Below are 144179 nucleotides of genomic sequence, written 5' to 3'. Positions count from 1 at the left end.
TTCCAGGAGGTCATCACGCCTTAACATGCCTAGGGATCAGTCTTCGAAAGGTTGTCACACCTCAACCTGTTTGGGGATCCTCTAGTCCCAGGGGTCCCAGGAGGTCGTCACACCTCGACCTGCCCAGGGACCCAATTCTCGGGAGGCCGTCACGCCTCGACCTGCTCGGGGATTCGATCTCTAGGAGGCTGTCACGCCTCAGCCTGCCTGGGGATCTGCACCCTGACCCGGGGATGCCTGGCTCTCAGGTTGCAACAGTTCTGGGTAGGATGAACTTACATCATATCTACTCCCATCCACGGTAGACAAACTAGCAATGAGTTACCAACCTCTTAATTCTACCCAGCACTGGTCACACTGGAGATCTTGGGGATGCCCAAACTCCAGTCTGGGGGGTCCCAGGAGGTCATCACGCCTTGACTTGCCTAGGGATTGGTCTTTGAGAGGTTGTCACGCCTCAACCTGCTCGGGGATCCTCTAGTCCCAGGGGTCCCAGGAGGTCGTCACCCCTCGACCTGCCCAGGGACCCAATTCTCGGGAGGCCGTCACGCCTCAACCCACCCGAGAATTTGATCTCTAGGAGGCTGTCATGCCTCAGCCTGCCTGGGGATCTGCACCCTGACCCGGGGATGCATGGCTGTCAGGTTGCAACAGTTCTGGGTAGGATAAGCTTCAGAAAGACTCACCCCTAAGGAAGTTCACCCATGGAAACATAAAGAAGCCTATTACTTGTGGGACTGTGCCCAGCCTCAGCAATAACTCAGGAGCCCAATGAAAACCCCATTGCCTTTCTGGAGAGGCTAAAAGAGGCACTCCAAAAGTTTACCAACCTGGACTTAGACTCTTACGAGGGACAGGCGATTTTAAAGGACAAATTCCTGTCCCAATGTGCATCAGATATCAGAATTAAGTTACAGCAGCTACAACAGCAGGACCCTGCTGCCTCTTTAGATGAGATGGTCCAGACAGCCACCAATGCCTTTTATAACAGAGAACAGGAGAAGGAGGCCAAGGCCCAGGAGAAGGAGAGAAAGAAAGAGACAAGGCATGCCCAGATGCTGGCTGCCCTCCAGAGAAGCCCTATGGCAAACCCCAAGTCCTTGAGGGACAAGGCACGAGACAGATGCCTGATCTGTAGACAGGTGGGGCATTGGGCCAAAGAGTGTACAAACCATGACAAGTCTCCTAGAACGGCTTGCCACAAATGCCATAAACTGGGACATTGGGTGGCACTCTGCCCTTGGGACCCAAGAGCCTCAAGGTCAAGCGCCAAGCCTACCCTCACGATGGTTCAAGAGGACTGAAGTGGCCTGCTCCAGCCAGCCCGTCTGTCACAGATAACCATCATGGGGCTGGAGCCAAGGGTGCAACTGGATGTGGCAGGTAGGCCTGAGAATTTCTTGGTTGACACAGGGGCTACCTACTCTGTCTTGATCTCCTACTCCGGAGCCTTCTCTTCCCAAACCTGTACCATTTTTGGTGCTACAGGAAAAGCAACTACTAAAAGATTCACCCAAGCACTTCTTTGTTGCTGGGATGGGCAAATATTTTCCCACCAGTTTCTGGTGGTCCCTGAGTGTCCTACTCCCTTATTGGGAAGAGATATACTCACTAAACTGGGGACCACCCTTGTGATGGGAAGTTTTTCAGCCCCTAGAGCTCTACAGCTCCTGGTTACTACTGAAGAACCCATTACACCTTCAATAGAGAGGGACCAAAAACTATGGGAAGACAAAATTAACCCCCAGGTGTGGGACCAGGGGGTTCCTTGACAAGCCCACCAAGCTGAACCAGTCATCACTGTCCTCCGAGATCCCACTCGGTTTCCTAGTCGGAAACAATATCCTCTCAAAAGAGAGGCTCGGGAGGGACTACAACCATTAATACATTCCTTGCTTGTGGGCTATTGGTCCCCACCAGTTCACCATGTAACACCCCAATCCTCTCAGTAAAGAAAAAAGACGGAACCTGGCGACTGGTTCAAGATCTCCAGATCATAAATGAAGCTGTAGTCCCCCTCCACCCCACAGTACCCAGTCCCTATGTAATCTTGGGAGAAATCCCACCCAGTGCCAAGTGGTTTACAGTCTTGGATCTCAAAGATGCATTTTTTTTGCATACCACTGGCGAAAGAATCCCAATACCTTTTTGCCTTTGAGTGGGAAGCTCCAGGAGAAAAACACCAACAGATGACTTGGACAGTATTACCTCAGGGTTTCAGAGATAGCCCCCACCTGTTTGGACAGGCCCTTAGCCAGGACCTCCTCCTAGATCTGGACCTGGGACCTAATGGGAAAATATTACAATATGTAGATGACCTACTAATCTGCTCACCAGATGAAAAAAGTGCCCAACAACATGCAATTCAGGTTCTAAACTTCTTGGCAGAAAGGGGATATAAAGTCTCCCATGCTAAGGCACAGATGGTTGAGACAAAGGTCACTTACCTGGGAGTTCAGATTACACATGGGTCCAGGAGGCTGTCCTCTGATCTGGTACAAGGAATTCTCCAGTTGCCCTCCCCCACGACTCAAAAACAATTGCGAGCTTTCCTGGGACTAACTGGTTATTGTAGAATCTGGATACCCAATTATGGTCTAATTGCCCAGCCTTTATATGAAAGCTTAAAGGGACGAGATGATTCAATCCCAGTGATGTGGGGAACTCCTCTAAAGAAGGCAGAGGCTACACTAAAACAGGCCTTAACTCAGGCTCCTGCCTTGAGGTTGCCAGACCCAGAAAAAGCATTCCAACTTTATGTCCATGAAAGAGAGGGAGTGTTAACTCAAAGGTTGGGATCTGAGCCCCAGCCTGTAGCTTACTTATCCAAGAGGCTCGATCCAACTTCCCGAGGTTGGCCCCCCCTGCCTTCGAAATCTTGCAGCTATTGCAATCATGATAGAAGATGCTTTAAAACTCTCCTTTGGGGGCAAACTAACTATTTTTGCCAGCCACCAAGTAAAACAACTCCTAAATGGGAGAGGCCATTTATGGATGTCTGATCAAAGAATCCTCAGATATCAAGTAATGCTGATGGAAAAGCCAGGCCTCACTATATCCCCTTGTGAGGTTCTTAACCCAGCCACCCTCCTACCTACCCCTGAGAGGTCTCTCCCGTTTCACTCTTGTCTAGAAACCTTGGACCACTGGACAAAACCCCGAGAGGGATTGTCAGAAGATCCTCTGACCAATCCTGAGGAAATCTGGTACACTGATGGAAGCAGCTTTGTCTTGGATGGAAAAGAAGAGTCAGGTATGGAGTAGTCTCCAATTTTGAGACCATAGAGGCTAAGCCTCTGCCACCAGCTACTTCAGCCCAATTAGCTAAGCTCATAGCCCTGACTTGAGCTTTAGAGCTGGGAAAAGGAAAAAGAATGGCCATTTACACTGACTCCAAGTATGCCTTTCTGGTGCTACATGCACATGTGGCTGTTTGGAAAGAAAGGGGCCACTTGACCACCCAAGGGTCCCCAATCAAATATGGTGATCAGATTCTTCGACTCTTGGAGGCAGTCCATCTGCCTACTGAGGTTTCAGTCTCCCACTGTAAAGGACACCAAAAAGGGAACACGGAAGTGGCACGAGGGAACCAAGCAGCTGATTAGGCAGCTAGGAGAGAAGCATTACAGAACCATGACCTAATAGGGATTGCCACCTTAGTTCCACAGACTAATTTGCCAGAAACTCCTTCATATACTGAAGGTGAGACTCTTAAAGCTAAGAGCGAGGGCTTTCAAGAAGATCATATGGGGTGGTTCCAAAAGGAGGGACTCCTTTTTCTTCCTGGAAACCTCCAATGGAAGTTGGTTAACTCTTTACATGCCACTACTCTTTTAGGAGAAAAGGCCCTCCAAAGATTACTAGAAAGGTCCTTCAGAGGAACAGGCCTCCAAACAACTATAAGACAGGTGGTCTCCTCTTGTCCCACTTGCCAATTAAACAAACCCCAAGGAGCTTGAAGACCCCAGCTGGCCCAGCCCATCCAACTACGTGGGGCCTACCCAGGAGAGGACTGGCAGATGGACTTCACCCAGATGCCAGTTTCTCAAGGGTATAAATACCTATTAGTTATGATAGATACATTCACAGGATGGATTGAAGGCTTTCTCACCCGGACTGAGAAGGCTGAGGAGGTGGTAAAAAAAAAACTGCTCCATGAAATCATTCCAAGATTTGGTCTGCCCAGGTCATTACAAAGTGACAATGGGACATCATTTACTTCTAAGGTTACCCAAGGAGTCTCGAAAGCATTGGGCATTACTTATTATCTCCATTGTGCCTGGAGGCCTCGATCTTCAGGAAAAGTAGAAAGAGCCAATCAATTCTTAAAATCAGATAACCCAGGAGACCTCCCTGGGATGGAAGGAGGCTTTACCAATAGCTCTCTTCCACACCCACATTGCCCCTAAGGAACAGGTTGGTCTTAGTCCTTATGAGATGCTATGTGGGAGACCTTTTGTTTATGTCAATGACCTCTTTCTAGACCCAGAGGTTCAGACCCTCCAGTCTTATACCATGGCCATTGGGCAATTCCAACAGGATATACGCTTGTGGGGTATGAACCAGGACCCAAAAGATTCTAAAGAGTCATCACTATATGCTCCAGGGACTCAAGTCCTAATTAAAGTCTGGAAAGATGGGTCCCCAAAGGCTCAATTCCAGCCCACACGGAAGGGCCCCTACCCTGTAATACTTTCTACCCCCACAGCAGTCAAGATATCAAGACATGACTCCTGGATTCACTGCTCACGAGTCAAGCCATGGAAAAAAAACAGAAGAGGACACATGATACACCTGTGAGCCCCTGGGAGATCTCAGATACCTATTCAGAACTACAAATGAGTGTCATTCTAATGAACACCCCCAAAATCTGGTTTCTGGGGATAAAATTTCTCAGGATAACTCTAAAGAGCCAACACAGCTTGACAGAGACTGTACTCCAAAACAGACAGGAGATATATCTTCTGATCCCTGAACAAGGAGGGACTTGAGCCATCGTGGCCATGTGAATTTAAAATTGACTAATGTCCCTACTAGTCCTTGTTATGCTATATTGATGATGCTTATGATTATTCCATGTACTGTCAATTGGCTAACCTGTTTTGTCTCTGCCCAGGTCAACCAGCTACAACATGCAGTGCCAGTTCAACAAAGATATAAAACTACAGCCGACCACGGAAAATATCACACACCCTTGGACACTGCTATAAGGACTCTGAGGCTTGAGACTTGCAAGAGGGGGAGGCCCAGTACCCCTCGCCGTCCCAGTTCAGCAGGAAGTAGCCAGAAAGACCTCGACGCCCCTATTTCCAAAGAATTGGGCCTCCCATCTCTTGAGGGGGGAATGTTAGGTAGGTAGAATAGGGAAAAGGAGTCCAAAATGGTGGTGGCTAAAAGACAAGGAAGGTCAAAGGGAGGTTCAAGGACCAGAGTGAAGACTTCAGGCAGAACAAACAGCACTCCTGGCTAAGCCCAATTTGCATAGGGCAGGCCCAGGTGGAGGAAAAAAACATATAAAAGGAGGAGCCAAAGTGCTCTCTCATGGATTCTCTCTCCCGCGTGCGTGCGCTCTTTTCTCTTTCTCTCTCTCTCTCTCTCTCTCACTCTCCTGCTATCTTCTAAATAAAATAGAGCTGTAACACTGATTTGCCTAAGAGCTGTAGCATGGTTCGTCCAAGACCCAAGAGCTGTGATGCACCGAGGGCTTTAATATCCGTCGCTCCAAATCTTTGTTGTGACGAGACAAAGAACCGAGGAACATACACTCAAAATCCCACCCCCTCAGGCCTGTGCAGTAACCTCACCCTCTGATCTCTGGATAGTTACCCTGCCCTCTAGGGCTAGACAGTGCCCCACCCTCTGATCTTTGAGCAGTCACACCACCCTCTCAAGCCTGGGATTTATCCATATGTTCTAGGCCTGGGCTATGACTCCACCCTCTGATCTTTGCGCAGAGACTGATTTCTGGGCAGTGACCCCTCCCTCTCAGACATGGACAGTGACTCCAGCCTCTGATCTCTGGGCACAGATTCTACCCTCTCAGGCCAGGGAAGTGACGCCATCTCTGATCTCTGGGCAGTAACCCCTCCCTCTCTGGCCTGTGCAGTGACCTCACCCTTTGACTTTGGTTAGCAACCCCCCACCCAGTGCCTGGAGAGGACCATACCCTCTGGTCTTTGGGAAGTGACCTCACCCTCTGATATCTAGGCACTGACCTTACCCTCTGATCTCTGGATAGAGATCCCATCCTCTGATCTCTGGATATTGGCATCACGGTCTGATCTCTGGGCAGTGACTCCACCATCTCAGGCCTAAACAATGACCCCACCTACTCAGGCCAGGGAAGTGACCTCATCTCTGGTCTCTCATTAGTGACTGTACTCTCTCAGGACTGGACAGTGACCGTACCCTCTGAACTCTGGGCACTGACCTCAGTCTCTCAGTCCTGGAAGTGACCTCCCTTCTCAGGACCTGGCAGTTACCTCCCCTCTCAGGCCTGGGCAGTGACCTCACCCTCTGATCTCTGGGGAAAGATCCCACCCTCTGATCTCTGGACAGTGACTGCATCCTCTCAGGCCTGGACTATGCCCCCACACTCTGGTCTTTTGGAAGTTACCCTGAACTCTCAGGCTTGAACTGTGACCCCACCCTCTGATATCTGGGCAGGTATCTCACCCTCTGATCTCCAGATAGTGACATTCTGTGATCTAGGTTCTGACCTCACCCTCTCAGGCCTGGAGAGTGACCTCACCCTCTGATATTTAGGCACTGACCTCAGCCTCTGATCTCTGGGCAGTAACCCCACCCTCTGATCTCTGGGCAGTGACCTCACCCAGTGATATCTGGTTAGATATCCCACACTCTCAGGCCTGGGAAGTGACCCTGTTCTGAATCCCTGATGCCTGCCCCAGTCTCATGGACTCTGGTGGTGGCCCCATCCACTAGCCCTGACTAGCAGCCCCATACCCTCCTTCACTAACTTCGAGCCGACCTGCTCATGCCTGGTCAGTGGCACTGCCCACCAAAACCACATCTTTGGCTCTGGTGTCTGCATCCATGGCTCTTCCAGTTATTCTTCCTTCATGTGTTCCTCTCTATTCCTTCGAGGCCAGATTGAGTTGTAAAATTCTCAAAAACTCTGTCAGCCTCCCTGCAATTCACAGAAGTCCATGCCATCGGTAAAGAGGTTTATCCACAGAGCTCAACTGGATAACTACATCTCTATTCCTAGCTTCTGCTGGTGTGGTTGATTGGATCCTAAAGTCATACTCATAACCTCTTATTAAAGATTGTCCAGCCACACCTTTGTTGTTCTCTTCAGAGTGACTTTCTCATTTTTTGCAATGTGGTTAGGCTGAGAATATTTCAAACCTTCAAATTCTGATTCCTTTCTGCTTAACAGTTTGTTCCTTAATTTCTTTCTTTCCTCTCACTTCTTCTTGTAAGCAGTAAGGAGAAACTACACTACAACATTCTACACCTTGTGAGGAAATTTTCTTAGCTAACTAAATTTCATCACTTAAAAGTTCTACTTACCAACAGCATAAGATAATTCAGCCAAGTACTTTGCTATATTTTAATAAGGATCACCTTTCTTGTAGTGTCCAACAACTTGTTTCTCATTTCCATCTGTTAGTCACTTTAGTCAGAGAAGGCAACCACACCCCACTTCAGTACTCTTGCCTGGAAAATTCCATGGATGGAGGAGCCTGGTAGGCTGCAGTCCATGGGGTCGCTAAGAGTTGGACACGACTGAGCGACTTCCTTTTCAATTTTCACTTTCATGCATTGGAGACGGAAATGGCAACCCATTCCAGTGTTCTTGCCTGGAGAATACCAGGGATAGGGGAGCCTGGTGGGCTTCCGTCTATGGAGTCACACAGAGTCAGACACGACTGAAGCGACTTAGCAGTAGCAGCAGTAGCAGCAGTCACTTTAGTCATGTCTAACTCTTGGTGACTCCGTGGACTGTAGCCTGCCAGGCTCCTTTGTCCATGGGATTCTCCAGGAAAGAGTACTGGAGTGGGTTGCCATCCCCTTCTGCAGGGGATATTCTTGATCCAGGAATTGAACTTGGGTATCTTATATTGCAGGCAGATTGTTTACCGTCTGAGCCACCAGGGAAGAACCTCTTGAAAAGCACCTTTAATATTAATATTTCAAGCAAAATTCTCTTTGAGGCAATCTAGGCTTATTCTATCACGAACCTCAAAATTCTAGCATCTACCCATTTGTGTTTGTGGTTAGTCGCTAAGTCATGTCCAACTCTTTGTGACCCATTGAGTTGCAGTCCACCAGGCTCCTCTGTCTGTAGAGTTTTCCAGGCAATAATACTGGGTAAGTTTGTGCCATTTCCTCTTCCAGGGAATAAAGGAATGGCAAACCACTTCAGTATTCTTGCCTGAGAACCCCATGAACAGTATGAAAAGGCAAAAAGATAGGATGCTGAAAGATGAACTCCCCAGGTCGGTAGGTGCCCAATGTGTTACAGGAGATCAGTGGAAAAAGAACTCCAGAAAGAATGAAGAGATGGAGCCAAAGCAAAAACAACAGCCAGCTGTGGATGTGACTGGTGATGGAAGTAAAGTCCAATGCTGTAAAGAGCAATATTGCATAGGAACCAGGAATGTTAGATCCATGAATCAAAGAAAATTGGAAGTGGTCAAACAGGAGATGGCAAGAGTGAACACTGACATTTTAGGAGTCAGCAAACTAAAATGGACTGGAATAGGTGAATTTAACTCATGACTTTTATATCTACTACTGTGGGCAAGAATCCCTTAGAAAAAATGGAGTAGCCATCATGGTCAACAAAAGAGTCCAAAATGCAGTACTTGGATGCAATCTCATAAATGACAGAATGATCTCTGTTCATTTCCAAGGCAAACCATTCAATATCACAGTAATCCAAGTCTATTCCCTGACCAGTAATGCTGAAGAAGTTGAAGTTGAATGATTCTATGAAAATCTATAAGAACTTCCAGAACTAACACCCAAAAAAGATGTCCATTTCATTATAGGGGACTAGAATGCAAGAGTAGGAAGTCAAGAAATACCTGGAGTAACAGGCAAATTTGGCCTTGGAGTATAGAATGAAGCAGGGCAAAGGCTAACCGAGTTTTGTCAAGAGAATGCCCTGATCATAGCAAACATCCTCTTCCAACAACACAAGAGAAGACTCTACACATGGACATCACCACATGGCCAATATAAAAATCAGATTGATTATATTCTTTGCAGCCAATGATGGAAAAGCTCTATACAGTCAGCAAAAACAAGACTGGGAGCTGACTGTGGCTCAGATCATGAACTCCTTGTTGCTGAATTCAGACTTAAATTTAAGAAAGTAGGGGAAACCACTAGACCATTCAGGTATGACCTAAATCAAATCCCTTATGATTATTCAATGGAAGTGACAAATAGATTCAAGGGATTAGGTCTGATAGAGTGCCTGAAAAACTGTGGATGGAGGTCCATGACACTGTACAGGAGGCAGTGATCAAGACCATCTCCAAGAAAAAGAAATGCAAAAAGGAAGAATGGTTGTCTGAGGAGGCCTTACAAGTAGCTGTGAAAAGAATAGAAGTGAAAGACAAAGGAGAAAAGGAAAGATACACCCATTTGAATGCAGAGTTCTAAAGAATAGCAAGGAGAGATAAGAAAGCCTTCCTCAGTGATCAATGCAAAGAAATAGAGGAAAACAATAGGATGTGAAAGACTAGAGATGTCTTCAAGAAAATTAGAGTTATCAAGGGGACATTTCATGAAAAGATGGGCACAAAAAAGGACAGATATGTTATGGACCTAATAGAAGCAGAAGATATTAAGAAGACATGGCAAGAATACACAGAAGAAGTACACAAAAAAATCTTATGACCCAGGTAACCACGATGGTGTGATCACTCACCTAGAGCCAGACATCATGGAGTGTGAAGTCAAGTGAGCCTTAGGAAGCATCACTATGAACAAAGCTAGTGGAGGTGATGGAATTCCAGTTGAGCTATTTCAAATCCCAAAAGATGATGCTGTGAAAGTGCTGCACTCAATATGTCAGCAAATTTGGAAAACTCAGCAGTGGCCACAGGACTGGAAAAGGTCAGTTTTCACTCCAATCCCAAAGAAAGTCAATACCAAAGAATGCTCAAACTACGGCACAATTGAAACTCATCTCACACATTAGCAAAGTAATGTTTAAAATTCTCCAATCCGGGCTTCAACAGTACATGAACCATGAACTTCCAGATGTTCAGGCTGGTTTTAGAAAAGGCAGAGGAAACAGAGATCAAAGTGTCACCATCCGCTGGATCATTGAAAAAGCAAGAGAGTTCCAGAAAAACATCTACTTCTGCTTTATTGACATACAATGGCCAAAGCCACTGACTATGTGGATCACAACAAACTGTGGAAAATTCTTAAAGAGATGGGAATACCAGACCACCTGACCTGCCTCCTGAGAAATCTGTATGCAGGTCAAGAAGCAACAGTTAAAACTGAATATGGAACAACAGACTGGTTCCAAATGGGGAAAGGAATACATCAGGGGTGTATATTGTCAACCCTACTTTTTTAACTTAAATGCAGAGTACATCATGAGAAATGCTGGGCTGGAAGAAACACAAGCTGGAATCAAGATTTCCGGGAAAAATACCAATAACCTCAGATATGCAGATGACACCACCCTTATTGAAGAAAGTAAAGAAGAGCTAAAGAGCCTCTTGATGAAAGTGAAAGAAAAGAGTGAAAAATTTGGCTTAAAAGTAAACATTCAGAAAACTAAGATCATGGCATCTGGTCCCATCACTTCATGGCAAATAGATGGAGAAACAATGGAAACAGTGTGAGACTTTATTTTTGGGGGCTCCAAAATCACTGCAGATGGTGACTGCAGCCATGAAATTAAAAGACACTTAATTCTTGGAAGAAAAGTTATGGCCAACCTAGAGAGCATATTAAAAGCAGAGACATTACTTTGCCAGCAAAGGTCAATCTAGTCAAACTTTGGTTTTTCCAGTAGTCATGTATGGATGTGAGAGTTGGACTATAAAGAAGGCTGAGCACCGAAGAACTGATACTTTTGAACTGTGGTGTTGGAGAAGACGCTTGAGTCCCTTGAACAGCAAGGAGACCTAACCAGTCGATGCTAAAGGAAATCAGTCCTGAATATTCATTGGAAAGACTGATGTTGAAGCTGAAACTCCAATATTTTGGCCACCTGATGCAGAGAACTGACTCATTTGAAAAGACTCTGATCCTGAGAATGATTGAAGGTGAGAGAAGAAGGGCTCGACTAAGGATGGGATGGTTGGATGGCATCACTGACTCTATGGACATGAGTTTGAGTAAGCTCTGGGAGTTCGTGATGGACAGGGAAGCCTGGTGTGCTGCAGTCCATGGGATCGCAAAGAGTTGGACATGACTGAGTGACCTGGAATGTCAGGTCCATGAATCAAGGCAAATTGGAAGTGGTCAAACGAGAGATGGCAAGAGTGAATGTCGACATTCTAGGAATCAGCAAACTCAAATGGACTGAAATGGGTGAATTTAACTTAGATGACCACTACATCTACTACTGCGGGCAGGAATCCCTCAGAAGAAATGGAGTGGCCATCATGGTCAACAAAAGAGTCCAAAATGCAGTACTTGGATGCAATCTCAAAAACGACAGAATGATCTCTGTTCGTTTCCAAGGCAAACCATTCAATATCACAGTAATCCAAGTTTATGCCCCAACCAGTAATGCTGAAGAAGCTGAAGTTGAATGGTTCTATGAAGACCTACAAGACCTTTTAGAACTAACACCCAAAAAAGATGTCTTTTTCATTACAGGGGACTGGAATGCAAAAGTAGGAAGTCAAGAAACACCTGGAGTAACAGGCAAATCTGGCCTTGGAATACGGAATGAAGCAGGGCAAAGACTAATAGAGTTTTGCCAAGAAAATGCACTGGTCATAACAAACCCCCTCTTCCAACAACACAAGAGAAGATTGTATACATGGACATCACCAGATGGTCAACACCGAAATCAGATTGATTATATTCTTTGCAGCCAAAGATGGAGAAGCTCTATACAGTCAGCCAAAACAAGACCGGGAGCTGACTGTGGCTCAGACCATGAAGTTCTTATTGCCAAATTCAGACTTAAATTGAAGAAAGTAAGGAAAACCACTAGACCATTCAGGTATGACCTAAATCAAATCCATTATGATTATACACTGGAAGTGAGAAATAGATTTAAGGGCCTAGACCTGATAGATAGAGTGCCTGATGAACTATGGAATGAGGTTCGTGGCATTGTACAGGAGACAGAGATCAAGACCATCATCATGGAAAAGAAATGGAAAAAAGCAAAATGGCTGTCTGGGCAGGCTTTACAAATAGCTGTGAAAAGAAAAGAAGCAAAAAGCAAAGGAGAAAAGGAAAGATATAAGCATCTGAATGCAGAGTTCCAAAGAATAGCAAGAAGAGATAAGAAAGCCTTCTTCAGCGATCAATGCAAAGAAATAGAGGAAAGCAACAGAATGGGAAAGACTAGGGATCTCTTCAAGAAAATCAGACACACTGAGGAAACCAGAAGGGAAAGAGACACGTGTATCCCAATGTTCATCGCAGCACTGTTTATAATAGCCAGGACATGGAAGCAACCTAGATGTCCATCAGCAGATGAATGGATAAGAAAGCTGTGGTACATATACACAATGGAGTATTACTCAGCCATTAAAAAGAATACATTTGAATCAGTTCTAATGAGGTGGATGAAACTGGAGCCTATTATACAGAGTGAAGTAAGCCAGAAGGAAAAACATAAATACAGTATACTAACGCATATATATGGAATTTAGAAAGATGGTAACAATAACCCAGTGTACGAGACAGCAAAAGAGACACTGATGTATAGAACAGTCTTATGGACTCTGTGGGAGAGGGAGAGGGTGGGAAGATTTGGGAGAGTGGCATTGAAACATGTAAAATATCATGTAGGAAACGAGTTGCCAGTCCAGGTTCAATGCACGATACTGGATGCTTGGGGCTGGTGCACTGGGACGGCCCAGAGGGATGGTATGGGGAGGGAGGAGGGGGGAGGGTTCGGGATGGGGAACACATGTATGCCTATGGCGGATTCATTTTGATATTTGGCAAAACTAATACAATTATGTAAAGTTTAAAAATAAAATAAAATTAGAAAAATAAAAAAAGAAAATCAGAGATACCAAAGGAACATTTCATGCAAAGATGGGCTAGATACAGACAGAAATGGTATGGACCTAACAGAAGCAGAAGATATTAAGAAGAGGTGGCAAGAATACACAGAAGGACTGTATAAAAAAGATCTTCATGACCCAGATAATCATGATGGTGTGATCACTGACCTAGAGCCAGACATCCTGGAATGTGAAGTCAAGTGGGCCTTAGAAAGAATCACTACGAACAAAGCTAGTGGAGGTGATGGAATTTCAGTTGAGCTATTCTAAATCCTGAATGATGATGCTGTGGAAGTGCTACACTCAATATGCCAGCAAATTTGGAAAACTCGGCAGTGGCCACAAGACTGGAAAAGGTAAGTTTTCATTCCAATCCCAAAGAAAGGCAATGCCAAAGAATGCTCAAACTACCACACAATTGCACTCATCTCACACGCTAGTAAAGTAATGCTCAAAATTCTCCAAGCCAGGCTTCAGCAATATGTGAACCGTGAACTTCCAGATATTCAAGCTGGTTTTAGAAAAGGCAGAGGAACCAGAGATCAAATTGCCAACATCCGCTGGATCATGGAAAAAGCAAGAGAGTTCCAGAAAACCATCTATTTCTGCTTTATTGACTATGCCAAAGCCTTTGACTGTGTGGATCACAAGAAACTGTGGAAAATTCTGAAAGTGATGGGAAGACCAGACCACCTGATCTGCCTCTTGAGAAATTTGTATGCAGGTCAGGAAGCAACAGTTAGAACTGGACATGGAACAACAGATTGGTTCCAAATAGGAAAAGGAGTTCCTCAAAGCTGTATATTGTCACCCTGTTTATTTAACTTATATGCAGAGTACATGATGAGAAATGCTGGACTGAAAGAAACACAAGCTGGAATCAAGATTTCTGGGAGAAATATCAATAACCTCAGATATGCAGATGATACCACCCTTATGGCAGAAAGTGAACAGGAACTAAAAAGCCTCTTGATGAAAGTGAAAGTGGAGAGTGAAAAAGTTGGCTTAAAGCTCAACATTCAGAAAACGAAGGTCATAGCATCCAGTCCCATCACTTCATGGGAAATAGATGGGGAAACAGTGGAAACATTGTGAGACTTTATTTTTCTGGGCTCCAAAATCATTACAGATGGTGACTGCAGCCATGAAATTAAAAGACGCTTACTCCTTGGAAGGAAAGTTAAGACCAACCTAAATAGCATATTCAAAAGCAGAGACATTACTTTACCAACAAAGGTTCGTCTAGTCAAGGCTATGGTTTTTCCAGTGGTCAAGTATGGCTATGAGAGTTGGACTGTGAAGAAGGCTGAGCACTGAAGAATTGATGCTTTTGAACTGTGGTGTTGGAGAAGACTCTTGAGAGTCCCTTGGACTGCAAGGAGATCCAACCAGTCCATTCTGAATGAGATCAGCCTTGGGTGTTCTTTGGAAGGAATGATGCTAAAGCTGAAACTCCAGTACTTTGGCCACCTCATGCGAAGAGTTGACTCATTGGAAAAGACTCTGATGCTGGGAGGGACTGGGGGCAGGAGGAGAAGGGGATGACAGAGGATGAGATGGCTGGATGGCATCACTGACTCGATGGATGTGAGTCTGAGTGAACTCCGGGAGTTGGTGATGGACAGGGAGGCCTGGCGTGATGTGATTCATGGGGTCGCAGAGTCGGACACGACTGAGTGACTGATCTGAGTGACTCAACTGAACTGAACTGAACTTCCATGGGATCTTCCCTACCTGTGAATTGAGCCCACGTCTCCTGCATTGGCAGGTGGATTCTTTTCCACTGAGCTACCTGGGAAGCCCTCATCTACCCACTGAAAGTGAAAGGGAAATTGAAGTCGTGTCCGACTCTTTTCGTCCCCATGGACTGCAGTCTACCAGGCTCATCCACCCATGGGATTTTCGAGGGAAGAATACTGGAGTGGCTTGCCATTTCCTTCTCCAGGGGATCTTCTCAACCTAGGGATTGAACCCAGGTCCCACGCATTGTAGGCCGAAGCTTTGTTGTCTGAGCCACCAGGGAAGTCCTCAAATCTACCCACTACTCAGTTCCAATTTTTAAGACATTTAAATTTTGGATGAAATTCCACATTTTTAGGTATTTGTTATAGCCATACAGTATCCCACTTGCCAATACCAAAATTGGTATTAGTGTTCTAGAACTGCCTTAACAGAGTACTGAAAAGCGGGTGGCTTAAAGCAACAGAAATGTATTGTCTCAGTCATGGAGACTGGAAGTCTGAAATTAAGGTGTCAGTAGGGCCATGCCCCCTCTGAGTCTGCAGAAGGCTCCTTCTCTGCCTTTTCTTGGCTTCTGGGGATTTTCCAGCAGTCTTTGGTATCCCTTGACTTTCAAGTGAGTAACTCTAATCTCTGCCTTCATCATCGCCTGACATTATCCCTGTACATGTGTCTCTTCACACAAACTATTGTAGTATAGCTGATTTGCAATGTTAGGTTAGTTTGAGGTGTACAACACAGTGATTCAACCTTATTGAATGTCTTCTTTTTTTATTTAAAATAATTTATTTATTTTAATTGAAGGCTAGTAACTTTACAATATTGTAGTGGTTTTCGCCAAACATTGACATGAACCAGCCACAGGTGCACGTGTGTTCCTCATCCAGAACCCACCTCCCACCTCCCTCCCCATCCCATCCCTCAGCGTCATCCCAGTGCACCAGCCCCAAGCACCCTGTCTTATGCATCGAACCTGGACCAGCGATCAACTTCACATATGATAATATACACATTTCAAAGCTACCTTCTCAAATCATTCCACCCTCGCCTTCTCCCACAGAGCCCAAAAGACTGTTCTTTACATCTGTGTCTCTTTTGCTGTCTCACATATAGGGTCATCATCACCATCTTTCTAAATTCCATATATATGCATTAGTATACTGTATTGGTGTTTTTCTTTCTGACTTACTTCACTCTGTATAATAGGCTCCAGTTTAATCCATCTCATTAGAACTGATTCAAATGCATTATTTTTAATGGCTGAGTAATATTCCATTTTGTATATGTACCACTGCTTTCTTATGCATTCATCGACTGATGGACATCTACGTTGCTTCTGTGTCCTGGCTATTGTAAACAGTGCTGTGACTAACATTGGGATATATGTGTCTCTTTCAATTCTGGTTTCCTCAGTGTGTATGCCCAGCCGTGGGATTGCTGGGTCATATGGCAGTTCTATTTCCAGTTTTTTAAGGAATCTCCACACTGTTCTCCATAGTGGCTGTACTAGTTTGCACTCCCACCAACAGTGTAAGAGGGTTCCTTTTTCTCTGCACCCTCTCCAGCATTTATTGTTTGTAGACTTTTTGATAGCAACCATTCTGATTGGCATGAGATGGTACCTCATAGTGGTTTTGATTTGCATTTCTCTGATAATGAGTGATGTTGAGCATCTTTTCATGTGTTTGTTAGCCATCTGTATGTCTTCTTTGGAGAAATGTCTATTTAGTTCTTTGGCCCATTTTTTATTGGGTCATTTATTTTTCTGGAATTGAGCTGCAGGAGTTGCTTGTATATTTTTGAGATTAATTCTTTGTCAGTTGCCTCTTTTGCTATTATTTTCTCCCATTCTGAAGGCTGTCTTTTCACCTTTCTTATAGTTTCCTTCATTGTGCAAAAGCTTTTAAGTTTAATTAGGTCCCATTTGTTTATTTTTGCTTTTATTTCCATTATTCTGGGAGGTGGGTCGTAGAGGATCCTGCTGTGATGTATGTCAGATAGTGTTTTGCCTATGTTTTCCTCTAGGAGTTTTATAGTTTCTGGTCTTACGTTTAGATCTTTAATCCATTTTGAGTTTATTTTTGTGTATGGTGTTAGAAATTGTTCTAGTTTCATTCTTTTATATGTGGTTGACCAGTTTTCCCAGCACCACTTGTTAAAGAGATTGTCTTTTCTCCATTGTATTGGGCGTCTTCTTCTAAGGGCATCTGTTATGTTGGATTAGAAACCCACCAACCCAGGTGGCACTAGTGGTAAAGAACCCACCAACCAATGCAGGAGACATAAGAGACATGGGTTCAATCCCTGGATTGGGAAGATCCCCTGGAGAAAGAAATGGCAACTTACTCCAGTACTCTTGCCTGGAGAATCCCATGGACAGAGGAGCCTGGCAGGCTATAGTCCATGGGGCCACAAAGAGTTGGACACGACAAGGTGACTAACACTTTCACTACTCCAATATGGCTTCAACTTAGCTAATCACATCAGCAGTGCTCTGAGGAACTACGGGCTAGGACTTCATTGTATCTTTTTTTGCGGGGGGGGGGGGGGGGGGGACACAACTTAAGCCATAACAGAGCCTAAACAAGGTGAGGAAGGTCTCCTTGTGTGTAGGTGGCCTGCCACAGAGAGTCAGAGCTGGAGCAAGGTGAGGAAGGTGTCCACACATGTAGGTGGCATGGTGTGGGTGTTGGATCTTGAGCAGTGTGAGTGGGGCATCTAGTCATGAAAAGTCTGTGAGAGGTGTGTTGGGTTTCTGAGCCTAAAGAGGGTAACCAAGGCTGTGCTCTAGGTGGGGGTGTTTGAGAAGAAGTCTAATAGGGATTGTCAGAACATGATGGAGTCATCATGCAGGAAAGTCATCCATGCAGGAGGGATGAACTAGCTTGGAGTGCTGGAGCCCAAGCAAGGTGAGGAAGGTGATTATATGTGTGACAGCCTGACATGGGTTGTCAGTCATCATGGGACATTATTGAGTCTACTGGCAGAGCTTGAGGTCTGAAAATTTTATGGTTGTATTCTGCTTGGGTTTCCCTGGTGGTTCAGATGGTAAAGAATGTGCCTGCGATGCGGGAGACCTGGATTCAGTCCCTGGGTCAAGACATCCCCTGGAGGAGGGCATGGCAACCCATTCCAGTATTCTTGGACTTCCCTGGTGGCTCAGACAGTAAAGAATCTGCCTGCAATGTGAGAGACCTGGGTTTGATCGCTGGGTCAGGAAGGTCCCCTGGAGGAGGGCATGGCAACCCTCTCCAGTATTCTTGCCTGGAGAATCCTCATGGACAGAGGTGACTGGCGGGCTACAGTCCATGGGGTCACAAAGAGTCGGATATGACTGAGCGGCTCAGCACAGCACAGAACATTCTGCTTATGCAGGGAAATGTTTTTGCTTATATTAAATAGTAAAGAATTGGGGGCATAAAATCAGCAACTAAAAAAAAATCTCTTTGGGAATTCCCTGTCAGCCCAGTGGTTAGGACTCAGTGGTCTCACTGCCAGGGCCCCAGGTTCAATCCCTGGTCCAGCAACTAAGATTCCATAAGCCATGAGGCCAGAAAAAAAAAGCTCTTCTAACTATACTTGTAACTTTTCTGTAAGTTTTAAAATAGAAAGTAATTAAAAACTCTGAAGTACATATGGCAGCATGTTATATAATTCTAGAGATCTCGGTGGTGTATACCATATATGTTATGGTATATTATTATGATATCTCTAGTTTTCTAGCTGATTATAATACTTCAAAGTAAAAATATTCAAAAATGAAAGGTGATATATGCTTAGTATAGAAAACAAGAAAGGAAATCATTCATGATCTCATTGCCCAAAGACAGTTATATTTCCTTTATGTTGAAAAAAGACAATCACAAAAGTAACCTGAACTTGGTGGTATAAGTGTTTGAAGGTCAGGTGATTTTTTTAAGGTTAAAATCAGATAGTTCAATTTTTTTTTCCTTTTAGAGGAAAATTGGAAATTCCTCAAGTTAATGTGGGAATATGCGTTAGCCTCTCAGTCTCGTCTGACTCTTTGAGACCCCATGGACTGCAGCCCTCCAGGCTCTTCTGTCCATGGGATTCTCCAGGCAAGAATACTGGAGTGGGTTGCCATTTCCTTCTCCATAATATGGAAGCCTTAGGAATCAGCAAACTCAAATGGACTGGAATGGGTGAATTTAACTCAGACGACCATTATATCTACTATTGCAGGCAGGAATCCCTTAGAAGAAATGGAGTGGCCATCATGTTCAACAAAAGAGTCTGAAATGCAGTACTCGGATGCAATCTCAAAAACGACGGAAAGATCTCTGTTCGTTTCCAAGGCAAACCATTCAATATCACAGTAATCCAAGTATATGCCCCAACCAGTAACGCTGAAGAAGCTGAAGTTGAACGGTTCTATGAAGACCTACAAGACCTTTTAGAACTAACACCCAAAAAGATGTCCATTTCATTATAGGAGTTCAGTTCATTTCAGTCGTTCAGTCGTGTCCGACTCTTTGCGACCCCATGAACCTCAGCACACCAGGCCTCCCTGTCCATCACCAACTCCCAGAGTTCACTCAGACTCATGTCCATCGAGTCAGTGATGCCATCCAGCCATCTCATCCTCTGTCGTCCCCTTCTCCTCCTTCCCCCAATCCCTCCCAGCATCAGAGTCTTTTCCAATGAGTCAACTCTTCGCATGAGGTGGCCAAAGTACTGGAGTTTCAGCTTTAGCATCATTCCTTCCAAAGAAATCCCAGGGCTGATCTCATTCAGAATGGACTGGTTGAATCTCCTTGCAGTCCAAGGGACTCTCAAGAGTCTTCTCCAACACCACAGTTGAAAAGCATCAATTCTTCAGCACTCAGCTTTCTTCACAGTCCAACTCTCATATCCATACATGACCACTGGAAAAACCATAGCCTTGACTAGACAGACCTTCGTTGGCAAAGTAATGTCTCTGATTTTGAATATGCTATCTAGGTTGGTCATAACTTTCCTTCCAAGGAGTAAGCATCTTTTAATATCATGGCTGCAATCACCATCTGTAGTGATTTTGGAGCCCCCAAAAATAAAGTCTGACACTGTATCCAGTTTCCCCATCTATTTCCCATGAAGTGATGGGACCAGATGCCATGATCTTCATTTTCTGAATGTTGAGTTTTAAGCCAACTTTCTCACTCTCCTCTTTCACCTTCGTCAAGAGGCTTTTTAGTTCCTCTTCACTTTCTGCCATAAGGGTGGTGTCATCTGCATATCTGAGGTTATTGATATTTCTCCTGGAAATCTTGAATCCAGCTTGTGCTTCTTCCAGCCCAGCATTTCTCATGATGTACTCTGCATATAAGTTAAATAAGCAGGGTGACAATATACAGCCTTGAGGTACTCCTTTTCCTATTTGGAACCAGTCTGTAGTTCCATGTCCCATTCTAACTGTTTGCTTCCTGACCTGCATACAAATTTCTCAAGAGACAGGTCAGGTCGTCTTACAAATAGCTGTGAAAAGAAGAGAAGCGAAAAGCAAAGGAGAAAAGGAAGGATATAAGCATCTGAATGCAGAGTTCCAAAGAAGAGCAAGAAGAGATAAGAAAGCCTTCCTCAGCAATCAATGCAAAGAAATAGAGGAAAACAGCAGAATGGGAAAGACTAGAGATCTCTTCAAGAAAATTAGAGATACCAAGGGAACATTTCATGTAAAAATGGGCTCGATAAAGGACAGAAATGGTATGGACCTAACAGAAGCACAAGATATTAAGAAGAGGTGGAAAGAATGCACAGAACTGTATAAAAAAGATCTTAACGACCCAGATAATCATAATGGTGTGATCACTGACCTAGAGCCAGACATCCTGGAATGTGAAGTCAAGTGGGCCTTAGAAAGCATCACTATGAACAAAGCTAGTGGAGGTGATGGAATTCCAGTTGAGCTATTTCAGATCCTGAAAGATGATGCTGCAAATTTGGAAAACTCAGCAGTGGCCATAGGATTGGAAAAGATCAGTTTTCATTCCAATCCCAAAGAAATGCAATGCCAAAGAATACTCAAACTACCACACAATTGCACTCATGTCACACACTACTAAAGAAATGCTCAAAATTCTCCAAGCCAGGCTTCAGCAATACGTGAACTGTGAACTTCCAGATGTTCAAGCTGGTTTTAGAAAAGGCAGAGAAACCAGAGACCAAATTGCCAACATCTGCTGGATCATCGAAAAAGCAAGAGAGTTCCAGAAAAACATCTCTTTCTGCTTTATTGACTATGCCAAAACCTTTGACTATGTGGATCACATACACATTACCAGATGTTAAAAAATGGTATTGTTTAACTGCTTTCTAGATGAGAGATCAGCAGAGGATTTCATTGGATAAATGAGCCCCAGTACTAGGTAGGATCCCTGGAGGGGGGCATGGCAATCCACTCCAGTATTCTTGCCTGGAGAATCCCATGAACAGAGGAGACCAGCAGGCTACAGTCTATGGGGTTGCACAGTGTCAGACACGACTGAAGCGACTCAGCCAGGGTGCACACAGTAGGTAGGATAACATTTGTGTTGTGCATTTGTGGGTTTTCTCTGCTCGCCAGTCATACCCCACCCCCATGTACTTGTTCACCTGTGCGATGACCTCTCTAAGCCACTCTCTGACCCGAGGTCAGACACAAAAGCTCAAGCCACCTGATGGAAAATCATGATAAGGCTCCAACTCTCCGTATGCTCCACACGAAAGGAGGTTGACCTCCAAAGATGCTACCATCAAGGGATCAAGGTGTCTGACTTCCATTGGGTCCCCATGGAGCTGAAGTCAGCCCTCCAAGCATGGAGTTGCCCAGCTGGGGCTGGTATCCTTGAGAGCATGCGACACGGTGCTTCTGGGAGGGCAGGAAACAACTGGAAAGCTTGTGGTAGAGAGTCTGTTCTGGCATCGTGACCCTTCAAAACAGAAGAGATGCAAAGGGCCAATGAGCCCATGAAGGATTGCTCAACCACATTAGTCATTAGGAAGATGCAAATTAAAACCACTGTGACTTCCCACTCCCCACACCCAGAGTGGCTAAAATTACAAAGACTGGCTACCCCCCAGTGTTGGATATGGAGGCATCTGAACGCCCACACATTGCTGGGAACATGAGGGAAGGGATGGATGGAGGAAGATGCAGTGGTTGACCTCTGGGCAGCCAGAAAGGAATCTGCACAAAAAAAATCATAAAATTCATAAAAAATAAATAAAACAAATATATGGGGCTTCCCTGGTGGTCCAGTGGCCAAGACTCCAAGCTCCCAATGCAGGGGGCCAGGGTTCAATCTTTGGTCAGGGAACTAGATCCCACGTGTTGCAACTGAAATACTGAATGCTGCAACTAAGACTCGGCACAGCCAAATAAATAAATATATTTTTAAAGTAATTGGCACCTGTTTTGGAGGCTATGCAGCTTCTCCTGGGGGACCTTGAGGATACAGTTCTTTCTGCCAGGTAGAAATGAAGGCTCAAGTTTGCAAGATCTTCTGATTTTTGTGGATTTTTTGGAGAAGGTAGAAATTCTAAATTTCATGTGAAAGTCTTTGATGTTTCAACATTGCCAACTAATTCAAATATTCTGAAAAGATGTGTGCAAGCCAGATAAGGCTCCAGGGCTACCTCTCTTTAAGAGAGGTTATTGGCAAATTAACAATAGGGATTTGACAAAGAAAAGAATACCACTTGGGACAAAGACCATCACAGATGTTTAAATGCTAAAGAAAAGAGAGGCAAGGCAATGTCTCCCCTCCCCTACTCCAGGATCAAGATCGAATGCTTTTTTTATTAGAGATGAGTATTGATGAACAGACCTTGCCCAGTAGGTCAAGTGACCTGCCTCAGGCACTTCTTTCAACCTATCAAGCATCTGAGATTCTTACAGCTTTATAATCTCTGCTCCCGTAATTACCCTAAGTGATACAAAATGGTGTTCTGTGGATGTGAAAACATCCATCCTCACTAGGAAAACAAAATTGTCAACTCTGAAAAAGACCATTTCTACTTTTAGCTTTCTCGATCATTCCACCTTCCCCCCCATGGAGTTAAATGTTCCTGTGATTTATAATAGAAAGCAATTAACAGACAATCCACCATCTTCAGCTAATGCGGCTCCTTCAAATGCAATGTTTCTGAAGAAACAGATAAAAGCTAGTCTGGAGTGATCACATTGTGTGAGGCAATTCCTTTTATATATTTTGAAAGTGATTTCAGACAAATCCGCTTTGCCAAAAAAGCCAACGCCTAGTACACTTGCACTTTATTTTCTTGGCATCCTCCAGTCCATTCATTTTTTTGGCAATTAGGGAAATTTTTTATGATAACTGCCCACACTTGAGCCAGGCTCTCCCCTTTCCCTTCTTCATCTCTCCACCCCTGCAGGATTTTCCTGAAATTGTGTCTCCCTGGGAAATTCAACCTCTGACCCCTGCTGCTTTCTTGGACTGCCTATGACTTATATTAATTCCAATCTAGACTTTCATTCCAAACCCTCTCAGTAAAGAGGCGGGTATATTCCAGGTTGAAGGCCAGAGCCCAGCAATCCTTACTGGGTCATGATGGAAAGGTTTTGCGGTGGTCGACCTGGGTGTGAGTCTCAGCTCTTGCTTCCTGCTGGCTGAGAAACACCACGGCAGCCTGTGTAGTGAGTGTTCTTTGTGTAAAGTGCAAGGAATAACATTTACTCCAAAGTATTAAGTGAGATTATATTAGCAAAAAGCCTCATGTCCGATAAGCGCCTCAACAAGCATTGGTGCCCACCCCTTCTCCTCAAACACCCAGGGTACTACATGCTCATGTCTAGCCCCAGGAGCTGATATGAGCTAAGTCACTCCGACTCATTGTGGACACTGTAGCCCCTCCAGGCTCCTCTGTCCTTGGGATTCTCTAGGCAAGAATACTGGAGTGGGTTGCTGTTTCTTCCTCCAGGGGATCTTGCTGACCCAGGGATAGAACTGCAGTCTCTTAGTCTCTTAAGTCTCTTGTATTTGCAGGAAGTTTCTTTACCACTAGCACCACCTGGGAATCCAGGAGCTGATATTGGTCATATTTTTTTAATCCTCTCTCTGAGGGCCCCCTCGAGCAGGCCCTAATGGTGTTGTGAAATGAAATGTTATCTGCTTTATGCTCTACCAGTAAACAAGCCTTTTCCAAATGTAAATTTCTGAGCCCAGGTAAAACTGAGCCGGCTATTTTGATCAGATCAGATCAGATCAAATCAGTCGCTCAGTCCTGTCTGACTCTTTGCGGCCCCATGAATCGCAGCACGCCAGGCTTCCCTGTCCATCACCAACTCCCGGAGTTCACTCAGACTCACGTCCATCGAGTCAGTGATGCCATCCAGCCATCTCATCCTCTGTCGTCCCCTTCTCCTCTTGCCCCCAATCCCTCCCAGCATCAGAGTCTTTTCCAATGAGTCAACTCTTCGCATGAGGTGGCCAAAGTACTGGAGTTTCAGCTTTAGCATCATTCCTTCCAAAGAAATCCCAGGGCCGATCTCCTTCAGAATGGACTGGTTGGATCTCCTTGCAGTCCAAGGGACTCTCAAGAGTCTTCTCCAACACTTCAAAAGCATCAATTCTTCAGCACTCAGCTTTCTTCACAGTCCAACTCTCACATCCATACATGACCACTGGAAAAACCATAGCCTTGACTAGATGGACCTTTGTTGGCAACATAATGTCTATGCTTGTCCAAGGTACAGTTAATAAGCACAAGGCTAGAATTTGACCTGAGATTTATCTGCCCCCAAAGCCTGTGATCTTTTTACTACTCCATGATGTTTCCCAGAAACATTGTTCCCATTCCAGAAATGAGAGGCACACGGTCAGCTATCACCTTAAAATAATAACAGTAACAAACCCCAAACATGCTCCTTTGCCCTTGAGGTATCCTGGCTACTCATTTCACTGGCTTTCAACTCTAGGGAAAAGGAGCTGTTTGTTATCTACGTTTTGGTGGAGCTTTTTTTTTTTTTTTTTTAATTCTCTAAAGCCTGCTTCCTCTTTTCACTAAATTAGTGTTATTTCCACGGAACAAAGGTGTTTCTGAGGTTTCAGCCTTTTCATCTCCTGCTAAACAGCCACTTACTGGCAGCTTTTTATTTTTCAGGTAGATTGCTGCTGCCCCAAATACAAGGGCCTCAGATCTAAGGATTTTTCTAGATCCTCAGTATCTTTGTGAGGATGATGCTAGTGCCGGGCTTCTACATAGGGGATTCTAGGTACATTTTCAGAAGATCTACATGCTTTCCTCATCCCCTAAACCATGCTGCACTCACACCTTTGCCTTCAGTGTTTGGCATATGGTATTGCTGGCATCTGATCATCTCTGCAGCTTTGGTGTTGGTACTTTTTTTTTGAAATAACATGCCCTTTTAAGGTGTCACTCACATATGTCCTGTTTAGTATTGCCAGCATATAGCGTTTCTAATGCCTCACTATTCTTACCCCGAAAAGGGGTGAATAGGAGCATATTTGTCTTGCTGAATCTGGGGAGAGCAAGGATTCAGTAGGATTAATGTCTAAGAGAAATTATTGGAATTGTGAGTGGAAATCATTATTAATTTCATGGTCTGAATTTATTTGACAGAAAATTATTGAAGGTATATTCTGAAAATGTATTGTGCTGAGATACTGTAGGACTACAAAGACATGGTCTCTGTCCTTACAGAGCATATGAGTTAACTGTGGGTTAAAACAATCTTTCAGGTCTTTGTAGAGTGTGAATTTCCACAAGGAAAACACAGAAAAGGAAAACAAAATTCTGTGGGGATTCACTGTCTGTAGGACCAGATAAAACTTCACAAAGGAAGTGATGTCTGATCCAGCTCTGGCACAAAACAGGTGCTCAAGAAACATTTATTAAATTGTGGTTAGAGAGATAAAATATGAGAAAGGGCATTATAAATGGAGGGGATTTTATGAGCTATGTTATGTTGTGCAGTCAAAAATAATCAGTGTCAGGATGACTATTATAGAAAAAAAAAAAAAAAAAAAAACCACCAAAAGGCACAACCAGTATTGGTGAAAATGTGGAGAAAAGGGACCACTCGTGCACTGTTGGTGGGAATGCAAAATGGTACAGCCATTGTGGAAAACAGTATGGAGGTTCCTCAGAAAGTTAAAAATAGAACTTCCATATGACCCAGTAAGCTCACCTCTGTGTATTGATCTAAAAGAATTGAAATCAAGATCTCAAAGAGATATCTGCACCCACATGTTCATTGTAGCATTAGTCACCATAGCCAAGAAATTGAAACAACTTAAATGTCTATCAACAGATAAATAAAATGTGATACATACATGAATGAAATACTATTCAGTCCTTGAAAAGAAAATTTCACAATGTGACAACATGGATGAACCTTAAAGACATTACGCTAAGTGTAATAAGCCAGTCACAGAAGACAAACACTGTATGATGAGGTATCTAAAGCAGTCAGTCATAGAATCAAAGAATGGAAGGGTGGTTTTCAGGGATGGGGGGAAGGGGAATGGAAAGATGATGGTTAAAGGGTACAAACATTTTTATGCAAGATAAATAAGTCCTGGAGATCTGTTCAAGATTGCACCTAGAGTCAAAAACGCTGTGTACACTGCATGCTAAGTTGCTTCAGCCACGTCCAACTATTTGTGACCCTACAGAGTGTAGCCTGCCAGGCTCCTCTGTCCATAGGATTCTCCAGGATATTGGAGTGGGTTACCATGCCCTCCTCCAAAAACACTGTATATACACTTAAAAGTTGTTAAGAGGGTAGATCTCATGTTAAGTGTTCTTACCAAAAAAAATAGGATGGTCACAATGTGTCCTGGAAACAGGAAGTGGTTTAGGCTAGAGTAAAAAATATATGCCAGGGAAGAGTGGGGAGTGAGGGATGGGAAAGAAGATTATGGGCTGAAATGCCAGACTAAGGAATTTGCTCTTTATTCAGTAGGCATTATGGAGACACTGAAGATCGAGATGCACCAGAATAATGACATAGATTTATTTCCTTAGATAGCTCTGATGATCATATTGGTAACCAATTTTTTTTTTTTTTTTTGTCTCCTCCATTCTCTTTTTTAAAATCTATTTTTTAATTGAAGGATAACTGCTTTACAATGTTGTGTTAGTTTCTGCTATTCGACAACATGAATCAGCTATATGTATACATATATTCCCTCCCTCTTGAGCCTTTCTCCCATTTCCACTTTCCACCCCTCTAAGTCATCAGCCCCAAGCTGAGCTCCCTGTGCTATAAAGCTGCTTCCCACTAGCTATCTATTTTACACATGGCAGTGTATATATGTCAATGGGTGGCCAATTCTTTTAAACAACAGTTGGAGAAAGGTCAAGTGAATAAGCATGAAGAAATGTCCACTATATTGTTGATTTCGATGCATTCAATACCTCCCTACATAATGCTTTTGGTAAAATGGTGGGAGCAAAAGCCGGCTCTCAAAGATACACAAGGGTGAGTGTGGCAGTGGAGGGGAGATGAATGAGCCTCAGCAACTAGAGGGCCCAGGGGCCTGAAGGGTGGATTATGGAGGCAGCATCTTTGAAGCCAGAGAGGAAGGGGCCTGTGGAGAGGGAAACTCTGGGAATGTGGGAGAGACTGGCTAATTCATACAAAGAATTCACAGAGGAGGAAGGCTGTGATGGGAATTGGTGGAAGAGTTTTCCTTGGAAAGGAGCATTTTCTTTTTCAGATGTGGGACGAAAGGAAGAGTGCTTGAAAGGAAATATTTTGAGGAAGGGAATGAGCCTCGAGAAAAAGAAAGAGTAACAGAAGTTTGTTCAGGCCTGCATACAGAGCCTACTCTCCTGGCAGAATCCTCAGAACACATTTCTCAAAGCCTGTCCATCAACCAGGCTTCTTTCAAAAGATTTATGGCCTGACTGATTCTCTTCAGCTTCAGTCAGAGACAACCTGGCAGCGGCGGTCGGCACAGCCCTTCTCGTGGTGCATTGACACCATTTCTGGTGGGCGTCATAGACAATATAAATGGCTCTCCCCTGAGAGCAGGCTACACTGGATGCCTAGGCAGCCTCATCACACAGCCGATTAAACCGCCATCACTTGAAAGGAATGGATGGCAGTTCAAGGTCTGCTTGAGTAGACTTTGCATTTCCACGTTCACACATTATTTCAATCTTACAGTCGAGGCGCCACCAACCACTGCAAGGGGAAGATGTAAACATGACCTTATAAACAGTAGATTCTCTCACTTTCTCTAAGGGGAAAGATCTTACTCATTACCTGGTAAGCAAGATCCCTTTAATCTTTCTGAAATGGAAGGAGTCCAGGCTGTTTACACCATGGGAAGCTCACGATTTTTGCTCTGCTGCACCACCTGGTGGACACAGGTGTACCCGTTCTCAGCCTCTGGCCGTCCTGGGAATTCTTAAGGGAGGTCCTTCGGTGTTGAGCTCAGTAAGCCAAAGTCTGGATTTTCCCCATAGAAAGGCTACCACCCTCTTAAAAATATATCTTTCAGAAACCAGTTTAGCTGGTTCCATTGAGATGAATGGGGAAACGACCCAATGGAAGGACTGAAGTCGGGGCAGAGGGATATGTGACAGTTATATTACTGCATCAGGAGCGGCTACACTGGACCTTTTGCTTTTCGCAGGAGAATGTTGACTTACTGAATGCAACACACTTTCCCATCCACTTAACTGTGTTATTTAAATAAATTGCTTTGTTCTTGAGGGACCTTGTACTCCTTGGCTCAGTGATAAGCTGGTAGATTGGAGTCAGAAGGAGCTGTCAATGTAGAATCTAATAGTTTCAGTGTGGAGATATTAGGGGTCAGGCACAAGCTCAGATTAGTTATTGCATCTTGTCATAAGATGACATGGATATGACTATAAAGAGTAAATCTGTGCGGAGCATGAAGATGAAAGCGATAAATTGGCTAGAAGTAGGAGCTTTCAGTATGAAAGCAAGTACTTCTATTCAAGATGTGAACACCAAACCACTCTGCAGATTGCTCAGACTCCCAGCTTTGCTCTGACCTCATATCACTTTTTTACTCTTTGAGATCCTGTTAAGTTTGGATTATTAATCGGTTCTTTTAAAACAAGGTCAGGCCTTCTTCTGTAGTGGCCCCAGCAGACATGAGTTCAGCACCAGCAGAGTCATTTTAATGCCGACCTAAACAAACTTAATTAGGGAGGCTGTTCTGCTGCCAAAAATCATGAACTGCCTTCCAAAGCCAAACCTAAAGGGCTTGGAGAGTTTTTGTTGTTTTCCATCTTCTGTGTTACTACTTTCCTTCTTTCTTGCAGGGCAAGGCATACAGGAGCTTATTACTATCATGGCTCCCCCACTGACTGGCTGTGTGACCTTGGTCGAATTATTCCTCTGAACCCTAGTGTCTCCTGTGTAAGATGGAGATGATCATAGGACTTACCTCTGAGAACTGCTGAGAGTGTTCAGTGAGGTCATACATTTGAAGTCGTTGACACAGTGCCTAACACACAGTATGCACTAAGTAGGTTATAGTCTAATGAAAGCAATAACAGTCATTTAAAGCAAATATGCAATGAATTGGATGTGCGTGTGCTTTGGGGGTTGATTCATTTCATTTGATCAGATTAAAGGTGTTTTGAAAAGGACAAAATATTGTGAGGACAGATGAATAAGTAATATATACTCATATGTCTGTTTTCTTTGTATCTGAGAGTTTCATAATTAAGATTTTAAACTAAGTTAAGTGAGAAAGTGAAAGTTACTCAGTTGTGTCCGACTCTTTGCGACCCCATAGACTGTACCCCACCAGGCTTTTCTATCCATGGGATTCTCCAGGCAAGAATACTGGAGTGGATTGCCATGCCCCCCTCCAGGGGATCTTCCCCACCCAGGGATTGAACCCAGGTTCCCCATATTGCAGGCAGACTCTTTACCATCTGAGCCACCAGGGAAGGTGCCAGGGATGCCACCAGGGAACTTGCCCTTGCTAGGATTTGCAAAACTCAAGAGACGTCTGTGAAAAACTTCTGTGTTTTGTCACCCATAACTTATAATATCACTATAACTATTGGTAACAATATATATGTTTTTAAAATATATCAAGTGATGGGACCTAGGGGTCCATACTTTGTATTAGCTGAGCTATGCAACATCTCATTGCTCTTTGATCCATCATTATTTAGTGGGCACATGAGAAGAATTAGCATTTGCACATCCTGTCCAAATTCAGTCTCTTGGGCCTCCAACTTAGAGGTTGAGGCTCAGAAGTATTGGAATGGGGCCCAGGAATCAGAAGCACCACAGGTAGTTGAAATGCCAGGGTCCAGAAGTCAGACTTTGGAAACCATGAGCAAGTGGGTTCTCTTCTTTCCCTACCTCCCATGGCACCCCTGGCCATTCCATGCTGCCATCTGAGATCTTTTTGTATTCTTTAATTGGCATAACTTTAGAATCCCAGTTCACCACTCTGGTCTCCTGCAGAGTAGACATGAGTTCTTGAGCGAGGTTTGCCCTCTTCTCCTGATATGAGCTCCCTCCTCCACCCCACATCATTACTATAATCGTCTCCTGACTTCTGATTAGATATAAACATGACACTAGCAATTATGTTTCATCTTCAACTTGTAATTGGATGCAATATGGTGATTATGCATACTGATCGAAGGTCATTTCCATAGGATAGTAAGTGCTCACAATAACTGTCTTCTTGGGATGTTTTTGCTTTTGCCTTATAGCTGCGTGTCCTATTTCAACTTCCCTTCCTGCAAAGGGAGAGCATGACTTCAGCATCTGCCACTGATTTTGACTTGATTTTCCCATCTCATTCTCTCTCTCTCTCTCTCTCTCTCTCTCTCTCACACACACACACACACACAAACACAATCTCATTTGGCACATCTGTTGTTAACTGGCAGCTTCTCATGGCTAGTTCTCCTTGGGCCCACTCCTTCCTCCAATAATCCCTCTAATCCTCGTGGTCACTTAGAATGGGATTGATAAAAATGATCTGTGAATCACTTCAATAGAAGATGGATTTGTTTTCCTGTGTTAGTACATAGCATCTCTTTTCCTTCATTTTGTCCTTCTCATTGTCTCTTTTAGAGAGAAGAATTAACAGAATTGGGTCCGTGGTGTTTCTCTTTTTCCCCTCACACCTTGTCTCTCCTCATCTGTAAATGGGGAATTAGCATAGTACAGTTACACGGAGCCTAGGCTTAGATGTCACATAATCCAGTTCTGCCATTTACTGTGTGAAACTGAGCAAATTATCTCACTTCTCTGAGCCTAAAGTTCTTTGTCTATAAGAAGAGAATTGTTGCACTTACAGAATTTTGTACTTTGCAGTATTGTTTGCAGGAATAAATTATGCACATGAAAGTACCAGGCTCAGATGAGCTCATGATAAATTCTGGACATTGTTTTAATACCTACCACACAGGGTTTTAAAAAAATGAGATAATGTGTATAAACAGCTTAGAACAGAGAGCCTAGGTAGTTGTAAAACAATTAACTGCTCCCTTGCCAGTTGCTTTTTTTGGAAAATAGGATCCAGAATGGAGAGGAAGAAGAAATGTCATTGGATCCCAAACCAAAGGTTTAAGGATTCTTCATAGTCAGGGCATGTTGTACTAATGTGATCAAATGGTCAAATGTTCCCACTGTTACCTGACCTAACCAGTGCAATAGACCTCATTTCCCCTTACTTCTTAGAATGCTCTGTGTCTTCCTCACCATGTGGCATAGGCCTTCTTCTGGGAACCCTTATATTGTATTCTGCATCACCGTCTGTGTGGGCAGATACAAAGGTTATCATTAGAAATCATTTAAAAATGTATTTATTGAGGTATAGTTGATTTGCAATGTTACATTATTTTCAGATGTACAACATAGTGATTAAAAATTTTTATAGATTATACTCCAAAGTTATAAAATATTGGCTCTATTCCCTGTGCTGAACAATATATTCTTGTAGCTTATTTATTTCACACATAGTAGTGCGTGCCTCTTAATCCCCTATTCCTATCTTGCCTCTTCCTGCTTCCCTCTTCTCACTGGCAATCAGCAGTTTGTGCTCTATATCTGTGAGTCCATTTATTTTCAAATTATATTACCTGTTTTTTTTTATATTTTAAAATTCCACATATAAGTGATAACGTACAGTATTTATCTTTCTCTGACATTTCACTAAGCATACTCCTTTTCAAATCCATCAGTGTTGCTGCAAGTGCCAAAATTTTGTTCCTTTTTATGGCTGAGTAGTATTCCATTGTATGGATATACCATTTCTTTAACCATTCATCTGTTGATGGACTCTTAGGTTGCTTCCATATCTTGGCTGTTATAAATAATTCTAACTTTTAATACTCTTGATGGTGTTTTCCCAAGGCTGTGTTTGTAGTGCTCTGGAGACTTAGATGGTTACTAGTGTGCTGTGAAGACTGTATTGAGTTCAAGGAGAAGAAAGAGGGGTTATCTATCCTTGACTAAAATAATCAATGATGAGAATTCATATAACTGTACAGAGGGCATTAATAATGGAGTACTCTGAGGCAGAATGATAATAGCAAGGACTTTGGCATTAGCCAGTCTTGGGTTTGAATTCTGTGTGATTTTGAAAATATGACCTAAATTTACTGAGCCTCAGATTTCAAAAAAGTACAAAAAACTCAAAACATAAAACATTCCAAAGGTAAAAAAGAATAAAATAGCAAATGTAAATGCACTCATCACCAAGTTTTAATATGTAGAATAATTATATTTACAAATACAATTGTAGACTCATGTATATCATTCCCCAAGCACATTCCCCTCCCTGCTCTCCAACCCTGCCACTCTCCAGAGTCCCACCACACACACACACTAAAAGAAATTAATACTAAAAAACTCAAAAAGACTCTAACATATATAAAGGAAAATTACTTCTGAAATGGCAGAGGTTGGTAGAGATTCTCTTATTGAAGAGTTAATATATCAAGCAAAAGATTAGCAAAAGAGTTTTCATAGGGAGGTCATGGATAGCATTTCTAATTTAAAAATGTTAATTGGACTCTGCCAGGGAAATATTAGATTTCTAATAGGCAGAATGGTTTTCTGAACATGAGCAGATTAGTTAGTCCCTATAATGAGTTCTCAAATATATGAGTTACCAAATACACATTGGCTGTATGTTGGTAATGGATAAGTTTCTATATCAGCTTGATTGGGTCACAATGCCAAGATACTTCATCAAGCATTCTGGATTTTTCTATGAAGGTGTTTTTGGATGAGATTAGCATTTAAATTGGTAGACTTTGAGTAAAGCAGATTACCCTCTATAATGTGGATGGGCCTCATCTGATCAGTTGAAAGCCTTATGAAAACAAAGATTTGGCTCCTCTGAGAAAGAAGAAATTCTACCTTCAGGCTGCCCTTGTACTAGAGCTACAACATCAACTTTTTTTGGATCTCCAGCTTTCTAGTTTAAGATTTTGGACTTAAACCAAACCTCTGGATCACTTAAGCCAATTCCTTATAATCTCTCTTTCTCGTTCTCTCCCTATACACACACATACACACACACACACACACACACACACACACTTTTGATTCTGTTTCTCTGGAGAATCCTGAGTAATACAGTTGGTTAGGCAGCCCATCTTTGTTTCCCAAAGGGTAAAATCGTGGGTGCTTTCTAATCATCCTATTTATTGGTTCCTATGTTTCAAATATATATACACAGCTGTACATGCATTACATATCATGTCACTCCTTAGTGCAAAAACTCTCCATGACCACCTCTGTTTACCAGGTTAAGTAAAAAATGCCTCAGCTTAGCACCCCAAGCTGTCCACAGTTTCCCTGTTCACTATATCTTTATGCTCTTATACTCCAAAGAAATTGTATCAAATACTTATTTTATGTGACTCTTGTTAAACTTGGGTAATATTCATTCTGTACCCTGCATATCTTAAACTCAACTTCAGACATATCCTACCATGTTTCAGATTTTCTTTTAGAAGCTGAAGATTTGTGGGGACCAGATAGATTTGATCCCTTTTCTCATGGAGTTGGAAAGAGGCAGAGAAGGCATACTGGAAAAAATGACATTTGGGTTGAGAACGAGCACAGGTAGGAGTTAGACAAAAAAAAAAGGGGGGGGGGGCACAAGGAGAGAACATTCTAGGCAGAAAGAGTGGTTTGTATGAACATTCAGAGGTCAAAAAGGGGAGATAGGGCAAGACTTTTTGGGAAATGAAAAGAGCTCATTAAATTGAAAGTTAAATATGAGCATGGAAAGATAAATGATGAAACTGGAGAATTAAGTCAGATCAGATCATAAAGGACTTTGTAAGTTCTACTACTAAGGTTGTAGTGATGAGATGGGCTTTATTATCTTTATCTTCCTTCCACATGTAAGGAGATTGAGTCTCAGAGGAGGTAAATAATTTGCTCACTAATGCTGGTGTTTTTCCTTCTGCACACAGAGCAGATTTATACTATTCTCCTCTCTTGAAGTTAGATGTGGCCATATGAGCTATCTCACTTCTAAGTAGGAGCATTTAATTGTTGGTTCTCAACTCTCCAGTGTTCTTTTCCTCTGCACTGTCAAACAGGGAAGCACCCATTGATAACAGAAATGCAATACTGAGCCATCAAGTAGAGGACAGCTACCCTGAAAAGCCACCCCGACCAGCAATGGACTGTTTAGGAGAGAAAGAAATTCATGCTGTTTTAACTTACTGAGATCTTTAAAATGTTTACTATTGCAGCATAACATGACCTATCTTGGTTTATATGCCCCAGAAAGTAAAATCAAAGTGTCCCTTAATTTAATACCTAGTAATGTCTTTGAGGACACTGTGTAAAAAGTAAAGATAAAGTTAATGTGACTAATTTTTAACAACTTGCCAGAATTTACAGTCCTCCAAATTAATGTTCTTGCCTTCAAAGTAGTCACTGTGGGATTATATAATAACTTAAATGATATTAAAAACAGTTATGAAATTACTTTTACAACTCAGCCTCAAAATTGATTAATTTAGTCATTTACTATGTGCTGGGCATTGGGGAGAAAAAGATGAAAAGACATGTTCTTTCCCCTTCAGGACCTCATAGTGTTATAGCAGGAAATATGTTCTAAACTGTTGCAATGCATGGTGGGGCCATAGATGAAGAAATGACCAGTTATACCAGAGAAATTCAGGGAAGGCTTCATAAATTAGAGATGAATAGGTTTTCATTAGATGGATACATTGGGGTGGGAACAAGGCTATTTCAGGAAGAGGGACAATGGGAGCAAAGGCACAAAGGTTTGAAGTAACTCAGCACATTTTGGTAAGTGCAAATGCTTCTGTATATCTGGAGCCTAGTGCAAGAAAGGGATGCTGGAAGGCATGAATCTGGAGAACAGATAGGGTGCAGATATGGGAGGCCATCCATTGTGCTAGCAAGGATTGTAGCACAGGCAGAGTGGTTCTGGAGCCAGTGGTTCAAAATTCTCTTCTGCAGAAACAAAGAGAATGGCACCAGTGCTGGTTTAGCAGAATATTGATGATGGCTTCCAAACGCGTCCAAGTTTCTGAAAAGTATTACCTTTATATTTGTCTCCTTAGGTTTCTGATAAGTAAGTACAAGACTCACTACTTCCTTAATGGCCTCTATTCTGCTTTCATGTTTTGGTCCCCACCCCCACTTTTTTTGCATTATGTTTAATCTTAAAACTCATTTCAAATTATTTGAGAAGTAGATGTAAATCCCAAATCAGGATATCATAGAAACATAGAAGTCTAGAGGTACACGAGGCCTTTGCATTTAACTGAGGGCAAAGTGTATGGACATCAGTAGAGCCCACTTGTACAGATGGGACTTTGTTGTCAGGTTCTCCTGAATATTCTCTCATGCTTAATTTCCCCATGCTTAATGTATGTGAGAAGAGGAGGTAAGGGAAGCCTTGGAAGTAGAATGGGTGAGTAAAAATTTTTGCAATGTCTGTTGCTGGTACATGCTGTTTATAAATCAATGTCTAAAAGTTCAAGAGTCATGTGGTGGGCAAAGGACAATACCCTATTATATGCCTCACTGTGGTCCTGTGGTTAAGACTCCACATTCCCAATGCAGGGTGCCTGGCTTCAGTCCCTGGTCAGGGAACTAGATCCTGCATGCTGCAACTAAGAGCCCACAGGCAGCAACAAAAACTTGGCCCAGCTAAATACATTAAAAAGAAAACCTCATTGCAAAGATGAAATGTTAAAAGTAAATTCTTGTCTTCAGAATTAGAATTGGATTAATAAATAAACTATAAAACTTTAAATAAGGAATATGCTGTTCTCAGTGATGTCAGTGCAGTATTCTTTATAATTTAAAAAAAAATTGGAATGAAGCTAAATGATATACCAAAGGAGATTTAAGTAATGCCTAGTGTAATGATGCTAGTAAAGTAATGCTCAAAATTCTCCAAGCCAGGCTTCAGCAATATGTGAACTGTGAACTTCCAGATGTTCAAACTGGTTTTAGAAAAGGCAGAGGAACCAAAGATCAAATTGCCAACATCTGCTGGATCATGGAAAAAGCAAGAGAGTTCCAGAAAAACATCTATTTCTGCTTTATTGACTATGCCAAAGCCTTTGACTGTGTGACTCACAACATACTGTAGAAAATTCTGAAACAGATGGGAATACCAGACCACCTGACCTGCCTCTTGAGAAACCTATATGTAGGTCAGGAAGCAACAGGTAGAACTGGACATGGAACAACAGACTGGTTCCAAATAGGAAAAAGAGTATGTCAAAGCTGTATACTGTCACCCTGCTTATTTAACTTATATGCAGAGTACATCATGAGAAATGCTGGGCTGGAGGAAGCACAAGCTGGAATCAAGATTTCCGTGAGAAATATCAATAACCTCAGATATGCAGATGACACCACCCTTATGGCAGAAAGTGAAGAAGAACTAAAGAGCCTCTTGATGAAAGTGAAAGAGGAGAGTGAAAAAGTTGGCTTAAAGCTCAACATTCAGAAAACGAAGATCATGGCATCTGGGCCCATCACTTCATGGGAAATAGATGGGGAAATAGTGGAAACAGTGTCAGACTTTATTTTGGGGGGCTCCAAAATCACTGCAAATGGTGATTGCAGCCATGAAATTAAAAGACACTTGCTCCTTGGAAGAAAAGTTATGATCAACTTAGATAGCATATTAAAAATCAGAGACATTACCTTGCCAACAAAGGTCCATCTAGTCAAGGCTGTGGTTTTTCCAGTAGTCATGTATGGATGTGAAATTTGGACTGTGAAGAAAGCTGAGCACTGAAGAATTGATGCTTTTGAACTGTGGTGTTGGAGAAGACTCTTGGAGTCCCTTGGACTGCAAGGAGATCCAACCAGTCCATTCTAAAGGAGATCAGTCCTGGGTGTTCTTTGGAAGGAATGATGCTAAAGCTGAAACTCCAGTACTTTGGCCACCTCATGCGAAGAGTTGAGTCATTGGAAAAGACTCTGATGCTGGGAGGGATTGGGGGCAGGAAGAGAAGGAGACAACAGAGGATGAGATGGCTGGATGTCATCACTGACTTGATGGACATGAGTTTGAGGGAATTCTGGGAGTTGGTGATGGACAGGCAGGCCTGGCGTGCTGCAATTCATGGTGTCACAAAGAGTCGGACATAACTGAGCGACTGAACTGAACTGAGTGTAATGATAGAATGAAATATCATATAGCTATGGTTGGGATTTTTGGGAGGTGATTAGGTCATGAATGGAATTAGTGCCCTTATAAAAGGGACTGCAGAGAGCTCTCTCACTCCTTCTGCAATGTGGGAACACAGAAAGAAGACAGTCATCTGAACAGGAGGCGGATCTTCACCAGACACACAATCTGCCAGCACTTTGATCTTAGACTGCCCAGCCTTCAGACCTGTGAGAAATGGATGTTCATTATTGAGGCCTATGGTATTTTTGTTATAGCAGCCTGAATGGACTAAGACAGAAGTTGATACTGAGAAGTGAGGTGCTGCTATAATAAATACCTAAAAATGTGGAAGCAGTTTTGGAATTGGGTAATGGGTAGAGGCTGAAAGGGTTTTGAGATGCATGTGAGGCAAAAGCCTACAATTTTGTGAACAGAATTTTAAAGGCAATTCTGGTGAGAGTTTAGCCCCCATACCTGATTTAGGTGGTACTTAGATGAGACCTTGAACTTAGACTTTAGAGTTAACTCTGGATCCAGTTAAGAATTTTGGAGCTGTTGGGATGAAATGAATGTATTTTGCATTCGAGAAGGACATGAAGTTTCGGGGGCCAAAATGTTATTAACGGAATGTTTGTGTCCCCTACCAAATTCATATGTTGAAATCTTAAACCCAATATGATGTTATGAGGAGATGGGCCCTTTGGGAGGTGATGAAGTCATGAGAGTGGAGCCCTCATGAATGGGATTTAGTGTGCTTGTAAAAGCGACCCCAGAGAGCTCTCTAGCCACTTCCACTGTGTAAGGAGACAGTGAGAAGAAAAGTGTGTATGAACCAGGAAGCAGGTTCTCTCCAGACACTAATTCTGCCAGCACCTTGATCTTGGACTTATCAGTCTCCTGACTGTGAGAAATAAATATTTGTATTTTAAGTCACCCAAGATATGTTTTTTTTACAGTAGTCTGATTGGGCTAATATCACTTTATGCAGAAAAGGCAGTGGCAACCCACTCCAGTACTCTTGCCTGGAAAATCCCATGGACGGAGGAGCCTGGTAGGCTACAGTCAATGAGGTCGCAAAGAATCGAACACGACTGAGAGACTCCACTTTCACTTTTCACTTTCATGCATTGGAGAAGGAAACGGAAACCCACTCCAGTGTTCTTGCCTGGAGAATCCCAGGGATGGGAGAGCCTGGTGGGCTGCTGTCTATGGGGTCACACAGAGTCAGACATGACTGAAGCGACTTAGCAGCAGTAGCATGATGATTTAAATGACTCATAAAGAGAAATAAATGCTCACTGAGGTTACTGAAAAAGAGAAATCCTAAAGTAGCCAACTTCACAGGATTTTCCAGGTAAGAATACTGGAGTGGGTTGCCATGTGGCACTAGCCTAAAAGAACTGTTTCCTGTTGAATTTGTTTTCTTGGCTATTGAAGATGAGAAAAACAGAGTGTGAAATTGAGCTTGTTCACATGAACAGTTCCTGAAATTCCAAGCGGGTTGGGAGTTATTTCTCCAGGTGGAGAATCCTCTCTTTGTATCCTTCCTATTTCTTTTAACAAGGGGATGAGTTGAAATTCAGAAATTTTATTTTTGAGTAAGATGAATGAAGGCTCCCCCTTTAAATTTCCTCTCTTCTGTATTTTAGGCTTATGAATTATAATCTTTGAGAAATGGGGGCTGCAAATCCAACCTGGTGTTCCTCCCTCTAAAATTGTATCAGAAATAGTTTGGGGGAGAATACAAATATTTTATTGCTGGGAATTCACATGAATCTCTTCAAAAGATGATTTGGGTGCAGATCTGAAAAAAATGGGATAAGATGGTTCTTCTAGGCTGAAGGAATACTATTTTAAAAGTCACTCTCTCATCTATCTAAATCCCACCATTTAGTCTTTTCACACAAAATATGCTTAATGTAGAAAATTTAGAAAATATTAGTAAGTAAAAAGAAATAGGACACATGTAGTTATGGCAACTACTATTTATTGAGCACTTACTGTGTACTTATACACTGTCTCATTTAATCCTCAAAACAACCTGAGATTATATAAGGCAATAACTATGATATTGTATTGCTGGGCTTAAAATATACAGAGATATAATACATATGACAAAAATAGCACAAAGGTGGGAGAAATAAATTGAATTATATTGGAGCAAAATTTATTTTATCAGAATTTAGTATTAATTTGAAATATATTGTGATAAATTAGTAGATTGTGATAAATATTGTAATCCTTAGAGTACCCAGTTATAAAACATCAAAAACTGTAGTAACAAAAATTAGTAGAGAGATGAAATGGCACACTGAAAATATTTAACACAAAAGAAGGAAGTAAATGAAATAGCAAAGATAGAAGTCATATAGAAAACAAATTGAGAATGGCAAATGAAATTAAACTATAATAAGAATTAAGTTAAATCTGAATAGTTTAAATACCCTAAACAAAGAGTAGAGAACAGTCAGACTGTATTAAAAAAAAAAAAAAAAGCATTCAACCACATGCTATATTTAAAAACACAAATATGTTGAAAGCAAAAGAATGGAAAAAAATATATTCCATTATAACAGTAACCATAGGAGAGCTATCATGGTTATATTGATATCATAAGATCATGGCATCTGGTCCCATCACTTCATAGCATATAGATAGGGAAGCAATGGAAACAGTGACAGACTTCATCTTTTGGGGCTCCAAAATCACTGCATATGGTGACTGCAGCCATGAAATTAAAAGACACTTGCTCCTTGGAAGAAAAGTTATGATCAACTTAGATAGCATATTAAAAATCAGAGACATTACCTTGCCAACAAAGGTCCGTCTAGTCAAAGCTATGGTTTTTCCAGTGGTCATGTATGGATGTGAGAGTTGGACTATAAAAAAAGCTGAGCGCTGGAAAATTGATGATTTTGAACTATGGTGTTGGAGAAGACTCTTGAGAGTCCTTGGGACTGCAAGGAGATCCAACCAGTACATCCTAAAGGAACTCAGTCCTGAACATTCATTGGAAGGATTGATGCTAAAGCTGAAACTCCAATACTTTGGCCACCTGATGTGATGAACTGACTCATTTGAAAAGATCCTGATGCTGGGAAAGATTGAAGGCAGAAGGAGAAGGGGATGACAGAGGGTGAGATGGTGGGATGGCATCACCGACTCTATGGACATGAGTTTGAACAAGCTCCGGGAGTTGGTGATGGACAGGGAAGCCTGGGGTGCTGCAGTCTATGGGGTTGCAGAGTCAGACACGAATGAATGACAGAACTGAACTATAGCTTTACGTGCCTATATCAGAAAATATGCTAAAAAAAAAATAGAGTTGAATCAACAATCTAAGCTTCTACCATGAGTAAAAAAGAGGAAATTAAACCCAAGGTAAGCAAAAGGAAATAATATGATTATGAGGGAAGCCATGAAAGAGAAAACAATAAATAAATAAATAAAAATCGTTAAAAACAAAAGTTATTCCTTGAAAAGATTATCATTAACAAACTTTTAACTAGACTGATTAACCAAAAAAAAAAAAAAAAAAAGGAAAGGAAAGGAAAGGCACAAATTATTAAAGTCAGGAATGAAAAAGAAAACTCTTCTGACCCTTCAAAAATTAAAAGGACTTTAAGGAAGTGTGTTCATTTCCTAGGATTGCTGTAACCAATTACCACAAACCGGGTTGTTTAAAACAACACAAATTCAATCTCTCACAATTCTGGAGACTAGAAGTCTGAAATTAAGGTGTTGGTAGAGCCACACTCCCTCCAAAAGCTTTAGGAGAGAACTTTTCCTTGCCTCTTCCAGCCTTTGGTGGTTGCTGGCAATCCTTGGCATTCCAGGGGGTTGTGGTTTCATATGTGTGTGTCTACTCTACGTCTTCAGATAACCATAGGAGGACCCATATTTAGATTCCACTTTAATCCAGGATGCTGCTGCTGCAAAGTCGCTTCAGTCGTGTCTGACTCTGTGCCACCTCATAGACGGCTGCTCACCAGGCTCCCCTGCCCCTGGGATTCTCCAGGCAAGAACACTGAAGTGGGTTGCCATTTCCTTCTCCAATGCATGAAAATGAAAAGTGAAAGTGAAGTCGCTCAGTCGTGTCCGACTCTTAGCGATCCCATGGACTGCACCTTCCAGGCTCCTCTGTCCATGGGATTTTCCAGGCAAGAGTACTGGAGTGGGGTGCCATTGCCTTCTCCGGAAAACTGTATACTTTCCCATAAGTTCAGGAACGGGGCAAGGATTTCTGCTTTCACCATTTCTTTCAGCACTGTACTGAAATATCTAACTAGTGTAATAAGGCAAAAACAAATATAAATAAATGATGAATAAATACATGATACACATTAAGTTTGGAATGAAAGATTTAAAACTGCTATTATTCACAGATTTCATGATGTAGAAGAATCCACAAAACACTAGAACTAATAAATGACTTTAGTAAGGTTGCATGATACAAGATCAATGTACAATATTCAATTGTATTGTTTCATACTAACAATAAACCATCAGATATTGATATTAATAAAACAATTCCATTCATAATAACATCAAAAAGAATAAAATGCTTAGGAATACATTTACCAAAATAAGTAAAAGATTTGTATAATAACAACTACAAACATTGTTGAGAGAAATTAAAGAGGATCTAAATAAATGGAAAGACATTTAATTTTCATGGATTGGAATATTCAATATTGTAAAGATGGCCATTTTCACAAAATTGATCTATAAGTCACTTCAATCCCTATTTAAATCCTAGCATCCTTTTCTTGGTAGAAACTGATAAATAGACCCTCAATGTATATGGACATGCAAAGACCTAGAAGAACCAAAAATTTGTGAAAAAGAAAGATAAAATTTGAGGCAATACGTTACTAAATTTCAAAATTTACTATAAAGCCACAGTTAACAAGCCAGTATAGTGATGACATAAGGATAGACATATCAATAGAACAGAATTGAGAGTCCAGAAATAAGTCTTCACACTTATGATCAACTGATTTTCCACAAAGGTGTCAGAGAAATTCAACTACAAGATAGTCTTTTTAACAAATGATGCCAGGATGATTGGATCACTTCAGTTCAGTTCAGTTCAATTCAGTGGCTCAGTCGTGTCCGACCCTTTGCGACCCCATGAATCACAGCCCGCCAGGCCTCCCTGTCCAGCACCATCTCCCGGAGTTCACTCAAATTCACGTCCATCGAGTTGGTGATGCCATCCAGCCATCTCATCTTCTGTCGTCCTCTTTTCCTCCTGCCCTCAATCCCTCCCATCATCAGAGTCTTTTCCAATGAGTCAACTCTTTGCATAAGGTGGCCAAAGTACTGGAGTTTCAGCTTTAGCATCATTCCTTCCAAAGAACACCCAGGGCTGATCTCCTTTAGAATGGACTGGTCGATCTCCTTGCAGTCATATCTACTTGCAAAATGAATGAATTTGGGATATATATATATCCACTCAAAGTAGGTAATCAAGCTAAATGTAAGAGCTACAACTGTAAAACTGATGGAAAAAAATATAAGAGAAAATCTTCATGACCCTGGGAACTCATGACCTTGAGTTTTTACATACAGTATCAAAAGTAAAATCCATGAAAAGCTGATAAGTGAACTTAAAATTAAAAGCACTTGTATTTCATAGGACATTCTTAAGAAGTTGCACTCTTGGTCATTTTCCCCAAAGAAATAAAAATTTATGTTCGTACAAAAACCTACACACAAATGTTTATAGCAGCTTTATTTTTAATTGCCATAAAATGTAACAACCCAGATATTCTTCAATAGGTGCGTGGTTAAACAAATGTATATGCATCCACATCATGGAATACTACTCAGGAATGAAAGGTAATGAACTATTATTTTATGCATCTATATGGATGAGTCTGCAAGGAATTATATTTAGTGAAAAAACTCCATATAAGATTCCAGACCAAGATGGTAACATAAGAGGATCCTGAATTTCCTTCCTCTCATGGACACACTGAATGTACAGCTACACCTGGAGCAATTTCCTCTGAGAGAAATCCAGAAACTAGCTGAGTGACTCTTAAACATCAAGTGACTGAGGAAATACCATCACTGGAACAGATAGGAAAGACTGAGACACTAGCCATAAACCCACCCCTAGCACAGTACCATACAAATAGGAATGAACTTCAAACTCCTAGCTTCTCCCTGAGGAAAAAAAGATTTGGACCACACATCTACTGCCCCAATTTTTAACACTTTCACCTGAGAGATGGGCCCCCAGAACACCTAGCTCTGAAAGCCGATGGGGCTTGCATTCCTGAGTCCCACAGGACTATGGCAAACAAAGAACCAGCTCAGTAACAGGCATGCAAGCACTCAACTGTGGCTGGCCTCCAAGGCTCAGTGCAGAGGAACACACAAAAATGCTCATCTCCCAATCTTTCCCATAAAAGAGTTTAACTGCATATTTTACAACTGCTGCCTGAGGGTCAAGGTTTTAATTAGCATGCAGCTGATTACTGCTTTCCTTCCTGGAGCCCCCAAATCTGGTGAGCACTTTCCTCAATTTCCCCCTTTTGTTCTCTCCAACAATAAAACCAATTTGCCAGTATTTCCCTTGAAGGAGCTTGTCCACATATCTAGTGCCTTAACTTTTATGGCTGCCACCTGAGTATCAGGCTCCCAAATCACCTAGCTCTGTAAGCCAACATAGCTGGAATTCATGAGTTCCATAGGACTAAAGCAAACAATGACACAATCTTTAAACAAGCACAGGATCACTCTTCATGCAGCAGGAGCAGGCAAAAACCATGCATCTCCCAGTTTCTCCCTTGTAGGAGTTTGACTACTTCCTAGCTGCTGCTAGAGGGTCCAGGTTCTAATCAGCCTTTATTACTCTGATGCCAAAGCCAGTCAAGGACAGTGCAAGAAAATAAAATTACAGGCCAATATCCCTGAAGAATACAGATTCAAAAATTCTCAACAAACTGAATTCAGCAATACATTAAAAGGATCATACACCATGATCAAATGGGATTTATTTCTAGGATATAAGGACAGTTCAGTATATGCAAATCAATCAATGTGATAGCCCACATTAACAAAATAAAAAATAAAAATCATATATCATTTCAATAGATGGGGAAAAAAAGCATTTTATAAATTTCAACATCCATTCATGATAAAAACTGTCAACAAATTGAGTATAGAAGGAATGCACACCAACATAAAAAGCCATATATGACAAGCTCACAGCTAACATCATACTCAATAATGGGAAAAAAAAAAAAAAACAACTTTTCTTCTAAAATCAGGAAGAAGACAAGAATGCCCATTCTCACTACTTTTATTCGATACTACTCTAAGGCTAGCCAGAGCAATTAGACAAGAAACAGAAATAAAAGGCATCCAAGTTGGAAAGTAAGAAGTAAAATTGTCTGTTTTCAGATGACATTGTATTATATTGATATTTAGAAAACTCTAAAAAATCCACCAAATAGTAAATTCAATAAAGTTACATGATTCAAAATCAGTTGTGTTTCTATACACCAACAATGAACTATCAGAAAGAGAAAGTAAAAAAAAAAAAAATGCCATGTACAATAACTTCAAAATAATAAAATACTTAAAATACTTAGGAATAAATTTAACCAAGGAGGTAAAAGACTGGTACACTGAAAACTATAAGATATCAATAAAAGAAATTGAAGATGACACAAGCAAGCGGAAATATTTGCCACAGTCATGGATTGGAAGAATATTGTTAAAATGTCCTTACTATTCAAAGAATTCTTCAGATTTAATGTAATCCCTATCAAAGTTTCAAAGGCATTTTCACAAAAATAGAAAAAACAATTCTAAAATTCATATGTAACCATGAAAGACCTTGGATAGGTAAGCAATCTTGAGAAAGAACAACAAAGTTGGAGCCCTAACACTTCCTCATTTCAAACTATATTGTAAAACTATATATAGTCATCAAGCTGTATGGTACTGACATGCAAACTGACACATATAGGAATGAAGCATAATCGATAGCCCATAAATAAACCCATACATAAAAAGGCCAATTAATTTTTGACAAACTAGCTAAGAATATGCAATGAGGAAAGAATAATTTCTCAAAAAAATAGTGCTGGGAAAACTAGACATCCACATGGAAAAAAATGAAACTAGACCCCTATCTTACACAAACACAAAATAACCTCAAAATGAATTAAAGACTTGAATTTGAGATCTGCTAAAAACAAAACAAAACATACAGGTTATGCTCCTTAACATTGGCCTTGGCAATTTTTTTTTTTTAATTTACACCAAAACCAAAGGCAACAAAATAAAATATAAACAAATGAGACTATTTCAAATTAAAAAGATTATGCACAGTAAAGGAAACCATAAACAAAACGAAGAAGAGACAACATATGGAATGGGAGAAAATATCTGCAAACAACACATCTGACAAGAGGTTAATATCTAACATACACAAAGAACCACACATCTCCAAAGCAAAAAATGGACAATTCAAAGATGGACAAAGGACATAAACAGACATCTTGTAAGAAGATACACAAATTGCCAATGAGTACATGAAAAGGTGTTCAACATCACTAATCATCAGAGAAATGCAAATCAAAACCACAGGGAGATGTCACCTAACACCTGGTAAGATGTCTATTATTTAAAAAAAAAAAAAAAAACGAGAAATAAATGCTGGTGAGGTTGCGGAGAAAAGAGAATCCTTGTACACTGTTGGCAAGAATGTAATCTGGTGTAGCCACTATGAAAAACAGTATGAAGACTCCAAAATAATTTTAAAATAGAAATACCATAGTGTGATACAAAATAACTATCTTGAAGAGATAGCTGCTGGAGAAGGCAATGGCACCCCACTTCAGTACTCTTGCCTGGAAAATCCCATGGACAGAGGAGCCTGGTGGGCTGCAGTCCATGGGGTTGCTAAGAGTCAAACACGACTGAGCGACTTCACTTTCACTTTTCACTTTCATGCATTGGAGAAGGAAATGGCAACCCACTCCTGTGTTCTTGCCTGGAGAATCCCAGGGATGGGGGAGCCTGGCGCGCTGCTGTCTATGGGGTGGCATGGAGTTGGACACAACTGAAGTGACTTAGCAGCAGCAGCAGCACATAGTAAGGGGCCTATAGATCTTGAGAAGTATAAGCTGGATCAAGGAACTATCTGAAAATGAATTGGCCCCACACTGTCCAAACAGATCCAGAGAAAGTCCTAGATATATTTTTACTATTATCATTTTTTAAATTAAAAAAAAATATTTTAATTCCTTTATTACTCCTTTAATTTTCATTGTTATAACCTACTATTACCTTGAAAAAAAGACTCTATTTTTAAAGCAAACTTCATATATATATATATATATAAAATAATTTTTGTGACTTGTTTTTTTTTTTAATATTGTGTTTTTGAGAATCTAACCTCTACTCTAGACTTTTAATCTTTGCTTTTTGATACTTGTTATCAATTTTGTACCTTTAAGAACCCAATCTTCAGTACCCATTTTTACTTGGGAGCAAAATTACTGGCTTGATTGCTCTCTCCCCCTTTTGACTCTCCTTTTTCTCCACCAGGTCGCCTCTATTTCCTCCCTCCCCCTTCTCTTCTCTATGCAACTCTGTGAATCTCTCTGTGTGTTCCAGGCTGTGGAGAACACTTAGGGAACAGTTTACTGGCTGTATCTGTCTCTCTCCTTTTGATTCCCCCTTTTATCCTCCTGGCCACCTCTATCTCCTTCCTCCCTCTTCTCTTCTCTGTGTAACTCCATGAACATCTCTGAGTGGTCCAGACTGTGGAAAGCACATAGGGAAGTGATTACTGGCTAGCTTGCTCTCTCCTCTTTTGATTCCTCCTCTTCTCCTTCTGATCACCTCTATCTCCCTCCTCCCTCTTCTCTTCTCCATGTAACTCTGTGTACCTCTCCAGGTATCCCTCACTGTGGAGAAACTTTGCATCATTAACCTAGATGTTTTATCATTGGTGCTGTATAGATGGAGAAGTCTTAAGGCTACTATAAGAATAAGACTGAAAACCAGAGGCAGGAGGCTTAAGTCTAAAACCTGAGAACACCAGAGAACTCCTGACTCCAGGGAACATTAATTGATAGGAGCTCATCAAAAGCCTCCATACCTACACTGAAACATTAATTGATAGGAACTCATCAAAAGCCTCCATACCTACACTGAAACCAAGCACCACCCAAGGGCCAACAAGTTCCAGAGCAAGACATACCACGCAGATTCTCTAGCAACACAGGAACATAGCCCTGAGCTTCAACATACAGGCTGCCCAAAGTCACACCAAACCCACTGACATCTCAAAACTCACTACTGGACACTTTATTGCACTCCAGAGAGAAGAAATCCAGCTCCACCCACCAGAAAAGCAAAACAAGCTTCCCTAACCAGGAAACCTTGACAAGCCACCCATCCAATCCCACCCACATCAAGGAACCTTCACAATAAAGAGGAACCACAAACTGCCAGAATATGGAAAGGTCACCCCAAACATAGCAATATAAACAAGATGAAAAGGCAGAGAAATACTCAGCAGGTAAAGGAATGGGATAAATGCCCACCAAACCAAAAAAAAGAGGAAGAGATAGGGAATCTACCTAATAAAGAATTCCGAATAATGATACTGAAAATGATCGACAATCTTAAAAACAAAATGGAGTTACAGATAAATAGCTGGGAGACAAGGATTGAGAAGATGCAAGAAAGGTTTAACAAGGACTTAGAAGAAATAAAAAAGAGTCAATATACAATGAATAATGCAATAAATGAGATAAAAAACACTCTGGAGGGAACCAACAGCAGAATAATGGAGGCAGAAGATATGATAAGTGAGGTAGAAGATAGAATGGTAGAAATACATGAAGCAGAGAGGAAAAAAGAAAAAAGAACTAAAAGAAATGAGGACAACCTCAGAGACCTCTGGAACAATGTGCAATGCCCCAACATTCGAATCATAGGAGTCCCAGAAGAAGAAGATGTAAGAAAGACCATGAGAAAATATTTGAGGAGATAATAGTTGAAAACATCCCTAAAATGTGGAAGGAAATAGTTACCCAAGTCCAAGAAACCCAGACAGCCCCAAACAGGATTAACCTGGAGAAACACCCCAAGACACATATTAATCAAATTAACAAAGAGGGAATGGCAGGACATAAAGTGATGAAAAAGAAAAACCTACAGCCCAGATTACTGTACCCAGCAAGGATCTCATTCAAATATGAAGGAGAAATCAAAAGCTTTACAGACAAGCAAAAGCTGAGAGAATTCAGCACCACCAAACCAGCTCTCCAACAAATGCTAAAGGATATTCTCTAGACAAGGAATACAGAAAGGGTGTATAAACTCGAACCCAAAACAACAAAGTAAATGGCAAAGGAATCATACTTATCAGTAATTACATTAAATGTAAATGGGTTGAATGCCCCAACCAAAAGACAAAAACTGGCTGAATGGGTACAGAAACAAGATTCCTATATATGTTGTCTATGAGAGACCCACCTCAAAACAAGGGACACAAACATACTGAAAGTGAAGGACTGGAAAAATATATTCCACGCAAATAGAGATCAAAAGAAAGCAGGAGTAGCAATACTCATATCAGATAAAATAGACTTTAAAATAAAGGCTGTGTAAAGAGACAAAAAAAGGGTGTTACATAATGATCAAAGGATCAATCCAAGAAGAAAATATAATAATTATAAATATATATGTACCCAACATAGGAGCACCACAATATGTAAGACAAATGCTAACAAGTATGAAAGGGGAAATTAACAATAACACAATAATAGTGGGAGACTTTAATACCCCACTCACACCTATGAATAGATCAACTAAACAGAAAATTAACAAGGAAACACAAACTTTAAATGATACAATAGACCAGTTAGACCTAATTGATATCTATAGGACATTTCACCCCAAAACAATGAATTTCACCTTTTTCTCAAGCACACACGGAACCTTCTCCAGGATAGATCACATCCTGGGCCATAAATCTAGCCTTGTAAATTCAAAAAAAAAAAAAAAAAGAAATCATTCCAAGTATCTTTTCTGACCACAGTGCAGTGAGATTGGGTCTCAATTACAGGAGAAAAACTGCTAAAAATTCCAACATATTGAGGCTGAACAACACGCTGCTGAATAACCAACAAATCACAGAAGAAATCAAAAAGAAATCAAAATATGCATAGAAATGAATGAAAATGAAAACAAAAGAACCCCAAACCTATGGGACACTGTAAAAGCAGTGCCAAGGGGAAGGTTCATAGCAATACAAGCTTACCTAAAAAAAAAAAAAAAAAAAAAAAAAAAAACAAGAAAAAGTCAAATAAATAACCTAACTCTACACCTAAAGCAACTAGAAAAGGAAGAAATGAAGAACCCCAGGGTTAGTAGAAGGAAAGAAATCTTAAAAATGAGGGGAGAAATAAGTGCAGGAGCAACAAAAGGGATCATAGCAAAAATCAACAAAGCCAAAAGCTGGTTCTTTGAGAAGATAAATAAAATTGACAAACCATTAGCCAGACTCATCAAGAAACAAAGGGAGAAAAATCAAACCAACAAAATTAGGAATGAAAATGGAGAGATCACAACAGACAACACAGAAATACAAAGGATCATAAGAGACTACTATCATCAACTATATGCCAATAAAATGGACAACTTGGAAGAAATGAACAAATTTTTAGAACAGTACAACTTTCCAAAACTGAACCAGGAAGAAATAGAAAATCTTAGAGACCCATCACAAGCAGAGAAATTGAAACTGTAATCAGAAATCTTCCAACAAACAAAAGCGCAGGATGAGATGGCTTCACAGCTGAATTCTACCAAAAATTTAGAGAAGAGCTAACACCTATCCTACTCAAACTCTTCCAGAAAATTACAGAGGAAGGTAAACTTCCAAACTCATTCCATGAGGCCACCATCACCCTAATACCAAAACAAGACAAAGATGCCACAAAAAAAGAAAACTACAGGCCAATATCACTGATGAACATAGATGCAAAAATCCTTAACAAAATTCTAGCAAACAGAATCCAAAAACATATTAAAAAGATCATACATCATGACAAAGTGAGCTTTATCCCATGGATTCAAGGATTCTTCAATATTCGCAAATCAATCAATGTAATACACCACATTAACAAATTGAAAAAAAAAACCATATTATATCTCAATAGATGTACAGAAAGTCTTTGAAAAAATTCAATATCCATTCATGATAAAAACCCTCAAGAAAGCAGGAAAAGAAGGAACATACCTCAACATAATAAAAGCCATATATGACAAACCCACAGCAAACATTATCCTCAATGGTGAAAAATTGAAAGCATTTCCCCTAAACTCAGGAACAAGACAAGGGTGCCCACTTTCACCACTACTATTTAACATAGTTTTGAAAGTTTTGGTCACAGCAATCAGAGCAGAAAAAGAAATAAAAAGAATACAAATTGGAAAAGAAGAAGTAAAACTCTCACTGTTTGCAGATGACATGATCCTCTACATAGAAAACCCTAAAGACTCTACCAGAAAAATTCTAGAGCTAATCAATGAATATAGTAAAGTAGCAAGATATAAAATCAACACACAGAAATCCCTTGCATTCCTATACACTAATAATGAGAAAATAGAAAGAGAAATTAAGGAAACAATTCCATTCACCATTGCAACAAAAAGAATAAAATACTTAGGAATATATCTACCTAAAGAAACTAAAGACCTATATATAGAAACCTATAAAACACTGGTGAAAGAAATCAAAGAGGACACTAATAGATGGAGAAATATACCATGTTCATGGATCGGAAGAATCAATATAGTGAAAATGAGTATACTACCCAAAGCAATCTATAGATTCAGTGCAATCCCTATCAAGCTACCAACGGTATTTTTCACAGAACTAGAACAAATAACTTCACAATTTATATGGAAATATAAAAAACCTCGAATCGCCAAAGCAATCTTGAGAAAGAAGAATGGACCCAGAAGAATCAACCTGCCTGACTTCAGGCTCTACTACAAAGCCACAATCATAAAGACAGTATGGTACCGGCACAGAGACAGAAATATAGATCAATGGAACAAAATAGAAAGCCCAGAGATAAATCCATGCACCTATGGACACCTTACCTTTGACAAAGGAGGCAAGAATATACAATGGAGAGAAGACAATCTCTTTAATAAGTGGTGCTGGGAAAACTGGTCAACCACTTGTAAAAGAATGAAACTAGAACACTTTCTAACACCATACACAAAAATAAACTCAAAGTGGGTTAAAGATCTAAATGTAAGACCAGAAACTATACAACTCCTAGAGGAAAACATAGGCAAAACACTCTCCGACATACATAAATCACAGCAGGATCCTGTATGACCCACCTCCCAGAATATTGGAAATAAAAGCAAAAATAAACAAATGGGACCTAATTAACCTTAAAAGCTTCTGCACAACAAAGGAAACTATAAGCAAGGCAAAAAGACAGCCTTCAAAATGCGAGAATATAATATCAAATGAAAGAACTGACAAAGAATTAATCTCAAAAATATACAAGCAACTCCTGCAGCTCAATTCCAGAAAAATAAACGACCCAATCAAAACATGGGCCAAAGAACTAAACAGACATTTCTCCAAAGAAGACATACAGATGGCTAACAAACACATGAAAAGAATCTCAACATCACTCATTATCAGAGAAATGTAAATCAAAACCAGAATGAGGTACTATTTCACGCCAGTCAGAATGGCTGCTATCCAAAAGTCTACAAGCAATAAATGCTGGAGAGGGTGTGGAGAAAAGGGAACCCTCTTACACTATTGGTGGGAATGCAAACTAGGTACAGCCACTATGGAGAACAGTGTGGAGAGTTCTTAAAAAACTGGAAATAGAACTGCCTTATGACCCAGCAATCCCACTGCTGGGCATACACACCGAGGAAACCAGAACTGAAAGAGACACGTGTACTGCAATGTTCATTGCAGCAGTTTATAATAACCAGGACATGTAAGCAACTTAGATGTCCATGAGCAGACAAATGGATAAGAAAGCTTTGGTACATATACACAATGGAATATTACTCAGACATTAAAAAGAATACATTTGAATCAGCTCTAATGAGGTGGATGAAACTGGAGCCTATTATGCAGAGTGAAGTAAGTCAGAAAATAAAATACCAATACAGTATACTAATGCATATATATGGAATTTAGAAAGATGGTAACGATAACCCTGTATGCGAGACAGCAAAAGAGACACAGATGTATAGAACAGTCTTTTGGACTCTGTGGGAGAGGGCAAGGGTGGGATGATTTAGGAGAATGGCATTAAAACATGTATAATATTAAAAAAAAAAAAAAAAAGGAAAGAGACAAGTGTACCCCAGTGTTCATCACAGCACTGTTTATAATAGCCAGGACATGGAAGCAACCTAGATGTCCATCAGCAGATGAATGGATAAGAAAGCTGTGGTACGTAGACACAATGGAGTATTACTCAGCCATTAAAAAGAATACATTTGAATCAGTTCTAATGAGGTGGATGAAACTGGAGCCTACTATAGATAGTGAATTAAGCCAGAAAAATAAACACCAATACATTATACTAACACATATATATGGAATTAAGAAAGATGGTAAGATAACCCTGTATGCAAGACAGCACAAAAGACACAGATGTATAGAACAGTCTTTTGGACTCTGTGGGAGAGGGCAAGGGTGTGATGATTTGGGAGAATGGCATTGAAACATGTGTAATATCATATGTGAAATGAATCTCAAGATCAGGCTTGATGCATGATACACGATGCTCGGGGCTGGTGCACTAGGATGACCCAGAGGTATGGTATGGGGAGGGAGGTGGGATGGGGGTTCGGGATGGGGAACACGTGTACACCCGTGGCAGATTCATGTTGCTGTATGGCAAAACCAATACAAAATTATACTGTAATTAGCCTCCAATTAAAATAAATAAATTTATATTTAAAAAAAGAACAGATGACATTCCAAGAATAATGGACGTCAAGACATTAGTCTAGTAAAGCTCCTGGATTTCAGAAATAGGAAGACTCAGGCAAAAATCAAAAGAAACAAAAAAAAAAGGTGGGAGCGGAGTTCATGCTGAACTTAAACTTTGGTGTGGAGTCACTCAACATTCATGGACAAAGCAATACTCAGGAAAATAAAATGTGGCCCAGTTCAGTTCAGTTCAGTTGCTCAGTAGTGTCCAACTCTTTGTGACCCCATGAATCGCAACATGCCAGGCCTCTCTGTCCATCACCAACTCCCGGAGTTCACTCAGACTCACATCCATCGAGTCAGTGATGCCATCCAACCATCTCATCCTCTGTTGTCCCCTTCTCCTTCTGCCCCCAATCCCTCCCAGCATCAGAGTCTTTTCCAATGAGTCAACTCTTCACATGAGGTGTTGTTCAATTAGAAATAAATATTATCCAATATACATGACCTCAAATTATGAATCCTTCATGAAAAAAATTATTAAAGGACTAATGTAGCAAAATAATAACTGATGGTATAAATAGCAGCAGAAGTTTAGCTGAGCAGAAGATCTATTTAAACCTCAGATTAAAGATAAAACACCTGAAGAATTTATGGTAATAAAACACAACGGAAATATGGAAATAACTTTTTAGAGTAGACTGGTGAAATGAAAACAATGAGATACCACTACACACTTATTGGAATGGTCAAATACAAAAATCTGAAAAAAAAAATCTGACAAAGTCAATTACTGGCAAAGATGAGGAACAACAGGAACTCTCATTCATTGTTAGTGGGAATTCAAAATGGTACAATCACTTTGGAAGCAATTTCTTACATAGCTCAACATTGTCATACCGTATGATCTAGCAATTATGCTCCTAGATAGTTAACCAAATGATTTGAAAGCTAATGCCCACACAAAAACATGCACATGAGTTTCATACAGCTTAATTCATACTCTCTCTCTCTCTCTCTCTCTCTCTCACACACACACACACAAACACACAAATTGGAAGCAACCAGAGTGTTCTTTAATTGATGAATGGATAAACAAACTATGGTACATCAACATGACATAATACTATTCAAGATTAAAAAGAAATGAGCTATCAAATCACAAAAAGAAACAGATGAAATCTGAATGGATGTCACTAAGTAAAATAAGCTAGTCTGGAAAAGGTTATACACTGCATGATGCCAATTATAGGACATTCTGGTAAAAGTAAAACTGTAGAGCGAATGAAAAAATCTCAGTTTTTTTTTTTTTTTTCTTTTGCTTCAAAATAGTTTTATTAGTTTGGATGCAGTTTGTGAACAATCAACTTTTCCTCTCCTACTTTGACACACAAATCCACTCGATTGGGGGTCTTTATCACCCCATAGCTCATATATTTTAATGTTATTGTATGCATCTGCAGTCACCTTGAATTTGGGGAGTCTGAGGTTACCGCTGGTTGCCCTGGCGAGTTTCAGATTCTGCACCCTGGACACAAATTTCACAAGGTCCATCTTGAGCTGGATTAAGGTATCAAAGGTATAGCCTGTCAAGGGAAGGCTTTTTTTCTTTTTTTCTTTCCTGGAGAGCCAAATGAACTGCCCTAACGGGCAGGGGTGCACATTTACTCTCACCAACTCTCTCCTGCTACCTTAACTATCATGTACATCAGAACAATGAAGAAAAGCCAGAGCGACATGATCTCAAGCCAGTCTTGGGCATGCTCTGGTAGATTCTGCTGAATTAGAATGTGCCCCCCACAGAACACCTTCCCCTGGAGCTCTTCAGCTTTCTCTCTCAGGGAACACTTTAAATCGTAGAAACAGGAGACACACATAAATAAAAACAGGAGCCATTTCAGGGACCACATGGTGAGAAGAGAGGAAATGGCTCCTGGTGTGCTAGTCTGCCCTGGCACCTGGAGACTGAGGAGCAGGTAGGGCTGGGCTCTTTGTGATGTCGCAGAGGGCCCGCCATGGCCAGAACTCATGTGGCCATTGTGATGACTTCAGGGCAGAGGATAAGGAAGCTTGCCAGGGTCAACTGGGAGTAGGTCTTAAAGGGACATGGCGACATTTCCAGCAGGCAATCAAAAAACAGGGAGTGACAGAATGCTATCTCCTTGCCTGTGTTTTCTTTCTGAACCTGGTGCTCTACTGAGAGGGTGGGTCCATCTTCTATTTTTATTTTTCCATTTGTTGAATCCAGACATTGGGTGAGCAGAGTAGCAGGCATGTGTCCCTGTGGAGCAGAGAGCCAAGTGGGAAAAAAGATATTAAAGGTCACAAACTAGGAGCCACTGATGTGTTTTGTGTGGCCTACACTGTTCCTAAAAATGACTGTGCTCAGATGAATGGATAAGGAAGTTGTGGTACATATACACAATGGATTATTATTCAGCTATAAAAAAGAACACATTTGAGTCAGTTCTAATGAGGTGGATGAAACTGGAGCCTATTATAACAGAGTGAAGTAAGTCAGAAAGAGAAACTCCAATACAGTATATTAATGCATATATATAGAATTTAGAAAGAAGGTAACAACAATTCTATATGCCAGGCAGCAAAAGAGACACAGATGTAAAGAGCAGACTTTTGGACTGTGTGGGAGAATGCAAGGGTGGGATGATTTGAGGAAATAGCATTGAAACATGTATATTACCACAGGTTAAACAGATGACCAGTTCAATTTCCACGCATGAAGCAGGGCAGTCAAAGCCAGTGCTCTGGGACAACCCAGAGGGGTGGGATGGGGAGGTAGGTGGGAGGGTGTTCAGGATGGGGGACACATGTGCACCATGGGTGATTCATGTCGATGTATAGCAAAAACCACAACAATAATGTAAATAAATTATCCTCCAATTAAAATAAGTAAATAAAAATTTTAAACTTCATTAGATATTAGAAAAAAAATGACTGTGCTCAGTCACTAAGTTGTGTCTGACTCTTTGAGACCCCATGGACTGTGGCCCACCAGGCTCTTCTGTCCCTGGGATTTCCCAGGCAAGACTACTGGAGTGGATTGCCATTTCCTTCTCCAGGCATAGAGGATGTTTTAGGGCAGTGAAATTCTTCTGTATAATGTTATGGTAAATACATGACATCATATTTGTCAAAACCAGTAGAACGTTACAGCACAAAAAGTGAATCAATGTATCCATAACTTGTTGACATCAAGAAAGGAATGCAGAATTTGACTAATCTAATTATATTAAAAATGTATGAAACCACCTCACTAAGATCCCCTGACTTAAGTAACTTTGGAAATGAATGGAGTTTGCAAGATTAAAAGCAAAAGAAAAAGGCACTGTAATCTAGTTGATAGTGTTCTTTCTCGTAGGGGTATAGGTTGACAATCCTGATACTGTTATACATGTTTCACAAGTATAGGTCTACTTAAGGAAATGGTGGTGCATCCTATCATTGAATACAAGTGGTAGTAGACAATGGTATTCTAGTTTATATCTCAGTTTTAGGTCTTTTCTCTCCTTTTAGAGACAGATGATCAGTGACAATGATAGTCAAAGCTGCAGTTAATCTGCCCATGTTCTAATCTATCCATTATATTATTTTAGTCTTTTTCATTCTAGAATATTGCAATATATTAGTGTTTTTCTTTTTTTATAATTTTTTATTATTATTATTTTGTTTTTACTTTACAATATTGTGTTGGTTTTGCCATACAACTGAATGTGCAAATGAATCACTTGGGGATGTTGTTAAAGTGCAGACTGTTAATTAAGTAGGTCTGGGTTGGAGTCTGAGATTCTGCATTTCTTCTAGTAAATTCCCAGGAAAAACCCACTCTGTTGGTCTGTGGACCACACAGCAGAATAATTCTGAATAATATTAGATATTGATCTAAAACTTGATTGTAATCTATAGATCATTAATCTCTAAATTTTAAAGTAACTGTCTATAGCTCGGTTGCCACATCTTCTACTAGGAGTTAACTGTCAATCGGTCTGAAGTTTGCATGTACCTTTAAAAGGCTTCTTACTGATTTCAGAGGCTTGTGCTTTTTGGTCTCTGAATGAATTAAAACACACACACACACACACACACACACCATGAGAAAATAGGAAATGTTGCCTGCCAACTAGCATAGGAAACTCTCAAGCTTGTATTACATAGTTTATAACATCTGAATATTTCAAATACGATCTCTTGTCATTTCATTATTTTCAGCCTTTTAAGCACTGCAAGTTAGGCTTCAACAGTACATATACCGAGAATCTCCAGATGTTCAAGGTGGATTTAGAAAAAGGCAGAGGAACCAGAGATCAAATTGCCAACATCCGTTGGATCATAGCAAGAGCAAGAGAATTCCAGAAAAACATCTACTTCTGCTTCATTGACTACACTAAAGCCTTTGACTGTGTGGATCACAACAAACCATGGAAAATTCTTAAAGAGATGGGAATACCAGACCACCTGACATGCCTCCTGAGAAATCTGTATGCAGGTCAAGAAGTAACAGTTAGAACTGGACATGGAACGAGGGACTGGTTCAAAATTTGGAAAGGAGTACATCAAGGCTGTATATTGTCACCTTGCTTATTTAACCTATATACAGAGTACATCATGTGAAATGCCAGATTCAATGAAGCACAAGCTGGAATCAAGATTGCCAGGAGAAGTATCAATGACCTCAGATAGGCAGATGACACTACCCTTATGGCAGAAAGTGAAAAAGAACTAAAGAGCCTTTTGATGAAAGTGAAAGAAGAGAGTGAAAAAGTTGGCTTAAAACTCAACATTCAGAAAACTAAGATCATGGCATCTGGTCCCATCACTTCATGGCAAATAGATGGGGAAACAGTGGAAATAGTGTCAGACTTTATTTTTGGGGGCTCCAAAATCACTGCAGATGGTGACTGCAGTCATGAAATTAAGACACTTGCTCCTTGGAATAAAAGCTATGACCAACCTAGACAGCATATTAAAAAGCAGAAACATTACTTTGCTGACAAAGATCCATCTAGTCAAAGCTATGGTTTTTTCAGTAGTCATGTAAGGATGTCAGAGTTGGATCATAAAGAAAGCTGAGTGCCAAAGAATTGATGCTTTTGCACTGTGGTGTTGGAGAAGACACTTGAGAGTCCCTTGGACAGCAAGGAGTTCCAACCAGTCCATCCTAAAGGAAATCAATCTTGAATATTCATTGGAAGGACTAATGCTGAAGCTCCAAGACTTTGGTCACTGGATGCAAAGAAATGACTCATTGGAAAAGACCCTGATGCTAGGAAAGATTGAAGGCATGAGGAGAAGGGGATCACAGAGGAGGAAATGATTGTATGGCATCACCAACTCAATGGACATGAGTCTGATCAAGCTCAGGGAGTTGCTGATGGACAGGGAAGCCTGGCATGCTGCCTTCCCTAGGGTCACAGTAAGACATGACTGAGTGCCTGAACTGAACTGACCTGAAGCACTGCATGCTTCCCACCTTTTCATGAAATGGGAAGCACACATTTAGACTATGAATGTATTTAAAATTTCTTGCTTCTTATTAATCCTCTCCACATCTTATTTTAAAGCCAAACAACCTCATTCATGGTGAATACTTTCATTCCAAGTGCAATTAATAAAAAAATTAGGATCTCATATTCCATATTTGACAATATCTCTATGACTCAGTGCCATTCTCAAAATCACATTGTTTTACAAATACATCACAGATTATATTCTGACCCATCCCTAGATTTTTCTATATGTAGCACTCTCATCTTGGATTGAGGAAATGTTAAAGAGAAAACCACAGGCCCAAAATGGCACAACTTGTGCTAAAGCCCATGATAGCAAATGTAGATTAAACAACTAACCTAATTGCAGTTTTGACCTTCACCAGAAATGTAATCTTAATCAACCAGTCTGGAATTTTCTGGTCAGCACCAATGAGGTCACCTGCTACATGGGCTCTCTATATCCCCTCAGAGAAGAAGAGGCAATCTGCCTGCTAAAACCCCTTGCTTTCCCTTCCCCCCTCAAAAAAGATGTGTTGGCCTAAAAACAATCCTTTTTTCTTTTGCTAATAGCTTCCTTGCCCTATCCTTCTTCCTATAAAAATCTTCTGTTTTGTACAACCCCTCAGAGTACCCTTCTAGTTGCTAGGTAGGATGCAGTCTGATTCATGAATCACCTAATAAAGGTAATTAGATCTTAAATTTAATTGGTTGAACTTTGTTTTTGTTTTTGACCTCACCACCCAGCGTGAGGGATCTTAGTTCCCTGACCAGTGGAATTTAGAACCCTGCAGTGGAAGAGCAGAGTCATAACCACTTGACTGCCAAGGAAGTCTCTGAACTTTGTGTCTTAATAAGAAAAAAAAATCTGTTAATAGAATCCATAAAATTCCCTACTAATTGAGGATTTTAATAATCAAACACCTATTTAAAGACAACAATGTTGTCAAAATAAAATTTATTCAACATTTAGGAAAAAATTCAGTTTGATAAGACTCATATCTAACATTTGGCCATACGACTGGGATTTATTGAGTCAACAGAGTGAATCTTGATTAGAAAGGGCTTCTTTTTTCAGTATGAAAAACCTGAAATTAAGAAAGAGCTCCATTATTAACAGTCATTAATAACACAAACTATTTGACTTAGATTAATAACTCAGAGAAATAGAAAAAAAGCATTCAGCAGGGAATAAAGCAAAACATTTCATGTACATTCACATTTCTTTTATCTTTAAAAGACTTGGCATTATGGTATTTTTCCTCTAATCACATTTCCTTCTTAAAGCTCACCAAAGATACAGTGGTCAACCTATAGCATTATCTGTATAACTCAAATAGCTAAAATCAGCTCATAATGCAGGTTATAATCAGCTCATAATGCAGGTTATGTTTTTGTATAGATTCTACTGTACAGCTAGCAGAACTGGAGTGTGAGCTCTCGGAGGTTATGCACCAAGATTTTTAAAATTTTTGCGATCTTTCACCTGTGGCACACTAGTAATATATATCAAGCTGTGTACATTTTAAGTCAGTCTTTCCTTTTCCCCATCCTGCTTTTCTCCTGTAATTCTCATGTTTTCCTTAATCTAAAGGTAGCGTTTCATGTTCTAAAGCATTATTCTTATACATCATCAAAAGCAAGTTCACCCCAAAATGTAGCTTTTTAGGGTTAATTTTTTAAATTACTGTTCATTCTTAAGACATCATCATAGTCTACACAACATCATTGTACATTCACAGTGTACAGGTGGTTATAAAATGTAGGTTCATCAGTTCTAAAGCAAAATATTTTTTTATCTATTACCTCAGACTAAACATGGTAATGCTATACAACTTACCATTTTCAATAAATTTCTTTGCTTATATAAAAGTGTACAAGTAACTATCAAAACAAATAATGAGACAAGAACAAACGGTACCAAGAAAAATAGTAAGATTTCCTTCCATATGTCACCTAGGATTAAAATCACAAAAAAAAAAAAGGGAAAGGGTTAGATGTGTACAATTATTTTGAAAATGGAATTATTTTATAAATAAACTTGTAAATGGAGAAGAACTGAGTTAAACTTGGCAACTTCTGCCATATCTCCCAGTGTGATGTTTGAGTATGGCATTCCTTTAATTCGTGCACTTTTTTTTTTATAGAACAACTACTTTACTGGATTGTGACAGCTCTTCATTTTGCTTAGAGAAATAACTACCTAAAGCCCCATTCTATTTTCTTTTAAAAATATTTATTTATTTATTTGGCTGTGCCGGATCTTAGTTGCGGCATACAAGATCTTTAGTTTCGGCATTAAAACTCTAAGTTGAGGCATGTGGGATCTAGCTACCTGACCAGAGTTAGAACCTAGGTCCCCCTGCATTGAAAGCACAGTGTCTTAGCCATTAGACCACCAGGGAATTTCCTCCCCCCATTCATATTTTCTTACATGATTTTGTTTCAAATTTGTTCTTGTGAATTTTTTACAAAAACACAGTGGTAAAATATTAACAGAGGGATTAGATAAACACACCATATGTATCTCTTAACTCGCAATAAGTCAAATGTTTATATCATACAATGCAGTAGTGAGTGAAAGTTGGTCTTCAATAAGTCTCAGTGCAAATAATGGAGCTAGTCTTTAAAAGTCATGTTTTTGAAATTGTCTCACATTCTGGAGACTAAAGAAATGAGCTTTTTCTTATCATTCCTTTTTTTTTTTTTTTTTTAGGGATGAAATTTTAATGGTTCTTCTGCATAGCAAGGGCTTCCCTGGTGGCTCAGTTGGTAAAGTGTCTGCCTGCAATGAGGGAGAGCCATGTTTGATACCTGGGTTGGGAAGATCCTCTGGAGAAGGAAATGGCAACCCACTTCAGTATTCTTGCCTAAAGAATTCTATGGACAGAGGAGCCTGGTGGGCTACAGTCCATGGGGTCACAAAGAGTTGGACACAACTGAGTAACTGACACTTTCACTGCATAGCAAGAAATGAGCAATCACTAGACAAATTGAAAATGTATACAAGGTTTATCCTTCCAAAACCAGTATCTCCCACATTTTTGAAATACTATGGAACATTTTGAATCTTAGGCCTATACCTATACTCAAAACTATCTCCAGCCCCACTTTTTCTTGGTGTCTTATTCATTTAGGATCTTATTTTCTATTAGAAAATTACCAAATTCATAGGCCCAGTTAAGAATTGCAAGGATATAATCCAGAGAAATGACTAATGATATGAGCTTCTGGCATGCAAAATTAACAGCAAGAAATAGGCTTCTTTTGTGAAGTTTCAGAGTAAATCCTGAATAAGATAGTCATTTTCAAAAGATTACTGTGCTATTTTTCTATAACTTAAAACATCCAATAAGAAATGTGCAAAAGAAATAAGACCACATGCATCTCAAAAGTCTTTGTTTCTAATCTAAAACTTATTAAGATTCTACCAAGAGATAGCCATCAGGGCAAAAGAAATCTGTCATCAAAAACATGGTTAAGATTACATACAAAAAGTTTAAAAAACAAAAACAAACAAAAAAACAACATAAATCAATTATACTCCAACTTTAAAAAAGATTATATGTAAAATATATAAAAGGATGTTATTTTGAGAATGTGGCTAAAAATTCACCATGTCTTCTTTAAACACTCATTGACTAATGAAAGTGAAAGTCACTCAGTCCTGTCTGACTCTTTGTGGTCCCATAGACTATACATGGAATTCTCCAGGGCAGAATACTGGAGTGGGTAGCCTTCCCTTCTCCAGGGGATCTTCCCAAACCAGGTCTTCTGCATTGCAGACGGATTCTTTACCAGCTGAGCCACAAGGGAAGCCCAAGAATACTGGAGTGGGTAGCCTATCCCTTCTCTAGCGGATCTTCCCGACCCAGGAATCGAAACAAGATATAATTCAGGGCACAGTGTCAGTTCCAGAGTCTCAGATTTTTTATATTAGTGACAAAAATGAAAAAAAAAAAAAAAATAAACATAGTACAAGTAAGTGTTCTTTCTGATTCCATGTATCTTTAGTTAATTGAGTTCTTTCTCTCTCTCTGCCTGTTTTTCCTCCATAGCCCTTAGTGATTATAAGATATATTTGGCTTCTTTGCTTATGTCTATCTCTACTTAACTTGGGAATAAAATATAAATTCAATGAGAACAAAGATTTTTTTTTTTTACCACTGTACCTCCAGTACCTGAAAAACTCTGACACGTAGTAGGTGCTTAACAAATATCTGATATATGAAAGAGAATGATATCAGTATACTAATAGCAAGATAACAAAAACAGATTCTATTATAATGGAACAACATAAAAGGAGATGAATGATCAATAAAAATGCCATTATATGTTTGTATCTGTATATGTGTTTATATGCCTTCAAGAAAGAACAAGGCTGAGCTGATTTCCTTCCATTTAAAATAATTACTAACATTTATATTGATAAAGCTAGTATACCGTGAAGCACAATAATATTTTGCCACTTTCTCAATGTTGTTTATATTGCTATTTTTGTCTTCCATGAAAGTTTATTTTCTTTTTTTAATTCTTTATTTTATGTTGCCATATTATTGGTTAACAATGTTGTATTAGCTTCAGGTGTACAGCAAAACAATTCAGTTATATATATATATATATTCTTTTTCAAATTCTTTTCCCATTTAGGTTATTACAGAGTATTCAGCAGAGATCCCTGTGCTATATAATAGGTCCTTATTGGTTATTCATTTTAAATATAGTGTGTACATGTCAATCCCAAACATATTTAATTGAAATATATCTTTTACCATAAGTCACTTTAAATCAGTGTTGGAAGTAAACAGAATGTATATTTTACTAGTGATAACATATTATTCAGAAAAATGTTCATTAGGCATGGTACCAGACACTCGAAAACAAGTGTCTTGTTTAAGATTTCTGTTCTCTTGAAAATCAAAAGCATAGGAAAATATTGATTAAAATAGTCTTCCCCACAAAAGAACTAGCACATTCTCTCTTCTGAAAGAAAAGCAAGAATGTTGATAACTGAACTATAACAAGACTCTGAACTACAACAACTTAAACTAGCTAAAACAGAACATTAGATTTCCTATAAATCTATGTTCAGTTGAAGTGCTTGCTAATTTATCTTTTGTTTATAGACTATCTGCAAGAGCATTTGGAGAAGGCAATGGCACCCCACTCCAGTACTCTTGCCTGGAAAATCCCATGGACGGAGGAGCCTGATAGGCTGCAGTCCATGGGGTCGCTAAGAGTCGGACACGACTGAGCTAATTCACTTTCACTTTCACTTTTCACTTTCATGCTTTGGAGAAGGAAATGGCAACGCACTCCAGTGTTCTTGCCTGGAGAATCCCAGGGACGGGGGAGCCTGGTGGGCCGCCGTCTATGGGGTTGAACAGAGTCGGACACGACTGAAGAGACTTAGCAGCAGCAAGAGCATTTGGACTTTCATAATTACAAAATTCACTGAGAGAAAATTAATTTTGCTAGCAAAGAGCAAATAGTTTAGTTACTGTTCTTTTTAAAATATATTTTCTTCAATAACTATATCAACATATTTTATGATTGTTCCCTCTTTCTAACATTTAAATGGATTCATTTGAATTTCAATGGGGAAGAGGCATAGACTTTAAAAATCTTGAATAATGAGCATATAATTTTTCAAAACTATATAAAGAAGATACATAATATACCCAAGGGTCTAATAAAATACATATATGCTTGTATGTAAAACTTCAGAGTAAATGTACTACTGCAACTCCAGTTGGTACTAATACAGATTTGGTTAACATCTGGTAAGTATATAAGAAACTCAAGAATAGCACCACCAAATTTTGGAGCTAAGACTACCATTGGAAGGTAATCCACTAGCAAAATCAAAGCAAAACAGGTAAAATTAGCTTGTCAAATGAAAGTAGAAAGAATCAAACAGAATTTATTAAACCTTGCAGTGTGGAAAAGATACAGCTCAATTAATATTATAGACATCTATAAAAATAAGTAATATAGCCAATATTTTATAATAACTTTAAATGGAGTAAAGCCTTTTAAATTGTGAATCACTATATTGTACACTTGTAACTTATATCTCAAGAAACTATACTTCAATTAAAAAAAATGGTGAAGAAAGGTTGACCCTATGATATTGATAACCTGTGTCACTAAATTGTAGTGACCTATGACATCCAATAAGGCATCTTCTTCCTCAAACAGTGCTAGAAATACTCTACTGTTCTTTTATCCCATACCTTTCCAGCACTGTTCATCACTCCACTCACTCCATATTCCATCATCTGCACAATAAATATTCATTTTGCTTCTTACTAAAAAGCATAATTGGAGACTTTCATTTGATGTTCTTGTGATGTATATTTCATTTTCAATTGTGGTAGTCTGAAAGCCAAGAAAAAAATAAGATGTCATTATTTTATCTAACTGCAGCTAGCCATACTCCATTTGATTTGTCATTTTTATAAAGTGAATTTTGTTACATGAAATAAATGCATCAAATGCCTAGAAAGGTATATACCAAAATCCTAACAGTGGCCATCGCTGTATGGTGTTTTACTTTTCATTCTTTCTTCCTTATTTATACTTAAAATTTTTCCTGTAGTGATAATGGATTACTGGTAGTAAAGGGAATATATGACAGGGCAAAATTCCTAGGTAGTTTTGGTGCTTATGACTCCCATTTTGGATTAGTTTCAAATTGTCCAGATTCCATAAATTAGAAAATGCTACATATACTGAGTTAGCAAAAAGAGTCATCATCGAAGGTTGTTTCTATGGATACTGTAAAGTTCATACACACAAAGCTTCTTTTTTCCCTTATTCTTATTTTGTTTAATCATAAGACCAGTATAACAGTGCTCAGGGCCTGACATGAAACCACCCCTTCCGATATGAGAATACACACAGCTGGATGTTCTCAAAAGAAAAAAAGAAAATCACTTCATGATTACTTCAGTTTTTCATTTAAAAGAGCCAAAGAGTGTTTCTCATCCAAAACAACAGCTTTTCATTTGTTATAACTTTTCTTGGGAGCTAGCATAATGTAATGTAAATTAAAGTAGACTGGGAATAAGATCTGGATTCTAGTTCTAGGTACATAATTTTATTGTAAGTCAATTCACTTCCTTGGGACTTGTAAATCTATTTTTTCAAGTAGAATAAATCAGTTTTTTTCATCTGTACATGAAGTGAATTGATTAGAACTAGTCTAATCAATTGTCTCCACCACTTGTCTTCATCACTTGTTTCCACCACTCCCTAAGCTGGAAACCAATGAATAAAATTAATATATAACAATTTGGAAACAAGTGACTAGATTATCTCTAAGGACCTATGTAGCTTTAAAGTTGGTATAATTAGCTGATTATACTTTCAGACTGCAAGCATCTTTCTGTTGTCCACAAGATTGTTTGATTTTCTGGAAGTTAAACTAAGGTGCATGTCATGTTCCATCCTCATGTGAATAGCAACTGACTTTGGTTCTCATGTTTACTATTTTATTTAAAAGGCTGTGTTTATGATTTTCCCAAATAAATGAAATTTCCATACCACCCAGGCAGTATCATCTTCTGTGAACTCAATTTCATAAATGAGACATTTTGCTGGAATAGGTCCTCTGGGAATGCTCCATTTCAGGTTGACTTCTGAATTCTTCATAGTAAGACTAAGGTAGTCTGGTGGCAAAGGTTTAACTGAAAACAAAAGGAAACAGTTTCAACATGAAAGTTATTGAAGTTTAGCAGTAGCCTTTATCAAAAGCTAGGGGCACCTATTAACTGAAGCCTCCAGGGTAAATCAGGTGGTTCAAGACTATTCTCTATAAGTAAGTAAATAAGCGTTAGTTGCTTAATTGTGTCTGACTCTTTGAGACCCCATGGACTGCAGCCCACCAGGCTCCTCTGTCCATGAGATTTCCATGCAAGGATACTGGAGTGGGTTGCCATTTCCTTCTCCAGGGGATCTTCCCAACCCAGGGATCGAACCCAGGTCTCCTGCACTGCAGGCAGATCCTTTACTGACTGAGCTATAAGGGAAGCCCCAATGTGAATTAAAATCAAAGCCACTTGCTAACCAAGATCAGTTGAAGAAACTTGGTTATTTGGGAAACTGATTTTTTGTTAAGCCACATATTGACAAATATGTAAAGAGAAAAGCTAGAAGATCCAAATCATTACAGTCATTTTTCCATTTTATGGCATTAGAAACAACTACCACAACAAATTACTACTAGTATTTTTATTTTTATTAATAGCTAATTCTTATTTAGAGCTTATGATGTGTCAGGAAGTAAACCAGGAATGGTCCATCATAAACTTATTCATATCTCACAATAAATCTATGAGGTGGTCCTCTATTATCTTCATTTTACTGATAAGGAAATTGAAACATATTAAGAGTAACTCACCCAAAGTCATATAGCTAGAATGTAATAAATTCAAAATTTATGGCTGGCTCTAGAACCTGTCATTCTTATAACTGTTAGAAATGAGAACACAGACTCAGACAATATCCAACCTATTCCCAGGGCCTTTTGAGCATTGGGAATGAGTGATTCCATAATTATTCCATTATTAACACTAGACAAAAATACTTTCTAGAAGACAAACTCTGAAGCTGGGAAACAAATTATGAATTCTAAATGAAAACTATGCTTTATACTCATTCAATTCCTTATCTTCCATACTTTTATATTTAATTAGTTCTTCCTTGTACTCTGTTGGCCTCCAGTTTTCTGGCTTTGCATTCCAGTAGATATCTATTTATCTACCTCTTCTCTTCCACATGGTCGGTTGTAAATGGTCTAAACTAGAAACATTTTGAAGTTGTTTACCTCACCTATATTTTGAAGCTGAAAAATGAAATAGCTGGGTCTGATTAACTGGGATTCTGATGATCCATTAACACAGATGTAGAAATCTTTATAGTCTGATGACTCCAAGTAGGGAAACCTGCATCCAATATTTTTTCCTTTAGCCTGGATGTAATCAATACACTCTAACACATGGTCCAAGCCCTCATACCTATAAAAAGAAGTGTGGTAAGAATTGTGTTTATCAATATCTTCTAGTTGTATGTTGCTCAGTTTTCAATTATTTTAAAATACCAGATAAATAAAAAATAATTTAATAACATACAACATTTACTGAATACCAACTATGTGCCAGATCCCATGAAAAGTGCTAGGGGTACAATAGTAAGGAAAGTAGACACAGCCCATTATTTTACAGAGCTTACAGTCTGGTGGGAATCTATATAAAATTTCAGATATAAGGCAATAATTCTTACTCATATATTTAGGTTATGTTGATTCACCAATAGGATTGTGAATCAAAGAATAAGATTCCTATTAGGAAAACATGGGATTTATATTGATAATCCTGAATGGTACTGCTTTTTGAAATACAGTACTGAAGAATTTACTAGAAGAAAGCAGATTTAAAAGAAGATTTACAAGGTGGCCAAGAAGCACAGGAAAAGATGTTCAACATCAGTAATTATTAGAGAAATGCAAATCAAAACTACAATGAGGTGTCACCTCACACCAGTCAGAATGGCCTTCATCAACAAGTCTACAAACAATCAATGCTGGAAATGGGGTTGGTAGATGCTAACTATTACATTTAGAATGGATAAACAGCAAGCTCTTAATGTATAGTACAGGGAACTATATTCAATATCCTGTGATAAACCACAATGGAAAAGAATGTATATATGTATATAACTGAGTCATTTTGCTGTACAGCAGAGATTGGAGCAACACTGTAAGTCAATCTCACTTCAGTGGGAAAAAAAGAAAGAAAAATAATGCTGGAGCAGGTGTGAAGTAAAAGGAGCCCTCCTACACTGTTGGTGGGAATATAAATTGGTATAACCACTATAAAGAACAGTACGGAGGTTCCTTAAAAAAACTAAAAATAAAACTACTATATGATCCAGCAATCCCACTCCTGGGCATATAGCTGGAGAAAACTAACTAGGAAAGATACATGCATCTCAGTATTCATAGTGGCACTGTTTACAGTAGCCAAGGCATGGAAGCAATCTAAATGTCCATTGATAGATGAATGGATAAAGTAGATGTGGTACATATACAAAATGGAATACTACTTAGCCATAAAAATAAATGAGATCATGCTATCTGCAGCAACATGAATGGAGCTAGATATTATCATACAAATGAAGTAAATCAGAAAGAGAAATAAAAATATCATATGATATCACTTATATTTAAATATACAAAATGACACAAACGAACTTATTTACAAAACAGAAACAGTCTCATAGACTTCAAAAACAAACATGGTTACTAAAGGGGAAAGGTGGTGGTGGGGTAAATTAGGAGCTTGGATTAAAATATACACACTATTATATACAAAATAGGTAATCAATAAGGACCTACTGTATAGCACAGGAAACTACTCAATATTCTCTAATAACCTATGTGGGAAAAGAAACTGAAAAAGAATAGATATATGTATATGTATAACTGAATCACTTTGCTGTACACTTGAAACTAAAAACATTGTAAATCAACTATATTCTAATATAAAATAAAAATCAAATTTCAAAGTAAATAAAATATAAAAATGAAAGAGAAAATTTAATTAAAACATTTAAAAAATAAAAGCAGACATAAAATATTGTTATGTTTAATAAAATGAATGAAAATCCTCTGAGAACATAATACACATAGGGATAAATCTCATAAAAGCCAGGCAGTTCAGTCACTCAGTCGTGTCCGACTCTTTGCAACCCCATGAATCCCAGTACGCCAGGCCTCCCTGTCCATCACCAACTCCCGGAGTTCACTCAGACTCACATCCATCGAGTCAGTGATGCCATCCAGCCATATCATCCTCTGTCGTTCCCTTCTCCTCTTGCCCCCAATCCCTCCCAGCATCAGAGTCTTTTCCCTTTGCATGAGGTGGCCAAAGTACTGGAGTTTCAGCTTTAGCATCATTCCTTCCAAAGAAATCCCAGGGCTGATCTCCTTCAGAATGGACTGGTTGGATCTCCTTGCAGCCAAAATATGAGCCTAGCAGCTGATATGGTACTGGTACAAATATCTGGACTCCATTGAATTCACTTTATGCCAAATATTTTGCTAAGTCATATCCAACTCTTTGTAAACCCATGGGCTGCAAGGTTTCCCTGCCCTTTACTATTTCCCAGAATTTGTTCAAACTCCTGTCCATTGAGTCAATGATGCCATCCAACTAACTCATCCTCTGTTGCCCCCTTCTCCTCCTGTACTCAACCTTTCCCAGAATCAGAGTCTTTTCCAACAAGTTGGGCTCTTCATATCAGGTAGCTAAATTATTGGGGCTTCAGCTTCTGCATCAATCCTTCCAATGAATATTCAGAGTTGATTTCCTTTAGGATTGACTGGTTTGATATTCCTGGCTGTTCAAGGGACTCTCAAGAGTCTTCTCCAGCACCACAGTTTGAAAGTGTCAATTCTTTGGTGCTTAGCCTTCTTCATGGTCCAACTCTCACATCTGTAAATGACTACTGGAAAAACCATAGCTTTGACTATATGATTGTTGGCAAAGTGGCCATGAAATTAAAAGATGCTTGCTTCTTGGAAGAAAAGCTACAACAAACCTAAATGGTATATTAAAAGCAGTGACAACACTTTAAACACTTAGTGAGAGTTAACAAAGTCATGGAAGTCAGAAAAAGGATCAGGTTTTAATAGCTACATGGTTTTTTAAAAAGCAAGAATATGAAATATGTCAAAACTATTTAGGTTATAATTCCATCTATCTAGAAGATGCAAAATTTAACTCAGTACAGAAACAATGATTGCATTCCTTATATCACCCATAGAGTGCCTTCTAGTAGCTACAGCCTAAACCTACTTATTCCCATTGAGAACCCTAAACAACTGTAAATAAACTTCATCATAAATCCAACTCTGAAAAAGTATAATGAATTCAGTTTAATGAAAATGAAATTCGCTCAGTTGTGTTCAACTCTTTGTGACTGCATGGACTATACAGTCCATGGACTTCTCCAGGCCAGAATACTGAAGTGGGTAGCCATTCCCTTCTCCAGGGGATCTTCCCAACCCAGGGATCGAACCCGGGTCTCCACATTGCAGGCGGATTTTTTATTAGCTGAGCTATCAGGGAAGCCCATCTAGAGGCCCAAGTATCTGTTTTGTTTGCCTTGTTTGTATTTTTTAAAGTTTGAATTGGTATGTATATATGTGCTAGTCACTCAGTCCTGTCAGACTCTTTGCGACCCCAAGGACTGTAGCCCTCCAGGCTTCTCTGTCCATGGAATTCTCCGGGCAGGAATACTGGAGTGGGTTGCCATTCCCTTCTCCAGGGGATCTTCCCAATTCAGGGATTGAACCCAGGTCCCTTGCATTTCAGGTAGATTCTTTACCATCTGAGCTACCTGGGAAGCCCTAACGAAAATACAGTTACTCATACTGTGGATTAATTTTGATAGATATCTTCTGGATATGGAATTCTTATTATAAAAATACTTACCAGTAGTATAACCTGTAATTGCTATCCAAATGGGCACCCATGCCAGGTTTCCAAGAGCAGAGTAAATATTGCCAGTTGTAATATACACAATCCATATCCTGAATTTTAGTGTCCAGATTTCCTAAGAAATGAATAAACTGTGAATGCTTGAAAGACATGATAATGAATCACTTGGGAAATCACTAAGCAATTTTATTTCATTTCCTTTGACCTCTCCACTTCATTTAGCAATCAACATAATCAGGAAAACCCCCAAAGGAAGTTGTTGGAAATCACTTCACTTCAAGTGGAACATGCAAAATCAAAAACTTTTGAGGGCTCATTTATTGGTACTAGTGTAAGCATATGCAGAAGTGCCAAATTAATAATTCTAGGATGCTCTGAGCAGCTGCATAGTTGCATGTATATTCACTGATATGAGCCCCAAACTGGGATCTATATTAACCTAATAAGGGCTATAGTCTATGGGGCCACAAAGAGTTGCACATGACTGAGCATGCATGCATGAAATAAGATGTAGGTTTTGCCACATATGTTTTCTGATTTAAAGAATTCAAAACACCAGTCACCCACTTCTCAGAAGGATTCTATTTTGTGCCACATTCTCAACTGTACATATAATCTGCTGTATAAGTGTTAAGGAACTTACTTCCCATAGATTTTTCTAACAGTATTATGACAAGAGAGCTTTGTTTTAACCTTGTGATGATATCCAATAAGTAGCTTCTGACCATGAACTTTGAACTTCTGATCCATTTGTGCATTGCCTTGGCAGAAGTGTGTGTATCTTTGCTTCAACACCTTTGTTAAGATCAAATCCATCTTTGTAAAGTAGATTCTTAGTGATGATCGTCTGTTTGATAAAAAGATGAGACAGAGTCAAGCTTAGAAACAATAATGGTATCATGAGCCACATTAATAAGACTAAAAAGTCATTAATACTCTGGGGAGTCCTCAATAGCTAAGAAATTCCAGATGATTATCCGATAAAGTGTCCCAGATATATTTTTGGCAGAGTTCACCTTCTGCATATTATGTCATTTGATGAGATCTTAACACCTCATTTAAAATAAATTCTGGAAGACAAAAAAGGCTCTGTGGCAAGAACTTGAGCTATAACCAACTTGAAATCAAGGGATAATTTTCATGTACCATATGCCTATTACATGACAATTTATCACCTTTCAAAAATCACATGAAATCATGTACAATCTTGGTGGTAACTGGAGGAAGCCAGACAAAGTGCGACTATCTGAAGGACTAAAACCATATATCATTTATCTTTTTATTCCTGATACCTAGCTAGTGAAGTAGCTGGCAAAAAAGTTTTGGAAAACTTTTGGAAAAAAAGTTACTCAATGACTGTTTGATTTTAATTGTTCTTTGAAACTACCTAGCTGAATTAAGAAGATAACAGAATTCCTTGTACAATCAAAATCTTTGAAAGAAATGCTTGTTGACTATGTAAATAGTTAATGATTCAATAAACTTTCACTGAGCACTTACTACAATATATGCAAAGAACCATGCTGTGTTCTGTAGGGTGAGTACAAAGATAAATAAGGATTAATTCCTACAGAGAAAAAGCTGACATCATCCAGTAGCATAAGTAAGATCCATACACAGGATTTAAGTAACTCTGAAATATGGTAATATGTATAAGTACTCTATGAGTCCATATTTCATGAGATCAGGCTTTCCTTTCCTGTACTTCCAGTGGTAGTCTTAATAGTGGGTGGGGTGAGAACAGATATTGCAGGATACACAGGAGACAACAGCAGGCATGCAACTTATATCTTAATAATAGCTATTGAGATACAGAAATAAGAGCAGACACTGACATCAGGAATCACAAGAAAACTAATAAGCACTCTAGTATCTTAAGTGCATGCTTTACTTACCCTCCAGCTTTCACTATCAACATTTCGATATTTTAACTCATATTCTACAGTGCATTTGTTAAAATTATCCAGAGACACTGGAGGTTGCCACTGCAAATAGAGATAACCTAAATATCCAGGGTCCACTATTTGAAAATCCTGAGGAGGATTAACTGAAATAAAATCAATAGAATATTTTAATTTTTATCCTGAATTTTATGACAAAGATTTTTAAATCTAGATTACTTCCATATGTCCATCAACTGATGAATGAAAAAAAAAAACTATGATACATTCATAAAATGGAATATTATCCAGCCATAAGAAAGAATGAAATACTGATATATGCTAGAACATGAATGAACCTTGAAAACCTTATGCTAAGTGAAAGAAGCCCACATATTGCATGATTTCATTTACGTGAGATATTGAAATAGGCAAATTCATAGAGACAGAAAATCAATTAGTGGTTGTCAGGTGCTGGAGGGAGGGGCGAATGAGATGTAACTACTTAATGGATATGAAGTTTCTTTTTGGGGTGATGTAACTATTCTGGAATTTGGTAACTGTGGCTATTATACAACTTTGTGAATATACTAAAAACCACTGTACATTATACTTTAAAAGAATAAGTTTTATGTCTTGTGAATTAAATATCAGAAAAGCTGTTTTTAAAAATCTAGATTACTACTACATAGTTGTCCCTTCTTTAAGAAATTGCATATGTAAATGTGACTTAGCCTAGCTAGGTATTGTTTTCATAGAAATAAGAAATTCAACATGGAGTTATCTCTGCAGTCATATAGACCACAATTTGGTCTTGGGTAGGAACATTTTATTACATAAATCTCTCTCATAGCAAGAATCAGTCAGTATTAATCTAGTGTTTAGTATATGTATAACAACATAACATACATGGCACATAGACACAAAGGGATAGAAAATATAAAATATGGCACACACAAAAAGGGATAGAAAATATAAAATATGACTACTCTGGCTAAGTGCCTTAAGAATTAGGAGAACAGGTAGATTTTGTTGGTCCATTCAAGATAATTGAATCCTCTGGTTAACTAAAGCTCAGAGCTATTTGTAGAATATGCAAACCTGAGCCATTCTTTGGAAGGACTCAAAAAAAAGTGGTAGGCAGCTGAGTGACAGGAAACAGCTTCTTTTATTTCAAGGGAGGGGGCAGCAGGAGGCAATGGCTCCTTCATCTGGTGATTTAGAAACCAATAAAAATTAACAAATTATTCTATAAATGTAGAAGTGTTAGTCACTCAGTCATGTCCAACTCTTTGCAACTCCATGGACTGTAGTCCACCAGACTCCTCTGTCCACAGAATTCTTGAAGCAAGAATACTGGAGTGGGTAGCCACGCCCTTCTCCAGGGGATTTTCTGGACCCAGGGATCCAACCTGGGCCTCCTACATTGTAGGCAGATTCTGTACTGTCTGAACTACAAGGGAAGTCCCATAAACTTACTAAGCCTACTAGCAAATCTAGTACATAGTACTGCTCTCATGTTGCCTTTCTGCTAATAATTTCTTCTCATTTCTGCTCTGCTTTTCATTTTAATACTTTACTTCATATTACGTATTGAGGTAAGTAAAAGAATCAACAGAAATAAATGATGCCACAAATAATGATTTGAAATGAGAGCCCCATGAACCAAATAAAGAAGGTCTCTATTGAGGATGAAATGACAATCCTATTGTTTCATGATTAGAAATTTTTGTTAAATACATACTTCTAATTACCTTCTGCAATGAAAAGTTCATTACACATGACTTAATAATTGTGTAATTATTTTTAAAATTCATTTTAAACTTATGTATTTTTAAAACTTATTTAATTGTCTTAAAAGTTAAGGTAGCTATGGTTTTTTCCAGTAGTCATGTATGGATGTGAGAGTTGGACTATAAAGAAAGCTGAGTGCCAAGAACTGATGCTTTTGAACTGCGGTGTTGGAGAAGACTCTTAAGAGTCCCTTGGACTGCAAGGAGATACAACCAGTCCATCCTAAAGGAAATCGGTCCTGAATATTCATTGGAAGGACTGATGCTGAAACTCCAATACTTTGGCCACCTGATGTGAAGAACTGACTCATTGGAAAAGACTCCAATGCTGGGAAAACTGAAGGTGGGAGGAGAAGGGGACGACAGAGGATGAGATGGTTGGATGGCATCACCGACTCAATGGACATGAGTCTAAGCAAGCTCCAGGAGTTGGTGATGGACAGCGAAGCCTGGTGTGCTACAGTCCATGGGGTAGCAAAGAATCAGACACAACTGAGCGACTGAACTGAACTGAGTAATTAAGGAAAGTTTTCAGTTAATTGCATACCAGACAATGAGGTTTTGGGTAAATAGCCTCTTTATTAGAAAAGATTATATGAAAACTAGGGCAGAAATAAATGCAAAAGAAACAAAAGGGACCATAGCAAAAATCAACAAAGCCAAAAGCTGGTTCTTTGAAAGGATAAATAAAATTGACAAACCATTAGCAAGACTCATCAAGAAACAAAGGGAGAAAAATCAAATCAATAAAATTAGAAATGAAAATGGAGAGATCACAACAGACAACACAGAAATACAAAGGATCATAAGAGACTACCATCAGCAATTATATGCCAATAAGATGGACAACTTAGAAGAAATGGATAAATTCATAGAAAAGTAACAACTTTCCAAAACTGAACCAGGAAGAAAGAGAAAATCTTAACAGACCCATCACAAGCATGGAAATTGAAACCATAATCAGAAATCTTCCAGCAATCAAAAGCCCAGGTCCAGACGGCTTCACAGCTGAATTCTACCAGAAATTTAGAGAAGAGCTAACACCTATCCTACTCAAACTCTTCCAGAAAATTGCAGAGGACGGTAAACTTCGAAATGCATTCTATGAGGCCACCATCACCCTAATACCAAAACCTGACAAAGATGCCACAAAAAAAGAAAACTATAGGCCAATATCACTGATGAACATAGATGCAAAAATCCTTAACAAAATTCTAGCAATCAGAATCCAACAACACATTAAAAAGATCATACACCATGATCAAGTGGGATTTATCCCAGGGATGCGAGGATTCTTCAATACCCGCAAATCAATCAATGTAATAAATCACATTAACAAATTGAAAAATGAAAGCCATATGATTATCTCAATAGATGCAGAGAAAGCCTTTGACAAAATTCAACATCCATTTATGATAAAAAAAAAAAAAAAAAAAAAAAAAACTCTCCAGAAAGCAGGAATAGAAGGAACATACCTCAACATAATAAAAGCTGTATATGACAAACCCACAGCAAACATTATCCTCAATGGTGAAAAATTGAAAGCATTTCCCCTAAAGTCAGGAACAAGACAAGGGTGCCCACTTTCACCACTACTATTTAACATAGTTTTGGAAGTTTGGGCCACAGCAATCAGAGCAGAAAAAGAAATAAAAGGAATCCAAATTGGAAAAGAAGTAAAACTCTCATTGTTTGCAGATGACATGATCCTCTACATAGAAAACCCTAAAGACTCCACCAGAAAATTACTAGAGCTAATCAAAGAATACAGTAAAGTTGCAGGATATAAAATCAACATACAGAAATCCCACGCATTCCTATACACTAATAATGAGAAAATAGAAAGAGAAATTAAGGAAACAATTCCATTCACCATTGCAATGAAAAGAATAAAATACTTAGGAATATATCTACCTAAAGAAACTGAAGACCTATATATAGAAACCTATAAAACACTGGTGAAAGAAATCAAAGAGGACACTAATAGATGGAGAAATATACCATGTTCATGGATCGGAAGAATCAATATAGTGAAAATGAGTATACTACCCAAAGCAATCTATAGATTCAATGCAATCCCTATTAAGCTACCAGTGGTATTTTTCACAGAGCTACAACAAATAATTTCACAATTTGTATGGAAATACAAAAAACCTCGAAAAGCCAAAACAATCTTGAGAAAGGAGAATGGAACTGGAGGAATCAACCTGCCTGACTTCAGGCTCTACTATAAAGCCACAGTCATCAATACAGTATGGTACCAGCACAAAGACAGAAATATAGATCAATGGAACCAAAGAGAAAGCTCAGAGATAAATCCACACACGTATGCACACCTTATCTTTGACAAAGGAGGCAAGAATATACAATGGAGAAAAGACAATCTCTTTAACAAGTGGTACTGGGAAAACTGGTCAACCGCTTGTTAAAGAATGAAACTAGAACACTTTCTAACACCCTACACAAAAAATAAACTCAAAATGGATTAAAGATCTAAATGTAAGACCAGAAACTATAAAACTCCTAGAGGAAAACATAGGCAAAACACTCTCTGACATAAATCACAGCAGGATCCTCTATGACCCACCTCCCAGAATATTGGAAATAAAAGCAAAATTAAATGAATGGGACCCAATTAAAATTAAAAGCTTCTGCACAACAAAGGAAACTATAAGCAAGGTGAAAAGACAGCCTTCAGAATGGGAGAAAATAATAGCAAATGAAGCAACTGACAAACAACTAATCTCAAAAATATACAAGCAACTCCTACAGCTCAATTCCAGAAAAATAAACGACCCAATCAAAAAATGAGCCAAAGAACTAAATTGACATTTCTCCAAAGAAGACATACAGATGGCTAACAAACACATGAAAAGATGCTCAACATCACTCATTATCAGAGAAATGCAAATCAAAACCACATTGAGATACCATTTCAAGCCAGTCACAATGGCTGCGATCCAAATCTACAAGCAATAAATGCTGGAGAGGGTATGGAGAAAAGGGAACCCTCTTACACTATTGGTGGAAATGCAAACTAGTACAGCCACTATGGAGAACAGTGTGGAGATTCCTTAAAAAGCTGGAAATAGAACTGCCTTTATGACCCAGCAATCCCACTGCTGGGCATACACACTGAGGAAACCAGAATTGAAAGAGACACGTGTATCCCAATGTTCATCGCAGCACTGTTTATAATAGCCAGGACATGGAAGCAACCTAGATGTCCATCAGCAGATGAATGGATAAGAAAGCTGTGGTACATATACACAATGGAGTATTACTCAGCCATTAAAAAGAATACATTTGAATCAGTTCTAATGAGGTGGATGAAACTGGAGCCTATTATACAGAGTGAAGTAAGCCAGAAAGAAAAACACCAATAGAGTATACTAACGCACATATATGGAATTTAGAAAGATGGTAACAATAACCCTGTATGCGAGACAGCAAAAGAGACACAGATGTACAGAACAGTCTTTTGGACTGTGTGGGAGAGGGTGAGGATGGGATGATTTGGGAGAATGGCATTGAAACATGTATAATATCATATAAGAAATGAATTGGCAGTCCAGGTTTGATGCAGGGTACAGGATGCTTGGGGCTGGTGCATTGGGATGACCCAGAAGGATGGTACAGGGAGGGAGGTGGGAGGGGGTTCAGGATGGGGAACATGTGTATACCTGTGGTGGATTCATGTTGATGTATGGCAAAACCAATACAATATTGTAAAGTAATTATCCTCCAATTAAAATAAATAAATTTAAATTTAAAAAATAAATAAAAATAGATAACCAAAAAAAAAAAAAGGAAAAGATTATATGAAAAGGTATACAAAGTATATTTTAGTTTGGCTTTTATCCCACAAAATTTTTTTTATCATCAGTTACGTTACACATGAGGCTGACTAGTAAGAACGTATCTTTTGTGTTGGGCTCCCTGAAATATTTCCAATAATAATCCATCTATTTATGCACTTTCATATGGTAGCTTGAAAAGGCAGTTAATATCTCTGATTTTAAAACTACTCCATTCTTGGTTTACCTTTTATTTCAGCATTTGAAGACAAAGTAGAGCCAAAAGCTGTGCAAATAAGAAGGGTATATAGACATCTGATATCCAAATGAATGAAAGCCATTTCTCTAAGATTTAATACTTTGAAATTTCCACTCTAAGAAGGAAAAAGATACAATTTTAACATTGTCATACTTCAATATGGACTAAATGTGATTAAAAACACAGTTAGGAACTCTTCGTGGGCTTTCCACCAAGAACTGGGAAAACTGTGCCCCTTTGAATCATTTAAACAGAAAAAAAAAAAAAAAATCAAGCTTGGAACCAAAATAATTGGAAAGGAAGATTTTTGTCTCATCCTTATGAAAGCAAAAACAAGACAACACAAACATATCACTTCAACCCCCGGATTTCACACACACACACACACACACATATTATACATCACGTGATATGACCAAGATATGATGAGCTCAAATAGCCTTCAGCCTGAAGACTGAACCAGACCCACCTGAGTGTTCTTATCTATTTGCAGGGGGAATTATATCATTAGTCTCCATAGTGATATTCTCCACTAGCCACCAATACATACACACACTCTTTTCTATGACAAAAATTATTTGAAAGTTATCTGAATATTGATAAAAGCTCAGAAACAATACCAAATATACCAAAGCCTCAAATAACTCAGAACTTTGCTTCATTTCTTCATAAACATTAAATCCTCATCATCTAATCTCCTATGTGTTCTACTCTTCCCTGTATTTCTTATATCAGTAAATGGCACCATAATCTTCCCAGTTGTCCAAACCAGAAACCTGAGTCTTCCTGAACCCCTCCCTCTCCCATCCAATTTCTCCATTATCACTACACCTTCCTAAGCTGAGGATCTCATCATCAGGGATCTCCTTATCCAGTCTTTCTTGCCTCCAAACCATTTCACATCACATACAGTAAGGACAAATCTGAAATTATCACCTCTCTTAAAACAGCAATTCACTGCCACAGAATACAATTTAATCATTTTTTCCCACTGAAGAATACCGGTTTTATGATCAAAACTAAAAGGATTCATGTCTCCACACATGTATTCAATCAAAAAATACTCTCCTTTCCATAAAAAATCATTACTTCCAGTTCTACACTTCTCTTTCAGTCTATATTCTTAAAACCAACAATTTCACAGGAAGGATTAAAAGTCAATTACCCCAACAGTCAGAGACTGCTTTTCTTTTCTCCTACTTAAGTTAATTATGCAGGACAGACCCTTTTCCCCTGCCCCACCCTCTTAATCTTACCTGCTCCAGTTGTAATGTTCTCATGTTGCTAGGCTTCAATTATTACATAATGGAATCTTGGAATCAGACTGTTAGAGCCAGCAAGTATATTGGAGGCAATGCTAGTCCAATCCTCCTTTATATATTGGGAAGTAAAACTCAGACTTGCCCAAGATTACACAGTAAGTTAGTAAATTAGTAACAAAGCTGGAAGTAGAACAGAGATGTGATTCCCAGTCTAGTGCCCTTCCACCCTAATATGCTGGATCCCACATGTTTGGCTCAGTATTATGAAAGCTTTTCCCTTGGGACTCCAGCATTTAAGTCTTCCTTAAGTTAGCTAGCCAGGCTGAAGCAACACCATGCTATTTCTTTTTCTCTGTCTCATACAATCATAAGGGGATGCCATTTCTCTTACTGAGGTCCAATGAATCTCTCTCCACAATTCCTTCCTCCCCATCAGCAGCCCATTGCTGCCTTCTAAGGCATGTGTAAGTAGTAAGTGGGTTTGGTGAACAGAAGGCCACATTTCTGCCATAGAGATGCTCTTAGAGATAGAGATAAAAAGACTGGTTACTTTTGGATCCAAGGCAATAATAGGTCTGACAAACAAATTCTTTCATATTATCTATAAGGATGAAGACAATCATGCTTGCCCTATTATCAATCTGTCCTTAAATATTTTATTAGCCCCTGGTCATGTACAGCATAAAAGCTAACTAAGGTTAAAAATAACTTGCTTCTATTCTATTTATAGGCTACTGAAATTAAACTCAGACCATCAAATAGCATTTCCTGGATCAGTTAAACACATTTAAGCAAAAATGGGAAATAGGCTAGCTGGCTTCCTGAATCAATTATGTAGAAATCCACAAAAGGAATTCCTGAATAGCAGTGTCCCACCTAGACTTTCTTACCCAAGTGAATGTGAGGACAATTCTTTCCTCAGCTTCTGGGTTACAAGACAGTCACTAGTGCAATGAGGGGTTTTATATATATATATATATATATATATATAGTTATATATATAGTTATATATATAGTTATATATATATAGTTAGCAGAAAAGTGAAAGTGAAAGTGACGTCACTCAGTCGTGTCCGACTCTTTGAGACCCCATGTACTGTAGCCTACCACGCTCTTCCGTCCATGGGATTTTCCAGGCAAGAGTACTGGAGTGGGTTGCCATTTCCTTCTCCAGTAGTTAGCAGAAGGACAGAGTTTTTCACAAGGGATCTGAAGGCAAATGAAAGATGGGGGATAGAAATGCAGAGATACAAAATTTGAAACAGTTTCAGATATACTCCCCACTCCCAGCCCACAGTTAACAACCACTTATCTGGTCATTTTATTTTTAAAAATGAGGAAATACCCAAAGAGGAAAGTGAGTCATCCTAGCTTACACAACTTACTGGGAGCAGAGCTAGGACTGAAAAACAGCTCTCTTGAGCCCTTTCTGCTGACTAAATAAATTTTCTTGTTATAAGGAGTCTATCCTGCACCTATCTTTCCAGAGGTCTCCCTGCAAACCTTCCTCAACCTACAGTCGCCACCCAAACCATCAACCCCACCACACAGTTTTATCATCATGACATTTTTAGCAGAGTAATAATTCAACAAACTTTGATTGTGTATCTTTTTTTTTTTTTTTGCCAAATACTATTCCAGGTAAATCTTGTCTGAAGACGCAAGGTGCAAGTGATGAATCATAAAATCTAAAATAATGATAATATCTCCTACTATTGATTGCATTCCCAGCACCTCAGGCACTGGCCTGTGCTAAGCCCTTTATATGCATAATCTCATTTAATACTCAGTCAGCCTTGGATGTATGCAATATTTTTATTCCCATGTTAAAGACCAGAAATTGAGAAGAGAAGAAATTAAACAACTTCCTACAAGTTACTACAGGCCATAAATGGTGAAGCTTGGATTTGAACCTAAAGAGCCTAGTGTCAGACTCCTTGATAACCAATACACTAGGCAGTTTCCAGACCTAATATCAATGTGGCAAACAACTTCTTGTTTCTGTCCACTCAGTTTTACACAACATTTTTGCTCAGACAGTTTTCCACTAAGAATCATCTTTGGGAAAACAAGCCTAAAGCTAGTTCCTGGTTTCAGCCTCCCTTCCCCATCTCTTGAAAGCCATGCTAGATAAACTCTTCATTCTAAGCATTGGCTGGGACAATTCTTGCATTATTGGAGAAACTCCAGGTACTTACCAATAACATTGTTTCTCAAGAAATGGATTATCGTAAGTAATTATCATAGCCCCCCCCCCTTCCCCCCCTTTCCAACTTAGAGATATTTATTGAATCTCTAATACTTTCCTTCCTGTCTGATAATCAACCACACTGAACAAAAACAGGTATTCCTGAAACAGCCAGGGGGCCAGGGCACAGATTCTATAAGTCACAAGATAGGGGAGTTTATAGGTGGGGCTAAAAGCCATCTAAAGCAAATTTAGAATCACAGCACAATATTGTAAAAGCTGACAGGACTGACTAATCTTTGAATAAACCAATAGATATATAGCCAAGGAACTTGTTATAATACAAACAAAATAGTATAAATATCAACTTGGATTTCAGCCCTGCCTCCGCCACTAATGTGCTTTCAGTTCAGTTCAGTCACTCAGTCATGTCCGACTCTTTGTGACCCCATGAACTGCAGCACGCCAGGCCTCCCTGTCCATCACCAACCCCGGAGTTCACCCAAACTCATGTCCATCGAGTCGGTGATGCCATGCAGCCATCTCATCCTCTGTCGTCCCCTTCTCCTCCTGCACCCAAGCCCTCCCAGCATCAGAGTCTTTTGCAATGAGTCAACTCTTCACATGAGGTGGCCAAAGTATTGCAGTTTCAGCTTCAGCATCAGTCCTTCCAAAGAACACCCAGAACTGATCTCCTTTAGAATGGAATGATTGGATCTCCTTGCAGTCCAAGGGACTCTCAAGAGTCTTCTCCAACACCACAGTTCAAAAGCATCAATTCCTCGGTGCTCAGCTTTATTCACAGTCCAACTCTCACATCCATTCATGACCATTGAAAATACCATAGCCGTGGCTAGATGGACATTTGTTGGCAAAGTAATGTCTCTGTTTTTCAATACGCTATCTAGGTTGGTCATAATTTTCCTTCCAAGGAGTAAGCGTCTTTTAATTTCATGGCTACAATCACCATCTGCAGTGGTTTTGGAGCCCCCAAAATAAAGTCTGACACTGTTTCCACTGTTTACCCATCTATTTGCCATGAAGTGATGGGCCCAGATACCATGATCTTTGTTTTCTGAATGTTGAGCTTTAAGCCAACTTTTTCACTCTCCTCTTTCACTTTCAGCAAGAGGCTTTTTAGTTCCTCTTCACTTTCTGCCATAAGGGTGGTGTCATCTGCATATCTGAGGTTATTGATATTTCCCCCAGCGATCTTGATTCCAGCTTGTGCTTCTTCCAACCCAGTGGTTCCCATGATGTACTCTGCATATAAGTTAAATAAGCAGGGTGACAATATACAGCCTTTTCCTATTTGGAACCAGTCTGTTGTTCCATGTCCAGTTCTAACTGTTGCTTCCTGATCTGCATATAGGTTTCTCAAGAGGCAGGTCAGGTGGTCTGGTATTCTCATCTCTTTCAGAATTTTCCACAGTTTATTGTGATCCACACAGTTGAGGGCTTTGGCATAGTCAATAAAGCAGAAATAGATATTTTGCTGGAATTCTCTTGCTTTTTCCATGATCCAGCAGATGTTGACAATTTGATCTCTGGTTCCTCTGCCTTTTCTAAAACCAGCTTGAACATCTGGAAGTTCATTGTTCACATATTGCTGAAGCCTGGTTTGGAGAATTTTGAGCATTACTTTAGTAGCGTGTGAGATGAGTGCAATTGTGCAGTAGTTTGAGCATTCCTTGGCATTGCCTTTCTTTGGGATTGGAATGAAAACTGACCTTTTCCAGACAGAATGACCTTTGTTCGTTTCCAAGGAAAACCATTCAATATCACAGCAATCCAAGTCTATGCCCCAACCAGTAACCCTGAAGAAGCTGAAGTTGAACAGTTCTATGAAGACCTACAAGACCTTTTAGAACTAACACCCAAAAAAGATGTCCTTTGCATTATAGGGGACTGGAATGCAAAAGTAGGAAGTCAGGAAGCACCTGCAGTAACAGGCAAATTTGGCCTTGGAGTACGGAATGAAGCAGGGCAAAGGCTAATAGAGTTTTGCCAAGAGAACACACTGGTCATAGCAAACACCATCTTCCAACAACACAAGAGAAGACTCTACACATGGACATCACCAGATGGTCAACATCGTAATCAGATTGATTATATTCTTTGCAGCCAAAGATGGAGAAGCTCTATACAGTCAGCAAAAACAAGACCGGGAGCTGACTGTGGCTCAGATCATGAACTCCTTATTGCCAAATTCAGACTTAAATTGAAGAAAGTAGGGAAAATCACTAGACCATTAAGGTATGACCTAATCAAATCCCTTATGATTTTACAGTGGAAGTGAGAAATAGATTTAAGGGACTAGATCTGATAGATAGAGTGCCTGATGAACTATGGGCGGAGGTTCGTGACATTGTACAGGAGACAGGGATCAAGACCATCCCCATGGAAAAGAAATGCTAAAAAGGAAAATGGCTGTCTGGGGAGGCCTTACAAATAGCTGTGAAAAGAAGAGAAATGAAAAGCAAAGGAGAAAAGGAAAGATACAAGCATCTGAATGCAGAGTTCCAAAGAATAGCAAGGAAAGATAAGAAAGCCTTCCTCAGTGATCAATGCAAAGAAATAGAGGAAAATAACAGAATGGGAAAGACTAGAGATCTCTTCAAGAAAATTAGAGATACCAAGGAAACATTCCACGAAAGATGGGCACAATAAAGGACAGAAATGGTATGGACCTAACAGAAGCAGAAGATATTAAGAAGAGATGGCAAGAATACACAGAAGAACTGTACAAAAAAGATCTTCACGACCCAGATAATCACGATGGTGTGATCACTTTCCTAGAGCCAGACATCCTGGAATGTGAAGTCAAGTGGGCCTTAGAAAGCCTCACTGTGAACAAAGGTATTGGAGGTGATGGAATTCCAGTTGAGCTCTTTCAAATCCTGAAAGATGATGCTTTGAAAGTGCTTCACTCATTATGCCAGCAAATTTGGAAAACTAATGTGCTTAGAGGCAAATTATAACTCAATTTCCATCTATAAAGTGGAGGTAATGACACCAGCCTGGCAGTTTTGCATTTAAGATTAAACGAGATAATGTATGTGAAAGAGAATAGTAAATTGTTCTATATATTTGCAAGGGGTTTGCTTCTGAGCATCATATTACTCAGAAAAAACTTGAAAACAACTTGCTCTAAATCCACACGTTTCCTCCTACTACTTCAGCAAAATCTACTTGTGCACAGTTGATAAAAAGGCACTTATTGTAAACCTCTAACTTCTACCACCCTTTTGGACCCATTAGCTACCTTTATTGGTCTTTGTCTTAGTAATAATAATTTATTGCATTTATTAAGTGTTTTATACTTTACAAAAATATATGGAATTATTTTAACAAATCTGTAGGTATAAAAGTTTGTATCACATATCTACAATCATTAAGACTGGGGTTTAGAGAAGTGATGTGACTTGAAAAAGATCCCACTGCTTGTAAAATCCACACTGAAATGAAAGGTAAAAGAAGTAAGGAACAGAAATACTTTGTAAGGCTAATAGTGCAATCACTTACATAATATGGTTTTGTAGAAAATTTCCTTCTCTACCTTGACAAAGAAGAAAAAAAGATTCTTCCAAAGTATCTGAAATGGCCACAGGTTCTTTTAAAAGGCAATTACTAAGTTACAATGACAAATATTATCTATCAAAAATGATCCATGAAGTTTTGCAATGTCACTAATGTGGCCTATAAAAACCACCTAAAGGGAAGTATGGCCGCGTTATTTCTATTGCCGTTTAGGGGGAAAAAAATCAGTGTTATGAAATTTGATAGTTTCTGTTCACATTATTTAAAATATCTAAAAATATCAGCCAAAGCAATTGGAATAGGGTTAGGAGAACAAGAAAGTGGGAAAAATAGAAGAGAACTAATGGTTGAGTAGTGTGTTAGTCACTCAGCCATGTATGACTCTTTTTGACCCCATGGACTGAAGTTCACCAGATTCCTCTATCCATGGAATTCTCCAGGTAAGAATACTGAAGTGGGTTGCCATTTCCTTCTCCAAGGGAATTTCCCAACACAGGGATCGAACTCGGATCTCCTGAATTACAGGCAGATTCTTTACAATCTGAGTTATCAGATAGAGAGAAATAGAAAAGAAGGGTTGATACAGGAAAAGCTTTACCAAAGCCCAAGCTCTTTTTCAACTTGTCCAAAAGAATCTGGGTAAGGAACACAAGAAACCGAGGAAAAATAAACACACACACACACACACACACACACACACACACACACAAACTCACACTGAGACTGAGGAGCAAAGAGAACAAAGAAGCAGTTTATTCAGGGCAGATGCAAAGGGTGTGGGCATCCTCCTGAGTGAGGAATACCCACAGGGTGTTGATACCCTCCTTTTAATATCATTTTCAGCTCTGTGAATGGGTGGGGGTCTTTTTCATGAGGGGTGGAATATTTATTGAAGGGAAGGTTGAGGTTTGGCCCAGAATGCACCGTGTAGCAGGCAGTACCAGCTTCTGGTCCTGTGCATTTGTCTCCTAAAGCCACTGTGTGTGCTCTTTAAGAGCTGTTTTCCTTAAACTTTCCCTTTCTAGTTGAGCACCACATGTGAAAATTCCTAGAGGGTCATCAGCAACCTGTGCTTTTTTATTTGCACATGTTCCATGCTTTTCAAGGTCAGAGTTTCTTGCTCAGATGCACAAAGGGTTCCTTCTAGATGCCATTTTTCTCTGCATCATGGTCTCATTAAGTGCAAAACAAGGAGGTGGCTTTGCCTTCTGCCTAATGCCTATACATGAGGAGCCCATCCTTGCGCCAGCCTATCTTTCCTGCCTCAAGGTGATTGCAAAGGCTTAAATGTTGTCTTTGGGTGAAATGATAAAATTATATGGTCTTACATGAGAAGACATTGACTAGAAGATCTGGGCTCTAGCACCAACGTTAGCAGGGGATTTAGAAAATGATAATAATAGGGACTATAGTTTCTTAAGCTCTTACCAGGTGTCAAGCTTTGTACAGATGTTTGATATGGATTAACTCATTTAAGTCTCACAAATGTTGCTAGTTACTATTATTATTACAATATCCCAATATTATAAATGAGTTGTTTGAGGCTCAGAAAAGTTAAGTAAATTATTCAAGGTTATACAATTTAAGCAAAAATTATGTCCAAATCTAATTCTAAAGACTATGCTCCTTTTAACATATAAATGTCTTTCCATCTCACTTTAGTGAAACTCAATTTCCTCTCATAGGAATTATCCCTGGGACATCATTCTGCTTCATCAGTTAATCTGGTGTGAATCCATCCATGGTTTCAGGATGTGACTCAAAAGTCCCAGCTTCCTGAATAAGCAATCTTGTTTCAAGGAGACCATCCAACATGTACAAATATTTATTCATAGTTTATGGAGTATAGCCATGACTCAGCATCATAATTAGCACCCCTGGAACCTGCCAGATCCTGAGGCCAACAACATTTTGAGATCAACGCATAGCTCAATAATAGTACAATCAGTCTATAAACTATTGATGAGTCGATTCTGATTTAGATAATAAGTGGCAATTATTACTTCCTGCAGTGGAATAGCTTTTAAAGAATGCTAAAGATGACTTTGTGTACTTTAAAATATAAAAGGACTTTGAATCAGACAGATTCGTCATGCTTGCCTTTAGTCAACTATCATTTCCCACAAAAGTGCAAAAAAAGTTAGGCACATGATGAATAATGGAAGTCACTGCAGATGAGTGAAGTACAGGTAGGATCTCCTTTTAACAAATACCACTTTAGCATCCAGTTATAAATAACATGATTATATTTGTGTCCATGTCAGCATTACGTACTAACATTGTTTCTTTTTTTTTTTTTTAAATTTTATTTTATTTTTAGTGTTTCTTGACATTTATGAAATATGTTCAATAAATCTTGTAAAACATAAGTAGTCATCTTATTCCCTAATTCTTTTTATAGATGGTTTCCTGTATAACATCTTGAGTTCATCCAATTGACAAGTTTCCTGAAGTACTATCAAAGCTACAGAATTCGGTTTTAAGCTATTCAGTTCAGTTCAGTTGCTCAGTCGTATCCGACTCTTTGTGACCCCATGAATTGCAGCATGCCAGGCCTCCCTGTCCATCACCAACTCCTGGAGTTCACTCAAACTCAGGTCCATCGAGTCGGTGATGCTATCCAGCCATCTCATCCTCCGTTGTCCCCTTTTCCTCCTGCCCCCAATCCCTCCCAGCATCACAGTCTTTTCCAATGAATCAACTTTACACCATGGCAACTGACAGGTTTATAGTGTTAATTCATAAAGCAGCTTACACATTTCAGAATCTGTTCCTAGTCTGGGCAGATCAGAGCCTTTTACTTTATAATTCCATCCAATAAACCAACAAAAGGCTTTTACAACCCTTTAAAAAAATCTTCCAGGTCATCAATTTCTTAAAATAAGTAAAGTTCTTCTTATTAAATACATTACATTCTATTCAAATTAAGTCACAGCTGAAGAGCAATGCAGTATCTTGAAAGGCATCACTGCTCTGGAACTAGCAAAACAATCTCTTTTGTTTGTTTAACACCCTTCTTCTCACTCCCAAATGTTCCCAAATACTTGTTAGTGAACAAACACTGTGTACCCAAAACATTCACTTTGAATAACAAACTTTGGAATAACAACTTTAAAAGTCATTCCTTAAAAAACTGGAAATAGAACTGCCATATGACCCAGCAATCCCACTGCTGGGCACACACACCGAGGAAACCAGAATCGAAAGAGACAAATGTACCCTAATGATCATTGCAGCACTGTTTACAGTAGCTAGGACATAGAATCAACGTAGATGTCCATCTACAGATGAATGGATAAGAAAATTGTGATAGATATACACAATGGAATACTACTCAGCGATTAAAAAAATGCATTTGAGTCAATTCTAATGAGGTGGATGAAACTGGAGCCTATTATACAGAGTGAAGTAAGCCAGAAAGAGAAACACCAATACAGTATATTAACACATATATATGGAATTTAGAAAGATGGTAACAATGATCCAATATGCAAGGTAGCAAAAGAGACACAGATATAAAGAACAGACTTTTGGACTATGTGGGAGAAGGCAAGGGTAGGACGATATGAGAGAATAGCATTGAAACGTGAACATTACCATATGTAAAATAGATGACCAGTGCAAATTTGTTGTATGAAGCAGGCAACCCAAACCTGGTGGGATGGGGTGGGGAGTGAGGAGGGTGGGGGGTTCAGGATGGGTGGGACAAATGTACAGCCATGGCTGATTCATGTCAATGTATGGCAAAAACCACCACAATATTGTAAATAGTCTTCAATTAAAATAAATTAATTTTTTTTAAAAAATGCACAGAGAAAAGAGGAAAGGAAAGGAATAAACTACAAGCAATTATGTAAGTGGAAAAAAAATAGTTTATTTGTCCCTACCTTTATCCTACTTGGTCTTCAGAAACAAAAGGAAATTATATTTGAAAGAAGATAATACCCATAGCCTCAGTTTATCTCCACAATTTTTCACAAACAGTATGTGGCATTAGATAAAAAGTTATCAGGGATGCAAAAAAAAAAAAAACAAAGATCAGAATCCTGGTCCCCTCTCCATAATGATCATGGAGCTGGGCCACCTAGTTCTCCTATTTAGGATATTTATTGTATAGGGAACAGAGCTGACTAACAACATCCATTAGCCACACCTTTAGAGCCACTAAAGTGGTCACATCAAGGCTACACTTTCCCCAGGCTGTTGCCAGCAACAACTGAGCACGGCAGGGCTATCAGAAGTGGGGCATTTCTCCCTGATGCACAAGCCAACTCTTACACTCAAACTTTTTTCAAGTCCAGAATTTATGGATGAACAAAACATTTCTGAGCACAAAATAAAAACATAACCCAGTTCATCTTCCAGTGTTTTGTGACAAAGAACATGATCATCCCAATTTGCTAAAGAATGTGTAACAATATTCTTTATTTTTTTATTTATTAATTTGCTTGTTTTTGTGCACCAAACTTGATACTGTTTGTAGGTGGACAAATACTACAGACAGGCATGATACAAATGTGATTGGAAGCAAATTAAAAGTGTAAACATTTAGGGAGGTCCTAAGATGGCAGAGGAATAGGATGGGGAGACCACTTTTTTACCCACAAATTCATTGAAAGATCATTTGAATGCTGAGCAACTTTCACAAAACAACTTCTGAACACTGGCAGAGGACACCAGGCACCCAGAAAGGCAGCCCATTGTCTTTGAAAAGAGGTAGGACAAAATATAAAAGATAAAAAGAGAGACAAAAGAGTTAGGGACAGAGACCCATCCCTGGAAGGGAGTTGTAAAAGAGGAGAAGTTTCCAAACACCAGGAAACCCTCTAATTGGGTGGCTCTGTGGGGAGTTTTGGAATCTCAGAAGGCAACATAACTTGGAGGAAAAAAATAAATAAAACCCAAAGATTACACCCCTAACTGCAACTCCCAGTAGAGAAGTAGCCCAGATGCTTGCATCCACCACCAGCAACTGGGAGCTGAACAGACAGGCACAGGCTGCATTGCTTAGGGTAAGGACTGGGCCTGAATGCCCTGAGGGCAATCTGAGGGAGCTAACGGGAGATAGAAACCCAAACTGTGGGATAGCCAGGGGGGGGGGGGCGGAGAGGAAAGAGAGGGAGAAAGAGAACTTCCCCACAAAAAGCTCTAACCTAAGGCACTGCTGGGCTCGCTCACAGAACAAAGGACTGAGTGAATACCAGAGGAGAGGTAGCCAGCAGCGGACTGGCCCATCCCCTACTGGAGCCAGGGAGGCAGGCGGGCGCCAGCCTGAGCTGGAAGGCAAGGGGCAAACTCGGCCCCAGAGATGGCATCCTCTACCAAACTGAGAGCAGGCTCCCAGCTGCTAACCAAGTCTTCCTGGGATCCTAGATGGTTGACACCCGCCAGGAGGGTCACAGCCAAAGATCAGCTCCCCACAGGAGACACATGGCACATATGAGAAGGTGCTCCCACTGTGCACCTGGGAAACCAAGCAACCAGGATCAGGGAGGAGATAAGATGCACTGCCCCACACAGGTAGAGAGCGCTCACCAAGCATCTGGTCGCCTGAGCTGCTCGGACCTTGGAAGGGCACAAAACGCAGGCCCAACCAAGTCTGTGCCTGTATGGAGTACCCGGGAACCTGAACCTGAGCGGCTTAGACCTGGGAAGTGCACCCAACCCAGGGCCCTCTTTAGACAGTTCCCTTGCAGAGCAACCTGGAGCCTGAGCAGTGTAGACCAGGAAAGCACACACACCTGATCAGGGGCAAACCCAATGTGGCTCAGGCGCTGCAAGCACTCCCCACACATGCCAGTGATATTTGTTTGTAGTGTTCCCCCCTCCCTGCACCACAATTGAACAAGTGAGCCTAAATAAATGACCACCTTCAATCCCTTGTGTCAGGGCGGAAGTTACATACTGAAGAGACTTGCAAACAGAGGAAGTTGAAATAAACAAAGAAGAGGGAACCACTTTGGAAGTGACAGGTGCAAAAGATTAAAACCCTATAGTTAGCATTGACTACATTGGAAGCGACCTATAGACCTTGAGAAGACGTATTAGCTGGAACAAGGAACTATGTGAAACTGAACTGACTCAATACTGCCCTCAACAGCTCCAGAGAAATTTCTAGATCTATTTTACTATTATCATTTTTTAATTTTTAATTTTTTTAATTTTTAAGTTCTTTATTGCTCCTTTAATTTTCCTTTTTAAAACCTACTATTACCTTGCAAAAAAAGACCCTATTTTTAAAGCAAATTTCATATATTTTTTAATAACTTTTGCAATTTTTTTTAATATTGTATTTTTGAGAGTTTAACCTCTACTCTAAATTTTTAATTTTTGCTTTTTGGTATTTGTTATCAATTTTTACATTTAAGAATCCAATCTTCAGTACCCATTTTTACTTAGCAGTGTGATTACTGGCTTGATTGCTCTCTCCCCTTTTGACTCTCCTTTTTCTCCCCCAGGTCACCTCTATCTCTTCCCTCCCCCTTCTCTTCTCTACCCAACTCTGTGAATCTCTTTGGGTGTTCCAGGCTTTGGAGAACACTTAGAGAACTGAACACTGGCAAGATTGGTCTCTCTCCTTTTGATTCCCTTTCCTCTCCTCCTGGTCACCTCTATCTCCTTCCTTCCTCTTCTCTTATCTATGGAACTCCATGAACCTCTCTGAGTGTTCCAGACTGTAGAGAGCACATAGGGAATTGATTACTGGCTAGACTGCTCTCTCCCCATTTGATTCCGCCTCTTCTCCTCCTGGTCACCTCTATGTCCCTCCTCCCTCCTCTTCTCTCCATGTAACTCTGTGAACCTCTCTGGGTGTCCCTCACTGTGGAGAATCTTTTCACCAGTAACATAAGTGTGTTGTCATCAGTGCTGTACAGATGGAGAAGTCTTGAGGCTACTGTAAGAATAAGACTGAAAACCAGAGGCAGGAGGCTTAAATCCAAAACTTGAGAACAGCATAAAACTCCTGACTCTAGGGAATATTAATCGACAAGAGCTCATCCAAAAGCCTCCATACCTACACCAAAACCAAGCTCCACCCAAGAGCCAACAAGTTTCAGAGCAAGACATACCAAGCTAATTCACCAACAACACAGGAACATAGCCATGAACATTGAAATACAGGTGGCCAAAAGTCACAGCAAACTCATAGACACTTCAAAATTCACTACTGGACACTTGATTGCACTCCTGAGAGAAGAGATCCAGCCCCACCCACCAGAACACCGATGCAAGCTTCCCTAACCAGGAAACCTGGAAAAGTCACTCATCCAACCCCACCCATAGGGAGCAACCGCCACAATAAAAAGGAACCACAAACTTCCAGCATAGGGAAAGGCCACCTCAAACACAGTAACCTAAACAAGATGAAAATGCAGGGAAATATTCAGCAGATAAAGGAACATGATAAAAGCCCAGTAACCCAAACAAAAGAGGAGGGGATAGGGAGTTGACTTGAAAAAGAATTGAAAAAGATAGTAAATTGAAAAAGACTTGAAAAAGATAGTAAAAATCATCCAAAATCTTGAAAACAAAATGGAGTTAAAGATAACTAGTCTGGAGACAAGGATTGAGAAGATGTAAGAAAAGTTTAACAAAGACCTAGAAGAAATAAAAGAGTCAATCAATAATGAATAATGCAATAACTGAAATCAAAAGCACTCTGGAGGGAACCAACAGTAGAATAACTGAGGCAGAAGATAAGATAAGTGAGGTGGAAGACAGAATGGTGGAAATAAATGAAGCAGAGAGGAAAAAATAAAAAAGAATTAAAAGAAATGAGGACAACCTCAGAGACCTCTGGACAATGTTAAATGCCCCAACATTCAAATATAGGAGTCCCAGAAGAAGAAGACAAAAAGAACGGCCATGAGAAAATACTTGAGAAGATAATAGTTGAAAACTTCCCTAAAATGGGGAAGGAAATAATCACCCAAATCCAAAAAACCCAGAGAGTCCCAAAAGGATAAACCCAAGGGGAAACACGCCAAGACACATATTAATCAAATTTTAAAAGATCAAACACAAAGAATAAATATTAAAAGCAGCAAGGGAAAAACAACAAATAACTGAGAAGGGGAGTCCCATAAGGATAACCGCTGACCTTTCAATCAACCTTCTTCAGGCAAGAAGGGAATGGAACGACACACTTAAAGTGATGAAAGAGAAAAACCTACAACCCAGATTACTGTACCCAGCAAAGATTTCATTCAAATAGGAGGGAGAAATCAAAAGCTTTACAGACGAACAAAAGCTGAGAGAATTCAGCACCACCAAACCAGCTCTCCAACAAATGCTAAAGGATCTTCTCTCGACAGGAAACACAGAAAAGATGTATAAACTTGAACCCAAAACAACAAAGTAAATGACAACAGGATCATACTTATCAATAATTACCTTAAATGTAAATGGGTTGAATGCCCCAACCAAAGACTGGCTGAATGGATACAAAAACAAGACCCCTATATATGTTGTCTACAAGAGACCCACCTCAAAACAAGGGAGACATACAGACTGAAAGTGAAGGGCTGGAAAAAGATATTTCATACAAATGGAGACCAAAAGAAAGCAGGAGTAGCAATACTCATATCAGATAAAATAGACTTTGAAATAAAGGCCGTGAAAAGAGACAAAGAAAAACATTACATAATGATCAAAGGATCAGTCCAAGAAGAAGATATAACAATTATAAATATATATGCACCCAACATGGGAGCACCACAATATGTAAGACAAATGCTAACAAGTATGAAAGGGGAAATTAACAGTAACACAATAATAGTGAGAGACTTTAATAGCCCACTCACACCTATAGATAGATCAACTAAAGAGAAAATTAGCAAGGAAACACAAACTTTAAATGATACAATGGACCAGTTAGATCTAATTGATATCTATAGGACATTTCAACCTAAACCAATGAATTTCAACTTTTTCTCAAGTGCACATAGAACCTTCTCCAGGATAGATCACATCCTGGGCCATAAATCTAGCCTTGGTAAATTCAAAAAAATTGAAATCATCTCAAGCATATTTTCTGATCACAATACAGTAAGATTAGATGTCAACTACAGGAAAAAAAAAAAAAACTATTAAAAATACAAACATATGAAGGTTACACAACACACTTCTGAATAACCGACAAATCACGGAAGAAATCAAAATATGCATAGAAACAAATGAAAATGAAAACACAAAAACTATTCAGATTCAGATTAAGATCAGTCACTTAGTCATGTCTGACCCTGAGACCCCATGAATTGCAGCACGCCAGGCCTTCCTGTCCATCACCAACTCCCAGAGTTCACTCAAACTCACATCCATCGAGTCGGTGATGCCATCCAGCCATCTCATCCTGTGTCATCCCCTTTTCCTCCTGCCCCCAATCCCTCCCAGCATCAGTCTTTTCCAATGAGTCAACTCTTCTCATGAGGTGGCAAAAGTACTGGAGTTTCAGCTTTAGCATCATTCCTTCCAAAGAACACCCAGCGCTGATCTCCTTTAGAATGGACTGGTTGGATCTCCTTGCAGTCCAAGGGACTCTCAAGCTTTGGGCTGGTGCACTGGGACAACCCAGAGGGATGGTACAGGGAGGGAGGAAGGAGGAGGGTTCAGGATGGGGAACACGTGTATACCTGTGGTGTATTCATGTTGATACATGGCAAAACCAATACAATGTTGTAAAGTTAAAAAATAAAATTAAATTAAAAAAAAAGTCTTCTCCAACCCCACAGTTCAAAAGTATCAATTCTTCAGCACTCAGCTTTCTTCACAGTCCAACTCTCGCATCCATACATGACGACTGGAAAAACCACAACACCTATGGGATTCACCAAAAGCAGTGCTAAGGGTAAGGTTCATAGCAATACAAGCCTACCTCAAAAAACAGGAGAAAAATCAAATAAATAAGCTAACTATCCACCTAAAGCAACTAGAAAAGAAGAAATGAAGCACCACAGCATTAGTAGAAGGAAAGAAATTATGAAAATTAGGGTAGAAATAAGTGCAAAAGAAACAAAAGAGAACATAGCAAAAATCAACAAAACCAAAAGCTGGTTCTTTGAGAAGATAAATAAAATAGACAAACCATTAGCCAGACTCATCAAGAAAAAAGGGGAGAAGAATCAAATCAACAAAATTAAAAATGAAAATGGAGAAATCACAACAGACAACACAGAAATACAAAGGATCATAACAGACTACTATCAGCAATTATATGCCAATAAAATGGACAACTTGGAAGAAGTGGACAAATTCTTTAAAAAGTATAACTTTCAAAAACAGAACCAAGAAGAAACAGAAAATCTTAACCAACCCATCACAAGCACAGAAATCGAAACTGTAATCAGAAATCTTCCAACAAAAAAAAGCCCAGGACCAGATGGCTTCACAGCTGAATTCTACAATAAATTTAGAAAAGAGGTATCCTACTCAAACTCCTCCAGAAAATTTCAGAGGAAGGTAAACTTCCAAACTCATTCCTTGAGGCTACCATCACCCTAATACCAACACATGACAAAGATGCCACAAAGAAAACTACAGACCAATATCAATGATGAACATAGACGCAAAAATCCTTAAAAAATTCTAGCAAACAGAATCCAACAACATATTAAAAAGATGATACATTATGACCAAGTGGGCTTTTATCCCATGGATGCAAGGATTCTTCAATATTTGCAAATCAATCAATGTGATACACCACATTAACAAATTGAAAAACAAAATCCATATGATTATCTCAATAGATGCAGAGAAAGCCTTTGACAAAATTCAACATCCATTTATGATAAAAACCCTCCAGAAAGCAGGCTTAGAAGAAACATACCTCAACATAATAAAAGCCATATATGATAAACCCACAGTATACGTTATCCTCAATGGTGAAAAATTGAAAGCATTTCCCCTAAAGTCAGGAACAAGACAAAGATGCCAACTTTCACCATTACTATTCAACATAGTCTTGGAAGTTTTAGCCAGAGCAATCAGAGAAGAAAAAGAAATCAAAGGAATCCAGATTGAAGAAGAAGCAAAACTCTCACTATTTGCAGATGATATGATCCTCTGCATAGAAAACCCTAATGACTCCACCAGAAAATTACTAGAGCTAACCAACGAATATAGTAAAGTTGCAGGATATATAATTGACACACAGAAATCCCTTGCATTCCTATATGCTAACAATGAGAAAACAGAAATAGAAATTAAGGAAAAAATTCCATTCATCATTGCAACGAAAAGAATAAAATACTTAGGAATAAATCTATCTAAAGAAACAAAAGACCTATATATAGAAAACTTAAAAACACTGTTGAAAGAAATCAAAGATGACACATATCAATGGATAAATACACCATGTTCATGGATCAGAAGAATAAATATAGTGAAAATGCAAATACTACCAAAGCAATCTATAGATTCAATGCAATCCCTATCAAGCTACCAGTGTTATTTTTCAGAGAACTAGAACAAATAATTTCACAATTTGTATGGAAATACAAAAAGCTTCTAATAGCCAAAGTAATCTTGAGAAAGAAGAACGGAACTGGAGGAATCAATCTGCCTGAACTCAGGCTACACTATAAAGATACAGTCATCAAGACAGTATGGTACTGGCACAAGACAGAAACATACATCGATGGAACAAAATAGAAAGCCCAGAGAAAAATCCACATACCACTGAACACCTTTGACTGTGTGGATCACATTAAACTGTGGAAAATTCTGAAAGAGATGGGAATACCAGACCACCTGACCTGCCTCTTGAGAATCCTATATGCAGGTCAGGAAGCAACAGTTAGAACTGGACATGGAACAACAGACTGGTTCCAAATAGGAAAAGGAGTACGTCAAGGCTATATATATTGTCACCCTGCTTCTTTAACTTATATGCAGAATACACCATGAGAAACATTGGGCTGGAAGAAGCACAAGCTGGAATCAAGATTGCCGGGAAAATATAAATAACTTCAGATATGCAGATGACACCACCCTTATGGCAGAAAGTGAAGAGGAACTAAAAAGCCTCTTGATGAAAGTGAAAGAGGAGAGTGAAAAAGTTGGCTTAAAGCTCAACATTCATAAAACTAAGATCGTGGCATCTGGGCCCATCACTTCACGGCAAATAGATGGGGAAACAGTGGAAACAGTGTCAGACTTTATTTTTCAGGGCTTCAAAATCACTGCAGATGGTGATTGCAGCCCTGAAATTAAAAGACACTTTCTCCTTGGAAGGAAAGTTATGACCAACCTAGAGAGCATATTCAAAAGCAGAGACTACTTTGCCAACAAAGGTCTGTCTAGTCAAGGCTATGGTTTTTCCAGTAGTCATGTATGGATGTGAGAGTTGGACTGTTAAGAAAGCTGAGCACTGAAGAATTGATGCTTTTGAACTGTGGTGTTGGAGAAGACTCTTGAGAGTCCCTTGGACTGCAAGGAGATCCAACCAGTCCATTCTGAAGGAGATCAGCCCTGGGTGTTCTTTGGAAGGAATGATGCTAAAGCTGAAACTCCAGTACTTCGGCCACCTCATGCTAAGAGTTGACTTACTGGAAAAGACTCTGATGCTGGGATGGATTGGGGGCAGGAGAAGGTACGCCAGAGGATGAGATGGCTAGATGGCATCACCGACTCGATGGATGTGAGTTTGAGTGAACTCTGGGAGTTGGTGATGGACAGGGAGGCCTGGTGTGCTGCAATTCATGGGGTCACAAAGAGTCGGACACGAGTGACCTGAACTGAACTGATGAACACCTTATCTTTTACAAAAGATGCAAGAATATACAATGGAGAAAAGACAATCTCTTTAACAATGGGTGCTGGGAAAACTGGTCAACCATCTCTAAAAGAGTGAAACTAGAACACTTTTTAACACCATACAGAAAAATAAACTCAAAATGGATTAAAGGTATAAATGTAAGACCAGAAACTATAAAACTCCTAGAGGAAAACATAGGCAAAACACTCTCTGAGGTAAATCATAGCAGGATCATCTATGACCCAACTCCCACAGTAATGGAAATAAAAGCAAGACTAAACAAATGGGATCCAATTAAGCTTCAAAGCTTTTGCACAAGGAAGGAAACTATAAGCAAGGTGAAAAGACAGCCTTCAGAATGGGAGAAAATAATTGCAAATGAAGCAACTGACAAAAAAGAATTAATCTCAAAAATATACAAGCAGCTCCCACAGCTCAGTTCCAGAAAACTAAGTAACCCAATCAAAAAATGGGCCAAAGAACTAAACAGACATTTCTCCAAAGAAGACATACAGATAGCTAACAAACTCATGAAAAGATGCTCAACATCACTCATTATCAGAGAAATGCAAATCAGAACCACAATGAGGTACCATCTCAAGTTGGTGAGAATGGCTGCTATCCAAAAGTCTACAAAAAATAAATGCTGGAGAGGGTATGGAGAAAAGAGTACCCTCTTAGACTGTTGGTGGGATGCAAACTAGTACAGCCACTATGGAGAACAGTGTGGAGATTCCTTAAAAAACTGGAAATAGACCTGCCATATGACCCAGCAATCCCACTGCTGGGCATACACACCAAGGAAATCAGAATTGAAAAGACATGTGTACCCCAATGTTCATCACAGCACTGTTTACAATAGCCAGGATATGGAAGCAACCTAGATGCCCATGAGCAGACGAATGGATAAGAAAGCTGTGGTACATATACACAATGGAGTATTACTCAGCCATTAAAAAGAATACATTTGAATCAGTTCTAATGAGGTGGATGAAACTGGAGCCTATTATACAGAGTGAAGTAAGTCAGTATTCAGTTCAGTTCAGTTGCTCAGTCATGTCCAACTCTTTGCAACCCCATGAACTGCAGCACACCAGGCCTCCCTTTCCATTGCCAACTCCCGAAGTTTACTCAAACTCATGTCCATTGAGTCGGTGATGCCATGCAACCATCTCATCCTCTGTCATCCCCTTCTCCTCCTGCCTTCAATCTTTCCCAAAATCAGGGTCTTTTCCAATGAATCAGTTCTTCGCATTAGGTGACTTTTCTGGTGGCTCAGGTAGTAAAGCATCTGCCTACAACACGGAAGACATGGGTTCAATCCTAGGACTGGGAAGATCTTCTGGAGAAGGAAATGGCAACCCAGTCCAGTATTCTTGCCTGGAAAATCCCATGGACATAAAAGCCTAGTAGGCTGCAGTCCATGGGGTTGCAAAGAGTCAGACATGACTGAGCAACTTCAGTTTCACACTCACTTTTTCAGTTCTTCGCATCAAGTGGCCAAAGTATTGGAGTTTCAGCTTTAACATCAGTCCTTAGAATGAACAACCAAGACCGATTTCCCTTAGGATGGACTGGTTGGATCTCCTTGCAGTCCAAGGGACACTCAAGAGTCTTCTCCAACACCACAGTTCAAAAGCATCGATTCTTCTGCACTCAACCTTTTTATAGTTGGACTCTGACATCCATACATCACCACTGGAAGAACCTAGCCTTGACTAGACAGACCTTTGTTGGCAAAGTAATGTCTCTGCTTTTTAATATGCTGTCTAGTTTGGTCATAACTTTCCTTCCAAGGAGTAAGTGTCTTTTAATTTCATGGCTGCAATCACCATTTGCAGTGATTTTGGAGCCCAGAAAAATAAAGTCAGCCACTGTTTCCCCATCTATTTGCCATGACGTGATGGGACCAGATGCCATGATCTTAGTTTTCTGAATGTTGAGCTTTAAGCCAACTTTTTCACTCTTCTCTTTCACTTTCAGCAAGAGGCTTTTTAGTTCTTCAGTTCAATTCAGTTCAGTTCAGTCGCTTTCTGCCATAAGGGTGGTGTCATCTGCATATCTGAAGTTATTGATATTTCTCCCGGCAATCTTGATTCCAGCTTGTGCTTCATCCAACCTAGCATTTCTCATGATGTACTCAGCATATAAGTTAAATAAACAGGGTGACAATATATAGCCTTGATGTACTCTTTTCCTATTTGTAACCAGTCTGTTGTTCCATGTCCAATTCTAACTGTTGCTTCCTGACCTGCATACAGGTTTCTCAAGAGGCACATCATATGGTCTGGTATTCCCATATCTTTCAGAATTCTCCACAGTTTATTGTGATCCACACAGTCAAAGGTTTTGGCATAGTCAATAAAGCAGAAATAGATGTTTTTCTAGAACTCTCTTGCTTTTTCGATGATCCAAAGAATGTTCGCAATTTGATCTCTGATTCCTCTGCATTTTCTAAAACCAGCCTGAACATCTGGAAGTTCACAGTTCACATATTGCTGAAGCCTGGCTTGGAGAATTTTGAGCATTACTTTACTAGCGTGTGAGATGAGTACAATTGTGTGGTAGTTTGAACATTCTTTGGCATTGCCTTTCTTTGGGGTTGTAATGAAAACTGACCTTTTCTAGTCCTGTGGCCACTGCTGAGCTTTCCCAATCTGCTAGCATATTGAGTGCAGCACTTTCACAGCATCATCTTTTAGGATTTGAAATAGCTCAGCTGGAGTTCCAACACCTGCACCAGCTTTGTTCATATCACCTCCACTATCTTTGTTCATAGTGATGCTTCCTAAGGCCCACTTGACTTGCACTCTGGGATGTCTGGCTCTAGGTGAGTGATTATACCATCATGGTTATCTGGGTCATTAAGATCATTTTTGTAAAATTCTGTGTAATCTTGCCACCTTTTCTTAATATCTTTTGCTTCAGTTAGATCCATACCATTTCTGTCCTTTATTGTGCCCATCTTTGCATGAAATTTTCCCTTAGTATCTCTAATTTTCTTGAGGTCTCTAGTCATCAGTATATAGGTAGTATCTAAAGCCATAGGATTAATTAAAGTCACCTAAGGAATAGTGTCGAAGAAGGCAATGGCACCCCACTCCAGTACTTTTGCCTAGAAAATCCCATGGACAGAGGAGCCTGGTAGGCTACAGTCCATGGGGTCGCTAGAGTCAGACACGACTGAGCAACTTCACTTTCACTTTTAACTTTCATGCATTGCAGAAGGAAATGGCAACCCACTCCAGTGTTCTTGCCTAGAGAATCCCAGGGACGGGGAAGCCTGATGGGCTGCCGTCTATGGGGTCACACAGAGGCGGACACAACTGAAGCGACTTAGCAGCAGCAAGGTACAGTGTGTGGCTTCCCTGGATGCTCAGTCGTAAAAATCTGCCTGCCAATGTAGAAGATGCAGGTTCAGTCCCCAGGTTAGGAAGATCCCCTGGAGGAGAAAATGACAACCCATTCCAGTATTCTTGCTGGAAAAAAATCCCATGGACAAAGGAGTCTGGCAGGCTACAGCCCATGGCTAGCAAAGAATCTGACACAACTGAGCCACTGAGCACACACACCCACACAAGATAGAGTGTAAATAAGATAAAGAGAAGAGGAGCAAGGACTGAGATATATAGGACCCTCCAATATATAGAGGCCAAAGTGATGAGAAGGTACCAACAAAAGGCACTAAAGGGAGGCCAAGGAAAAGAGAAGGAAACCCAAAACTTGTGGTGTCTCAGAAACCAAGTAAGGAAAATGCTTCAAGGATAAAGTGACAGACAATGTCAAAAGCTGTCAGTAAGCCTGACTTGTGGACACAGCTGGGGAAGGAGAGTGTGGAAGGAATTGAGAGAGTAGCATGGAAACATACATTACCATACATAAAATAGATAGCTGGTGGGAATTTGCTCTATGATGCAAGGAGCTCAAATCTGGTGGTCTGTGACAACCTAGAGGGGTGGGATTGGGTGGGAAGGAGGTTCAAGAGGAAGGAGACATATGTTTACCTAAGACTGATTCATGTTGATGTATGGCAGAAACCAACACAATATTGTAAAGCAATTATCCTTCAATTAAAAATAAATTAAAAAAAAAAAAAAAAAAAGCTGTCGATAGGCCAAGTAAGATGAGGCCCGAGAATGGTCTAATAAGTTTGGCAAACTGAAGATAACTGGTAACATTGATAAGGGAATAAGTGGAATGTCTGGAGCAAAACAGATTAAAATGGGTTCAGGAAAAAAATGGAAGGGTAAAAATTAGAGACAATGAGTATGGATAATTCTCTTGAGACTTTTGCAATGAAAGAACATAAGGTGCTCTTGCTAGGAGGAAGTCACTCATTTCTTCCCTTTGAAGACATGAATGGAGAACATTTTACATAAAGGCTTGATACTGTTGTTACTTGGATTTTGGTCATACCTGCTTAATAACAGTAAATGTTCTTATTTGAAGGATGCAGGCTACAGTATTTTAGGATTGTATTGATCCTTATCAAAGCATACCATACCAAGGCAGAACATTTTTCTGAGACAATTAGAAACGATCACAGTTGAGTTTCACCAGTGAATATTTTAACAAATACTTCACATCTGCTCAAATTGTTTTACTAAGGTATCTGCATCTTCTCACATTTCCAATGAAATATTATTTTTAAAAGCCTGCGATTTTTCCAGACTATTGAACATCTTTTCTTTTCATCTATTTGCAATCTGGGATTTCATTCGTTTTCTTCTAAATTTGTCTTCTGCAGCAAAAGTAACAACAAAATAAACAACTTTATATTTTTATAGGGTGCTTTAAAATTTGGCTATTGGTCTAGAAATATGACTGAAGATCAGAATGAAGGTATATCAGAAATTCTGGTTCTAGAGAACATAAAACCTATATGGTATTTTGAAAACTTTGAAACAAAGGGATCAAATAATAAAACTATACAAACTCCCAAAGGGTTCCAGTAAATGCACAACTTTAAGCAAGAGGATTTGTATTCTGGCTTAGATTGGCAGTCTATTTGAAACTCAGCATAGAGGGTCCTATTTCATCATTCATGCTCTTGCTGTTTGTTTCTTCTCCCACAGATCTCTCACCTTCTTTCCTTATATTCTTTTTCTACTTTCTCCCTCTTTTCCTCTTTCTTATTGATTTTTTTTTTCTTTTCCATTAGGTGGAAATAAATATATATTTTTTTATTTCTGGCTGTCCTTAATTTAAAAAGACTATAGCATTCTCTCTTTGGAGCTTCCCTGGTAGCTCAGCTGGTAAAGAATCCGCCTGCAATGCAGGAGACCCCGGTTTGATTCTTGGGTCAGGAAGATCCCCTAGAGAAGGGATAAGCTACCCATTCAAAAATTCCTGGGCTTCCCGGTGGCTCAGATGGTAAAGAATCCACCTGCAGTGCAGGATACCTGGGTTTGATCTCTGGGTTGGCAAGATCCCCTGGAGGAGGGCATGGCAACCCACTCTAGAATTCCTGCCTGGAGAGTCCCCATGGACAGAGGTGCCTGGCAGGCTACAGTCCATTTGGTTGCAAAGAGTCAGACCAAGTGACTAAGCACAGCACATTCCCTTTTCTTAATATATTTTCCTTAATTCTTTGGCTTCAGAATATTTTCCAAGCATTACTTGAAGATTAGGCCAGTTTTGTAACCTTGTAAGTTTACTTTTTAAAAGTGTTTATGACCAAGAAAGTTCTTTTTTACTTGTATGTGGGCAGACCTTCATTGTTTTTCACTGGGCTGACTGCCCTTCATAAAAACGAATTTCCTGCTTTAAGAGGACTGGTTCTTTATCTGCTTAAAAGCTCTAAATTCACTTCATAATTTTAAGTGGTAAATCTGCCTACTCACCCACTTTCTCACTGTTTTGGGTAGCTGCTTTTGAGCATGGGTTAGACAACGTTTCCTAAATGACTTCAGAGTCTTCTCATCAAAATAGAACCTCAGAGTGTCTATTTTTATGGCTTGTGCCTTTGATTGCTGTATTGGTGCTGACATGGTCATAGGCATCCATCCAGATCTTCATTTCACAGACATTTCCTAAGCATTCATCTTTGTACTCAAGGCTACAGATATGAAAATGACCTAGATACGGAGTTCCCTGCCATCAAGTTTATTGAAGGAGAGCAAAAAAGAAAAACAAAACAAACAACACAGTAACTCAAAACACACTTATCAGAATGGTCAAATTCAGGACACTGAGGACAATAATAAATGCTGATAAGGCTGTGAAGCAACAAGAACTCTCATTTATTGCTGGTAGGAATGCAAAATGGTACAGCCACTTTGGAAGATAATTTGGCAATTTTTCACAAAACTAAACAAATTATTACCATATGATCCAGCAGTCATGCTCTTTGGTTATTTACCAAAAGGAGTTGAAAATTTATGTGTACACAAAAACCTGCATACAAATATTTATAGCAGCTATATTCACAACTGCAAAAACTTGGAAGCAACCAAGATGTCACTCAGTTCATTCATGCAAAGGGCAACATTTAAATGATGTAGCACTTCCTATGGCTGGAGTCTCCAATCAGATATCTGAGGAAAACATCATACTGATCCATCCCACCCATAAATATTATAATCACAAAATGCTGAAATAGAAACTTTACACAGTGACAAAATACAATGTGACAACAGTTCAGTATTCCTCCTTGAGGCCTTCAAAGTCCTTACTGTTCTAAATAAGTGCCAGAGAATGCTCTCTGGCCATTTGGAGTTTCTGCTAATATGAGAAACTTACAGGTACCATAGCCCTCTCCCCTCCACCATGAGCTGCTGTTGCCACAGTTTTCTGAATGATGTTCTAATGGTGTATGCATATAGTTTTAGTCCAATGCTGTTTCAACTTTTTCATATGTTGACAGCTCATCCACATGCTTTGTTTATTCTCAAAATGTCCTGGAGTTCAAATTCTCAATGAATCAGTACTAATTCCAATAATAACCTACACTGTTCTTCCTGCCAAAGTGCCAGATAAATAAAATGGCTGATTCCAAAGACAGAAAGTAATCACTGCTGGATGAGCAAGGTCAAACGTACCTAGAGAAAATAACTATTTGTAGTAGAATCAAACCTGGAAAAGCATGGCTTTGCCTTCCTTTGATGGGCCATCCATGGGAGAGTTAGAATGAACAATTCCTTCTACCCTCCAACCCTGTTTCATTCCTTAGAAATGGGCAGTTTGCTCTTCAGGCATCCCTAGGCCCTCTTGATTCTCTTGGTTGTTGTTTAGTCACTCAGTCACATCTGATGCTTTGCAACCCCACGGACTGTAGCCCACCAGGCTCCTCTTTCCATGGAATTCTCCAGGCAAGAATACTGGAGTGGGTTGTCATTTCCTACTCCAGGGGATCTTCTGACCAAGGGAGTGAACCCGGGTCTCTTGCACTGGCAGCCAGATTCTTTATCAGTGAGCCACCAAGGATGCCCCAATTCTCTCCATACTTACTAACAAAAGAATTATATATATATATATTCTCAGTTCAGTTCAGTTCAGTCGCTCAGTCGTGTCTGACTCTTTGTGACCCCATGAATCACAGCACGCCAGGCCTCCCTGTTCATCACCAACTTCCGGAGTTCACTCAGACTCACATCCATCGAGTCAGTGATGCCATCCAGCCATCTCATCCTCTGTCGTCCCCTTCTCCTCCTGCCCCCTATCCATCCCAGCATCAGAGTCTTTTCCAATGAGTCAACTCTTTGCATGAGGTGGCCAAAGTACTGGAGTTTCAGCTTTAGCATCATTCCTTCCAAAGAAACCCCAGGGCTGATCTCCTTCAGAAAGGACTGGTTGGAGATTATATATATAAATTTACACACAAAAAACATATTTGGCTTCCACCGTCTATCACCATGGCTTATATGTAGATGAGAAAACAGGCCAGAAAAGTTAACTGATTTTCCCATAATCCCCTTTCACTCTAGCTTACATTTTAAGTACTGTCACTGTGATGATTTTTCAGCTTTGCAACAGTTTGATTGCTTTTTCCAAATCCATTTGGCAGACTTTGCCTTCTTCCTTTCTTTGTTAAATCTAGATTAGCTCCCATACTCTCAAACTAAAACTGCCCCTTTGCCTGTTTGTCCTAACTTCCTAAGAAAATCCCAACCAATAAAATTAGTTCAACTTTCAGGCTTTCTCTGGGCCCATCCCTGAGAAAGTGAGTGCTGAAAGAATAAATCTCACAATAGATTAATTCCATGATAAAGTTATAATATTCAATTTTAAAGGAACCCACAGTACTGCTCAGAAACACTATTATATGCCTCTGTTTAGCTTTATTCCATTCTTGACAATAATTATAAACTTCTTCCAGTATCTTCCATCCTCTCATTTCCTCTCTCTTGATCTCAGCACATGACTTTGTCTCTTTAAAAGCAAAACTGAATAAGGACCTGTTAGATAGCACAGGGAACACTTCTCAATGCTCTATAATGATCTATATGGGAAAAGAATCTTAAAAAGTGAATATATGTATATGTATAACTGATACACTTTGCTGTACACCTGATACCAACACAACATTGTTAATCAACTATACTCTAATAAAAAGTTTAACAAATAAATAAAAACAAAAGTGAAACTATTGTATGGAGATTTCCCTCATTTTCTTGATTCCACATTTTCCCCATATCCTCTCTTCCTTCCCTACTGTTATAAAAAAAAGAGTATATTCCCTACTAAGGTAAAACTCTTCATATGTGTTTCAGACTCCAACTTTGATCACATTATCAGGGTCCTTATAATTTAATATTTTCTTTTCTCCTATATCTTCAGAGAAGGGATAGCAAACAACTTCAGTATTCTTGACTCGAGAATCCCATGAACAGTATAAAAAGGCAAAAGGATACGACACCAGAAGATGAGCCCTGTATGTGGGTAAGTGTCCAATAAGCCATTGGGCAAGAGCAGAGAAATAGCTCCAGAAATAATGAAGAGGCTGGGCCAAAGCAGAAATGATGCTCAGCTATGGATGTGCCCGGTGGTGAACATTTGATGCAAAGACAGGCACAATAAAGCACAGAAATGGTATGGACCTAACAGAAGCAGAAGATATTAAGAAGAGGTGACAAGAATACACAGAAGAACTATACAAAAATATCTTCATGACCCAGATAACGATGATGGTGTGATCACTCACCTAGAGCCAGATCCTGGAATGAGAAGTCAAGGGGGCCTTAGGAAGCATCACTACAAACAAAGCTAGTGGAGGTGATGGAATTCCAGTTGAGCTATTTCAAATCCTAAAAGATGATGCTGTGAAAGTGCTACACTCAATATGTTAGCAAATTTGGAACACTCAGCAGTGGCCACAGGACTGGAAAAGGTCAGCTTTCATTCCAATCCCAAAGAAAGGCAATGTCAAAGAATATTCAACCTACCCTACATCTGCACTCATCTCACATGCTAGCAAAGTAATGCTCAAAATTCTCCAAGCCAGGGTTCAACAGTACATGAACCACGAACTTCCAAATGTTCAAGCTGGATTTAGAAAAAGGCAGAGGAACCAGAGATCAAATTGCCAACATCTGTTGGATCATAGAAAATGCAAGAGAATTCCAGAAAAACATCTTCTTCTGCTTTATTGACTATGCCAAAATCATTGTGTGGATCACAATAAACTGTGAAAAATTCTTAAAGAGATGGGAATACCAGAGCACCTTAACTGCCTCCTGAGAAATCTGTATACAGGTCAAGAAGCAACAGTTAGAACTAGACATGGAACAACAGACTGGTTCATAATTGGAGAAGAAATATGTTAAGGCTGTATATTGGCACCCTGCTTATTTAACTTATATGCAGAGTACACCACGTGAAATGCCCAGCTGGATGAAGCACAAGCTGGAATCAAGATTGCCAGGAGAAATATCAATAACCTCAAGTACACAGATGACACCACCCTTATGGCAGAAAGTGAAGAAGAACTAAAGAGCCTCTTGATGAAAGTGAAAGAGGAGAGTGAAAAAGCTGGCTTAAAACTCAGCACTTGGAAAACTAAGATCATGGCAACTGGTCCCATCACTTCATGGCAAATAGATGAGGAACAATGGAAACAGTGAGAGACTTTATTTTGGGGGGCTCCAAAATTATTGCAGATGGTAACTACAACCATGAAATTAAAAGACGCTTGCTCCTTGGAGAAAAGCTATGACCAACCTAGAAAGTGAAAGAAAGAAAGAAAGTGAAGTCACTCAGTTGTGTGTGACTCCTTGTGACCCCACAGATTGTAGCCTACCAGGCTCCTCCGTCCATGGGTTTCTCCAGGCAAGAGTACTGGAGTGGGTTGCCAGTTCTTTCTCCAGAGAATCTTCTCGACCCAAGGATCGAACCCAGGTCTCCTGCACTGTAGGCAGACGCTTTACCGTCTGAGCCAACAGGGAAGTGATGACCAACCTAGACAGCATATTAAAAAGCAGAGACATTACTTTGCCAACAAAGGTCTGTATAGTTAAAAGCTATGGTTTTTCTAGTAGTCATGTATGGGTGTGCGAGTTGAACCATAAAGAAGGCTGAGCACTGAAGAATTGATGCTTTTGAACTGTGGTGTTGGAGAAGACTCTTGAGAGTCTCTTGGACTGCAAGGAGATCCAACTGGTCCATCCTAAAGGAAATCAGTCCCAAATATCCATTGGAAGGACTGATGCTGAAGCTGAAACTCCAATACTTTGCCACTTGATGCGAAGAACTGACTCACTGGAAAAGACCCTCCTGCTGGGAACGATTGAAGGCAGGAGGAGAAGGGGATGACAGAGGATGAGATGGTTAGATGGCATCACAGACTCAATGGACATGAATTTGAACAAGCTCCAGGAGTTGGTGAAGGACAGGGAAGCCTGCCGTGCTCCAGTCTATGGGGTCCCAAAGAGTTGGATATGACTGAGCGACTGAACTGAACTGGTGGTGAAAGTAAAATCTGATGCTCTAAAGAACAATATTGCATTGGAACCTAAAATGCTAGGTCCATGAATCAAGAGAAATTTGACGTGGTCAAGCAGGAGATGGCAAGCGTGAACATAGACTTTTTAGGAATCAGTGAACTAAAATGGATGGGTGGGTGAATTTAAATAAGATGATTTTTATATCTATGACTGTGGGCAAGAATCCCTTAGAAGAAATGGGATAGTCCTCATAGTCAACAACAGAGTCCAAAATGCAGTACTTGGGTAATCTCAAAAAAGGCAGAATGATCTCAGTTAGTTTCTAAGGCAAATCATTCAACACCACAATAACCCAAGTCTATGTAGCAACCACTAATGCCAAAGAAGCTGACGTTGAGCAGTTCTATGAAGATCTACAAGACTTTCTAGAACTAACACCAAATAAAGATGTCCTTTTCATCATACAGGACTGGAATGCAAAAGTAGGAAGTCAAGAGATACCCGGAGTAACAGGCAAGTTTGGCCTTGGAGTACAAAATGAAGCAGGACAAAGGCTAAGAGTTTTGTCAAGAGAACACGTTGGTCATAGTAAACATCCTCTTCCAACAACACAAGAGACCACTCTAGACATGGACATCACGAGATGGTCAATACCAAAATCAAATGGATTATATTCTTTGCAGTCAAAGATGGAGAAGCTCTATACAGCAAAAACAAGACTTGGAGCTGACTGTGGCTCATATCATCAGCTCCTTATTGCAAAATTCAGGCTTAAAATGAAGAAAGTAGGGAAAACCACTCGACCATTCAAGTATCAAATGCTTTACAATTACACAGTGGAGGTGACAAACCAATTCATGACATTAGATCTGGTAGACAGAGTGATTAAAGAACCATGGACAGAGGTTCATAACATTGTACAGGAAGTGATGACCAAAACCATCCCCAATAAAAAGAAATGCAAGAAGGCAAAATGTTTGTCTGAGGAGACCTTACAAATAGCTGAGAAAAGAAGAGAAGTGAAAAGCAAAGGAGAAAGGGAAAGATAAACCCAAACCCAACTGAATGCAGAGTTCCAGAGAATAGCAGGGAGAGATAAGAAAGTCTTCTTTCTGGCTTACTTCACTCTGTATAATAGGCTCCAGTTTCATCCACCTCATTAGAACTGATTCAAATGTATTCTTTTTAATGGCTGATTAATACTCCTTTGTGTATATGTACCACAGCTTTCTTATCCATTCATCTGCTGATGGACATCAAGGTATATGGAATTTAGAAAGATGGTAACAATAACCCTGTATACGAGACAGCAAAAGAGACACTGATGTATAGAACAGTCTTTTGGAGTCTGTGGGAGAGGGAGAGGGTGGGATGATTTGGGAGAATGGCATTGAAACATGTATAATATCATATATGAAACGAGTCGCCAGTCCAGGTTCGATGCACGATACTGGATGCTTGGGGCTGGTGCACTGGGACGACCCAGAGGGATGGTATGGGGAGGGAGGAGGGAGGAGGGTTCAGGATGGGGAACACATGTATACCTGTGGTGGATTCATGTTGATATATGGCAAAACCAATACAATATTGTAAAGTTAAAAAATAAAATAAAAAAGTAAAGTCTTCTTAAGTGAATAATGCAAAGAAATAGAGGAAAACAAAAGAATGGGAAAGACTAGAGATCTCTTCAAGAAAATTAGAGATACCAAGGGAACATTTCATGCAAATATGGGCACAATAAGGACAGAAATGGTATAGGCCTAACAATTTGGCAAAACTAATACAATTATGTAAAGTTTAAAAATAAAATAAAATTAAAAAAAATTCTTTTCCTAAAAGGTTAAAAAAAAAAGAAGAAGATACATTAGATCTGGCTCTTTTTTATAAAGCTAATGGTAAAGAGTTAGGATTTTATTTCATAAATTAAAGGCAATTATTATCATTTGGATAGTACCTTGGAAAATGTTTACCACTCTTTGTGAAACATTCATATTCTACAATATGTTGTATATTGAGTTAACAGATTTATGTGGCAATAAAGGAGTAGGAAAAAAAAAGAGATTAAGAAGAGGTGACAAGAATACACAGAAGAACTGTACAAAAAATGGTCTTAATGACCCAGTTAACCACGATAGCTTGGTTAGTCACCTAGAGCCAGATATCCTGGACTGCAAAGTCAAGTGGGTCTTAGGAAGCATTACTATGGACAAAGCTAGTGGAAGTGATGGAATTCCAGTTGAGCTCTTTCAAATCCTGAAAGATGATGCTGTGAAAGTGCTGCACTCAATATGCCAGCAAATTTGGAAAACTCAGCAGTGGCCACAGGACTGGAAAAGGTCATTCAAATCCCAAAGAAAAGCAATGCCAAAGAATGTTCAAACTACTGTACTGTTAAGCTCATTTTGCATGCTAGCAAGTTAATGCTCAAAATCCTTCAAGCTAGGCTTCAACAGTGACCTGAGAACTTTCAGACGCTCAAGCTGGATTTAGAAAAGGCAGAGGAACCAGAGATCAAATTGCCAACATCTGGTGGATCATCAAAAAAGCAAGGGAATTCCAGACAAACATCTTCTTCTACTTCATTGACAACTTTAAAGCCTTTGACTGTGTGGATCACAACAAATTGTAGAAAATTCTTAAAGAAATGGGAATACTGGACCATCTTACTTGTCTGCTGAGAAACCTGTATGCAGGACAAGAAGCAACAATAAGAACCAGACATAGAATAATGAACTGGTTCATAATCGGGGAAGAAATACGTCAAGGCTGTATATTGTCACCCTGCTTATTTAACTTATATGCAGAGTTCATCATGCAAAATGCCAGGCTGGATGAATCACTAGCTGGAATCAAGATTGCTGGGAGAAATATCAACAACTTCAGATATGCAGATGACACCACTCTAATGGCCAAAAGTGAAGAGGAACTAAAGAGCCTCTTGATGAAGGTGAATGAGGAGAGTGAAAAAGCTGGCTTAAAATTCAGCATTCAAAAAACTAAGATCAATGCAGGTGGCCCCATCATTTCATGGCAAATGGATGGGGAAAAAGTGGAAACAATGGCGGATTTTATTTTCCTGGGCTCCAAAGTCACTGCGGACACTTGATGCAGCCATGAAAATAAAAGACACTTGCTCCTTAGAACAAAAGCTATGACAAACCTAGACAGCGTATTAAAAAGCAGAGACATCACTTTGGCAACAAAGTTCCATATAGTTAAAACTATGGTTTTTCCAGTAGTCATGTACAGGTGTGAGTTTGGACCATAAAGAAGATTGAGCACTGAAGAATTAATGTTTTCAAACTGTGGTGTTGGAGAAGACTCTTGAGAGTCCCTTGGACAGCAGGAGTCATGTCTGATTCTTTGCGACCCCGTATACTATACAGTCCATGGAATTCTCTAGGCCAGAATACTGGAGTGGGTAGCCTTTCCCTTCTCAAGGGGATCTTTCCAACCCAGGTATCGAATCCAGGTCTCCCCCATTGCAGGCAGATTCTTTACCAGCTGAGCCACAGGGAAGGTGATCCAGCCAGTCATTTCTAAAAAAGTCAACCCTGAATATTCATTGGATGGACTGATGTTGAAGCTGAAGCTCCAATACTTTAGCCACATGATGTAAAGATCTAACTCATTGGAAAAGACTCATGCTGGGAAAGATTGCAGGCAGGAGAAGAAGGGGGCGACAGAGGTTGGATGGCATCATCAGCTCAGTGAACATGAGTCTGAGCAAATTCCAGGAGATAGTGGAATACAGAGGAGCTTGGTGTGCTGCAGTCCATGGTGTTGCAAGAGCCGGACATGACTTAGCAGCTGAACAGCAACTACATATATCTTTAATATACATGAGATGTGTGTACAGATACATAAATATCAGTTCGATATACCCATTAGCATTAAAATATCCTATTTCTCCCCAAACTTAAAAAAAATAAATAAAAAACTATCTTACCCATATATTTGTCTCCACCTACTGCTCTAATTCTCCCAACTTCTTCACAGTCAAATTTCTAGGAAGAGTTGTCTTATCTTTGCTATTTTCACACCTCCCACTCACTCTTCACCACTCCATTTCTTTCCGGGTTCTTCCGCTAATCCATGACTTTCCTGAAACATGTGACTGAATCCAATCAATCTTTTTTTAGCCCAATCTTAGTGGAATTCATCTGTTAACCACCATCCTTCTTGAAACAGTGTTCCCTTGGCTTTTCTCACAGCAGTGTCCCAGTTTTCCTTCTACCTCTCTGGCTACACTTTTCATTTCATACAGGTTCACACTTTACTTATCCTAATATTAAATGAAGTTCTTTGAAACCCTCATCTCCTTGACTGTATGTTCTCCCTAGGAAAATTTATCCACTCCCTAGCTTCCATTACCATCTACATGCTAATGACTTTCAAACATTTCTCTCTCACTCAAGCTACTGTTCCTGTTCTGAGCACCAGACCTGTATATCTAATCATTTTCTCAAAATTGTACACTTAGAAGTCTCAAACACAACGCAAATGCAAAATATCAAAATCACAATCTTCCAACTGAAAAGGGGTCCTTTTGCCAGAGTTGTAGTAGTTTCAAGGTGTCAAGGTGTAGTGGTCCCATATCACTAATTGGCAGTGGAATCTATTCAACAGTATAAATCAGAAATGAAAGAATAGACACCTAATCAAAGAATAAACACCTAATATCTATATCTCACATCTAACCCATAATCATTTAATCCATTTTTCAAACATTCTGTGAAATTACTTGAATCTGTCTCCCTACCATACTAGTTCAAATCATCATCATAATTTTCCTGGACTCTTACAATAACTTCTTAATACATGTCTCTGAATTTACTGTGGCACCACCCTATTTCCACACTGTAGGCTAAGTGCCTTTCTTCTGTTTTCCAAATGTAAATATGATTATGCAACTTCCTTACTAAAAATTCTTCACAGCTTCCTTTTGGAATAAATATAAAAATATTTGACTTGATTCTCAAGGTCCTAAGTATTGTGACATCTGACTACTTTTACAGATGCCTTTTATACATTCTTCTATATTGTGGTCTGGGCTCTCACTAGAGGGCCTGCGCACTTGTTATTCCATCTTCCTGGAATATTTGTATCTCTTTCTATCCCCCTTGGACTAGTTCACTTCTACTCATATTATTTTCTCCATTTCACATGAGAAAATGAGACACAGAAGGGTTAAATTACTGATCCAAGATTACATAGCTAGTAAGTAGGAAGATAGTAAGTACAAGGGAAGTGGGCTTCCCTTGTAGCTCAGTCGATAACAAATCTGCCTGCAGTGAAGGAGACCCGGGTTCAATCCCTCAGTTGGGAAGATCCCCTGGAGAAGGAAATGGCAACCCTCTCCAGTATCCTTGCCTGGAAAAATCTCATGGACAGAGGAGCCTGGTGGGCTGCAGTCCATGGGGTCACAAAGAGTCGGGCATGACTGAGCGACTAACACTTACTTACTTACTTAAGTAGGAAGAAGCAGTATTCCAGCCTAATCAGTCTGATTCTAGAAACCTTTTAATTCATAAAACACCAACACTGGAAACTTTCCTTCAAAGTAGTTAGAATTTAAAATTATACATTTATCACTGTGACTGTTTGAGTAGGGCCCATCAATTCTGGTTATTGTAAAGTCCATGAGAGCAGAAACTGCTTCTGCTTTTGTATTAGTATGAGGCTTGTCACATAGTAGGCAATAAATGTCTGCTGAATGAGTGAATGAACTGATATGACTTTGACTATGAACTAGTTATTTCCAGAGACTCTCTCATTTGGGAAAACTGACAAACTCCTCATCCAAAACAAAGTTACCATGCTCTATCATAGTGCCTTGATACTTCTACATCAGTCACCAATAATATTTTTAACTTGTATAAATAACAAACCTGTACTTATCAAAGAAAGGCATGGAGAAGAATATATCTTTCCTAGAACACTGATAAATTCCATTTATGAAGATTTTCTTAAGATATCCAAATAACCCTTCAGTACATGATTTCAAAACACAGACAGATGATGAAATTCAGTTGTCTCTGTTTCAAAGAACGTGAATACACATGGGGATTATAAATATTCAAAACACTAATGCAACTTATCATCAATTTCCTTTCCTCTATTTCCAGTACCAAATGACAGTAGGACTTCCCAAGCAGTGTCCTAAACCAGAAACATAGGAATCATCCTAGATTCCTTTCTTTCATTTATCTTCAACCATGATCTCCTTCTCTAATTATTTTACCTTTGTGACCTATCCATATCACTCCATCTTCGCTGTCATGACCCTAATCCTAACCATCACCGTTCCTTGACTGATGAAGTACAATTACATCCTGATACATTTTACCCTATACAACATGTCAGATTCAAGCAATCTTCAATGCTGTAGCCAGTGTGACCTTTTCAAAACACAAATACATCCATTCAAACTCATTCATTGGCTTCCCATTGCTCTACAGGTCAGTTTATAATAGCTCACAATTCAATGCTGCTTATAGTGTGCTAAGTGCTTTTATAAGCACTTCACTGTATTAATTCACTTAATCATGACCATGGCATTATGAAATAGGTAGTGATGTCATCCTATTCTACCAATAAGGAAACTGAGGCACAGAAAAGCTAAATGATTATCTCAAGGTCCCATAGGTAGTAATGAATGGAGACAGATTCAAAGGCAAGCACGTATCATTCCAGAGTTTGTGCCTTAATCTCTATGCAGCATTGCCTCTCATAAAATAACATATAAACTCTTTAACATAGTAATCAATACTTCTTATTATCTGGACCTTATTAACACTTTCAGTCTCATCTCCTACCTATAGATCTTGAAAAGTAGAGTTTTGTATCTTTAAGCTGTTAGTTATGCAGGTCCCCTGATACCAATCCTGTTTTACCTAGCCTAATCATGATTACCCCTAATCACTGAGATTTAGCTCAAGTAGCACTTACTTCTGGGCTTTCCAGGTGGCTCAGTTGTTTAAGAATCTGCCAACAATGTAGGAGATACAAGTTTGATCCCTGGGTCAGGAAGATTCCTTGGAGGACAGCATGGCAACCCACTCCAGTATTCTTGCTTGGAGAACACAATGGGACAGAGGAGCCTGGTGGGCTCCATAGGCTCCATCAGGAGCCTTGTGGGCTTCATACGGTCCATAGGGTCACAAAGAATCGGACATGACTGAAGTAACTGAACACACAGACATGCATAGCACTTAACTTCTATAAGCTTTCTGCACTCCCTCTTCCCAGACTGAATTTTGTAAGTCTCCTCTGTACTCTCTACTGAAATATTAGGGAATGAAATTCTACAGTATGTTAAAAGGCACTCACAATTTAGTGAAGGGAGAATCTCATAAACAGGCAAGTATTGCCAATGTATTTTGGGATAATTATTTGTATTTTTGTCTAAGTTTTTTCACTTCTCCCTACAATTTTAAGAAGATAGTTGAGCCTTTTTTTCTTCTTTACCTCACCCGAGGAGATCCCTACTCCCCGGTTGCCAGGACTGAAATTTGAAGTTTTCCACACAGACCTTCCTTCCTGGCTTCTGTATTCCCAAAACCCAAGCTCACTGGAGAGATCATGCTTGGACGTACCAATGCAGGTCTCTGGAAGACAGATAGAATTTCTTTTAGGATATTCAAGCTAGAAAGGGACATACACTTTAGACAAAAAGAAGTCAGGGCTCTGATAGGGTTTAGAGGTGGCAAGGAGAACAGGAGAACTCAACATTCGATAGTGGCAGCCAAGGAAGGGCAAAAGCTCAGAGAAATCGTAATGAGTGTGCTGGGCTCTAGACACAGGGGACTCAATCCCAGAAATCATCCAGTCCCCTAAGCATGATACAGAAGAAGCAGCAGCAAACCAAAAAGGACCATACCTGACAGAGACAAAATGGTATATCAGAGACTATATCATACAGTTGACAGTTACTGATTAGTGACCAACAGGGCTTCCCTGGTAGTGTGGTGTTGCCTAAGTTTTCAGCATATTTGCTCGAGCCAGTAGGAGGTTCAAGTATTGACTGAAATTGCATATTTTATTTTTCTGTAAGAATGTTGAATACAAGGGAACTGAACATATTTAAATGTGAAATTTCTTACATACACACGTTTGTGGACTATTTCATGATGCTAACTTCAATTAAAAGTAAAGATATACCCATTTGAATTCAGAGTTCCAAAGAAGAGCAAGGAGAGACAAAAACGCATTTCACAGTGACCAATGCAAAGAAATAGAGGAAAACAATAGAGTAGGAAAGACTAGAGATCTCTTCAAGAAAATCAGAGATATCAAGGGAAATTTTCATGCAAAGATGGGCACTAAAAAGGACAGAAATGGTATGGACCTAACAGAAGCAGAAGATATTAAGAAGAGGTGACAAGAATACACAGAAGAACTACACAAAAAAGATCTTCATGACCCAAAAAACCACGATGGTGTGATCACTGACCTAGAGCCAGACATCCTGGAATGTGAAGTCAAGTGAGCCTTAGGAAGCATCACTACGAACAAAGCTAGTGGAGGTGATGGAATTCCAGTTGAGCTATTTCAAATCCTGAACGATGATGCTGTGAAAGTGTTGCACTCAATATGCCAGCAAATTTGGAAAACTCAGCAGTGGCCACAGGACTGGAAAAGGTCAGTTTTCATTCCAATCCCAAAGAAAGGCAATGCCAAAGAATGCTCAAACTACCACACAATTGCTCTCATCTCACACGCTAGCAAAGTAACGCTCCAAATTCTCTAAGCCAGGCTGCAACAGTACATGAACCGTGAAATTCCAGATGTTCAAGCTGGTTTTAGAAAAGGCAGAGGAAACAGAGATCAAATTGCCAACATCCTTTGGGTCATCAAAAAAGCAAGAGAGTTCTAGACAAACATCTATTTCTGCTTTACTGACTATGCCAAAGCCTTTGACTGTATGGATCACAACAAACTGTGGAAAATTCTTAGAGATGGGAATACCAGACCACCTTACTTGCCTCCTTATAAATCTGTATGCAGGTCAGGAAGCAACAGTTAGAACTGGACATGGAACAACAGACTGGTTCATAATTGGGAAAAGAGTACATCAAGGCTGTATATTGTTACCCTGCTTATTTAACTTATATGTAAAGTACATCATGAGAAACACTGGGCTGGCAGAAACACAAGCTGCAATCAAGACTGTCAGGAGAAACATCAATAACCTCATATATGCAAATAACACCACCTTTATGGAAGAAAGTGAAGAAGAACTAAAGAGCCTCTTGATGAAAGTGAAAGAAGAGTGTGAAAAAGTTGGCTTAAAACTCAATATTCATAAAACTAAGATCATGGCATCTGGTCCCATCACTTCATGGCAAATAGATGGGGAAACAGTGGAAACAGTGGCTGACTTTATTTTGGGGGGCTCCAAAATCACTGCAGATGGTGACTGCCGCCATGAAATTAACAGAGTTTTGCTCCTTGGAAGAAAAGTTATGACCAACCTAGACAGCATATTAAAAAGCAGAGACATTACTTTGCCAACAAAGGTCCATCTAGTCAAGGCTATGGTTTTTCCAGTAGTCATACATGGATGTGAGAGTTGGACTATAAAGAAAGCGGAGTGCTGAAGAATTGATGCTTTTGAACTGTGGTGTTGGAGAAGACTCTTGAGCGTCCCTTGGACTGCAAGGAGATCCAACCAGTCCATCCTAAAGGAAATCAGTTCTGAATATTCATTCATTGTAAGGACTAATGTTGAAGCTGAAACTCCCATACTTTGGCCACCTGATGAGAAAAACTGATTCATTGGAAAAGACCCTGCTGCCGGGAAAGATTGAAGGTGGGAGGAGAAGGGGATGACAGAGGATAAGATGGTTGGATTGCATCACTGACTCAATGGACATGAGTTTGAGTAGACTCTGGGAGTTGGTGATGGACAGGAAGGCATGACGTGGCCATGGAGTCACAAAGAGTCAGACACGACTGAGCGGCCAAACTGAACTAAACTGAACTTCAATTATAATGAAGTGAAGTTAAAATCGTGTCTGAGCCTACCAGGCTTTTCTGTCCATGGGATTCTCCAGGCCAAAATACTGGAGTGGGTAGCCATTCCCTACTCCAGGGGATCTTCCCAACCCAGGGATCAAACTTGAGTCTCCTGCATTGCAGGTGAATTCTTTACCAACTAAGCCACCAGGGAAGCCCAAATTATAATAAGTTGTGGTAAGTTTCCAGAGAGAGGCAAGCCCTTAGGAGCACAGAGGACTGGCACATAATCTACTCTTGGGAGTGGTGGAGTCAAGTAAGTGTCCTTACAGGAATATGTATCTAAACATCCTCATAGATAAGGAGTAGGTGTGTGCCTGGGGAATTTGAGGAAAGGATTTCTCTTCAATGGTAATTGATGAAGCAAAAGCAAGGAAGTGAGACATCTTAATGAATTCATGGATCTATTACACAAGTGGTTTGCTTTGGCTGCAGTATACCGGTACATTCCCAAGTGGTGCAGTGGTAAAGAATCTGCCTTCCAATGCAGGAGATGCAAGAGAGTCGGGTTCAATCCTTGGGTTGGGAAGATCCCCTGGAGCAGGAAATGGCAACCCACTCCAGTATTCTTACCTGGGAAATTCCATGAACAGCTGATACATAGGCATGCTTTCTGAGTCCTGTTAAGACTTTGGACTTAATCTGATGGTAATAAATGGTACTGACAGGAGGAACTGATAATCATTGACATTAGTGAAACAGAAGATTCCAAGGAAAAAGCATTCAACAGCCAAGAGCCTCACATGTCAATGAAGGAAAGGCATGGGGGCAAGCAAGACAAGAACTGAAATGCGCCTGCTGTACTTGGAAATAAGAAGTAATTCATGACTATGGTCGGAGAAGGCAATGGCAAGCCACTCCAGTACTCTTGCCTAGAAAATCTCATGGACAGAGGAGCTTGGTAGGCTGCAGTCCATGGGGTCGCTACTAGTCGGACACGACTGAGCGACTTTACTTTCACTTTTCACTTTCACACATTGGAGAAGGAAATGGCAACCCACTCCAGTGTTCTAGCCTGGAGAATCCCATGGCGGAGCCTGGTGGGCTGTTGTCTATGGGGCCACACAGAGTCGGACATGACTGAGGCGACTTAGCAGCAGCAGCAGCAGTGACCATTGTAAAGGCAGTTATATGTGTGGACCCATTATTGAAGTTTGGTTGTACAAAGAAGGGTCAAGAAATGGTATTTCCCCCCCTCTTTCTAAGAAAAGAACTCACAGAGAGGAAAAGGTTAAAAATACAGAAGAGAAAGGTGATCATTATATAAAAAGATCCCTGAAATAGCAATAGGAAGGTATGGAATCTAAAACAAAGGCAGAGAGATTGAACTTGGATTGATAGAGGGCTAGTGTATCCTCAGACAAAAGCATGGATAAAGATGCAAATCAGTGTATGTATAAAAGATGACGAGGTAGGTGGAGGAGAGGTTCAGACACACCTGGTGGCTCTTATTTTCTATGTCAAATAGGAACCAAATCCACCTCTGGAGAATAGATGTGCTGAGTAGCTGAGTAGGAGACTTAAGAGAAGTGACCATTTGCAACAGCCAACAAAGAGGGCATAAAAGAGCTGAAGGAAATCCATCTGAATAATGACATGTAGAAGAATGACCTGGTTAGCTCCTGTTCATTTATTAGATCTCAGCTCAGATGTCACTTAGAGAAGCTGATGTGCAGCCTCTGCTACATGCTTTTAGAGCACTGACTACTTTTCCTTTAAAGACTTATAATGGTTTTAACCTTATATTTATCTGATTAACTTCTATTTCAAGTCAATGAGGATTAAGTAAGTGTTAGTCGCTCAGTCGTGCCTGACTCTTTGTAACCCCATGGACTGCAGCCCACCAGCCTCCTCTGTCCATGAGATTTTCCAATGAGCATTAGGGAGTATGTTTACTTTGCTCACTATGATACCATTTAACCCTTAGTTTCCCATCTCTAAAACTTGAAGAACATTAATCCTTTTCTACATGTGTATGATATGGATATAATTAGCTTAGCACCAAACTAGAATTTCAGATATTAGAAAGCAGGAACTTCAAATTATTCCCTGTTGTATCCTCAGTACCTAGCACAGTGCATGACACAGTGGATGCTCAATAAATATTTGCCTACACAAGTAAAACCAATATGGCAGGACACCAAATCTCCTGACTTCCATTCCAGTGCTCTTCCCACTCTACCACAACTACCCACACCAAATGTCTACTATGTTATAATTAATATATATGCATATATATTATTATTTTTGTTTTACTCAAGAAGAAAGTGAAGTTCTGGGAGATTAATTATCCCATGAAAGTTAAACAGCTATTAATAGCATGTGGAATCAGAATTCAGTTCCAGGTCTTCCTGGCTCCTAAATCTGAGTTCTTTCTGTAATTTCCCACTGCTGCTAAGATATTAAATGATGAAAGACTTAATACATGAACTCTCCCAGGGGTATGTGCATTTGGAAGTCCTCCCAACATCTCCACTGGCAAACATAAACAAAACAAGGAAAGTAATCATTTAGAGGTAAAACCTCAGGGAAAGTGAACATGACGAGTCAATGAAGATGATATTTGTGGACAGGCACCTGTCAACTGCTTTGCAAATCATATCATGTAGGCACCTGCCTACCTACTCTGTGACTCTATGTTATCCATCTCCCCAGTATAAATCTTGAGCCAACAGAAAAAAATGAAAGACATAATTCCAAATCTTCTCAGTATTGTCTCCATGAAACTATAGAAGAAGCATGGAATAATGGGAGGAGCCCAGACATTGCAGCCACACAGATTTAAACAACACACTTCAGCTTTCTGTACCTAAATTTTTTTACCTATAACATGAAGGCAGTAATACTTGGGGTTTAGGAAATACTTAAATGGGAGGAAAGTAGAGTGAAAGTGAAAGTCACTCAGTCATGTCTGACTCTTCGCGACCCCATGTACTGTAACCTGCCAGGCTTCTCTGTCCATGGAATTCTCCAGGCAAGAATACTGGAGTGGGTTGCCTTTCCCTTATCCAGAGGATCTTCCCAAATCAGGGATCAAACCTGATATCTCGCATTGCAAGTGGATTGTTTACTGTCAGCCACCAGGGAAGCCCAGCATACTGGGCATAAAAACCCAATTGCTATTAGTTGTCTTCAGCTTCTCCCATATCTAGGCGCCACCTCTTATCAATTCTTTGGAGACACTCTGAAAAATACATCAAAGGGAACAAGCAATCTATTTCACCCCTACTTCTCCAAGTTGTAAAAAAGTACAGGTGATATTTCTCCAATTGTCAAAAAAAAAAAAAAAATACCCTGAAGTCAAGTTTTTCATTTACAGGTAACATCATAGCATCAAAAAAATTAAGAATCCAGTAGTTGTTCTGTTTCACCTTTGTTTAATCTTATTGTTTGAATAATCATTTCAAACATTTCTACTGCCTTTCACATTAGGCAGAGTCAGGACATCTGGTTCATTTTACAGATGAATAAATAAAGACAGAGAAGTGGGAGGATGTCTATCCCAAGGTCACAGGACTATATATGGGAGGTTTATTATTTAATAATAAGAAGAAATCATCTATGAGATTCCAAGTCTTAAACACTCTAAAAATTCTGTGTATCAATAAAATTTTGACCAAAGACAGCTGATAGACACCCTGTATTCATCTAATTTTATATATCTTTTTACATATTCAAAAAAGAAAGATAATCTGGAAGCACCCAAAATAAGTGCAAGGTATAAAAGTGATAGTCACATTTAAGTGTTAACTATATATTCTTTCAAAGGAAGACGACGTCAGATGCATAAAATGCTAGTTGACTTCAGAGCAAAAACAGTGAAAATCAGAAATTTTATTTTAATAACTTACTATATACATAACCATAATATTCAAATAAATAAAATCATCATATATAGAGGTATGCATGCTCCATATATTAAATCAAACTGTCATATAAAAGAAATCATTCATTTTAAAGGAGCTCTATGGTTATTTCTAAGGTTAAGAGAGAAAAGTTACAGTGAAGTGGAAAATTCACATTTATAGAAAAAAAAATCACACAGAACTCTCAGAAAACCTCTTAACTTTAAAATGAAACTATCTTTACCATTTCTAATGGACCAGGTTTGCTTATAAAAGGTATGATTTTTTTATAGAAAATAAAAGCTAATAAGATGAGAATAATAAAAATTAAAATCCAGTGTTATTTACTCTGATTATCCATCACCTATTAGTTAACTTCATGCAAAATATTACAATATTTTCCCAGATTAATATTGTCAAGTCAACTTTTTGCCACAAAAAAGAATTATGAACCCCTTTTAAAAGAAGTGAATAAAGTAAAACAAAAAATTATTCAAAATAGCTTACCTCTAATTCCCACACTCCCTCCCTCAAATTTAAGTTCCAGACTTACTACAAGTGAATAATGTGTCCAGTTATAACTGAATTCTTCTGCAATGTCACTGAAATCTGTCTCAATGAACAGTTTCTTAGCTTAACGGATTTTAAATGACCTTAGAACTAAAGTTTTTATGGAGGAGGAGCTCTGCCTTATCCACCAAATGTACTGTCATGAGAATATGTGAATTTAAACAGGTCAGCATTCAAGGTTATATTTGTCAAAAGATTCAGAGGAAATCACAAAGTTCATCTGAATGATTTTCTTTCCCTTTTAATTAGTTCCTGATATGGCATTGCAGTATGCCAATGTTATTTTACTATGTGACTCACCACATTGGAAACTAAAAGATAAGTAAGTGATTAAAGGTAAGTATGTTATTGCCAGGACTATGTTGTTTCCTCAGAGTGCACTATCTATAAAGTACTTTACTGTGTTGAGTTTCACATATCTTTAAGTATGAAAAGTATCATAAGTGGACAAGGAATCAGGAAACCTGGATTCAACTTTAGACTCTCCTTCCCACCGTCAGCCAGGTGACTTTGGGCAATTTCTTTAACTTCTTTGGCCTCAGTTTCAAAAAATTTATTGAATGGAACCTCAAAATTCATCTAGTTTAACTTGCAATTCCAAGCAAAAATTGCCTCTGCATTTCCCCCTAAGAAACAGTCAGTTTCTCATATGTAAAATTAGCAGTTAGAACTAGATGATGACTAAGGTTTTCGCTGATTTCTAAAATTCCTGGTGTTGTAATTAAAACTCAGTAAGTGTCATGTATATTTTTCCCATTGAAAGTTTATAAAATATCCCTTTACATAACCAAACAAGATTTTATGTTAGCCCAGATAAAACTAAGAAACTCAGATCACCATCAAGTTGGCCCTCATCTTTCAAGTCTCCACAGTTTTTAATCCATTTCTGATTTTATCTCCATGACCAGGAACTATGCAAAACTATAAGAAGCTTGGATACTTTTGATGTTTTTCGAAAGTAGCTGAAGTGGTGACAGTGATTTATTCCAAAATAGGAATGAACTGAGATTGGATTCAGTCTATATACCATCTAATATTCCAATGGATTAAAAAGTATCTTTTTTGCTTTGGAACACAGGTTCAGAATTGATAACTTCTCTCCGATAACAAAGATATATTTTACATTAAATATATGAATAAACAAATAAAAAGCAAAGAGTCTGACTGAAGAAGGTACCATGGATTATAGTCTTGACTCCATTACTACATGTGTTTTACCTAAGTTTTTTTCCTTCTTTATTCATTTGCATAGTTAATGCTTCCTCTTAAATTGAAGTTGAAGATGGAAAGAAACAGAATTGTTCAGGGAATTTGGTATTTGCTTTTCAGATGTCAGCTAGTTTGGCTCTTTTGTCAGAAATTACTTATCAGGCCTACATGAGGAATTTTATAATCAGAATTTGCTGACGAGATGATAAGGAAATAGAGACCTAGATTCAAAATCTTCTTTACTTTCCCTGTGATCACAATTACAATTAATTAATTTAGTCTCTACTTAAAAAAAAAAAAAACTCTCTAGGAAGTTTTCAAGCTTCCTGTATCCCCCAAATCCTCTGGCTCTTGCAAATATTTTATTATACTATGTAATATAATGGAGAGGTACAATTAAAGAAATAGTATAATAATATCTTGGAATAACACAGTACATGTATTTATAGACAGGCAAACTGTCAGCTACAAATTGGCACTTGCCATCTACCTCTACAAGGATTAAATCATGTGCTGCTACAGCTGCTGACTTTCAACAACACCTGAAAGGAGCTCAGGGCAGAGAGCAGAAATGAGGCACCATGTGTTCTGGGAAAAATTGGCAGGACAGGTCTTCAGATAGATATTTTTAGGAGCTGATTTTATGAGCCCAATTCTTGCATCTCCTCATATCTAGAAAAGCACTAAAATCATTCATGGTGACACCTGTTTATCGTGACTAGCAGTCACCTACAAGAGACTAGCAGAAACTTTTGCAAAAAATATGTGCTTGATTGCATGTACTTCCCCTTCATCAAAATCACATATTTTAGACCTTCCCCTCTACCTCTTTGGAGCAGTTTCTCAGAGCTATCTGAGGTGCTGTCTCTCAGGCTATAGTCCTCATTTTGCCTGAAATAAAACTTGACTCACAGCTCTCACACTGTGTGTTTTTGTTGACAAAACCATAAATTAAATGTCATACCTTGGTGCCCATGGGGGATTAGTCCCATGATCCCGACACGGATACCAAAATCCATGGATGTTCAAGTCCCTTATATAAAATGGTATAGTATAACTGGCCCTCCTTATCTGTGGATGCAGAATACCCATATCTGGAGGGCTGACTGTATAGTTGATAAAATGAAGTTGGAAACAATAATGCACCATGCCTCAGAAATTAAAGTTAATTAGATTTGAATTTCTACTTTGATTTGATAGCTTAGTCAGTGAAAGCATAGGCTTAGCTTTGCCCTTTAGTGTGAAGGGAAAGACACTAAAAAGACAACTCATTTTAACATACTAAAAGTCCTACTTGATGGCTTTCTAGTGACATCAATAGAAGTTGCCAGTGATACTTTGTATGCTTATACTTTAGCACTCATTACTCTGACCCAGATACAAAGCATGTTGCGATTCCTAAAAAAATAATTAAAGAATTTGGGAATAAGCCTAATTGGTGTAGAGAAAGGAAGTGGGACAAAACTAGTTGGAGCAGTCCCCCACTAGCTGAAAGTTAGTCTATACCAAAACCAAAAAAGAGTATAAACCCACATTTGATGAAGGCCAGGGTCAGTGTAACCCAAGGGACATGAAATGAAAAGGTACGTCAAAGCCTCAGAGCAGGGAAGTTTCTAAGAACAGTTGGGATAAGGTCATTCTTCTGAGAGAATCAGGCAAGATGATACAAATGATTCTGCAGTCAACAGTCAGTCCCTGAAAAGTGGTCAGCAAAAACTAGGCCAAAGATTTAGGCCTGGGTCCCAATTTCAACAGAGACACAGAAAAAGAACTGAACTTCAGATCGGAACCAAAGTCCAATTAAACGGCCAGTAGCAGATGGTGGGGTAAGAGAGAAAATCTAAAGCCTGAGCTTACAAAGTGTCCCAGGGGCCCAGATCAATTTCAGAGGCATAGCATACATTAGGCTTTTTCCAAACCTCCACCTGTTAAAACAGAATGGTTCTTATTGGGTCAAGAGTATGTCAGAACTGAGCCTTTGTAGGCTGATATCACTAGGAGAGACAAGTACTATCCATGAGCTCTTTAGCAGGAACGTATTTTTTGTTGTTGTTCAGTCACTAAGTTGAGTTCAACTCTTCGCAACTCTATGGACTGCAGCATACCAGGCTTTCCTGTCCTTCACTATCTCCCAGAGTTTGCTCAGACTCATGAATATTTAACATATTTATTACCTTATTTTATCCATTAGTACCCTGAGATAGTTAAGTAGATAATATTTCAGTTTTAAAAATGAATATCATTCAAGTTTCAATAGGTTAAATTATTTCCAGAAATCAAACATTCAAGAAAAATAAAATGGGTAGACCTCACAACTAGTCCAATGCTTTTCCTATAAAACTACTGCTGGGATTCTTCCTGATACCTCAGCAGCTAAAGTAGCTGACTGGCAGGGGTCATGATATCTCTTTCATTGTGTAAAGTTCTGCAACTCCCACCAAAACAGGAAAAAGGAATTCTTAAACTTTTGATAAAATGAGGCAATTAGCAAAGACATTATTTAATGTGTCATAGTATTATTTTCTTTGTAATGAAAAAAGACGTTAAATAAGCACGAACAAGAAAAATAAGTATTTAAAAATAATTAAAATAACCATTGAATAGTTTATATGTACAAACACACACACTTTTTTAAAAAAAAATTCTTTGAATTTGAGAAAAGTTTTTAAACTTTCAGGCAAATGTCAAACTTCTCAGGTTCTGTGGGGATTAAAAAAAAAATCATAACACCCCAGAAAACTGACTTGAAAAGTTATTTGGTAAAGTTGACATGTCTACAGAAAAGCAGTGTGCTATAAAGAACATACTCTGTGAGACAGACAGCATCTAGACTGCCTGCATTCCTCTGAATCCAGTTTTTAATACTCTAAAACCAGCTATTATTCATTTATGAACTCTGAATTCCTCTACAGACTACCACAGATTCAAAGCAAGATACCAGAGCTAAGATTCTCAGGAAATCTGCAAAAGCTAGGAAATACAATTAGCACTATCATGATGCAGTCCCCAGAATAACACCAAACACACTTAAGCACAGACACATAGACTGTCAAAGCTCAGTAGTACAAGATTCTGTTTTCCATTCACTCACCTTTATTCAATGGTCCATAGAGCAATGATGTGCCAAGTACTGCTCTAGATATTTAGGGTACAAATGTGAGTTAGATACTATCTCATGTAGCTCATATTCTAGTTAGAGGAATAGAAACTAGAAACTTGATAATTATAGTTCTGTGTGATAAGAACAGTAAACTATGACAGAATCATAGGCAGCAAAAGAAGCTAAGAGGAAAGAACTCATTCTATGAGTTCTCATTCTATGAGTGTTGTGGAAAAGGTGAGTGTCTTTAAGAAGAGACTGGGGGCGGGGAGTAGAGGAGTGAGCAAGTAGGTAGGAGACTGATGCTCCTTATATATTTGCTCTTTGTCCCCAGTTCCTGGCACAAATTTCCTAAGACTCTTGGAATTTCTGAGTGAAAGGAATGTCTTCTGTATTTTTAATAATCACCTTTCAGCCAAACTTAAGCTTATGCTAATGAGGTGATGATTGGTGAGCCCCAACTTAGCTCAAAATGAGGGTTGGTTGTCAGAGGAACCAACCTTGAGATTAGAGGTTGGAACTATCATCCCCACTACCTGAGCTCCTGGGAGATGAGAGGGGGCTGGAAGTTGAGTTCCATCACCAAAGATTTAGTCAGTTGTGCCTAACTAATGAGTCTTTGATAAAAACTCCTAAACAACTTGGCATGGAGAGTTTCAAGGTTGGTGAGCACATCAAGATACAAGGAAGTTGACACACTTGGAGAGAGAATAAAAGCTCCATGAACTGAAGTACCCCTACCCCTACGAATAACTTGCCCTTTTACATGTCTCCCACTTGGCTGCTCTTATAATAAACCATTAATAGACAGTATAGTGTTTTCCAAAGTTCCTTGAGTCATTCTAATGAACTATCAAACCTAAAATGAGTCATTAGGACTTCCTGAATTTACAGCTGGTTGATCAGAAGTACTGGGACTTTTGACTGGCATCTGAAGTGGGGACAGTCTTGAGGGATTGACCTCTTAACCTGTGGGGTCTTTGCTAACTACAGATAGCATCAGCATTGAATTGAATGGTAGGATATCAGTTGGGGTCAGAGAATCTGAGACTGAATAATCAGTTCATGTTAGAAAGTACTACAAACAAGTCAACTGTCTTTTTAACCATTTCTGTATGAGTCATCAGTTCAGTTCAGTTCAGTCACTCAGTCATGTCCAACTCTTTGTGACCCCATGAACCGCAGCACGCCAGGCCTCCCTGTCCATCATCAACTCCCAGAGTCTACCCAACCCCATGTCCATTGAGTCGGTGATGCCATCCAACCATCTCATCCTCTGCCATCCCCTTCTCCTCCTGCTCTCAATCTTTCTCAGCATCAGGGTCTTTTCCAATGAGTCAGTTCTTCACATCAGGTGGCCAAAGTATCGGAGCTTCAGTTTCAGCATCAGTCCTTCCAATGAACACCCAGGACTGATCTCCTTCAGAATGGACTGGTTGGATCTCCTTGCAGTCCAAGGGACTCTCAAGAGTCTTCTTCAACACCACAGTTCAAAAGCATCAATTCTTCGGTGCTCAGCCTTCTTCACAGTCCAACTCTCACATCCATACATGACTATTGGAAAAACCATAGCCTTGACTAGACGGACCTTTGTGGACAAAGTAATGTCTCTGCTTTTTAATACGCTGTCTAGGTTGGTCATAACTTTCCTTCCAAGGAGTAAGCGTCTTTTAATTTCATGGCTGCAGTCACCATCCACAGTGATTTTAGAGCCCCCCAAAGTGGTGTCAACCACTGTTTCCACTATTTCCCCATCTATTTCCCACGAAGTGATGGGACCGGATGCCATGATCTTAGTTTTCTGAATGTTGAGCTTTAAGCCAACTTTTTCACTCTCCTTTTTTACTTTCTTTTCTTTTTTTTTCATCAAGAGGCTCTTTAGTTCTTCTTCACTTTCTGCCATAAGGGTGGTGCCATCTGTGTATCTGAGGTTATTAATATTTCTCCCAGCAATCTTGATTCCAGCTTGAGTCACAGGCCACTATTTGCAAAGGCCTAGGTCTTTCAGGAAACTTATCAAGATAATGTTGTTTGATAAACTGTAGCAAAGACTGTTTGTCAGCATCCATTTTCATGTTCTTCCTGTTAGTAATGGAATCTTATGAGCTGTATCTGTGTCCAAGGCTTCTGAGCCAGAGACTACATTTCCATACTCCTTTGCAGTTAGGTATGAGAGAAATTTAGACAATGATATGCAAGCAGCAGTGATGTGTGTGACCTTTGGTCATATTTTGACAAAAAAACTCTTGTCCACTTCTTTCTCTCTCCTCACTAAACCAGTAGGCTATAGCACAGACATGATAATGGAAGCCAATTTGACCACATAGACAAAGTCACCATTCTAGGAGACAGCCAGGCAACAGACAGAAGGACCCTCAGGCTTGGATGATCTCCTGCAGCAGTGCTGCATGCCCACCTTTGGTCTGTTGCTTGAGCCATAATATTTCAAGGTCTCTTGATTATCACAACTTACTGTGTAACCCTAAATAACATAGGGATAAATCCTCATTAAAGTACAATTGAATTCACACCTGCACTATTTATAATAGCCAACACATGGAAGCAAGCCAAGTGCCCATCAACAAAGGATTGGCTTAAGAAGATGCGGTATGTGTAAACAATGGAATATTAGCCATAGAAAAAGAATGAAATAATGCCATTTGCAGAAACATAGATGGATCTAAAGAGTATTATGCTTAGTGAAGTAACTTAGAGATAGACAAACACTATATGAAATCACTTATATGTAGAATCTGGAAAATAATACAAATGAATCTATGCACAAAACAGAAATAGACTCACAGACATAGAAAACAAATTTATGGTTATGAAAGAGGAGAAGGGAGGGAGAGACAAATTCGGGGTATGGCATTAACAGATACAAACTACTATACATAAAATAGATAAACAATAAGGATTTACTGTATAGCACAGGGCTTTATAACCTTTATCTTGTAATAACCTATAGAAAAAAAGAGTCACTATGCTGTACACCTGAAACTAACACAATATTGTAAATCAACAATACTTCAGTTTTTCAAAATACAATTGCTATTACTTAATGTGTTACTCTTCCCAAAGGTATCTGCACAAAGGTATCTTCTATCTAAAAATCAAAGAATGTATAAATTAAAAAAAAAAGTGCCCTGGAATGATAAGAGGAAAAACACAGACATGAAATAGACTTCACAATATTAGTTTGAACATAGTATATTATCTGCTATCAGGCATTTTTTCAATTTCTAAATTTGCTATTGTTTAAGAATATTGAAAGATAAATAAAAGTAGAAATAATATAATGAAACTGCATGTACCCATTATCTAGATTCAACAATTATCAAGATAACATTTTTATTAATCATATCATGAAAACTGATATTCCTATTTTCAAAGGTAAGAAAGTATCATGGTAAGAGACACTGCTGAAATGCTGAAACTAATCTAAAAATCATAGTCTAACACCCTCTTTTTTACAGCCAAGTAAACCAAAGCCCTGAATACAGAGATGACCTATCAAAGCCATTTAGTTAGAAACAGCTGGTATAAGAATCAGTTTCCACTGTATCATACTGCTATTTAATATTAAATACTGTTTAATTTACTTGAATCTTTTGAAAATAACTGATGAAACATGGTAAAGCCCTTTTTCCATAAATTCATTAAAACAGACTATTCTCCAGATGAGTCTTTTCTACCTAAAATATTTTCCTAAGAATACAAGTTACAAAACAACTCTTCCACTTATCCCCTTTTACATCTAAATGTACTATAATAGAAATAGTTCATCAATCAAGAGTTCAGAGAAATAATCATATAGAATTTTACCGTAAAATCATGACCTTTCCGGATTTGTCTCTTGATAATGCTAAGACGGGAATAAACACACGATGAACTTGTTAATGAACTACTAACAGGAAACCAGAGTATACACATGTGTATCCTTGGATTGAGTCTCAATAAAGTTAGGAAGTTAAGTCCCAGCTGGAGACCAGACAACCAGCAGAAAATTCCTACAGCCAGGGCACAGCATATTTTAGAAAAAATAAAGATAAATAAATATTAATTTCCTCAAGTTGTCATTCTAATACTGGCACAGGGGTTTTAAAATGCTTAAACAATTCCTAAACTGGGTTTCAAAACCATTTCACCTATTAATCTTTGCATTTCATTTAGAAGAAAACTACAGGTTTTATGGTTCATATTTATTGCATATTTAACAGTTGGCTTCAAAGTGGTTATATTGCTTGAAAACAGAACAGCTGGATTATTTTAACTAATATTGAGATGATCTTGTGAATTATATTTTAGATTGCCAGCATATCTTTGAAGAAGTGCTTCATTTCTTTCCGCAGACTGTGACCTACTTTCTCCTTAGGTTGCTGCTGCTGCTGCTGCTAAGTCGCTTCAGTTGTGTCCGACTCTGTGTGGCCCCATAGACGGCAACCCATCAGGCTCCTCCATCCCTGGGATTCTCCAGGCAAGAGCACTGAAGTGGGTTGCCATTTCCTTCTCCAATGCATGAAAGTGAAAAGTGAAAGTGAAGTCGCTCAGTTGTGTCCAACTCTTTGCGACCCAATGGACTGCAGCCTACCAGGCTCCTCCGTCCATGGGATTTTCCAGGCAAGAGTACTGGATTGGGTTGCCATTGCCTTCTCCGTCTCCTTAGGTTACCACCATTCATTCATTCAGTCACTCATTTATTTGGCAAACACTGAGTTCTGTGTTAGATAAGCTGTATACAACAATGAATGAACAAATTCCTGCCCTCACTGAACTTATATTCCACTGTTAGAGATAAACCATAAAACAAACAAGCAAAAATAGGTTAGGTATGGATGTGAGAGTTGGACTGTGAAGAAAGTTGAGTGCCGAAGAATTGATGCTTTTGAACTGTGGTGTTGGAGAAGACTCTTGAGAGTCCCTTGGACTGCAAGGAGATCCAACCAGTCCATTCTGAAGGAGATCAGCCCTGGGATTTCTTTGGAAGGAATGATGCTAAAGCTGAAACTCCAGTACTTTGGCCACCTCATGCAAAGAGTTACTCATTGGAAAAGACTCTGATGCTGGGAGGGGTTGGGAGGAGGAGGAGAAGGGGACGACAGAGGATGAGATGGCTGGATGGCATCACCGACTCGATGGACGTGAGTTTGAGTGAACTCCAGGAGTTGGTGATGGACAGGGAGGCCTGGCATGCTATGATTCATGGGGTCGCAAAGAGTCGGACACGACTGAGCGACTGAACTGAACTGAACTGAATGATAAATGCCATACAAAACACAAGAGGCAGGTTAAGAGGCTAAATAGTGATGGGTGGAGTGAGGGAACAAGGTTTTTTTTAGAAAGGATGATTAGGAAGGCCTCTCTGAGGAAGGATCTGAATAAAAAGGTGGAGGGAGTCATGAAGATAACAGTAAAGAGTGTTTCAGACAGATGGAACAACAAGTACAATGGCCCTAATGAGGGACTGTGTTTGTGGGTTGGGAGCAGAGTAAGCAAGGAAGAAAGTAAGAAGAGGAAAGGTCAGAGAGGTAGAGGTGCAGTTTGTGTGGTGCCTTCTAGGCCATTTTAGACTTTGGCTTTTGTTCTGAGTGAGATGGGAGTCACTGAAAGGTTTTCATCAGGGAGTATACGAAATTACTTGTATCGTTGATATAATTCCAGCTGCTGAAAAGATAATAAACTGGAAAAGAAAATAGTTTTCTAGTAATTTTCTAGCCAAGAGATAAAGGAAGTTTATACTATGATGGTGGAAAGTGCCATATTCTGAATATATTTTGAAGGTAGGTCTGGTGTGATCTTCTAAAAGATTAGATGTGGGGTATATGAGTGAATGGGTAATCTAAAATGATACCAAGGATTCTAATCTAAGCAATTAGGTAAACGGTGATGCCATTTACTGAAAGGAGGCACACTAGGGGAGGAGCAGGCTAGGCATAGGTATGAAGAATTCAATTTTGGACATGGTAAGTTTGAGCTGTTCATTAAACTTCCAATGAAGATACAGAGTGGACAGTTGGATACACAAGTCTAGAGTATAGGGGAGATGTCAGAACTAGAGTTAATGATACATGGCTGTTGTTTTAGTTATTAAGTTGTGTCCAACTCTTTTGCAACTCCATGGACTATAGCCCACCAGGCTCCTCAGTCCATGGGATTTCCCAGGCAAGAATCCTGGAGTAAGTTGCTATTTCCTTCTCCAGGGGATCTTCCCTGACCAGAGATTAGACCCATGTCTCCTGCATTGGCAGGTGGATTCTTTACCGCTGAGCCACCTGGGAAGCATTAATGATATATATGTGGTCCTTAAAGTTCTGAGACTGAGAATGAGACTGTCTGGTGATCATATTTTTGGATTGTGTAGCAGGTTGAGGCATGGGTCATTCTAGAGAATTACTACACAATTGCAAGGTGATTGAAACAACTATCTAATATCAGCAGATAAACTAAATGATGTTCACTGGTTTTAATCTGTATGCCCTTTATTCTCAAGTACAAAAGTATATTCAGTCCTCTTTCTTTTAACTTATTCTATTTTAAATAGTCAAAGTTTCAGCATTATTAACACTCCACTGCTAATCACTAAGCTTCTAAAAGCCACAGTCTTACTCACTTTATAAGACTCATTCTTACAAAGCTCTTTTCTAGAAATTTTCCTTCCCTGGCTAGTGGCATTATCACATTAAAATATGAAACTTTCTTACTTTTAGACACCTCATTTCCCTTCTTTCCTATTTAAGTTTGAAGACCAATGAAAAATTATTTTGTGCTCTTATGACAACTAGGGGGCAACAAATGAAAATTTCCCTGAAGATAAAGTTGTTCAAAGACTCATAATTTCAGGACTCAAGAGATATCTTTAAAAAAAAATCCTCAAAATTCATCAAATTATACACAGTAAATATGTACAGTTCTTTCCATATCAATTATACTTCACTAGTGCACTCATCTCACATGCTAGTAAAGTAATGCTCAAAATTCTCCAATCCAGGCTTCAGCAATACATGAACCGTGAACTTCCTGATGTTCAAGCTGCTTTTAGAAAAGGCAGAGGAACCAGAGATCAAATTGTCAACATCCGCTGGATCATGGAAAAAGCAAGAGAGTTCCAGAAAAACATCTATTTCTGCTTTATTGACTATGCCAAAGCCTTTGACTATGTGGATCACAATAAACTGTGGAAAATTCTGAAAGAGATGGGAATACCAGACCACCTGACCTGCCTCTTGAGAAATCTGTACGCAGGTCAGGAAGCAACAGTGAGAACTGGACATGGAAAAACAGACTGGTTCCAAATAGGAAAAGGAGTACGTCAAGGCTGTATATTGTCACCCTGCTTATTTAACTTTTATGCAGAGTACATCATGAGAAACGCTGGACTGGAAGAAACACAAGCTGGAATCAAGATTGCCGAGAGAAATATCAATAACCTCAGATATGCAGATGACACCACCCTTATGGCAGAAAGTGAAGAGGAACTAAAAAGCCTCTTGATGAAAGTCAAAGTGGAGAGTGAAAAAGTGGGCTTAAAGCTGAACATTCAGAAAATGAAGATCATGGCATCCAGTCCCATCACTTCATGGGAAATAGATGGGGAAACAGTGGAAACAGTGTCAGACTTTATTTTTGGGGGCTCCAGGGTCTCTGCGGATGGTGATTGTAGCCATGAAACTAAAAGACACTTACTCCTTGGAAGGAAAGTTATGACCAACATAGATAGCATATTCAAAAGCAGAGACATTACTTTGCCAACAAAGGTCTGTCTAGTCAAGGCTATGGTTTTTCCTGTGGTCATGTATGGATGTGAGAGTTGGACTGTGAAGAAGGCTGAGTGCCGAAGAATTGATGCTTTTGAACTGTGGTGTTGGAGAAGACTCTTGAGAGTCCCTTGGACTGCAAGGAGATCCAATCAGTCCATTCTGAAGGAGATCAGCCCTGGGATTTCTTTGGAGGGAACTATGCTGCAGCTGAAACTCCAGTACTTTGGCCACCTCATGCGAAGAATTGACTCATTGGAAAAGACTCTGATGCTGGGAGGGATTGGGGGCAAGAGGAGAAGAGGACGACAGAGGATGAGATGGCTGGATGGCATTACTGACTCGATGGACGTGAGTCTGAGTGAACTCCGGGAGTTGGTGATGGACAGGGAGGCCTGGCGTGCTGCGATTCATGGGGTCGCGAAGAGTCAGACACGACTGAGTGACTGAACTGAACAGAACTGAACTGAAGCTGTTAAAAATATTTTTTAAAAAATATTTCATTCTGTATCACTGGATTGTTGTGCTGACTTTCTGTTACTACTAGTTTCAACTGATCTCTCTGGTAGATTCCCATTAATCCTTATGTATTTAAATGTTGAGAGCAAATTATATACCATCTTCCTTGGTTCTGAGCTGCTTTCTAGCATATATATGTGACATACATTTAGAAGAAGACATAGATTAGCTAAGAGAAATGCAGATATACCTAGAAAATTAATCACGACAGCTTCAGATCTTCGTATAGTGTCTAAGAACATTAATTTGGGAGTCATACTGCCCGGGTTTGAATTTCAGCACCATTACTTACTAGTTGTGTAACTCTAGAGAATGTACTAAAACATCTTCATGCCTTACTTTCCTCATCTTTAAAATGGAGATAGGAATAGGTCTCACTTCGCAGAATTGTGAAAGTGAAAGTCACCCAGTTGTGTCCAATTCTTTGCGACCCAATGAACTGTAGTCCATGGAATTCTCCAGGCCAGAATACTGGAGTGGGTAGCCTTTCCCTTCTCCAGGGGAATCTTCCCAACCTAGGTATCGAATCCAGGTCTCCCACATTGCAGGGGGATTCTTTACCAGCTGAGCTACAATGGAAGCCCAAGAATACTGGAGTGGGTAGGCTATCCCTTCTCCAGCAGATCTTCCTGACCCAGGAATCAAACTGGGGTCTCCTGCATTGCAGGTTGATTCTTTACCAACTGAGCAATCAGGGAAGCCCTTCACAGAATTGTAGAAATAATTAAATGAATACATATAAAGCATCTACTATGTGCTTGGCACACAGTAAGCCTATGTGTGAATTGGGTGATAGAAGATTTTGATCAGAAGGTTGGGCAGGGGTGGAATAAAACAAAGCTCTATCTGTCCACTTACTTGTCAAGATTTACCCCTTGCCACCTATTGGGGTTAGAAGTCCCATATGGGAAAGAAGCAGGTATGTGTTAAATATTTCACATTTGCACAGTATGACTCATTCTTATCTTGAGTATTTTGCAAAGTAGAGACTAGGACTGCTAATTTTAGTGATTTGTAAGGAATGAAGGTATACATATAGATGCACATATGAACAAAATTAAAAAAAAATCCTAGAAGATGGACGATAAACATAATAAGAAAATATGAAAATGGAAGGAGATTGGAGAGCAAGAATTGCTAAACCATCAAAGACCTCATTCCCACACTTGGCAATTATGCCTAAGCTGTCTGTATTTTTTTTTTTTTTTTAAGTAAGAGGGACAATTTTCTGTAAATGCTTAATAGAAATCTTTTAAGTTCCACTAGTGATACAAAAGAGGCCCCTCTTTTGGAGAAAATGTAGCAAAGAGTGTCTCAAGATATAACATTCATAGATAATTATAAGTTCCCAAACATTAAATAACAATAACCAGATTCCTTCCTTAGTTTATCAATTCTATACGCCAGAGTGGGCTACAGAATCTCTGAGACCCAAAAGATAGAATAAAGGATTGTAAGGAAGCCAGTGTGAAAAAGCAGCTATCATTTCCACTTCTTCCTAAAGGTTGAAAAACCTAAATTAGGAGAAAAGCATAAAGATATATTTCCTTCCCTCAAGAAGCTGATAGTCTAGTCCAGGAAAGGTAGAGAGGTGAAAAGACAAATGGAATGCAGTCCACTAAATACTAACTGATAGACAGAAGCATTTTTTTCCATATGGGTCTATGGAAATCCAGGCAGTGAGTTTCAATGAGGGGATGATGTCTGCGTGGAGTTTTAAATGAGAAATAGGAGATAAATGATAAACAGGAAATGTCACTATCTTCTCCTTGGATTATTGGAAGTATTCCCTATCTTCCCTCTGACCCACCCTCTCTGGCACACAAGAAAAATATGAAGGAGGACTTGAGTTGTCTAGGGAGGGAGAAATTGAGATGGGTCCAGCAAACATAGTTTTTATTTAGAACAAGGTAGCTTGACTGTGTGTAAATTTGGGCCATATGCTTTTTCTTTTCATTGGCCTTCCACATTACCATGAGTCTTTTAGAGTGACACACTATTTGACAATTTTCATCTGCTATGTTATCCAAATACTTAATGACACAGATTCTAATTCCAAGCTACATAGATGCTCCCTTACTATGGACACCTTAGAAAAAAATTCAATAGCTGTGAACATTCTTTCTCATAAGGCTTGGTGAGATTTGTTGTTGCCAATATATGCCACATTTAATTTCTTAGCTATCATCTGTGATATTTAATGAGTCAAATTCCTATGATAGCAAATTTCTTTTATTTCCCTGCATGGTAAATCAGTATCTCTCCCTTCTCCTCCTTAGCCCATTATGAGACTCAAAAGAAAAAGGTCATTTCTAAAATCATAAGAAATATCTTCTATATGAGTCTCCCTCTGCCATGGTACTCTTCCTGTGTCCTCCATTTTTAAAGAATATGTTCTTCTAAATTCTCTCTCTCTCATAAGCCTGTCAAACTTCTGTGGACCTACAGGTTCTTATCACTCACAGACATACACACACTCATGGGACGTCCCCAAACAACCACCAAAATAAAGAAAGATTTAGTGATGTGTATTAAGAGCACTAGACCGTGAGTTAGGGAGCCTGAGTTTTGGCCCTAATTCTACCATTGTTACATTGGATACAAATTTATTTTCTCAGGACCTCCATTTCTTGAACCGTAAAATAAGCTTGATGACCTACAAAGTCATATTCAGCTCTAATTATTATCCAAAAATTCTTTAAAATAAAATTTGCTTTGTTACAAATACATTTACTTTATACAATTTTACTATAAATTTTAAGAAAATTAAAATGTTTGAGATACAGTCACTTCTTGTGAATTGTTTCCACAAGGCCTATGAAAGAAGAGTACTATGAGTTAAAAGCAAATGAACTTATAAACAAAAGATATTAAATATGGTAACCTCTTGGTGATATCTGTGGAAAGGAAATTATTCAAATAAATACTGTTTAGTTTTACAAAATGCTTAAGGTAACAGAACTTGTGTGGACTGGCATAGTTTACATTATTTTCCCTCCTTCTAATGAGTGATATTAATACTAATCACCACCAATGAAATAATTATTACTGACACTGTAAAGAAACATACTGAAATATTATTCAGACCATCATTATGTTTTGAAATGAGAGGAAACTATTAAAGATCTCAATTTGCTTACAGAAGATTTTTTTTAAATCACTTAACCAATAGTTTAAATGCAAATCATGCCAGTACACTCCAATATTATTTGAAGACAACATGATTCCAAAAGAGCTACAGCACCAAATGTAGTACTACAGAAGAATCCTTAAAGTCACTAGGTCTTGCTGCTACACTCAAACCATCATAGACAGATGAGACTTTCTCCTATTTATAAAACTCTTTAGAGAGAAGATTCCACAACTTTCCTCAGGATCCATTTCCAATATTTCACAATCAAGTTTCCTCCTTAAGGGTCTAACAAAAATCTTCCATGTTTTCTTAAGTTTATTTAACCATCTAAGAATAAAGAGACCATTGACTATCCTCTGCATCTAAGTAACTGATATTTTAAGATAATTATTAAATTATCCATTAGGCCTCTCTTCTCTGAATTGATGAACACTGTTCCTTCAACATTCCCCTCAGAACACATCTCTTATATCCCATGACCTATTTTCTGTTACTCTAGGCAAATGCCTTGCTTCAGAATTTTGGTAAGGCCTGCCTGGATTTGAGTTTCTCTTTTTATGTTTTACACTCTAAAACTCTTGAATTTACATGGAGTCTAAAGTATCTGCTCCTTACCTAAGATTTTAGCTCTCAGAATAATATTAAGCAATTGCCAATATCATCCAAAATATAGCTGTATAACCACAGTGCACAAAACATAAATTTAAAAAATGTAAAAGTCCTAATTTAACCTCACAAAATAAGGCAATATAGTTTTAGCTTTGTGATATCCTGTCCAGAGGCCAAGAAATTATTCAAGTGGTATTTCTCAGGAAACAAATGTTTAGACTCTTGGGAGGAAGCCAGAAATCTGGAGTGGGTGATGTGGTTCTTGGCTCCCTAATTCTTATGTCACCAGAGAAATATTTTGGCTTAGCACTGAATACTCGTCCTCATTTCCAGACCATTTCGTGAAGTTAGAGAACTGTATAATGCATCCCATGCATTTTTATGGTCTAATTGCCATATGTTATATATTTGGAATTTGAACTTTTGGAGTGTATGAAGATATTGTCAATCTAAAAGCTGTCTTCCTATATATTACACAATAACTAATCCCTCTCTAAGGTCTGGTTCAGTACCTGACTTACTCTCTTGGGTTCTTAAACATCTCCTTCTCAATAAGACCTACACTATGTCCACTCTATTTAGAACTGCAACCTGTACCAATCACTCACACACACACTCATGCACACACACACACACCACACCTACTATTTCTATATTTCAAAGCATGCATTTCCTTTTAATATACAATATCATTTAGTGAATTGTCATTTATTGCTTGTTTCCCTCCTCTAGACTGTAAGCTCTATGCAGCAAGTATTTTTGTCTGTTTTGCTCCTGATGATGACCAAGTGCCTATAACTAGTACCTAACACACATTATGTGCTCAATAAGTATGTCCTAAATGAATGAATGAGTTGAATAATCCCTGAGGGATAGTGAGTATACAGATTGGCACTATGACATGCTCTATTTTGATATATTATTGAAGGCATCAAACATCAGTTAACTCATTAAGTTGAAAGCTCACAGTCATCCCACCTCAGTACTAACGCGCTATTTTCTCTGTCAGGAATGCTCTTCTGTCACTGCTGCTGCTGCTGCTAAGTCGCTTTAGTTCTGTCCAACTCTGTGCGACCCCATAGACGGCAGTCCACCAGGCTCCACTGTCCCTGGGATTCTCCAGGCAAGAATACTGGATTGGGTTGCCATTTCCTTCTTCAATGCATGAAAGTGGAAAGTGAAAGTGAAGACGCTCAGTCGTGCTGACTCTTAGCGACCCCATGGACTGGAGCCTACCAGGCTCCTCCGTCCATGGGATTTTCCAGGCAAGAGTGCTGGAGCAGGGTGCCATCGCCTTCTCCGTCACACCAGCTTATTATTCATAACTAAAGTGTCACCACCTCTGAAAGTGCTTCCCTCACCACCCGATGTCAATTAGACACCAACACAGCCTGAGAAAGTGATTGCCAGTCACTATCACAATGCCAGTCACTGTTTTAGTTCCTTCATTATATTGTAACTTCTTATTAAAAAAACCAAATCAACTTTTTGGCCATACTCGCCACTGCCTGAGGTTATGTTATTGGTTTATTTATATATATATATATATACTCGTGTAAAATGTGCAAGCTTTGTGAGATCAGCAGTATATTCCCAGCATCAGGGTCATAGTAGGTAATTTGTCAATACTTGATGAATGAATGAATAAATTACTAATTTGTAAAAATGTAAATCATGACGTTGAAAACAGAAATGACAAGGACTATTCATCCAATTGCAAAATATTATTGGATGCTACTTTCATTTATTTATTTCAAAACATATATTCAGTGGTTACAAGTTGTACTTCATCATTTATATAGATAAATATATTCATATACACAGTCACATATGTATTATCTGTAAACACTTAGGGCACACATGTAAGAAGCAAAAGGAGTAAAGGAGAACAACACAAGAAAAGTGAAAACAAAATGGAGGCAATCATGGGTTGATTTGAGAAGTGGGAGGATAATAAGAGGTTTTGGGATAGCTGAAAAGAGTATTAAAATGTCCCAGAAAAAAACATATGATTAAAGCATAATCAGAAAATATCTCACCTGGATTGCTCATGAAACTTAACTTTGATCAGGTACACTTGGTCAGCCTTACTCCACATAAACCTCACTTTTTTCGTACTCCTGGGAACTCTACCTATTAAAAACCTGAGATTTTAATACCAAATTCCTTTCTCCCAAGGTGCTACATCTCTCTGGTTTCATTAAACTCCTGTAGTTTGTTTCCTCACATTCAAAAAACAAACAACAACAACAACAAAAACACCCAAAGGCATTTGGTTACCTTAGTTAACAAAATAGAAATGATAAGTATTTAGCTCTTGGTTTTTCAGTGGTAGGTGCTCAATTAATATCTGCTAAATGGAAATAGAAGAATACAGGAATATAGACATCATTAAAAGGCAGCCTGATTTCTATTACTAAATAGAAATTTTTTTGTCATGTGATCTTGGAAAATGAACATTTATAGAAAGTTAAGTATTAGAAAGGTAAGTTTTAGACTTACCTTCTCATGTGACTATAAGCCTTCACATTCTCTGGCAATGAGTCTGAAACTAAATGGGTGAAGTTGTCCCAGTGATTTCCCTTTTGTGCTTTCCACTTATCTCTAAACGATTTCTTTTTAAGTAGAATTGACTAAAACAAGAACAAAGGGAATGCTGACACCACTTGGACTACAGGAAACATTTGGAAATGGGAAGCAATGTCTATATTTCCTTCTTTCTCTTTTTTAAAAAAAACCCTGTAACATTTACAATATGTTCATTTAAACAATTTGTTTGAACAACTGGAGGAAAGTGTCAGCATTCTAAAGGCAAAACACACTAAAAGGCATTTATTTTAATTTTGAGGGCACAGTTCACATTTTATCCTCTGTCATTTTCCTTTTATATTTTTTTATTAAGCTTCCAAAGTAGTTTATATTTTAAAAACAAGATGAACACATCAGAGCAATACATAGCTCTAAATTTCATATTTATTTTTACATGTGAGTTTCATAAGAAGCCACTGAGATAGGAAGAACAGGAAATATTCACTCCATCTTCTAGAAGAGGAAAATAAAAAGTTCATTTTCCAAGACCACATGACAAAAAATTTTCTACTTGGGAATAGAAACCAGACTGCCTTTTAATGTTGTCTATATCCCTATATTCTTCTATTTCTATTTAGCAGATATTAATTGAGCACCTACTACTGAAAAACCAAGAGCTAAGTACTTGATACAAACATAAGATAGAGTCTCTCTCTCCTCAAGGAAATTAGTATTCAGTACAGAAAACAGAAATTTGTGAGTACCAGGACCCAGGAGAAAGGAGCAGTGACTCCACAAAAGACTGACCCAGACTTGCCCAGGAGTGTCCAGGAATCTCCAGAAGAGGCATGGGTCGGTGGTGGCCTGCAGCAGGGTTGGGGGCAGGGACTGTAGTAGTACATGCATGGGATCTTTTGAAGGAGGTCGCCATTATCTTCATTACCTACACCATAGTTTGGCCCCAGGTAAATAGCAGGGAGGGAACACTGCTCCACCCATC

General features: G+C 39.3%; 1 protein-coding gene across 3 annotated transcripts; it reads right to left on the bottom strand.

Moving 5' to 3' along the window:
- Positions 1–59959: 59959 nt before the first annotated feature.
- IL13RA2 (interleukin 13 receptor subunit alpha 2) lies at positions 59960–143444 on the bottom strand. Of its 3 annotated transcripts, none has more exons than XM_027534808.1 (10): positions 143153–143444; positions 79256–79382; positions 73434–73585; positions 72232–72385; positions 71533–71653; positions 67868–68052; positions 66581–66723; positions 65269–65413; positions 60954–60988; positions 59960–60120 (listed from the first exon to the last, which is right to left on the bottom strand). In XM_027534808.1, the coding sequence occupies exons 2-10, from the start codon at positions 79347–79349 to the stop codon at positions 60088–60090; spliced, it is 1062 nt and encodes a 353-aa protein (XP_027390609.1). In that variant the 5' UTR covers positions 79350–79382; positions 143153–143444; the 3' UTR covers positions 59960–60087. The 3 variants fall into 3 exon arrangements, with proteins under 3 accessions (XP_027390609.1, XP_027390608.1, XP_027390610.1); XM_027534807.1 differs by having other exon boundaries at positions 60873–60988; positions 143153–143438; XM_027534809.1 differs by lacking the exon at positions 60954–60988 and having other exon boundaries at positions 143153–143442.
- Between the last annotated feature and the right edge of the window lie 735 nt (positions 143445–144179).

Source organism: Bos indicus x Bos taurus, chromosome X, assembly GCF_003369695.1.
Source record: "Bos indicus x Bos taurus breed Angus x Brahman F1 hybrid chromosome X, Bos_hybrid_MaternalHap_v2.0, whole genome shotgun sequence".
NCBI lineage: Eukaryota > Metazoa > Chordata > Mammalia > Artiodactyla > Bovidae > Bos > Bos indicus x Bos taurus.
Note: the sequence above shows the minus strand (reverse complement) of the source record. Positions and strands in the feature narration are given on the sequence as shown.

Excerpts from the sequence above, each read along its gene's own strand:
- IL13RA2 (XM_027534807.1), bottom strand. The coding sequence starts at position 79,349 with ATGGCTTTCATTCATTTGGATATCAGATGTCTATATACCCTTCTTATT. Across the intron at positions 72,386-73,433 it reads TTGATAGTGAAAGCTGGAGG|ACGATCATCACTAAGAATCT; the intron begins GTAAGTAAAGCA and ends TTTATCAAACAG. Across the intron at positions 68,053-71,532 it reads AATTACAGGTTATACTACTG|GTATGAGGGCTTGGACCATG; the intron begins GTAAGTATTTTT and ends TTCTTTTTATAG.